At 42.0% G+C, this 135,703-nt stretch overlaps 1 protein-coding gene across 1 annotated transcript; it reads left to right on the forward strand.

Annotated features, from left to right (window-relative positions):
- Positions 1–17,763: 17,763 nt before the first annotated feature.
- On the forward strand, positions 17,764–110,514 carry FA2H (fatty acid 2-hydroxylase). The gene is made up of 7 exons (XM_043988806.1): positions 17,764–18,098; positions 71,122–71,214; positions 102,001–102,143; positions 103,346–103,452; positions 105,178–105,350; positions 106,570–106,822; positions 108,089–110,514. Exons 1-7 carry the CDS (start codon positions 17,826–17,828, stop codon positions 108,163–108,165), a joined length of 1,119 nt encoding a protein of 372 aa, XP_043844741.1. The 5' UTR covers positions 17,764–17,825; the 3' UTR covers positions 108,166–110,514.
- The last annotated feature ends 25,189 nt before the right edge of the window (positions 110,515–135,703 follow it).

Below are 135,703 nucleotides of genomic sequence, written 5' to 3' on the forward strand. Positions count from 1 at the left end.
GCCAACCAACTTGAAGGACTTCCCCTTTGGGGGAGGGAGAGAGAAAAGTAAGAGGGGGAACGCTGGCTCTAGCAAAGGCTCTTTCCCTTTGGGGAGTTTTGAGAGTGTACTGAAGAGGGACTACACAGCTGACTCCCATTGAAACTACAGACCCCAGGTGGTGAGTTATTAGAAGCGAGGCCAGCTCTTTGAGTTAGCTGAGCTGGGAGCAAGTTTGGGGTTTGAGTCAGTCTTTGCTAGAGCCAGGGAGCTTATCTGTTTTTCTCTTCCCCTATTCCCTTGTCCCTGGCTTTATTAACTTCACCTTTGCTGTAAATTTTATTCCCATTAATAAAACCTGGTTTGTTTGTGGGAAAGAGGCTGTTAATCTCCTTTCTTATTAGCTTGGGAGAAATAACTTAAAAGGGCAGTTTGGAAGGGAGGAAACTTTGGACCTAGAGGTCTCTCATTATTTTCTGAACCCCAATATTATGGCAAGCCACCCAATTAACTCTCCCCATAATAAATTTGGCCCCTACAGAACAGAGAGGAAATAGCTTTAATTGGGAAAGGAAGGACAGACAGAGAATGATACCTTGAAAGGATAGTGTGGTCCAGTAAGGATTTTCAAGGAGAAGGGGAAATTGAGCAAGACCTAGTCTACCCATTCTGACAAATCCTGAGGGTTTGGGTAATGACCTGCAATCTCATTAGTGTAGGTGCTCTTTCTGATGACCCAGAGATTAATTCAGATGCTGTCTCCTACAGAAAGTCTTTCCTGATTCCCTAGCTGATGGTGCTTTCTTTTCAAATTATATTCTATTAGTTGTGGTATATGAATGTAATGGAATACTATTATGCTATAAGAAATGCTAAGCAGATGAATTTCAGAAAAACCTGGAGGCAGCAGCTAGGTGGCGCAGTGGATAGAGCACTGGCCCTGGATTCAGGAGGACCTAAGTTCAAATCCGACCTCAGACACTTGACATGTACTAGCTGTGTGGCCCTGGGCAAGTCACTTAACCCCAATTTCCTCACTTTAAAAAAAAGAAAAGAAAAAGAAAAACCTGGAAAGGTTTATATGACCTAATGCTGAGTGAAGTGAACAGAAGCAGAAGACAATTATACATTGTACAGCAACATTGTGTGATGACCAACTGTGATAGACTTAACTTTTCTCAGCAATACAATGATCCAAGACAATTCTAAAAGACTCATGATGGAAAATGTTATTCATATCTAGAGAAAGAACTACGGAGTCTGGAGGCAGATTGAAGCATACTAGTTTTGCTTTATTTTGTTGTTTCCTTTTGTTCATTCTTCTTTCACAACATAACTAATATGGAAATATGTTTTACATGATTGCACATATATTACCTATATCAAATTGCATACTGATTAGGGAGGAGGAAAGGAAAAAAATGTGGAACTCCAAGTCTTACTAAAAAAGAATGTTAAAAATTGTCTTTACATGTAATTGGAAAAAATAAAATACTATTAAAAACAAATTATATTGTATTTATCTTTCTGTTTAAATGTTGTGTCCCCATTATCATGATCAACAAGCAATTACTATGTCCTAGGGACCGGGGTGCAAAGAAAGGTGAAAACACAGTCCCAGCCCTCAAGGAGCTCATATTTAATGGGAAGGTGGGGGAGGGGGAGATGACATACCAACTATGTACATTCAAGATATATTCCAGGATAAATGGGAAGTGACCTGGTGGGGGTGGGTGGGTGGATGTAGAGCAGGCCAGTGAAGGCCAGGAGAAAGTAAACTCCTTGAGAGAAGATATTGTTTTTCCTTTTATCTTTGATCACCAGTGGGTAGCATAGTACATAGTGACATACAAAGGACCTGGTGAAGCTTGGACTTGACATAAGAATCCAGATGCCTCTCCAAGTCAAAAGGAGGACTCAGAAAAGGACATTAGTGGGGTGCAGTTAGGTGGTGCAGTGGTTAAAGCACCGACCCTGGATTCAGAAGGACCTGAGTTCAAATCAGGCCTCAGACACTTGACAGTTACTAGCTGTGTGACCCTAGGCAAGTCACTTAACCCTCATTGCCCCCCCCCCAAAAGGACATTAGTGGAGAAATAAATACCATATGAGAATCAAAGCCCACAAGGATAAACTATAAGTCCAATCAAACACTATCTTGTAGCATCTTATTTGAATTAAAATATTGGTTGGTTGGTTGGGGTCCTTTGTTCGTGAAGAGGACTAAAATGACATCACTACGTTAGAGTCAAGTTACAGTGTGCCTGATTGGCTGATCAGACCAAGACGAACTTGGAATGCTCTACTGTGGGTCAGGGACAAATAGTCTGTGTGACCATTTGGGGTGGATTCTCTAAATTTGTGCATCTAGGGGCAGCTGGGTGGCATAGTGGATAGAGGACCAGCCCTGGATTCAGGAGGACCCAAGTTCAAATCCGGCCTCAGACACTTGACACTTACTAGCTGTGTGACCCTGGGCAAGTCACTTAACCCTCATTGCCCTGCAAAAACCCAAAAAACAAAAAACAAACTAAAAACAAAAACAAAAAACCCTAATAATACCTCTGATCATTAGTACTGGGGAAGGGGATGGCTGAGGAAGCAGAGTTCTCCTTAAATCCAAGGCTAGAAACAGTGGTTTGGGTTTGATGAATGTTAGAGAAGGTTGAATTGAAATTATTTGTAGGGGCTTTGGAGTGGGGGCACAATCAAGAGAAAAAGGGAATCTTCCAGGTCACGTGAGTAGCACGATGGAAGACTAGACATTTTCTATGATTGCTACAACTTCTCAAACCTCTCCAAAACAGAAATAATACACCAAAGATAAGGCAACTTCAGCTCTCTCCATGGTCTGAGACACTTAGAATCCAAAAGAAGATTTCTAAAATGCACCCCCCCCCGAACTGATGCTCCCTCACTCTGAGCTTCCTCAGCACCTCTTCCCCCACCTCCCACAATACCAGCAGCACAACTTCACTAACAGACCCGAGGACACAACAGAGCCTCACGACAAAACCCACCTTGAAGTCTAATCCCCCCTCCCTCTTTCCAGTGTTGTGGAGATCCTAGTTCCAGGTTTTGTAAATTTGAGCTATGAGGCTGCCTCAGCCCTTTAGGAGCAAAAGTCTGCTAGGGCTCCAACCCCAAGGTACCCACAAAGCTATGAACTGTCGGTGCCAAGGCAGACAACCCTGTAACACCAGCAGAGCTAGTGCCAGGATAGACAACGCTATGGTATCAGGATAGATAGACCCATGGCAACTCTCTGAACAGCTGATGCCAGACCAAAGAACTGAGGAAAAGGGAGAGGGAGAGGTCACCATGAAAGACACTGTATATGAGTGAAGCTGTGCATCTCTCAATCAAGCCTGAGGGGAAAGGCTCAGCATCCAGCATGGATCAGCTCTGACAACCCCAAAGCCACTTGGGGCAGAGACCTAGGCTGGTGAACCATGAATTTCTCAGTGTGGGAGGAGGCTGAGACACTTTGGGATCTAATCCCCAAGAAATACACAATCAGAGGGAACAAATTAAGAAAGCAAATAGGGAAAAATTAGCAGGGAAAAAAAGGCTGAAATTACTTAAGATTTCATGAAAAAGAAAACTCAGATCTTGAACATAAGCAGATAAATTAACAGGGAAAACATTAACAACAGAAGGAAATATCATCTCCAAATCTAGTAAACAATTTCAGGCATCTATGAATAAATACTTCAAAACGAAGGGAAAAGATCAAGCACTTAATGAGACAGAATACTGTGGAATGTGAGGAGAATATGAAACCAAAACATGGTGTTCCTGAGTGGTTCAAAAGACAGATGAAAATCATGAGAGCAGAATTTAAAGCCTGTACAGTAAAAATAATGGTAAGAATAGAAAACCTGGAATCTGTAATGGCAAGTCTCACCAAACAAACAAAAGAGAAGCAATAGACTGGGAATGAAAATATACAGAAGAGAAGGACAATCTAGAAGAAGAGAAGTGAAAGACAATAACATTAAGAGAAAATATGTTCACAATACAAGCAAAATATATTGATCTCAAATACAACATGTGTGGAAAAAAACCTAAAGATCATAAGTCTCCCAGAAGAGCATGGCAGGACCAAAAACAAACAAACAAAACCAACCACCCTTAACATTATAATGCAGGAAATAATAGGTGAGAACTGCCTAGATTTTCTAAATATAGACAATTAAATGCCAATTGAAAGAATTCACAGATCACCTCTGGAAAACAAATAAACAAACCAAGTCTGTAACTGCCAAGGCACAAAGTAGTTAAATGTAGCAATTCAATTTAGAAGCAACAAGTTCTGGAAGCAATCTGGAAACAAGACCAAGACTTTTCTTCACACACCAGAAAACATAGGAGAGAATGGAATAATATGTTTTCAAGGAGCAATGGAGCTCAGGATACAACCCAGGATGACCTACCCTGCAAATCTGAGCTTACCCATACATGAAAAAATGGACATTCAATAATAAAGAGGCATTTGATGCATTTTTAGAAAGAAAATCAGAAATGAAAAGATCATTTACTCCTAAAAACCCCAAAGAATAGAAATGCAAGAGGACTGAATAAATTCAGTAGCCAAGGAAAGTACCAGCAACAGAGTAAGAGCAGAGAGACAGTAAGAAACTTCTTTCTAAAAGTACACAAGGAGATAGGAGTGAAAGCAGGTAAAGGTAATAGTGAAGAGGTGGGCATGGGGCATTATTGATACTGTGGCACTCCCTGCCTATAGGTTAATCAATGTGGTGGTGGTGGTGGTGGTGGTGGTGGAGAGTTATATTACAACATAGGAGGGTATATGAAAGGAATAGAGGGGAGCAGGAAATAAAGATGAATTTTTGATGTACTGAGATCAAATCAAGATCTAGCCATGAGAGGCAAGTGATCCCTGTAGTCTCATAAAAAGAAGAGCCTACAGAGGAATGGGTGAGAAGGAGAGAAGAACTGAAAAAAGAGGGGCCCTATCATGAGACAGTGTCCTCTCTGACACCTGCAATAATTGGTATTGTTCTTAAGAATGAGGCAACTTGTGTTCTGATTCTTCTTTCACAAGATGACTAACACAGAAATATGTTTAATGTGATTGCACAGAATACTGATCCTGCTCCCAGTCCATGCACCTGGCCTTCCTGCCCCTGCATCCATCATCAAGGGTAGCAGTCCTTGTTGTTCTTCCCCTTGTGGAGAAGAGGCTTGCCCACTCCACCATCACCCCCAACTGGCAACCAACTGTGGAAGCCAAAGGGCCCTGGAAATAGTTTTTTGTTTATGTTTTTGTTTTTGCAGGGCAATGAGGGTTAAGTGACTTGCCCAGGGTCACACAGCTAAAGGGGCCCTGGAAATAGTGATGCCTCACAGACCAATATGGCCCCCACAACCTTCTCCTGAGGGAGTAACCCATGTGGAAGTTGCTGCTTTTGTGGGTCTTACAGCCCCTGCCTCTTCTGAAAACATAGCGACTGAAGATCCAGAAGAAAGTTCTCACCACCAAAGTCTTTAGCACCAGAAAGAAATGTTTTTATCTACTTTCATTTTATTAATTAGAGAAGAAGGCATTGCCATCTTCTTTGTCACTGCCCTTGAAGGACCACCGGCTCTTTCCATCTGCCTTGCAGTTGAAAACTCCCATATGGGTTGTCTCCCCACTAGAATGTGAGCTCCTTACAAGCAGAGGCTATCTTGCTTTTCTGTTTGTATTCCTAATGCTTAGCATAATAAATGTTTGTCATTCATTCACTTGGAAAACCAGGGCATGGCTTGGACTTTCTCAGTGTCTCCTGGTGGTGGTGGTGCATTTTCTCTGAGAATTAGGGAAACTGCAGGAAACAGCTCTCAGTAGGCATCTGGAATCATCTCAGGGACTCCCTACCTTTTAGAATTACCAAGAGAGCCACAAAGGCTAGAAACATCCATCTCCCAGAATCACAGTTACCTATGCTCAGGAAGAGAAACACAAAACAGGAGAGGCAGCCAGGGACTCAAAATCCAAATTCAGGCTCTCCTAGCCAATCCCGTGCTCTTCTTGACAAGTTGCTCATAGATGCCATTCTACAAGGGGAAGAAAGGAATTTGCCACCCCAGCCCCCCAATATTCTTGGGTGGAAATCCAAATGGAGAGCCAGCAGAGTCCCAAAATAATGTGCTCAAGAGGAGAGAGACAGGCAGAAATAGAGATAGAAACAGAGTAAGAGAGAGAGAACTTTTCTTTTGAGTTGTTCAAATCTATCAAGGTGGCAGCTTCTCTTGCCTCAGTTCCCAATCCTCTCTGGGACATTCTGGTCCCAAAGGATCTCTCAGAATTGTGTCATGCATATCCATCATCCATCACCCCTGTTATATGGACATATCAGGTGTGAGGAAATGGGGATTGGTCTCTTCTCAATCTGGACCTGTTTGAGGAGGGGGGTCTGCTTCTCCACCACCACCCCCCCGGGCAAAGTCACATGATTCAGGGAAACCCTAGGCTGGTTGCAATTAGATCTGCTCCTAAGCTGTGTCCATGTTGGGGGAGGAATTGAAGAGTTGTCCCTGTATCACCTCCCCCATTGACTAAGAAGTGCTTCATTCCAATTAGCTCATTTTTGGCCTATAGATTGTGACCATTAAAAGAGGGAAGGGCCAGTCATGTTAAGGACTAGGAGGTAAAAGGCCTGGGAGCCTCCATTTTGATGTTCACTCCACGAGGGGTAGCCCATTCTTGCGAGAATGACAATAAATGAGCCTTTGACACATCACCAACACTGAGTTCCAGAAGTTATTGGAATGATTTTTCTCACATCAAGAGAGAAAAAAGGAAAATTAACTCAATGAGAGCCTACACAAGATCAGAGAACATGGTTGAGAGACAAATGATTGTGGCTCATCTTTGTTCTACAGACTGCGTTACATATGTTACCTTATTTGTCTCTCACAACAATGGTGAGATAGGTGTGATCACTAATTTCATTTTAGAGATGAGGAAACTGACACTCCGCTCAAGTGATGATTCAGGGCACAAAGTCAGCATATGAAGTAAGCTTCAAACCAATCCAATTATCCTGACTCTATCCACTATACTCCACACCCTCTCAAGAAAAGAGGTTCATGAGAACAACTTTGGGTGAGGTAAAATGACTAAGGATAGAGAAAGGAAATTAATCTTTGTGGTCAGCATGCTCAATGCAGAATGATGATGATAAGATTTAAAAAGAAGGTGAAGCTGGGTTCTGATAAGAAAAAATGGGTGATTCAGGCTGGCTGACTGGAACATATGCTTGCTAGAATGTATTGAGAGTCATTCCTTGTTTTCTGTCTTCCTCCTTCCTCTCCAGACAGTCTTCTTTCAGTCCTTCATGGCCTCCCATGATTCTTTTGATGTAGAGAGGGGTAGAGCTTGGGGCGGGGGCGGGGGGGGGGGTGTTGATGTCAAGGCTCTTTGGCAGATGTTTCAAAGCCAGGGAACCAAGGAATTGTAAAAGGTAATGATGGGATCCTTATTTCCCCAGACAGATAATCGAGTAGTTTCTCAATCATGACATTGGGACACATTGGTTTTACTTGTAAAGGTGTCCTTGGTGTGTTACAATATTCTGAATTGCTTCATTTCCCTTGGCTAAGAGGGTGAGGGTAATGGTACCAATGATGTCAAGAAGAAGGAAGTGGATGCGTATGCATGTGTGTGTGTGTGTGTGTGTGTGTGTGTGTGTGTGTGTGTGTGTGTGAATATAACCCATGGCCCAGTATCCAAAGCTCTGAGTTTACATACTTGGCTCACACATATAGTTTACTCTGGGAAATCTCAGAACAAAGCCCAAATATAGCTCAGATCTAGTTCTCTGAAGATATGGATTAAAAGATCCCTAGAGAAGACACATATGAACTGATGCAGAGTGAAGCAATCAGAATCAGGAGAACAATTCATACAATAACAGCAATATTATAAAGACAAATTTTAAAAATTTACGAACTCTGATAAACACAATGGCCAATCAAATTCCAGAGGACTAAAGATGAAACATTCTTCCTATGTCCTGATAACGGTGATGATTCAGAACACAGATTGGGACATACATATATATCCAATGTGGAAATTTTTTTTGCTTAAAAATGTATATTTGTGTGGGGCAGCTAGGTGGCGCAGTGGATAGAGCACCTGCCCTGGATTCAGGAGGACCTGAGTTCAAATTGGACCTCAGACACTTAATACTTACTGGCTGTGTGACCCTAAGCAAGTCACTTAACCCCAATTACCTCACTTAAAAAAAAATGTATATTTGTAATAGAAGTTTTGCTCTCATTGCTTTCTAACTTGGAGAGGATAGGCCAGGGAGAAATGAAGCCATGAAAATAAAATTAACGTAATTTTAAAGAAGAGATTCCAGGGGGCAGCTAGGTGGCACAGTGGATAAAACACTGGCCCTGGATTCAGGAGGGACTGAGTTCAAATCTGGCCTCAGACACTTTACACTTAGTAGCTGTGTGACCTTGGGCAAGTCACTTAACCCTCATTGCCCCGCCAAAAAAAAAATTCCAGATTTCATGTAAGCTCTCAAAGTAACAAAGCACATAGGAAACTGAATTGGCAGTAAAGGAAATACAAGGGTTGGTTGGGGATGGGAACCTGGCTCAGATAGATTTATCTTGGAATATAGTGTGAGATATTGGTCTATTCCTAGTTTCTGCCAAGATGCTTTCCAGTTTTCCTAGTAATTTTTGTCAGAGAGTGAGTTCTTACAGCTTTTTGGAACCACAGGTGAGAATTAAGTGTCAGGTGGACACCAAAGGTGGACAAATAGCCCCGAAAAGGGCTCAGCAAGCCCTCACATCAGAGGTGTCCTTGAACAACATATAAGACATATATGAACTTATACAAAGGGAAATGAGCAAAACCAGGAGATAATTGTACACAGTAACAACAATGTTGCAACAATGATCAATTGTTACTTAAAGACTTAGCTACTTTGATCAGTACAATGATCCAAGACAATTCCAAAGGACCCATGAGGAAAATGCCACACAGTTCCAGATAGAGAACTGTTGAACTCTGAATGCATATTATATTACACTTAGAGAATCCTAGGGGATCAACTAAAAAAAATTAGTTGAAACAATTAACAACTTTAGCATAGATGCAGTATAAATAATAAACCCAAATAAATCATCAACATTTCTATATGTTAACAACAAATTCCAAATAAAATAAGACAAAATAAAATATTTAGGAGTTTACCTGTTCAAAACAATCTCAGAAACTATATGAACACTGTTACAAAATACTTTTCACACAAATAAAAACAGATTATACAATTGGAGAAATATTAAGTACTCATGGGTAGGCTAAGCCAATATAATAACAATGCTACCTAAATTAATTTACTTATTTAGCACAATACCATACTACCAAAAATTATTTTATACAGCTAATAAAAATAACAAAATTCATCTGGAAGAAGAAAAGGTCAAGAACATGAAGTGAATCAAAGGGAAAAAAATGTAAAAGTGGCCTAACAGCACCAAATCTCAAACTGTATTACAAGGCAATAATCATCAAAACAATCTGGTACTGGCTAAGAAATAGAGTGGTGGATCAATGGAATCAATTAGGTACACAATATCTTGTAGTAAATTACCATCGCCTTGTTAAGTCACATCGCTCTGGTTGCCTCAGTTTCCTCACCTGTAAAATGATCTGGAAAAAAAAATGGCAAACCACTCCAGTATCTTTGCCAAGAAAACTCCAAATAGGGTCATGAAGAGTTACCCAACTGAAATGAGCAGACAACAAAAAATAATCATAGTAAGACAGTGTTTGATAAATCCAAAGATCCAAGCTTTGGGGACAAGAATTCATTATTTGACAAAAATTGCTAGGAAAATTGTAAAGCAGTTTGGCAGAAACTAGGCATAGACCAATATCACACGGTATACTAAGATAAGGTCAAAATGGGTACATGATTTAGATATAAAGAGTGATACCACAAGAAAATTAGGGGAGCATGGAAAATATTACCCGTCAGATCTATGGATATGGGAAGAATTTATGACCAAACTAGAGATAGAGAGGATTACAGGAAATAAAATGGATAATTTTGATTACATTAAATGGAAAAAGGTTTTGCACAAACAAAACCAATGCAGCCAAGAATAAAAGGAAAGAAGGAAACTGGCGGGGGGGGGGGGGAGGACAGAGTTTACATCAAGTTTCTCCAATAAAGCTCTCATTTCTCAAATGTATAGATAGCTGAGTCAACTTTATAAGAATATGGATAATTTCCCAATTGACAAATGGTCAGAAGATATCAGACAGTTTTCTGAGGAAGAAGTCAAAGCTATCTATAGTCAGATAAAAAATGCTTTAAATATAAGAAATGACAAGCAGGATGACTTCAGAAAGGTCTGGAAAGACTTACATGAATTAATGTATAGTGAAGTGAGAAGAACCAGAAGAATGTTGTTCACAGTGACAGCAATATTGCTTAATAAGGAATTGTGAATAAATTTAACTACTGTCAGCAATGCAATGATCCAATACAATCCCAAAAGACTAAGGATTACGCAAACTATCCACTTCCAAAGAAAGAATTATGATTGAACACAGAATGAAGCATGCTATTTTTTACTTTCTTTCATTTTCTTTCTTTTATTTGAGTTTACCTGTACAAAATGACTAATATGGTAACATTTTACATAACTGCACATGTATTACTTATATCTGATTGCTTACTGCCTCAGGGAGTGGGAAGGGGAGGGAGGGAAGAAGGGATAGAATTTGGAATTCAAAACTTTAAATAAAAATGTTTCTTATCCAAAAAATGCTTTAAATCACTATTGATTTGAGAAAAGCAAATTAAAACAACTTTGAGGTACCACATCACACCTATCAGATTGACTAATATGACATAAGAGAAAAATGACAAATGTTGGAAGAGAGGTGGGAAAATTGGGACATAAATGCATTGTTAGTGGATTTGTGAACTGGTTTAACCATTCTGAAGAACAATTCTAAAGAGCAGAACTAGAACATTATGCACAGCAATAGTGATACTGGTAACACTGATCAAATGTAAAAGGTTTAGCTATTTTGATTCATTACATGATCAAAGACAATTCCAAAAGACTACCTTCAGACAAAGATGGAATCTGAAAGCAGACTGAAGCATAATTTTTTCAATCACTAATGTGAAAATGTTTTTCATGATTTCAGATATATAATGTATATCATATTGCTTGTCTTCTCAATGAATGGGAGAAGAGAGAGATAATTAGAAACTCAAAAAATATAAATGAATGTTAAAAACAAATAATCAGGGGGGATAGAAGTCTATTACAATAGTCCAGTTATAAATGATGAGGCCCCAAATGAAGGGGGTGACTTTGTGAGAGAAAAGAAGGGGATGAACAGGAGAGTTGTCATGAAGATGGAAGTGACAAGTTGGCAGTGACTGGATATTTGGGGTGAATGGGGATAAGGAGTTGGAGATGACATCAAGGTAATGAGCCTCAGTGACTGGGAGGACATCAGTGTCCTTGAGATTAATGAGGAAATTTGAAAGATAGAAGGGTTTAGGGGGCAAGATGATGAGTTCTGTTTTGGAAATAACTGTAGGAATCCAGTTCAAGATTTCTAAAAGGCAGTTAGAGATTTGGGACTGAAATTGAGGAGAAAGATTTGAGCTTGAGGTAAAGACCTGGGAATTATCTATATATAGATCATTGAAACCACAGGAGCTAAAGAGAATCCTAAGTGAGATAAGAAGGAAGAGAGAGGAGGGTCTAGGACAGATCCTCAGGGGACACTCACAATTAGTCATGTAACCTGATGGAAGATCCAGAAAGAGAAACTGAGCAGTGGTCAGATAGGAAGGAGGTGAACCAGGAGAGAACAGGGTCATGAGTATCCAGGAGAAGAGGTTGATGGACAGTGTCAAAGGCTACAGAGAGGTCAAGATGGCTGAGAATTGAGAAAAGGCCATTGGATTTGGAAATTAAGAGATCAATGGTCACTTTAGGAGAGGGCACTTTTAGTTGAATGGTAAGGTCAGATTGCCTAGGGTTTAGAAAAAAAGGAAGAGGAAAGGAAGTGGAAATACCTGATGTTGACTCATTTCTCAAGGGGGTTATCAGAGAAGTAAAAGAGAGGCATGGAATGATAGCTACCAGGTATAATAAGATGAAGTAAGGTGTTTGTTTTTTCCCCTAAGAATGATAACAGTGTTTATAGGCAGCAGGGAAGGGGCTGGGAAGAGCTGGAGAAGAAAGAATGAGAATGCTAATAGAAATCTTCTAAAAAAAAAACCAGGGGGGAATTAGATGGAATTGGGGTGTATGTAGAGAAGTTGAGCTCAGCAAGGAGGAGGCTTCCATCTTCATCTGAAAGCAGAGTGAAGGAGGAAATAGAGGAGGAAGATATAGGAGTCATGTGAAATAAGAAGAGGAAAAGAAGGGCCCAGTCCAATAGCATCCATTTTTTTCAGTGAAATGTAGGACCAGCGGACAGAGTGGAGAGAGGGTGCTAGGAGAGATTTGAGAGGGGAATAGGAAATCAATGTGAGGAGTAGAATGATTGCCTTGCAGGAGTGAGAGTCTATTGGAAATTATATAGTTTAAGTATATAATGGACCCAATCAACATGGTTTAACGATTTCCTCCAGCTCCATCTGATAGCATGTGAACAGAAGCAAAGGAAAAGCAAGTCAAACAGGGTTGGAGTTTACCAAAGAATGACTGGAAAAAGGATAGAGGGGTGAAAGATTCAAGAGCAGAGGCTAATGTAGAGTTGGAGTGGTTCACTAAGGGGTAAAGATAGAGAAGAAGGAAAGAGTAGTCAGTGCAGAACTGGCCTAGAAGGAGAGGGGGAGGGAATCAAGGTCACCATAAGGATGAAAAATGGAGCTAAGGGTCAGAAGGCAAAGGGAAAGATAGAACTTTGTTGTTGTTTTCGATGGGGTGCAAAGTGGGAGAGAAAATAGATTTATGTTAATTTTTTTAAAAGAATGTTGTTAGGGTGGGGGGTATCCTCCAGATGTGAAATGTTACATGAACTTTCAGATGATGTCACTGTATTATTAGTTTTACATAAGTGTTTGGTTTTGTTATGAGAGGGTTCTCATGGAGTGGAAGTAATCTGTAAATGCGTGTAATATAAAAACAAAACACATGAATAAAACTCTAAAAAAATTAAAATCTTGCGTGACCGAGGGGGAAAAGGAAAGATAGGATGATAAATATGATCAGATAAAGGAATTCCAGAGTTCATGAACACAGGAGGGATACATTTGTGGGTGATGGCAAGGCAAAGACAAGGCCATCTCTGTGTAGTCAGTCAACAAACATTTCTTAAGTGCCTTGGTGCCAGGTAGCTACAGTAGAATGGAGGACCGAGTGCTGGGAAATTAATAGACTGGGGAACTGGGGAGTGACTTGCTCCTGGTCACACAGTAAGTACTGGGGCAGGGAACTGAGCCCATGTCTTCCTAATTCCAAGTCTTGTAACCTGTCCATTATGCCAGGTTCCCTCTCCATTGTGCTTCATATGCCTCAAGCCACTGTCTGGCACCTACCCACTAATGATGCTAACCTAATTACATATTTGTATTCTTGTCATTCTAACACAGGTCACATCTGGCTTTCTTTTTGGCAACTATTTACCACCTTTATACCTGGGCTGCCCAAGGCTATTGCAATTACAGATGAGCATTTAAAATTCCTCAGTCATTCCTGCAATAGAAGCATTCACCAGTGGAAGAATTCTGACCTGTTTTCAAAATCAAAATGTGAAAAGGGTCCTAGGCTGTCTCCATCAGGTTCTGAGGGAAGATCGTGGTCAAAGTGGTAGCAGTGGTGGTGGCAGTTTTTACTTCCCTGGCACATGCTACCTCCTGTCTCTCCCTCAGGGGGCCTTGATGCTTCAGCCAAGCTGGCTTGTCTGACCTGTGTGAATAAAAGTGAATTCCCTCCCTTACCTTATAAAAATCCACTTTTATAACACCAGATCTCACAAAATTTCTGTTAACTAAGTTGTGGCAGTAAAACTTTGGTGCCCTACCAAGTCTTAGAAACATCATGTGAAAACACTCCCAACCATGTGCAACCTGGGAAGTGATGACTTGAGTTCTTTACCTGGAGTACAGAACTACAGAAATACAGGGCTAGTTGTGGGCAAGTCACTTAACCCTTATTGTTCCACAAAAAAAAAACAACCACCCCTAAATAAATGAATGACTAAATAAATAAATGGGTGGATGAATGAATAAATAAATAAATAGATGGATAGATAAATGAATGAATAAGTAAATAGATGAATGAATGAACAGATAAATAAGCATATAAATAAATAGATACGTAAATGAAAATAAATAAATGAATGAATGATTAGATGAATGAATGAATGAATAAATAAATAAATGAGTGGATAAATGAATGAATAAATAAATGTGGTGAAGAATTGGATATCAGAAGTGGCCCTATGGGCAGGAGATACTTAGATGAGAAAAAGAAAGAGGAGTCTTGGGTTGCTATCAGCCTTAGAGGAAGAGCAAAAGTAGCAGCTTCTATTGTGAAGGGGGCTGGTCTTTAGATCAGAGATCTAGTCTGGGCTGTTTCTGACACTGATGGGGTGGACTGAATTCTCCCAAGTCAACCACGGGCACATTCCTCAGAATGCCAGGTTATTAGGCAGCATGCTTTTCTACCCCCCCCCCCACTGACCTCTTCAGAAACATTCAGCTTTCTCCAGGGACACAAGGTAAATACCCACATTGGTCTGTGAAAAAAAAAAAGCCCTATGTTAGACACAGCTCATGCTCATTTTCATGGTACAGAGGAGGAGCAAAGTATGGTCAGACACAGCCCCTGTACTCCCTATAGAGCAGGAGTGTAAGCAAATAAGACTGAGAGCTAGGAAGGACAGTTACCTGGTTGTGACCATGCTACAATTTAGCATTTAAGTACCAACTCAGTAGATAAGACTTCTGGGTCCAGATTTAGAAAAATCTGAGTTCAAATCCAGCCTCAGACACCTTCTAGCTCTGTGATCGTGAACAAGTCATTTAACTGATGTGTGCCTTATTATAAAATGGAGGTAATAATAGCACCTATCTTGCAGGGTTGTTGTGAGGATCAAATAAGATAATAATTATAAAGAGCTTAGCACAGTGCCTGGCACACAGTCGGCACTTAATAAATCAATCAGTAAACATTAATTAAGCATCTGTCTTGGGTCAGGCACTGTGCCAAGTATTGGGGATACAAAAAGAGGCAAAAGACAGTCACTGCTCTCAAAGAGCTTGCAATCTCATGGGGGAGACATGTAAAGAAATTATATAAATATATATCAAGCTATATACAGAATAAATAGGAAATAATTAACAGAGGGAAAGCACTGGAATTAAGCTTAATAAATGCTCATTCTCTCCCTCCCATGGAAGTCCAAGAGAGTCTACTTTGGATAGGCTAAATTGTTGGCTCTAATATTTCTTCAGTGCCCTTAGGAGGTGGGGTTCCATAGCAGACCTCAGAGTTAAAGTTCTGCCCTTGAATCTGTGACTGAAAAAAAGTCATATAATCTCCCAGTGATCCAGGTAACTAAGATGCTATAAAGGTAATTTTCTTCTCCAAGCTCCCCTTACACAGGTAAAATCACAGGTTAAAAAAAAATCCTTCAGTTACTTCCTAAAACAAAGTTGTATTTTTCTTTTGGGCTATATTAGTTCAGTAGAGTTAGATTATAAAATAGGCTGAGGAGCAAGTATGTGCCGTAATTATCTTTCTTTCTCCCCCAAGCCTAGGGCCAATCATATTGTAGATAGCCAATCATAGCTGACATCTATACTTGAAGGTGTGTCAAGAGTCTTAAATATATTATCTTGTTTGATAAAAACTTGTTGAAGAAATAAGTGAGAGATGGTGAGTTGAGGGCTGACTTTTGACAACAAAGTGTAGTTTAATAAGCACTGAATTTGTAGTAGAGAGAGCATGGATTCAAATCCTAGTCCTATGAGTTCCTATCTCTTGACCTTGAGGAAGCCCCTTCTCTGGGTCTCAGCTTCCTCAACTGTAGAATGAAAGGTTGGGAAAAAAAAAGAAATGAAAGGCTGGGCTGTGTAAGAATCCCTTCAGCTCCAAATCCTACCATCCTTTTTTGTTTTGTTTTTTAGGTCCATCCCCTTTTCATTCCAATCTAACCCGAAGCATTTTCTCTTGGAGGCTGTTTTCCCATTTGCAAAACAGTTAAGTTTCTTCAGCCTTCACCTTCTTACCTTTCCGGTTTTCTACATACTATTTTCTCCCTGGTACCCTACAGCTTGCCATTTTATGTTCCTACTCTCAGTTCCTTGAACATGGCATTCCATTTCTCATCTCCATACCTTTGCATTGGCTGTATCCCCTGCCTAGAACACTCTACCGGGGCAGCTAGGTGGATCAGTGGATAGAGCACCAGCCCTGGAGTCAGGAGTACCTGAGTTCAAATGTGGCCTCAGGGACTTAAGACTTACTAGCTGTGTGACCCTGGGCAAGTCACTTAACCCCAATTGCCTCACTAAAAAAAAAAAAAAAAGAACTCAAAAAGATGAATGTTTAAAAAAAGAATGAATGAGGTTACAATACTAGGTGACTGGAATGATGGTATATTGTGACCCTGGGCAAGTCACTTAACCCCAATTGCCTCACTGAGAGAGAGAGAGAGAGAGAGAGAGAGAGAGAGAGAGAGAGAGAGAGAGAGAGAGAGAGAGAGAACACTCTACCCACTTACCTCTGCTTCTAAGTTTCTTTGATTCTCTTCAATCCTCAGGTCAAGTCTTGCCTTCCTCAGGAGGCCTTTCTTCACCTCCCAATCCCAGCTGCTCTCTGACCTTCCTTCTACTCAGCCTAAATCTTCTATGGACCTAGTTAGAACTTGTCTTCCATTAGAATGGAAGCCACTTGACACATATTTTTGGACAGGCCAATGAGGGTATTTGTTTGGCTGGACTATGCATATATGTTATGCATTTAAAATAATTGTTAGGGGAATAGGCATTGGGAAGGAGAGAATAAATGCTTGTTTAAAAAAAAAAAAAGAACGGAAGCTCCCTGAAAGTAGGACTGTCTTTGCCTCTCTGTGTGTCCCCAGCGCTTAACTCAGTGCCTGGCACACAGTAGGCGCTTCATGAATGCTTGTGTGAACTCCTACTGGGCAGGATCATCTCTTGCGCCTCTCTATCAGCACCTGGCACACAGTAGGTGCTTCATGAATGCTTTGTGAGCTCCTGCAGGGCAGAATCGTCCTTTGCTCCTCTCTATCAGCACCTGGCACACAATGGGCGCTTCATGAATCCTTGTGTGAGCTCCTGCAGCGCAGGACCGCCTCTTGCCTCTCTCCATCAGCTCCTGGCACACAGAGGGCGCTTCCTAAGGGCAGGCTGAGGACTCATTCTTCTCGGGAGGAGCCCCGCTCTCCAGAGGCCTTTCTTCCAAGACTCCTGACTGACGGCACAGCGCCGGGAGGCAACAAGTCATCACCCTACCGGGCCGACACCCGCTTCCAAATCCCTGGGGCTACGCCGCCCTCACCTACTCGGCTTTCTCCCTCTCAGGGACCCGGCCGCCCATCCTGCCTCGGACGGCACCGCCCGAACCTGGCCCGCCCCTTCTCCCGGTCCTCCACCAATCCGGAGGCGGAGGCCCAGCCCCGGCTTCTCGGGCCGGGAGCGGCAGCCAATGGGAGCGCGGGAGCTGGCGGTATGCAAATGAGCAGGTGTGCCGAGGCGGCGGCTGGCTCGAGCGGGGCCGGGCCCCTGGCCAGGGGTTGTAAGCGGAGCGGCTGCGGTGCCTGAGAGCAGAAGAGCCCTGGCTCCTGCGCTTCCTCTGCGGCCATGACCTCCGCTCCGCTGCCGCCACCGCCGCTCTTCTCGGCCGCCGAGGTGCAGCGGCGCTGCGCGGCCGGAGCCTGCTGGGTGCGGCGCGGCGCGCGCCTCTACGACCTCACGGGCTTCGTGCGGCGCCACCCCGGGGGCGAGCAGCTGCTGCGGGCGCGCGCCGGCCGCGACGTGAGCGCCGACCTGGACGGGCCGCCGCACCGGCACTCGGACAACGCGCGCCGCTGGCTGGAGCAGTACTACGTGGGCGAGCTGCGCGGCCCCACGCAGGTACCTTGCACGCGCGCCGCCCGCTGCCCAGTAGCCCGCCTGCGGGCCGGCCCCACCGCGCCGGCCCCCGGCCCCGCCGTCTGTTCCCCCCCCCCCGGCTCCCCCATCGCTCTGCCCGGCCCCGGAACCTCCGCTGCCCCCACCACGCCGTGACCACCTGGGTCCATCCCTGTCCTTCCGTCATGCTCCTCACCTGTGCCCCGGTTCACCTTGTTTTCCCCTTTTCAGCCGTGCGCACTCACTGGCCGCTTCTGACTGCCTGTCTCCTCCGCCTTTGCGATCCCAGCCCCGGGAGCCCCTGCTGCCCGTGTCACCTCTGCTGTCCGCCACACCGTGCTCATCTGCCCGTCCGTCATTTCCCTTCTCACCTGTGCCCCCGTTCACCTTGTCTTCCTCTGCTCAGTAGTGCCCACTCACTGACCGCTTCTGTCTGCCTGTCCCCTCCGTCTCTGCGATCCCAGCCCAGGGAGCTCCTTCGTGCAGTGTTACACCCATCCTTGTTGTCTGCCATGCCCACCTGTCTGTACCCTGTTCACCTGTCCATCTCCCTTCGACTCTTCTGTCTGTCTCCCCGATCACTGACCGCTTCTGTCTGTCTGTCCCCTCCACCTCCTCGATCCCAGCTCCTCAAAGGCCCTGCTGCCTGTGTCACCCCTACCTGTCATTCCGTCTGCTTACCTGTTCCCCACTTGTCCTCATTCACCTATCTCCCTCCTATTCAACTGCCTCCCCACTCACTGACCACTTGTTTGCTCCCCTACCCTCGTTATTCTTGAGAACTCACCTATCTCCTTCCTGCTTAATTCTCTCCCTATTCATCTATTTCTTCTGTTTGTCTGTCCTTCCCTCTGTGATTCTGGCAAACTCAGGAGTCTCTCTCACAGTCACCTATCTTCCCTTCTCTGTCCACCACTCACCTGTTTTCCCTTCTCCTAAGCCTTTCTTCCTATCTCACCTGTCGTACTCCCAGCTCACCTGTCACCATCTGTTCCCCTTTTCTGTCCCTTTACCTGCTCACCTGTCTTCCCCCATCTGTCCATGTCCCCCCTCCCATCTATTTGAGTCTGGCCCCCCCTGCCTATCTACTCCTGCTTGAGTACAACTAGTTCATCTGCACGCCAACAGGTTCACTCGTTATTCCTCTCTCCCTCTCCCCTACTATTCCACCTGCCCTCTGTGCTCCTCTCTTTACCCAAAAACAAAATTCTCTATTCTTGTTCCCTAAATTAACAAAGTGAATGCTTAATCCAGGAACCTTTCACTTATCTTTATCCCTAGTCCTTCAATCCCTTTCTTCCTAACTCTAGAAAACCATCCCCTCCTTGCTCTGCCTCCCAGTGACTTCTCTTCATCTGTCCCTGACTCTTCCCAGTTTCATTTCTTCTCTAGGTCATTTTTCTTTCTTGTACTTTTTGCATTTCTTCCCATAAGGCTCCAGGTCACCAAACCTCATTTCTGGTCCTAAGATTTCATATTCCAATTCTTCTCTCTCCCATCTCCCATCTCCCATCTCCCATCTCCAACCAGCCTTTCCTTTCCTTCATGCACCCACCACAGCCCACCAAAAATTCAGCCGTCAGTGACAAGTCTTGTTCCCTCTTTCCCTCCCTGGGGCCCTCTCCCTTTGGGCTCTCGAAACTTGCTATCAATAAAGATTTCTCTCTTCTACTTGACTTGTATTTCCTGGTAGATAATCCCTGGTGCTACCTTGGGCTTTGTCTCCCCTCCTTTAAATTGTGTGATCCCCATGACTCCACGGACACTTGAGGCAGGGTATATTTCGGTTGGTCCACTCTAGCAAAAATGAGACAGCATGGGACCCCAGGCAGCTTCACTCTTGCCTTCTTTACTAGAAGACAGAGACTGAATACCTACCTTGTGGTGTATAGAAAGGACCTAGCCTTACCTGGGTCAGTGACCATAGATAACTCACTTCTCCTCGAGCCTCAGTTTCTTTATCTATAAAATAGGGATAATAATGGCTACACGCTAAATTGTTTTTAAGGAAAAGGTTTTTTGTTGTTTTCTTACAAACTAAAAGTAATGTAAACGTGAGCTGTTATTATTATCCCACCAAGTCTGGATTCTTGGATTTTTGTAGCTGCTCTCCCTGCACCGCCCCCCCCCCAAATTCTTTGAAATCTTTGGAACTTAACTGACAATAGCTTCTGGCTGTGGCCACATTCTCCTCTTGGGGTCAGAGGTTAAGTCTCCAATAGGCTCTCTTCCCTAATTCTCAGGTGGTTTCTAGTGGGTGTAGAGTAATGTATCCTCAGAAATTGTTTGATCATTGGGCCAGGCTGAAGGTGCAATCTATGGTCACAGTTATGAATTGAGTAGGAAAGGTTAGGAGCTAACCCCCAAAGCTTCGGGTTCTTGTTTGATCTATTGTGCTTTAAGTTCTTTCAAAGCAGAAACTTCTCTTTGTATCTCCCAGAACTGTAAGTGTTACCAAATCGTGAACTCACAACTGTCTACTGAATGAGCAAATACATGTGGATTTCTTCTGTACTCCCAACTCAAAAGCATGTTCTGATGCTTCCAGCACCGTGAGAGAGGGCTAAGTAGAAGGATTTCCTGGCGATGAGTGTTATGACCTTCAGGGGGGGTCTGTCATGCCTCACAGTCCCTCAGTTCTTGAGTTCCCAATGAGGCGGTGTCCTTGGTCCTGAGTATTCCTTCAGTACCCTACTCAGCTAACTGCCCTGATACAAACTCATCTTCTCACTCCTCCTCATCTTTTCATCTTAATTCTCCCCTGCTCACAAATAACACAGAAAAATAAACACAGTCTACACCTCCTGCTTTGGATGAGTGACTTTCCTCAGTCAGGTTGAACAGCTGTTATTTTTATCCTCTGCAGACTGACTCTAGGGTAGAGGTGAGAGTTTGAATGAGAACTTGAACCCTGCCCCCCTCTCCCCAACATAAACATGGCCTGAAGCCAACTAAGATACTGCTCCCTGGGAAGAGAGGACTGCTGATAGACACTTGTTGCTCCACATTCCAGTTACCTGTTACCTTAAATTTTTTTTAAGTTTTTTTTTTTGTTAAACATTTATTAAGTTTAGTTTGAGAGGGTTAAAAAGTTTTTCAAGTAGAGCTTCCTTATTATAACCTTCCTGTATTATAAAATTAACTTAGAGGGGGCAGCTATATGGCACAGTGGATAAAGCACCCACCCTGGAGTCAGGAGGACCCGAGTTCAAATCCTACCTCAGACATGTGATACTAGCTGTGTGACCCTGGGCAAGTCACTTAACCCCCATTGCCCTGCAAAAAAAAAAAAAAAAGAAAAAAAAAGAAAAAAAATTGTTGGGTAATATGAAACACACTGCCTATCATTTTAATTTTTTAAAAAGGAAAGGCATGGTTCATTAATTTTAACAAATTAGAAGATGGCCCATTTTATTTAACCATAATCTTGTTGCAGTTTAAAGTTCTCTTCCTTCATATAGTTCCTGTGTCTATTGTTATTTTGACTTGACTTTCTTTATTCATTGTTTCCTGTTTTTCATTTTTACAAAAGAAGCTGCCATGAGTACTTTTGTATTGTTGTTGTCCAGTCATATTCAACTTTTTGACTCGACCCCATGGACCATATCATGCCAATATTGCCAATGGGGGTTTTCTTGGCAAAAATACTGGAATGGTTTGCCATTTCCTTCTCTAATGGATTAAGGCACAGGCTAAGTGACTTGCTCAGGGTCACACAGTAAGTGTCTGAGGTCAGATTTGAACTTAGATCTTCCTGATTCCAGGTCCAGTGCTCTATCCATTGAGCCATCTAGCTGTCTCTATACTCTATACTTTTGCATTGATAACTCCAATTTTTAATTATATCTTTAGGTATAGTCCCAGCAAAGGGATCATTGGGTCAATATAAGTAATTCTTAAATACATGAAATTAGTAACCATCATAAGAAATAAGCAGAATGTTGCCTTTAACCTCAAATGAAATCATGTGGTCTGAATTATTTTGATATTTGGTTAATATATATATAAATTTAAAATATATGTTACACATATGTGTGTATATATGATGCATACTATACATGTATCTATAAAATAATTTTGTTAAAAAAGGACAATTTAGTTGCTCTACATGCCGTTCCACACACTCATCTGGGTACTTATAAAGCTTTGTTGACCTTGTTTGTTTATGTGTGCCCTATATGTCATCAGCCTTCATTATTCTTTTGTTTTTTTGTTTTGGTTTTGTTTTGGTTTTTTGAGGCAACAGGGGTTAAGTGACTTGCCCAGGGTTACACAGCTAGTAAGTATCAAGTGTCTGAGACCGAATTTGAACTCAGGTCCTCCTGAATCCAGGGCCAGTGCTTTATCCACTGCACCACCTAGCTTCCCCAGCCTTCATTATTCTTAATTGACTGACTTTGATTTTCATTACTTATTAAAAGTCTCCATTTCACTCATCATCTTTACTCAGTTTCTTATCACGCTCAAGTCTGCCTTTGAGTTAGGGAGGCACACCCAGGGCCTGGTCTGTAGGAAAATGTATTTATTTGCCTTGTGCTTTAAAATCTTCAAGTGCATTGGGATGGTTTTAAATGGAAAGGTCAGAAAAGAAATTGTGGATGGTATATCATAAGAATAATGATAGCTGGCATTTTTTAGGCTTTCCAAGCATTAGCTCATTTAAACCTCATGACATAACCCTGCAAGGTAGACAGGAAAACTATCTACTCTACAAAAACCCCCAAACCTACAAACTCTACAATTGGAGAGATTGCTTTTTGAAGGCTATAACCAGTCAGTTAATCAGCAAGCATCATGAAGCATCCCCTGTGCTGAGCCTGGAGAGTGCAAAGATAAAAATGAAACAGTCCCTGACCTCATGGAGGTTACATTCTGATAGAGGAGACAACATAGTAGAATATAAGTGTGTGTATATGTATATGTATGTGTATGTGTATCAGAATATACACATGTATATACACACATATATATCAGAATATTTATGCATATATATGAAATGAATACAAGTGAAGGTAGCTGGAGGTAGGGAGAGAAAGTAAAAACCAAGAAAGGCTTCCTGTAGAAGATGGCCCTTAAACTAAGTCATAAAGGACACCAGGATTTCCAAGAGGATCAAGTGAAGAGGGATGGAGAATGTTCAATTCGAAGGCCCCTGAATAGGCAGGTAGAGCTATGGGTATGAGCAACAGCAGATAGGCCAGTGTGCCTGAATTGTAGAGTGTTGGAAGGGATCGATCTCTCTCTCCCTCCCATCCCCCTCCCTCTTCCTCTCCCTTTCCCTTTCCCTCTTCCTGTCCTTCCATTTCTCCTCTTTCTCTCCCTCCCTCTCTCCCTCTCCCTCTCCCCCTCCCCTCCCCCTCCCTCTCCCTTTCCCTTTCCCTCTCCCTGTCCTTCCATTTCTCCTCTTTCTCTCCCTCCCTCTCTCCCTCTCCCTTTCCCCCTCCCCCCTCCCTCTTCCTCTCCCTTTCCTCTTCCCTCTCCCTCTCCCTTTCCCCTTCCCTCTCCCTGTCCTTCCATTTCTCCTCTTTCTTTCCCTCCCTCTCCCACATCGGAATTCTCCTACAACACACACTGCCCCTTTCATCAGTTAACTCAGCAAGTTTAGCAATGCAAGGAACAGAAAAAATGTTTTTGTTTAGGTGTTATGAGAAGAATGACCCTTTCTATCCCCTCTTCTTATTCGTGGGGCAGCAATGTTGGGACCTGCTATTTAAACCAATAGGCTGGCAGCTACATAGTCCCTCTAGTCAGGGCAATGGGAAGTGAAGATTGCTTAAGGTGACGGTGACAGGAATATAGAGGACAATTGTCCAGGGGGAGGGGAGAGGCTTCCATCAAGTCTTGTTATTTTAGGCTGCAGTTCAGTTGATGAGCAGGATCCAATATCTCAAAGACTCCTTTCCCACAAGATGCCCCATTCTAAACCCACTTTCTTATTTCAGATTTTGGAGGTCTTGGGATAGAGGTGGGAGTGTCTGGGGTCCCTGTGGGAAGGGCCAGTGCTATCTATACCCTTCATGGATCCCCCTTCCATTCTCCACTTTGCCCCACCCCCAGACATAAGGAACAAGTCAGACAAGTTTGAGCCAATGGGTTGTGGGGTAGTTGGACAAGTTCTGTTCTAGCCACTAGTTAAGGAAAGACGGAAACTGTGTATGTTTTGTTGGCAGCGAAATTGCTGACCAGGGATTTCTATGCCACTTTCAAGATACATCTGCCCCCCCAGCTAGATGGCGCAGTGGATAGAGCGCTGGCCATGGAGTCAGAAGGACCTTAGTTCAAATCCAACCTCAGACACTTGAGACTTACTAGCTGTGTGACCCTGGGCAAGTCACTTAACCCCAGTTGCCTCACCAAAACAAGCAAACAACCAAAAAAAAAAAAAAAGAGAGAGAGAAGATACATCTGCCCCCAAGGTCCTGGGTGGGAATTGGGCTGTTACAACAGGTTTAGAACTTTGAAGAAAGCTTGAAGGAACTGGCATTCTCAGTCTAGAAAGAAGAAAGCTATGGAGGGTAGTTCTGTCCAAGATGGTGACTATCCACTCTCCACTTAAGATAGAACCAAAGGAAATGGGCTTAAGCTAGAGTATGAGGACCAATTTAGGTCATATTCCATGTTAGGTCAGTTTCTGAAGGCAGCTTCAGAATATTGATAAAGAGGGCCAACAATGTTCAAATCCTGGCTCTGTGACTTACTGCCTAAGTGACTTTTAACAAGTCACTAAAATCTCTGGGTCTCCATTTCCTTCATCTTTAAGATGAAAAGGTTGGTCTGGCTGATCCTTTGGGTACCTCCTGGCTCTAATCCTTTGAACCCCACAAACCAGAAGGAAGGGATTGTTCTTCTATCTCAGCTACATTTGTGGTGGTCTTCTTTGGATTGTACTTGCTTTCTTTTTTGGGGGGGGGACAATGGGGGTTAAGTGACTTGCCCAGGGTCACACAGCTAGTAAGTGTCAAGTGTCTGAGGCCAGATTTGAACTCAGGTACTCCTGAATCCAGGGCAGGTACTTTATCCACTGCGCCACCTAGCTGCCCCTTAGATTGTACTTTCACAAATTCCTTTGAGTTTTAGGATTCTAACTGAACACTCTCTAGGGTGGTCTGTCTTGCCACACCTCAACCCAATCACCTGCAGTCTTATCACAGAGATCATGACACTCCAGTTTCAACCTTCTTCCAATGGCAGACCTTCTGAATCTGCCTAATGATCTGGTCCCCAGACATTTGTGCTCAGGGGTGTTTTAGGTTTACATGACCCACTTGGATATGTAAGCCTGACCCTGTCCTCCCTGACATAGATGGAACCATAGGCCTCTGTTCCTCTTTCTTTCTCTCAACCCTCCCAAACCTTTTGGTGGCCCTGGAGTTCAGCGATCCCTCAGGGTCAGCCTTGCAAAATGTATGTACTGAAGGACTCTTAGTATCTTGTAATTTAGCCTTTGAATGGCTTCCCAGGTGAGAGCTTCTGCCTCTGCAGAGGTTTATGCTCTAAATACCTTCCTCAGAGATAGTCATTTCCTTTTTGGCATTTTTTTTACACTGCACCTGTGATTTTTTTTTTTCCTTATCTGTGTGGGGAGTTCCAGGTAAGGAGACTTTCTCTGTCTCTCAGCATCTGTTCTGCAACCTTTAACCTTAGGGAGGTGGCTAAGACACTGGAAAGTTAAGTGACTCACTCAGGGCCACTACATCGTTATGTATCTGAATTGAGACCTGTACACAGATCTTCCTAACTTTGAGGTCGGCTCTCTATCCACTGTGTCATTCTGCCTTTCTTGGTATTAAATGAAAAATTTTTTTTTTACAGAATTACAGAAAGTTAGATCTGGAAGCAATCTTAGCCATCATCAATTCCATCTCCATTGTTTTACAGAGGTAAAAGATGGTATTTCAACAGGAAGACAAAGTCATTGTAGGTCCCTCTTTTCTATGTGTCTGCTTTTCCTCAGTGTACTAGTTTAGGGGACAGTGCCCCACCTTTTCTGATCTGCCCAGGAGACCCTGACCAGAGACCTTTCTAAAGGACCAGCTCAGTCATGGGCCCTTTTTGTGGTCCCAAAGTCACACCTACCCGTGGGGAGGGCAAAACTGGTCATCATAGGAGGTGTGGAGCTGAGAAAGACCCTTGCTGAAATAAAGCTCTTATCTCAGATCTAGGTGCCTGAAGATTCTGACCTGCCTGAAGCCACAGAGGTGCCTAGTGGCTGATAAGATTCACACTCAGCTCCTCTGCCTTCAAGCCCAATGTTCTCTACCCTGAAGGATGCTTCAGTCCAGAGCATGTCCGTCCACATCCCAACACTCTCCTTCCATGATCGATTCCAACCCTCACTGCCATGAAGTTTTAAATTTTGATTTCTTTTTTGTTTGTTTATTTGTTTGTTTTTATGGGGCAATGAGGGTTAAGTGACTTGCCCAGGGTCACACAGCTAGTAAGTGTCAAGTGTCTGAGGCCAGATTTGAAATCAGGTCCTCCTGAATCCAGGGCCGGTGCTTTATCCACTGTGCCACCTAGCTGCCCGCCATGAAGTTTTAACATCCAACATGAAGTTCCTCATGTTGCCCTATCCCTGCAATGGGGAAAGATCTGTAATTTAGTGGTTAAGCCTTCTAAGAGTTTTCTGATTGAAGCTATATGCTGTAGTGGAAATAGCCTTTATTCATTTAATAGGAATTTACTAAGGATCTCCTGTGTGGCAATGGATAGTGTGCTAGACTTGGAGTCAGCAAGACCTGAGTTCTGATGTTACCTCAGACCCTACCAGGAATGTGACCCAATGACACTGAACAATCATTTCTCTTCCCCACCACCTGTTTCCTCATCTGAAAAATATGGATAATAACAGCACCTGCCTCACAGAGTTGTTGTGATGGCCAAATGAGATACCACAGATAAAGTGCTTTGCAAACCTCAGAGTGCTATATAAATGCTAGCTGTTACTGTTTTAGGCTCTGTACTGGAGATACAAATACAAGAAACAAAACAGAGCCTTGGATTCAGAATCAGAGGACTTGCACTTAAATGCCAACTGCCATTCATTGATTCTTTTTTTTTTTTTTAGTGAGGCAATTGGGGTTAAGTGACTTGCCCAGGGTCACACAGTAAGTGTTAAGTGTCTGAGGCCGGATTTGAACTCAGGTCCTCCTGACTCCAGGGCCAGTGCTCTATCCACTGTGCCACCTAGCTGCCCCCAAATTGATTCTTTCTAGACCTCAGTTCCATCTGTAAAATGAGAGGGTTAAATGTGTGGGGGAGGAGAGAAGGGGAGAGAGGGAGAGAGAAAGGAGAGAGAGAGAAGAGAGAGAGAGAGAAAGAGAGAGAGAGAGAGAGAGAGAGAAACAGCCAGGCCTATTGAATGAATGAATAAAGCATTATTGAGGGACTTCAGATATGCAAAGCATCATTGCTCACTGCTAGGCATACAAAAAGCAAAGTTCTTTCTTTCTTGCTGTCTTCAGCCCCTGCTCTCAAGGAGCTCACATTCTAAAGGGGCAGACCACAGATAGTACCAAAGGTTTGGTCTGCAAATCAGATGGAAAAATCACGTGGTCCATTGGGCTCAATGGCAAAGTCAGGAAGACTTAGGTTTAGTTCCCGAAGCTGACACACACTAGGTAAGTCTCTCTTCATATTTCAGTGCCCCTGGGAAACTCTCTGAGGCAGAGGCCCTTAACTTGTGCATAGATTTCAAGAATTCTGTGAACTTGGGTAGAAAAAACTAGTATATCTTTATTTTTACTAACCTTTGGTTTGTTTGGCAATCCTGTGTATTTTATGCATTTCAAAACATGATTTTGAGGAGTTCATAGGCTATATATCACTAAAAGGGAGCAGTACACAAAAATGGTTAAAGAATCCCTTCTTTAAGACTGTAAGTTGCAGCAAAAATGTCAGTCTGCATTGGTAGAGGGCTCCCTATAACCAGTGAGGCAGCAAGGTGGTTCAGTAGATAGAGCACTGGCCTTAGAGTCAGGATAGACTCAAATCCAGCCTCAGACTGCTCACTAACTTTGTGACCTTGGGCAAGTCACTTAACCTCTGTTTGCCTTAATCCACTAGAGAATGGGAAACTGCTCCAATATCTTTGCAAGAAAACTCCAAATGGGATCACAAAGAGTTAGACATAATTGAATGACTGAACAATAAAATACCAATGAAACTATAGTTTGGGACAAAAAAAAAAAAGCTAGCATAGATTTCAAATGGGAAGGGACCTTCAGTGTCATCTAATCCAAACCTCACATTTCCCAAATGAGGAAAATGAAACCCAGAAAGATTAGATGACTTCCCCAAGGTCACGGAGATTGTAAACAGCCATGCCATGATTCTTATCTAGACCCTTGACTTCATGTCCTCTGTTCTTGCCACTGAATTAAAATGGTGCCTTGAAGTTTACAAAGTACTTTCCTCAGAACCTCCTGGTAATGAGGAGAGTTCAAATATTGCTATCTCCATTTTTCAGAAGAGGAAATTTATGCCCAGAGAGGTTCATTTGCCCACAGTCACATAGCTACTAATGGTTAGAATCCATAATGGAATCAGACCTCCCGATTCCCAGCTCTCTCCACTGTTCTGTGTTGCCTGGGGCTATGAGCTTTGGAAATAAGAGGGAAGACTTCTTACAAGACCTCATCTGTTCTGGTAAGAGTAGTTTAAAATGTTGGAAGTGACTCTTGGCTTAGGACACAAATACTGAGAAATGGAGGCATAGGGGAATAAGTAGCAGGGAATCCCATGGAGGAGAGGGCCCCTGAATAATGACCCTGCTACCAACTCAGCAATACCTAACCCATCAGGGTTTTAAGAACCAGACTGCTGAGCACCCCAACCCTCTGCTGCACAACAGAGGGTAGTATCTTATGCTTGGGGAACCTGCCAAACAGCTCTGGCTGCTTTAGCAGGAAAAAAGTGGAGATAAGGAACATGCCAGCCCCAGGGGAAGGAGCTTATTTCTATGTACCCAAAAAGGTCTTCCCTGGATGTGACATACATCTTAGCCAAACACATGCTTCTCTAATCTCATCCAACCCTGGCCCTTGGCTACTATTGGTACTTTAAGAGTACTAGACACAGGATTCCAGTGGGAGTAAGTGGAGTCAATCAACCAATAAGTTTTTAAGTCAACAGGCATTGATTAAGCACCCACTGTGTACTGGGCTCAGGATACAAAGAAAAGCCAAAAAAAAAAATCCCTGCTTTTAGGAGCTCACAATCTAATTGGAGGGGGGAGGTAAAGAAGGAGAGAAAACGTGCCAACAACTATATACAAACAAGATATACACTGGATAAAGTGGAGATAATCGAGGGAAGGCTGTAGCATTGAGGGGGACAAGAAAGGTGTCTTGCAGGAAGCTGTATTTTAGCTGGGAACCAGGAGATGGAGATGAGGAGGGAAAGCATTCCAGGCATGAAAGACAACCACTGAAAACTGGAAATTCCAAAGTCCAGAGATGAGTGATTTGTGCAGGGAACAGCAGGGAGGCCAGTGTCATTGGATCAGAAAGTATGTTGTGTGGGGCAGCTAGGTAGCACAGTGGATAGAACACCAGCCCTAGAGTCAGGAAGACCTGAGTTCAAATCGACCTCAGACACTTGACACTTACTAGCTGTGTGACCCTGGGCAAGTCACTTAACCCCAATTGCCTCACAAAACAAAAATAAAAGAGTATATTATGGAGCAAGTCACTTAACCCCAATTGCCCCCAAAAAATAATAATAAGGAAGCTTAATCAGCAGTTATTTAACTGACTCTGTGCTAAGCACCAGGAATACTGGTAGAATGACTGATCGTTAAGCCCAAGGAACCTGCATTTTGACCCAAGCCTCCGTAAAAGGGATATCATCTTGAGTGAGATGAGCAGAACCAGGAGAACATTGTACACAGTATCAACAACATTATGTGCTGATCAACTGTCATAGACTTGACTCTTCTCAGCAATACAATGGTCCAAGGTAGTTCCAAAGGACTCATGATGGAAAATGCTCCCAAATCCAGAAAAGAAAAAAAAAAAAAGAACCATGGAATCTAGATGCAGATAGACCATACTATTTCTATTGTTTGTTGTTGTTTTTCTTTTTTGAAGTTTTTCCTTTTTGCTCTGACTCTTCTCTCATAACATGACTGATGCAGAAATATGTTTAATGTGATTGTACATATATAACCCATATCAGATTACTTGCTGTCTTGGGAAAGGGGGGGGGAGGGAGAGAGAAAAATTTGAAACTAGAAATCTTATAAAAACAAATGTTGAAAACTATCTCTACATGTAACTGGAAAATAATAAAATATTTATATGGAAAAAGGGATATCATCCAAGTAAGAGAACGCAGAGGGCAAGATGAAACAACACCTGTGGTACCAGGTGCTTGGACAAAGGAGTCGCATCACTGTGGCTCCCTCTCACCATCCTTTCCCCAAACCAGAAGAGTGCAATTTCTCTCCCAGGCTAACAGTCATTGCCCTCTGGGGAGGGGGGGTTCCTCCTTGCCTTCTGCAGTCCCAACAGCCAAAGGAGAAGTGGCAAAAGATCCTAAGTGAAGGAATTAAAGAAGCTCCACCCAGGTGCAGGAGAAATTGCTATTCCCTGGTAACTGCTGTAGAAACTATAGTTATTCTACCCAAGATGTCCTAGGGCTAGTATAAATGAGTCTTCTCCCTGACAGCTCCTTCTAAGCTACAGCTTTTACCAAAAGGGGGTGAGCACATTCAATTTCAGGTCAATTAAGGAAATATTATAAAGTACCTACTATGTGCTAGGCACTGGGGATACCTAAACAAAACCCCTGCCATCAAGGAGCTTACATCCTCCTGAGAGGATATAACATGTCCAGGTAGAAAAATACAAGACAACTTCAAGAGGAGAAGAGCAGAACAACCAAAGGGAAGAAGAAAGGTCTACTGTGGGAGGTGATATCTGGACCAAGCCTTGAAGGAAGCTAGGGATCCTAAAAAGCAAAAAATAAGAAGGAAAATCATTCTCCCCATGGAAGGTCATAGGAGATGGAAAGCAAGGAGGCTGCTTTGGCTGGAAGGGAAGTTATATGAAGTGAATCTAGAAAGATAGGCTGGAGCCAAGCTGCAGAGGGTTATAATTGACCAACAGAAGAATTTGTATTTTATCCTGGAGGCAATAGAGAAAACCTGAGGATTATAGAGCAGGAGATGGACACAATCCAGCCTATGCTTTAGGAAGGTGATTTTGGTAGCTATGTGGTAGATAGATTGGAGAGAGGAGAGGCCAGAAGCAGTCAGGGCAATTTAAGAGGCTGTTATAATAGTCTAGAGCAGCAGTTCTGAAACAATTTCATCTCAAAAACCCCTTTATACCCTCAAAATTAAGGACACCCCCCAAAAAAAGATTTTATGTGGATTCCATCTATAAATAGTTACCATTTTCAAAATTCAAATATCTCAGTATCATTATAAAAATTGTTTTGGTTCCCAGACCACAGTTTGAGAACTGCTGGCCTGAGGGACAGTTGGGGAGAGCCTGAGCAAGAGTGATGCTTATATGAGTAGAGAAAAGGGGACATATGTGAGCAGCGATATGGAGACAGAATCAACAAAACATGACAACTGATGGAATACATAAGGTGAGAGAGAGAAGAGTTAAGGATGACTGGAAAGAAGATGGTTTGGAGGAGAAGGAAAGGTAATAAATTCCATTCTGGGCACATCCAGTTTAAGATGCCAGTGAATCATTCATCAAGTAGTTGGTGATGTGAGACTGGAGTTCAGAAGAAAGATTAGGTCAAGGTCAGAAGGACCTGAGTTCAAATCCAGCCTCAAACACTTGACACTTAGCTGTGTGACCCTGGGCAAGTCACTTAACCCTCATTGCCCCGACAAAAAAAAGAGATTAGGTCAGAATATATAGATCTGGTTTCAGAAAAACCTGGAAAGACTTAAGTGGACTGATGCTGAGTGAAGTAAGCAGAACCAAGAGAACATTGTACACAGTAACAGCAACACTGTGTAATGATCAACTGTGAAAGACTTAGTTCTTCTCAGCAATACAATGATCTAAGACAATTCCAAAGGACTCATGATGGAAAATGCTTTCCACATCCAGAAAAAAGAACTGTGGAATCTGAATGCATATCGAATCATGCTATTTTCATTCTTTTGGTTTTTCTTTCTTTTTTGAGGTTTTTCCCTTTTGTTCTAATTCTTCTTTCACAACATGACTAATGCAGAAATATGTTTAATGTGATTGTACACGTATAACCTGTATCAGATTGCTTTCTGTCTTGGAGACAGGGGAGGGAAAGGACGGGAGGGGAGAGGGAGAAAAAATTGGAACTCAAAATCTTATAAAAACAAATGTTGAAAACTATCTTTGCATGTAACTGGAAAAAAATAAAATACTATTAAGATTGGGAAAAATAGAGAGAGAGATCTGAGAACCATCTACCAAGAGATGATTGAACCCATTGTTGTCAATAAGATCACCAGTCAACAAAGATTTATTAAACACTTCCTGTGTGTTAGGGACTGGGTATTCAAAGACATAAACAAAGACCTGACAATCTAATGTTGTCAATAGAAAGAGGAACAGAAAAGAGAAGAGGGCCCAGTACCAGGGCCTTGGGTCATACCAAGACTTAGGATGTGATATGGATGATGCTGGGTGAATAATCTAGTGAAGGAGACTTAGCAGGAAGAGTCAGACAGACAAGAAAAGAACCAGGAGACAACAGTTTCTTGAAAGCCAAAGGAGGAAAGAGAATTTGATTGGGGAAAAAAGGGCATGATGAGTAGTCAACCAGATCAAAAGCAGCAGAGAGATTAAAAAGGGTAAGGACCGAGAGATTTAGCTGTCAAGAAATCATAGGTCAAGAGATGAATCTTCTCTCCCTGGTGTCTTCTTGACTACACCTTCTACCAAAGGAGGCTGAGCACATTGAATTTCTAGTCAATTCAATAAATATTTATTAAGTGCCTATAATGTGTTAGGTAGAGCAGCTAGATGGCGCTGCAGTGGATAGAGTGCTGGGCCTGGAATCAGGAAGACTGAGTTCAAATCTGGCCTCAGACACTTATTAGCTGTGTGAGCCTGGGTAAGTCACTCAACCTTCAATTTCCTCATCTGTCAAGTGAGCTGGAGAAGGAAATGGCAAAGCCACTCTAGTATCTCTGCCAAGAAAATGCCGAATGAAGGGAGCAGCTAGATGGCACAGTGGATAAAGCAGTGGCTCTGGATTCGGGAGGACCCGAGTTCAAATCCAGCCTCAGACACTTGACACTTACTAGCTGTGTGACCCTGGGCAAGTCATTTAATCCCCATTGCCCCACAAAAAAAAAAAAAGGAAAAGAGGAAAAAAGAAAACAAGAGGCATCAAGGGGGCAGCTAGGTGGATAAAGTCCTGTGTGACCCTGGGCAAGTCACTTAATCCTTATTGCCCCACAAAAAAACAAAAACAAAAAACGCCAAATGGGGTCACAAAGAGTCTAATATAACGGAAAATGACTGAGCAACAATGTGCTAGGCACTGGGAATGCCAAGACAAAATCTCTGACATCAAGGAGCTTGCATGCTACTGAGGGTGTAAATAGTGTCCAGGTGTATAAATATGAAATACTTTTAAGGGGGGGCTTTAATAACAGAAAAGAAGAGGAAAGACCTCATGTAAGAGGCAGTATCTGAACTGAGCAAGAGAGGACTATTGGTGGAGTTGGAAGTCACATTGCTAGAGAGTGAGAAGGAGGTGAGGAAATGGGGGCTTTCTTCAGGAATTTGACTCTGAAGGGGAAGAGAACTATAGGATAATAGCTTGAAGGAAAGGCAGAACCTTTTCAGGATTGGTAGAACCTGTAGCATGCTTGTAGGAAGGCTGTAGGTGAGAGATTGAAGATGAGAAAGGGGAGAAGACAGGGGGAGCAGAGGGTTAACTCCAGGGAAGAAGGGAAACAATGGGATCAGGGCCCCAAAGAGAAGGGTTGCTTGATAAAATTTAGGTTCCTTGAAGTTAGGTATTTTTTTATTTTTGACATCATGACCTAATAGTTCCTAGTAGGTAGGAAGGAAATGCTTAATAAATGTTTGTTGATTGATTAGCCTGGATGATGAGAAGGGCCACCCCTTTGTCAGAGACTAAAGCAAAGGAGAGGAGATGAAGGATGATGTGGACTAGGTATAGAAAAAGAAAACAGAGCTCATGATGAATAGTCTCTGTTTCCTAAGTAAAATAGCAGAGAACCTTGCAAAGAGGAAAGGGGCAAGAGGTGATATAGGATGCTCCAGGGGATAAGAGAAGCTTTAGAATAGTCATACTGGACTGATACAGAGCAAAGTAAATAGAACCAGGAGAACACTGTACACAGTAACAGCAACATTTTATAATGAACAACTGTGAATGACTTAGCTATTCTCAGCAATATAGTGGTCTAAGACGGTCCCAAAGAACTCATGATGGAAAATGCTTTCCACCTCCAGAGAAAGAACTGATAGCATTTTAATACAGACGGAAGCATATTTTTCACTTTTCTCTTTTTCTTTCTTTCTTTCTTTCTTTCTTTCTTTCTTTCTTCCCTCCCTTCCTCCCTTCCTTCCTTTCTTCCTCTCTCTGTCTCTCTCTGTCTCTCTGTCTCTCTCTTTCTCTCTCTCTCTCTCTCTCTCTTTCTTGTTTTCTTCACAAAATCACTAATATGGAAATGTTTCACATGATTGCACATGTATAACCCATATCAGATTGCTTACCATCTCAGGGAAGGGGGGGAAGGAAGGGAGGAAAGCATAAAATTTGGGACCCAAAACTTTCAAAAAACCCTAAGTATTAAAAATTGTTTTTACATGCAATTGGGGAAAAATAAGATATTATTTTTTAAAAAAAGAATAGTCATATTGTACCACCTGGGCACTTGTTGGGGATTTCTTCCACTGCTATTCATTCTCCAGGCCAATGAAAACATGCCTTCTGAATTTATAATGTGAAATAGATAGGAACTGTTTATGATCAATATACATCAGTTAACCTGTCAGTATCCTAGACTGCTCTCTAAGATTATAAGCTGTTCTACCACTGTTGATCTGCTTTGGTATGGGAGCTTTGTTCCCTTAACCAATGAAATCACAAGTCCAAACAAAAACAAATAAATGAATAAGTGAAATTACGTAAGTGCAATTTACTCTGAAGACCATCATAACAATGCTAGGGTTGCAGTAGCATTGACATGACCCAGAGGCCATGATTTCTGATGTAGTTGAACCCATCACATCAAAACCAAAACTAGGGTAGGATAACCAGGACTTTGCCTCAGAGTACCAAATAATGTCGAGGGTGCACTTACAACCCTTGGAGAACTTTGGCAATATAGAATTATCTGAGCTTAGCATTTAGTTACCAAGAATAATTAATTAAGATAGGAAGCTACTAGCTAGGTGAGCTCCTCTCTCTCTCCCTCCAACTGTAGCAGGTTCTCTGTCTCTTTACTCCACCCACCACCCACCCTCCTTAATTCCTGAAGCCCAGTTTTCTGTTTGACCTAGGTGTTCTTTACCCCAGGCAGCAAAATTTTATCTTGTATATGTCTTGTTTGTACTTATTTATTCACATGTTGTCTCTCCCATTAGACGTGAGCTCCTTGGGAACAGAGACTTGGCTTTTAGCTTTCTCTGTATCCCCAGGCCTTAGCATATTAAGCACTTAATCAGTGTTTATTGACTGACTCAATTACTTCCCAGCATACTCTTTGGAAGCACAGGCTCTTTGTGAGTTCCTGTGCTGAACTCTTTTGGTCTAGAGTTCTAGTTCTTAGTAAGTATTTCCAAATTTTTCCAAAAAGAAACTTTGTAACTTGGCTTTCAGCATAGGGTGGAGCAAATACCTTGCCTCTGTATGATGTTCCCTCGGATGTCTCATGGTACATAGTTAATGCTTAATTAATGTTTATTAACTGATTGATTGACCAGTAATGAGAAGAGTCATCTCTTTGTCAAAGACTAAAGCAAAGGAGAGGAGATTGGGGGGTGATATAGACTAGGTATTCAAAAAAAGTTCCATCATTTCAGTCACTTCCAACTTCTCATGTTTCCGTTTGGGGTTTTCTTGGCAAAGACACTGGAAGGGGTTGTCATATCCTTCTATAGACTAGGTGTAGAAAAGAAGAGAAAAGAGAGCTCATGATGGATGACTCCATAGGAAAATGGAATCATGTTGACATTTACTAGCTGTATGACCCTGGGCAAGTCACTTAACCCGCATTGCCCTGCCAAAAAAAGAAAAAGAAAGGAAGAAAGAAAAAGAAAAAAAGAAAAGAAAATGGAATCATGAATGGGATTAGGTTTTTTCTGCTTCTTAATCCTCTGATGTGAAGAGCTCATCTTATACCCAGTGGTGAGAAGCATTGGTAGCAAGGCGAGGGGAAACCCTGGTGGCCTTACCATCGTCCTTTTCCTCTTTCCTCTCAGAATGGTATAAAACTGATAGTCCTTCCAGCTATGGTCACTAAGCCAGGGTGGGAGGCTGGAGACCAGAATTGTTGTTTCCTCTCCAAATGTTACAGCTCAGATGAAAAGAACCAGCTACAAGACGGTCCTACCTGACCCTCTCTTTGTCCTGAAGTCACACTTGGGGAGTAGGACTAAGGATGGGGAGGGTGGAAAAAGCAGATCATCTTTAGCTGTGAAACACTCATTTCTTCCTAAACACTGGAAATTCCTTCCTGAGAAGACAGTGAGTAATATGTGTAATAGGAGTGTGTTTGTGTGTAATTCCCATTCTCCCTGGCTTGTGACATTGTCCCTGCACACCTAGTTACTGATTAACTGGCAGGTCACACCTCCTGGCAGAGTGACAGCTGTCCTTTACAGGGGTCGGAGGGGAAAGGAGGTGGAACCTTGAGACCGGAGTGAGTGCCAGCTGCAAAGGGGCCATCTGGGATTATGCCCATGGGCTGGGGGAAGAAGGTCTCTGTGGAGACCATCCTATGCTGTCTAATGCTTTAGGTCCCTCGATATTTGTTTGAATGTCTTGGCATGACATCAATTAAATCCCACAAATAATGATTAAGTGCCCAACATTTGTAAAGCGTCATACTAGGCGGAAAACGCCACCATGTTTGTCCTCTAGGAAGGCAGTGAGGCACAGGAAGAGGCCAATGCTTTCCAGATTCGTGGCATCATTGACTTAGAGCTAGATGGGACCTTTGAGGTCATTGAGTCCAAACCCCTCATTTTACAGATGAAGAAATTGAGGCCGAGAAATGACTTGCCCAAGGTCACAAAGGCAGTAAGTGGTAGATTGAGGAGTCGAACCCAGGTCATCTCACTCCAAATCTCGTACACTTTGCACCGTACCATCCTTCCTCAGGTTGGGAGAAAGAAGCATTCATTCATTCATTCATTCATTCATTCATTCATTCACAAAGTATTTAAGAGGTAACTTAACATAATGAAAAGAGACTGGGGGGCAGCTAGGTGGCGCAGTGGATAGAACACCGGCCCTGGATTCAGGAGGACCTGAGTTCAAATACGGCCTCAGACATTTGACACTTATTAACTGTGTGACCCTGGGCAAGTCACTTAACCCCCATTGCCCCCCACAAAAAAAAAAGAAAGAAAGAAAAGAGACTGGTAGAGACCTGGGTTTAAATCCTGGCTCCAGAACTTATTACTTATGTGGTCATTGCAAATCATTTGATGGTCCCAAGCCTCAGTTTCCTCATTTGTAAAAATGTGGATAATAAGAGGTATGGTGTCTGCTTCACAGGGTTCCTGTAGGGAAATTCTTTGTGAATCTTAGAGGGCTACATAAATGTGAGTTGGGGTTAGTATCATCAGGTGTAGGATGCTGTTCTGGGCACCGGATAGAATATTTAGGTAAGATACCATACTTGCCTTTCATGCAGTTTACCATCTCATAAAGGGATAAGACATAAACACAGGCTTATAGGCTAGAGAAAAGAGCAAAGCCAGGTCAGAGAGGCAGCTGCCCACTACAAGGCTTTTACTAGCCTTCTCCTTGAATGACTCTGGGAAGTCGTTTCAGGGTCACAGGAGGCCTATATCTCTCCCATAAAACTTCTGGCTGAGTGGAAATGCCCCGTGAAACTGGTTGAGGCCCCAAAAGATAGGGTGAATAACTTCTCAAGACTCTTCTTTCTCTCCTGGATCACCAAACAGGTTTAGTAAAATGGGAGTAAAAATCCCATTTTCATGGGAGAAAGAAGGTAAAAAGGAAGCAGGAGAAGGGGCATCCCAACTGCAGAGTGGATAGACTTGTGGAATCAGAGATCACACACAGCCACCTCTACTCAAGGTTTTCCCTGACCCACCTACCCACACCCCCAGCCCAGAGTTAGTAGGATCCTCTCTCCTTCCTGAATTACTTTGTAGGAAATAAAGTATAAGTTTCTTGAAGGCAGTGACTGCTTCCTTTGAGTCTCTACATTCCCAAGTGCCTAGCACAGGATCTTCAATATAGTAGGCATTTATATAACTCCTACCATGTGCAAGGCACTGTGCTAAGCATTTTTTTAACAAATATTATCTCATTTGATCCTCACGACAACCCTGGGAGGAATGTGCTATTATTAGCCCCATTTTACAGTAGAGATAACTGAGGCTGACAGAGATTAAGTGACTTGCTCAGGGTCACACAGCTAGTAACTACTCGAGACTGGATTTGAATTTAGCTCTTCCTGACTCCAGGCCCACCACTCTATTCACTGTACCATCAACTGCAGCTGTTTGTTGAATGGAATTACCTCTATGAGGTAATAATATTATTATTATAATGATAATAGACATCTTTATTGTGCTTTGAGATTTGCAAAACACTCTCTATCCAGGTATCATCTTACTTGATGCCCATAACTCTACTGTTATTCCCATTACATCTGGCCCAGGGTAAGGTGGGAGATGTGGGTGGGCATCCTTTTCCCATCATGCTCAAACCTTAGTGATCATTTACCCCAGCCATTTCTGGGAGGTTTTGAAAAGCTGGGGCAGATAGATGAGGAAACTGTATTCTGGTGAAATTAAGTAGTCACTCTGCCAACCTTTGGTGTGAGCTTGGTTTATGTTAGGGTTTTCACCCGTCACAAATCTGAGGATCTTGGAGTCATGACTCAGGATTGGGTTCTTGAAATAATAACACTGGGGGTAAGGGGAGGGAAGGGAGTCTCTTGTTCTGGTTCTTCTCTTTTAAAGTAAATAATGTAAATGTAAACAGGGCTAACAGCAGCTCATTCAACCAGAATGAAGCCTGTGGCTGGGCAGAGAAAAGGAAAATCTGGCCTCTCCTGTACCCAGCTCACACACCTAGCGACCCTCAGTGAGACTGAAGCTGTTACCATATAGTCAGAGGAGAGAAGTCTCTGTCTTACAATAGGCTCCCCACCCTTTCCTCTTTGCTCTGGATGCTCCTGAGAGCACAGCCAGGGTACCAGGAGGGAGAATACCAGAAGATAGAACAAAGGGAGATATCTGCCCAGTTAGGTTAGATCCAGAGGTTCTTGGGTGAGGTTTTCCAGAAAGAACAATTCTCAAAAGAAAGACTCCCAGCTGAGGTCAGAACCCTGGAACCTTGCTTGGCTCCCAGGCCAAAGCATTATCCATTGACCAATGGATTCAGGTTTGATCAACTACTATCTTGCTTTGCTCTTCTATTTGGGCAGATTCTGGAAATTACCAGGGAGAGAGAAAAGTCTTTGTTTATGCAGAAATCCAAAGATGGAGAAGCCGTAGTTCCTGCTGCTCTTCCCACTCCCCCATGCCCTTTCTTGTGAGCAATATTTGCTTTTATTTCTTCCCCTTTCATGGTCGTAACTTCTCTTTACATGCTTGAATAATAATATGGATAGTTAAAATAATTGTTATTATTTAAAATACAAATTATACTGATAAATTAGTAATTGCATTTACATAGCACTTGTAAGTTTCAAAATACTTCCCATCTCCTCTTACTAGACCCTCCCAACAATAGGTAGTACAACTATGAGAAAACTGAGGCTAGGAGAGATCATTACCAGTATAAGGTCACACAGCTCTGAAGTAGCTGTCATTAGAACATAGGTCTTCTGGTTCCAAATCCAGGGCTCTTTCCACTACCAAGGCTCATAAAATAACAATTCAGATTCGGGAGGTAGGGGGAACAGGAAGTGGTACACCTGCTTTGATCCATCCTGAGAAAGCTGCAATTATTTCTCTAGATTTTGTCTGGTTCATTCTTGGTTCGCATCTGACACAGCCATCCTTCCCGACTACTCTGTTTTTTGTTTTTGTTTTTTTCAGGGCAATGAGGATTAAGTGACTTGCCCAGGGTCACACAGCTAGTAAGTGTCAAGTGTCTGAGGCTGGATTTGAATTCAGGTCCTCCTGAATACAAGGCAAGTGCTTTATCCACTGCGCCACCTAGCTGCCCCCCTTCCCCACTACTCTGAAATGAGCCGATTGCTTGGGATGTCTTGTTGGTGATGTACTATACTGCTATGTTGGCTTACTTACACCCTCTTCCAGGCTTCTGACAGGCCGTGTGCCCAGTTTCTAAGATAAGGATGAAAACAGAGGTGTTTTTTTTTAAGTTATATTGAGATGGGGCAGCTAGGTGGTACAGTGGATAAAGCACCGGCCCTGGATTCAGGAGGACCTGAGTTCAAATCCAGACTCAGACATTTGACACTTACTAGCTGTGTGACCCTGGGCAAGTCACTTAACCCTCCTTGCCCCGCCAAATAAATAAATAAAATACAAGTTGTATTGAGAGAAAGAAGAAAATAAAAGATGGAAGAGACCCATTCCTTAAAGTATTCATTTAGGATAACTGAAAACAGAGAGAAGGAAGAGATGCTCAAATTTTATATTGCATCTATTTTCTTGGCCAAGGAGAATGACCCTTTGCACTGGAAATGACAGAACAAAAATAGCTAATGGGGAAAGTGTTGATATCTGAGATAAATAGATAATAGGAGGGCAGCTAGGTGGCGCAGTGGATAGAACACTGGCCCTGGAGTCAGGAGGACCTGAGTTCAAATCCAGCCTCAGACACTTAACACTTACTAGCTTTGTGACCCTAGGCAAGTCACTTAACCCCAATTGCTTCACCAAAAAGAAAAAGAAAAAGAAAAAAATAGATAGTAGGAGATTACTTAACTGCTTGGGGTGAATTAGAGTCCCTGGACCCAGATCTCCCAAACTGAATCTGAAACAGAAATTGTAGTGTTGGCAGATGTGATTGCTCAACCACTATCATTTATATTTGAAAGACCATGGACAGTGGAAATGGTCCCCTAGGACTGGAGAAGGGAAGATGTTCTGATTTTCAAAACAGGAAAAAGAATAGTCTGCAAACTATAGGCTAATAAGCTTGACTTCAATTCCTGGGAAAATTGGATAAATCATCTTTAAAAGAGATGGTTAATGAACATTTAGAAAATGAAGTTGTGAATACAAAGAGCCAGCCAGGCTTTATCAAAAACAGGTTCTACCAGACTAATTTCCCGTTTTTGGATCCCGGGTTGGAGGGGGTGGGAAGTGGAGAGGGGGGCATTGTAGCTATAGTTTATTTATACTATCTATATACATATCTATATATCTATATCTATATCTATATATATGGTGGGGCAATGAGGGTTAAGTGACCTGCCCAGGGTCACACAGCTAGTAAGTGTCAAGTGTCTGAGGCCGGATTTGAACTCAGGTCCTCCTGAATCCAGGATTGGTGCTTTATCCACTGTGCCACCTAGCTGCCTCAGTTTATCTATATTTTAACAAAGCATTTGGTAAAGTATCTCATGCTATTCTTGTGAAAAACAGATGTAGATGTGTCTTATAATTATTATCTTATTGGATCCTCACAACAACCCTGGTAGGTAGGTGCTATTATTATCCCAATTTTACAGATGAAGAAACTGAGGCAAACAGGTTAGGTGACTTTTCCCAGGGTCACACAGTCAGTAAGTATCTGAGGCCAGCTTTGAACTCAGGTCTTTCAAACTCCAGGCCTACTGTTCTCTCTATTGTACCACCTAGAAATGTGCTCACACACTGTATTTGGAATAAGAGGCCCTGGCTTTAAATGTCTGTCAGCTCTGATAATTACCACTTGTGTGCTTCTTGTGTTCCTCCACCCAGGCTTACCTGGGAGCATCAGGATTTGATTCATGTCATTTCCCAAAAGGAACCTCAGCTCACACAGTCCAGGTTTTATTTAAGCCAAGCAAAAACACAAGGTACTCACACCTGAGCCCATTAAAAAGTCAAGATAATTCTTTGGTAGGGCTGGCTTTCGCCAGGTACCTTGCTAGTTCTTCCAGATTTATAGTTTTGCCCTGGGGTTGATATCATAGGGAGGAACTGAATTCCCTTTTAAAGACCAAACCCAGAAATATATGAACTTGAGTCACTCTCAATCAGAACAATACTTTATCAGTAGAACAAAGAGGGTTTGGGATGAGAGGAATTCACACTCTGTGGAGGAAGTTCACACTTATCCCTGGATTCCCCGCCAACGCCCCCCCCCCCTAAGGAAAGAGAAGCTTTCCCCAGGGCCAGGCATGGGAGTACCTGTTTTTTCAGGCCCCTTACTGGAAGAACTTTAGTGGGAGCTTCTCTTCCTGCTTTCTAGTATAGCCCAGTCCACTTTGGGATAGCTTAAATTGTTAGACAGTTTTTTCCCAAGTTAAGCCTCAGGTTGCCTCTTTGTATCTTTTCTCTATTGCTCCCATTCCCATGTTCATGGGATAATCCTTCAGGTTATTTAAAAATAGCTACCATGTTCCCATAAGTCTTCTCTTTTTCAGTCTAAGCATACTTAATTCCTTCAATCAACCCATCTATGGTTGGAATGATTTTTAATACCAACCAGCCCTTACTCTAGTCTTTTCCAAGAGGTGGAAGGTATGCTTCATCAGTCTTCTGAAATCATAATGACCACTTCTTGGTTCAGAATTCTGAACCCCTTTCAAAGTTGTTTTCTTTTACATTATTGTGATCATCCTGTAAATTGTTTTCATTCTGCTTGTTTCTTTTTTTTTTAATTAATAAAGTATTTTATTTTTTTCCCGTTACATGTAAAGATAGTTCTCAACTTTTGTTTATACAAGCTTTCCAATTTCAGATTTTTCTCCCTCCCTCCCCTCCCCCCTAGACAGCAAGTAATCTGATATAGGTTTTATATTTATATATATATATATATATACACACACATAATAACATTAAACATATTTCTGCATTAGTCATGTTATAAGAGAAAAATCAGAGCAATGACGAAAAACCTCAAAATAGAAAAACATCAGCACCAAAACCAAAAGAAATAGTATGGTTCATTCAGCATCTATACTCCACAGTTTTTTTTTTTCCTGGATTTGGAGATCCTCTTCTATCACGAGTTCCCTGGAACTCTTCTGTACCTTTGCATTGGTGAGAAGAATATAGTCCATCACAGTAGATCAACGCTCAATGTTGATGATACTGTGTACAATGTTCTTCTGGTTCTACTCATCTCACTCATCATCAGTCCACGCAAGACCCTCCAGGTCAGATCTCTGGTGATTCATGAGAATCTGAACTCCTCCTGCTCATCATTTCTTACAGCACAATAGTATTCCATTGTATTCATATACCACAACTTGTCCAGTTATTCCCTAATTGATGGGTATCCCCTCAACTTCCAATTCCTTGCCACCACATAAAGAGCAGCTATAAATATTTTTGTACATGTGGGTCCCTTTCCCCTTTGCATGATTTCTTTAGGCAAAAGGCCCAAAAGTGGTATTGCTGGGTCAAGGGGTATGCACAGCTTTATCGCCCTTTGGGAATAATTCCAAATTGCTCTCCAGAATGGTTGGATCAGTTCACAGCTCCACCAACAATGCATTAGTGTTCCAATTTTTCCACAACTTCTCCAACATTTATTATTTTCCTTTTTTGTCACTTTAGCCAATCTGATAGGTGTCAGGTGGTACCTCAGAGTTATTTTAATTTGCATCTCTCTAATCATTAGAGATTTAGAGCATTTTTTCATATGGGAATAGATAGCTTTGGTTTCTTCATCAGAAAACTGCCTGTTCACATCCTTCAACCATTTCTCAACTGGGGAATGGCTTGGATTCTTATAAATTTGATTTAGTTCCCTATATATTTTAGAAATGAGGCCTTTATCAGAAGTACTGGCCATAAAAATTGTTTCCCAGCTTTTTGCCTCCCTTCTAATTTTGGATGCATTCATTCTGCTTGTTTCACTTTGTGTACAAGTCTTTCCGAGTTTCTCTGAACTCTTCACATTCAACATTTCTTATGGTTCATTAATATTACATTCATATACCACAGTTCATTCATCAGTTCCTCAAATGGTTGATGCCCACTTGGTTTCCATTTCTAATCTACAACAAATAGACTGCCCCTCTAGTAATTTTCATTTTCACCTTTTGTCATCTTTATCAATCTGATGCGTGTAAGCTAGAACTTTAGACTTGTTTTAATTTACACTTATTTCTTATTCGTGATTTGGAGTATTCTTTAAAGGGTTGTTGACAAATTGGTTTTCGTTATTTGAAAACTGCCTGTTCATATCCTTGAGCCAGATTTCTACCAGGAAATGGCTTTTGTTCTTTTATATTAGAATCAACTCCCTACATATTTAGGATCTGAAACCTTAATCAGCGATATTTGCGTTCTAGATTCCCCGCCCCCCATTTAACTGCTTCTCTTGTAATTCTAACTTCAATGATTTTGCTTGTGTAAAAGCATTTCAATTTTATGCGTTGTATATTAGATAAAGCATTTATTAAGCACTCACTATATATGCCCGGTACTGTGCTAAACTCCATGGGAACATAAATACAAACAAAAAGAAAGACAGCCACTGGCCTCAATGGAAGGAGATACATAAAATTCAGTAGCTGGCAAGGGGTGAGGAGAGAAAGGTTCAAGGATAAGGTGGAAAAGTCATCCGGAGAGACAAGGGTGATTTGATGAGCAGTGAGGAAGGTTGGCATGGGTGTTTCTATAAAAGGAGGTTCTAAGGAGGAACTTACCAATTAGACCAGGAGACCACAAAAGGGAAGTTACTGACAGTATGAGAAGACTGCTGGAATAGGGTTGGAAAAGTTGTCCAGGGAATTTGGGCTGAACCAAATTAGAAGATATAATTGAGATGCATGTAATTGAAATTGTTTGTCTTATCTAATAGACTCATCTCTATGTCTTGTTTAGTTAAGATTTCAACCCCTAAAGATTTCTGTATCTTTTTTTTTTTTTGCGGGTCAATGAGGGTTAAGTGACTTTCCCAGGGTCACACAGCTGGTAAGTATCAAATGTCTGAGGTCAGATTTGAACTCAGGTCCTCCTGAATCCAGGGCTGGTGCCCCTGTCTGTATCTTTTGATGCAGGGATCCCACTGCTAGGTCTACATCTCCAGGAGCTCAAAGACATAAAGTCTCCATATATACCATATATAAGACATTGGTCCCAATTTCTTCCAGACTGTTTTCCAGTTTTCCTAGAAGTTTTTGTTGAATAAGGAGCCCATATGCTAGTCATTTGCTAAGAAAAGCAGAGTTGGACATGACTGAGCAACTGAATGACAATGCTGGCAGTTGGTGACGTTGTGTTATTAAACACTGTGCTACTATGTTCAGCTGTTCCTGCATCTTGTTTACCTGGGGGCAGCTAGTAGCTCAGTGCTAGGCCTGGAATCAGGAAGACCTGAGTTCAAAATCCAGCTTCGGACACTTCCTAGCTATGTGACCCTGGGCAAGTCACTTAACCTGTGTTTGTCTCAATCCATTGGAGGAAGAAATGGCAAAACATTCCAGTATCTTTGCCAAGGAAAACCCCATGAACAGTACTGGCATGCTATGGTTCACGGGGTCATAAAGAATCAGACAGGACTGAACAATTTGTTTACCTATTCTATTGTATTCAACTTAAAATGTTTTTTTTAATCAGTACCAAATGATTTTGATAATTTCTCTTTTATATTTACCTTTTAGACATACTTATTTATGGATGTGTTATGTCTTCCAATAGAATGTATATTCCTTGAGGGCAGGAACTATATAATTTTTGTCTTTTTATATCCAGTTCCTAGGATAGTACCTGAAACATGGTAGGCACTTATTAAATTCTTATTTATTGATTGATTGATTAAGTACCAGTTTACTTATGCTTCTTACTTATGCTGATTCCCTCAATTTCTTTTCCTTGTCTAATTGCTTCTAGAAATATGTTAAATAATAATGCTTACAAATTGCTTTTTATTGGAAAAGCCTCTAATGTTTTTCCATTATAGATAATGCTAACTCTTGGTTTCAGATATACTGCTCTATATTAAAGAAAAGTTCATTTATTCTCATTTTAATTTTTTGAAACATAAATTTTTAATTTTATCCAAAAAACCTTAGGGTATATAAATGTGATTTTTATTATTTTTGCTATTAATATAATCTTATGTTTATAGTTTTGTGAAAACTGAGCCAGTGATACATTCTTGGTATAATGCAACCTGGTCCTAGTGAATATTGTTCTAAATATATTTCTACAACCTCTGTTAAAAATTTTTTTAATCAATATTCATTAAAGATAGGTGCAGGGGGCAGCTAGGTGGCGCAGTGGATAGAGCACCGGCCCTGGAGTCAGGGGTACCTGAGTTCAAATCCGGCCTCAGACACTTAACATTTATTAGCTGTGTGACCCTGGGCAAGTCCCTTAACCCCAATTGCCTCACTAAAACCAAAAACAAACAAAGATAGTAGGTGCCATGCAAATCTGAGAAATAGGTATATTTCTTCTGATCCTCATTCATGAATCACCAGAGATCTGTCATATCTAACTCTTCTAAAGTTCTATTCAAGTCCTTAACTTTTTTTTTTTGTTTTGTTAGATTTATCTAGGTCTTGCTACATATTAAGGTTCTAATAATTATAGTTTTACTATTTCTCCTTATAGTTCAATAAGCTTTCCCTTTAAATATTTAAATGTCATGGCATTTGGTTCATATATATTCAGTACTAATATTTTTATGATCTATGCTAGCTTTAAGCATAATATAGTTCCCTAGTTACCTTTTTTAATCATGCCAGTTATTATTTATATATTTAAATTTATTCAGATTTGTTTTATTTATTGTTGCCTTGTCTGAAATCATGATTTTGTTTTTGTGGGTTTATATTAAGCATAATACACTATTCTTGCCCTTCATTTTGATTTTTTAAAAAATTTTGAAGTTAAATAGCAATAAGTAGCATTCATTATAGTTAAATATCATTTTCATATATAAGCAGATCACAAAAGGATGGTTTATGACTATGAATCTAAATTTCATAACACTTTTAAAAAATAAATTGCACATATTACTTTCAAAACTCTTTGTGCTTTCTTCTAAACTTCCTTCTGTTCTGGGCATTTAAAAACATATTTCGATGACCCTGTGTTTTGGGCATTGCTAAAGTCCCCTCATCATCCTTCATTCCATCCAATTGAAAAACCAAAGGAGAAAAAATACTTGTAATGAATAAGCATGAAAAATTAATCTATACAGTGGCCATGTACAAAAATGTATATCTCTGTACCTTGAATCCATCATTTTTCTCTCAGGAGTAGATTGGCATAGGTCCTCTGAAGACTCTGGTAATTGCATTAATTAGAAATTCTTAGTTTCCAAAGTTATTTTTCTTTACAATATTGTTTCCTTCCTTCCTTCCTTCCTTCCTTCCTTCCTTCCTTCCTTCCTTCCTTCCTTTCTTCCTTCCTTTCTTTCTTTCTTTCTTTCTTTCTTTCTTTCTTTCTTTCTTTCTTTCTTTCTTTCTTTTTTGCGGGGCAGTGAGGGTTGCTTTGTGAGGGTCACACAGCTAGTGTCAGTGTCTGAGGCTGGATTTGAACTCAGATCCTCCTGAATCCAGGACCAGTGCTTTATTCACTGTGCCACCTAGCTGCCCCTGTTGTTTTCTTTGTATAAATCATTCTACTAGTTCTCACTTCACTCTTTGTCAGTGGATGCTACCCAAAATTCTCTTCAATTAACTTTTCCTTCATTCCTTATGATACAATAATATTTTATTACATTTATATACTAAAATTTGTTAATTTATTCCCCAACTAATAGGCAACCCTTTAGATTCTAGCTCTTTGCTTATCTTTTTCTTTTTTTGTTTTTAATACACCCTTCAGGATTAGGAAGTTTGTTTTGCTTGTGACTATTACCTCCTGGATATTATCCTCCTTCTTAACCTCACCCTTCTGCCCCTATCCCATCTTGTTTTCCTGTTGAATTAGAAGTATTTCTGTGCCTTATTGTATGAGTGAATGTATTCAACCCTCTTTTGTCTGCTTCAGAGAAGAGCAAGGTTCATCTGTTGCCTGTTCTATTCCATTAAAGGTCCATTTTCCCCTCTGTAGAATTATATTTAGCTTCACTGGGCTAGTTATCCTTAATTATAAGTCTGAAAAAAATTATAAGCCTGTATCTTTTGCCTTTTTGGAATATTGTATTCTAAGATCTCCTCTCATTTTTAGAAGAAGCTACATGGTCTTATGTGATCTAACTAGGGTTCCGTGGTACTTGAAATACTTCTTTCTGGATGTATGCAGTATTTTCAAATACCTTCTCTCCAATGCTTACAGTATGGACATTTTATTCTGTCTTTAGAACTTTATATATAAATAGATAAAAAATTAGTCAACTCAAGGGGTGGTTGTTCTGTCACTCTGTTTTTGTGGGGGGGGGGGTTGTGTGTGAGGCAGTTGGGGTTAAGTGACTTGCCTAGGGTCACACAGCTAGTAAGTGTCAAGTGTCTGAGGCCGGATTTGAACTCAGGTCCTCCTGAATCCAGGGCCAGTGCTCTATCCACTGCACCACCTAGCTGCCCCTCAAGGGGTGGTTCTTAATAGTGATATAGAAGGGGATCAGTGTTTGGAAAGCCAAGAAAAGCTGAGGTAATGTCTACAAAATGACCCTGTGCCTGCATTTCACAACTTCTACTCAGTTCTCATTTTCTCAACAAGAATGCTTGAAATCATCTCTCCTATTAAAGGTACATTTCCCCTATTGGATTATATACAGTTTTGCTTGATAAGGTTTTTGTTGTTGTTGTTTTGAGTCTTTTGCTTTTGACTTTTGGCATATTGAATCCCAAGCTTTCCTTTTTCTTGTAGCAATAGCTACATAATCTTGTATAATCCTGATCATTTATTCCTTGGTACTTGATCTCTTTCTTCCTGATTACTTTTAATATTTTTCTTTGACCTAGAATATTTGAATTTTGGTTACAACATTTCTAGATATGTTAAATTTGGGGTTTCCTTCAGTCAGTGACCTATGGATTCTTTTTTAAAAATTAAATTTATTTTATTTTTAAACAAAGATCAACCTTCTCTCCTTCCCACTTCCCTCCCCCAGCCTATTGAGAATGTAAGAAAAACAACCCTGACACAAGCATGTGTATTAAGCAAAACAAAATTTCTCATTGATCATATCTAAAAATAAAAGATGTCTCAATCTATTCTCTGAGTTCATCATCTCCCTATTGGGAAGTGGGCAGTATGTGTCATCATGAGTCCTCAGGAATTGTGGTGGTCATTGTGTTGATCAGAGTTCTCAAGTTTTATATGTGTGTGTATATACATACATATATATATAAATGTACGTGTGCATGAATGTTTAATACACACATATATAGTTTTAGAGCAGCTAGGTGGTGCTATGGATAGAGTGCTAGACCTGGATCAAATGAATTCAAATCTAGCTTCAGACACTCATTGTGTGGCCCTGGACAAAGCACTTAACGCTGTTTGTCTTAAACTCCTCATCTGTAAAATGAGCTAAAGAAGGAAATGGCAAATTATTCCAGTATCTTTGCCAAGAAGACCCCAAATGGGATCACGAAGAGTTGGACACAACTGAAAAATGACTGAATAACAATATATATTGTTTTAATTAGCCAAGATTCACTTTCTCACTCTCCTACCCCAACCCCAACCCATTCCATTGAGAACACAAAATAAAAACCATTACACACACAGTAAATCAAAACAAAGTTCCACATAAGCCATGTCCTAAAAAAATATTTATCTCCTTCTTCATTCTGAGTCCTTCACCTCTGGTAGAATGTTTCATCATTAGTCCTCTGGAACTGATTGGTCATTATTTTAAGATGAGTTCACCATGATAGTATTTTATCACATTTATATATCATAATTTGTTCATTCCCCAATTTATAGACACCCTCTCAAATTCCTATTCTTTGGCACCTCTAAAAGAGCTATTAATATATTTATACATATTTAGAATTTAAGACTAATACTTCTCTTAATCTACCATCTCATTTTTCCTTTTCCTTTCTGTTTCCCTATGGAGTAAAATGTATTTCTACCAACTCTGTGTGTGTGCGTATGTGTGTGTGTGTGTGTGTTCTTCCTCCTTTTGACCAGTTCAGATTAGAGTAAAGTTCATGTGTCAGCCACTTCCCTCTTCCCCCTCCTTCTTGTTTGTGTAGATATCTACTTTTGCACCTTTATCATGTAAGATAATTTCCCCAACCTTCCTTTCTCTTTCCTTCCCTCCCCCAAGTGTATCACCCTTCTCTCTTTTTTCCCATTGTTTTCTTAAGATCATCAAGACATAATAGAATCACTACCAAGCCTTAAATTGGACACCCTCTATGAACCCTGTTGATAATGGGGATAAGAAGGGACACATATGGGGCAGCTAGGTGGCACAGTGGATAGAGCACTGGCCCTGGATTCGGGAGTACCTGAGTTCAAATCCAGCCTCAGACACTTGACACTTACTAGCTGTGTGACCCTGGGCAAGTCACTTAACCCCCATTTCCCCACACACAAAAAAAGAAGGGACGCATATATCATTTCCCCATATTTGCTTATAAGTAGTTTATCCTTATTTAGTCCTTTATTGGTCCTTGAATTCATATTTTTTGGCTGCTTGTGGTATTTTTTTCTTTGACCTTGAAGCTCTAGATTTTGGCTATGATGTTTCTGGAGATTTTCATGTTGGGATTTCCTTCAGTGGATTCTTCCTATTTCCACTTTGTCCTCTAGTTCTAAGACATCTGGGGAGTTTTCTTTTAAGATTTCTTGAAATGAGATATGTAGGCTTTTTCTTTCTTTTCTTTTTCCTTCTTCCTTCCTTCCCTTTTTCCTTCCCTCCTTCCTTCCTTCCTTATTTTGGGGGTTTTCACTTTTCCCAATATGGTTTTTTGGAGAGCTTGACTTGACTAGAATCTCTCAATGGGCCACTTCCCCTGTTATAACCATATATAGTCAATCAAAACAAACTTCTTCATTGGTCATAGCCAGAAAAGTATGTGTCCCATTCTTCACTTCTATCAAGAAGTGCGCAGCATGTTAAAACATTAATCTTCTGGAATCATGGTTGGACATTGCACTGCTAATCAGGGTTCATAATTCTTTCAGTGTTGTTTGTCTGTATCTACCTGTTGTCATTGTTTAAATTGTTCTCCTGGTTCTCTTCACTTCCCTCTGTATCAGTTCATACAACTCTTCCTAGGTTTCTCTGATGCCATGTCCTTCCTCATTTTTTACAACATAATAATATCCTAATATATCTATACACCATAACCTGTTTTGCCATTCCTTGATTTATGGGCACACCTTTTGCCACTTCTAAAAGAGCCTTAAGTATCTTTTTACATTCTTAGAGTTTGTTTTGCTTAGAACTATAATTCTTCCTTTAATCTAACCTCTCTCTACCTCTTTTCCCCTATCTCCTTTCACTCCCACTGAGGGAGATGTATTTTTATACCCATGTGTGTGTGTGTGTGTGTGTGTGTGTGTGTGTGTGAGAGAGAGAGAGAGAGAGAGAGAGAGAGAGAGAGAGAGAGAGTATGTGTGTGTGTATTCTTCCTTCCTTTGACCAGTTCAGAAGAGAATCAGGTATAAGTGTCAGCCACTCTCCCTGATTCCCTCTTCATAGTTTGCATAGATATCTACTTTCAAACCTGAGATAATTTTCTCTAACTTTACTTTCCCTTCCTGTTCCCTTCCTCCATGTATTCTTTTTCACCTCTCTTTCTATTCTTCTCTTAGGATCATCAAGACATAACAGAACCATTCCAGATCTTCTTTCTAATTAGATTCCCTCTATGAACCTTGATGATGACAGGGTTCAGCTGGGACACAAATATCATCTCCTCATATTATAATGTAAGAAGTTTATCCTTGTTCAGTCCTTAGACATTGTTCATTTGTGTTTGCCTTTTTATGTTTTTAACTCCTATATTTGAACTTCAGAATTTCCAAGCAGCACTGGGTTTTTCATCAGGAATGCTTGGAAATCCACTATTTGATTAAAGGTCCGCTTTTCCTTTCTAGGACTGTATTGAGCTTTGCTAGGTAAATTATCTTGGCTTAAAACTGAGATCTTTTGCCTTCTGGAATACTATATTCTCAGCCCTCCGTTCCCTTCACCAAGGTGGTCAAATTATGTGTGATCCTGACTCATTGTGGCTCCTCAGTCCCTGAATTCTTTCTTTCTGACTACTTGCAGTATTTTTTCTTTAACTTGGATGCTCTGGATTTTGACTATAATCTTCCTGGGAGTTTTCATCTTGGAGTATCTTTCAGGAAGTAACCAATAATTCTATTTCCACTTTGCCCTCTGATTCTAAGAGATCTGGGCAGTTTTCTTTTAAGATTTCTTGAACTAGGATGGTTTTGGGGGGGGTTGTTTCTTGTCATGGCATTTAGTGAGTCCTTTGATTCTTAAAATTTTTCCTCCTCAGTCTTTTGTTTTTGCTATGAAATACTTTTCATTTTCTTCTGTCTTTTCATGACAGATGTCATGACTTGAAATTAATTGGATTTAAGTGAGGAAGGGCTATCCAAAGTCACCAGTCTCACTTTCTCCTTCAGAGCCATCTGGGTCTAGGGGGCAGCTAGGTAGCGCAGTAGATAAAGCACCGGCCCTGGATTCAGGAAGACCTGAGTTCAAATCTGGCCTCAGACACTTGTCACTTACTAGCTGTGTGACCCTAGGCAAGTCACTTAACCCCCATTTCCCCCCCCAAAAAAAAACAGAGCCATCTGGGTCTAGTGGCAAGATATCAGGACAGCTGGAGATGGCTTTAAGTGACTTGCCCAGGGTCACATAACTAGTAAGTGTCTGAGGGGAGATTTGAGCTCAGGTCCTCCCAATTTCAGAGTGAGGGCTTTATCTACTACACAACCTAGCTGCCCCAATTTTCTAGTTGAGGAGACTGAGGAAGACAGCAGTTACGTGCCACCCAGTATCACACAGATAGTAAGTATCTGAGGCTGGATCTGAACTCAAGTCTTCCTGACTCCAGGCCCAGCACTCTTTCCACTGTGCCACTAAAATATCTAAGAAAGAAAAATCAGTAGCTTACTTCCACTTGAAACTGTCTAACAGGATGGCATCAGGGAGGGTAATGTGGCTGCCAAGGTTTTGATGTATCATGTTATTTGATCTATCCTGATGGATGCCCTAAGACACTCTATTTTTCCCTAAGTGCATCCAAGTATTTAAATTTTATCAACAATGGCTAATAGGCATCTGTTGAATAAAAACTAGAATTTGAATATGTGTATACACACAAATACACATATATATACACATATACATATATGCATATTTATATTTGCTTTACATACCTACATCTATACCTACATTTAAATATATACACATACATGCATCAATGTATGCATACATGAGGAAAGGGGTGGTTGGTTATATAAGAACTGAACCATAGAAATCTTCCCTCTACCAAGTCTCCCCTGAGCTCAAAGACCTCTCCCCAAATACTTGTGACCAGCAGAACACCTCACCCTAAGAGATGTTGAGGATAATTCCTTCCCTAGCATGTGAGAGGGGCCAGCTCTAAGCAAAGGAAACCCTCTAATTTCTTTATCATGTAATACTATATATTATATAGTTATCTATGTTGGTATCCTTTCCCTCTCCTCCCTCCCAACCAATAGACTCTAAATTCTTTGAGGTAATGGACCATGGCTTATCTAAACCTTGTTTCTACCTAGCACCTAGCAGAATGTCCCTACACAGAATAGGGTCTTAAATTCAGTTCAACAGACATTTATCAAGATGTCCTATGTGCAAAGTACTGTGCTAGGCTTGGGAATTCAAAGAAAAAAAATCCCAGAAAACCCTCCTTTATACAACCAAATTCCCAGAAAGTGTCATCTGCATTCCCTGCCTTAAATGCCTTCCTCTTTACACAATTTTCAACCCTCCATGGCCTAGTGACATTCTCATCCACACTTTACCAAAACCACTCCCTAAAGATTAACAATATTTTCATAGCTGCTGAATCTAATGGCTATTTTCTCATCCTCCTTCCTCTCCTTGAGGTTTTTGACAAAATTGACCAGGTTCTATCTTCTCCTTTGTTTTCCCACCCTTCAAAGCCTTGGCTGAATCAGTAGTTACCTCATCTCCCTTTCCTTCATATCCTGTGAATTCTCATGTTCCCTGAATTCATCCGCTTCTCTTCACTCACATTAGGACCACTTTAGCACATAGATCATCAAGGTTCTGTTTTGGGTCTCAGGCAGCTCTCCATCTCACCTAAGACTATTCACTTCCTCTTCTACTGTGGTACATCTCTTTGAGGATTATCTCTAACTAAACAAATATTTCTTTGTAATATATTGAAGCCTGGTCACATCACTCATGGGAGTATCTCTATTAGCCACTGAGGGCTTGGGATAAAAAGACAAAAAACAACACAGTTCCTGCCCTCAAGGAGCTCACAGTCTAATCTATGGGAATGTAAGACTTTGATGTTATGCCTCTCCCCATCACAATGACCCTGGGATTCCCCAGGGCTCTGCAGTGGGGCCTCCTCTCTCTATACCCCCTCACTTGGTGATCTCATCAGCACTCCTGGGTCCAGTTATCATCTCTATGCAAATGGAAGGGAAGGAAAGGGAAGGAAGGGAATAAGCATTTCTTTTTTATCATAAAAGTATCATATTATTTTCTAATTACATGTAGTGATCATTTTCAACATTTGTTTTTATAAGATTTCTAGTTCCAAATTTTTCTCCTTCCCTCCTCTCCCTCCCCACTCCCCAAGACAGAAAGCAATCTGACATAGCTTATATATAAATACAATCACACTAAACACATTTCTGCATTAGTCATGTTGTGAAAGAAGAATCAGAACAAAATGGAAGCTCAAAAAAGAAAAAAAAACAAAAACAAAAACAGTAGAAATAGTATGGTTCAATCTGCATCCAGATTCCACAGTTCTTTTTTCTGGATGTAGAGAACATTTTCCATCATGAGTCCTTTGCAATTATCTTGGATCATTGTATTGCTGAGAAGAGTTAAATCTATCACAGTTGATCATCACACAATGTTATCGATACTGTGTACAATGTTCTCCTGGTTCTGCTCACTTCACTCAGCATCAGTTCATATAAGTCTTTCCAGGTTTGTTTTTTTTTTTCTGAAATCTGCCTTTTCATCATTTCTTACAGCACAATAGTATTCCATTACATTCATATACCACAACTTGTTCAGCCAATTGATGGGAATCCCCTCAATTTCCAATTCTTTGCCACCAGAAGAAGAGCAGCTATAAATATTTTTGCACATGCGGGTCCTTTTCTCTTTTTTATGATCTCCTTGGGATATAGACCTAATAGTGTTATTGCTGGGTCAAAGGGTATGCACAGTCCCATAGCCCTTTGGCATAGTTCCAAATTGCTCTCCAAAATGGTTAGATCAGTTTACAGATCCACCAACAATGCATTAGTGTTCCAATTTTTCCACAGCTTCTCCAACATTTATTATTTTCCTTTCTTGTCATATTAGCCAATCTGATATGTGTGAGATGGTACCTCAGAGTAGGTTTCTTTTCTTTTCTTTTCTTTCTTTTTCTTTCTTTCTTTCTTTTTTTACAGGGAAATGAGGGTTAAGTGACTTGCCCAGGGTCACACAGCTAGTAAGTGTCAAGTGTCTGAGGTTGGATTTGAACTACGGTCCTCTTAATCCAGGGCCAGTGCCTTATCCACTGGGCCACCTAGCTGCCCCAGAGTAGTTTTAATTTGCATTCCTCTAATCAGTAATAATTTAGAGCATTTTTTCATGTGGCAATAGATAGTTTTTATTTCTTCTGTTCATATCCTTTGACCATTTCTTAATTGGGGAATGACTTGGAGGGAATAAGCATTTCTTAAGCATCCAGGACATGCCAAGTCCTTTGTTAAGTGCTTTACAAATGTTACCTCATGATTCCCAGATGAGTATTTCCAGTCTTACTCTCTCTTCTGAGTTCTAGTACTGCATCATCATCTGCCTATCAGACATTTCAAACTGACTTTCATGTCCAGAACAGAACTTATTCTATCTACCCCCAACCCTCTCCTTTTCCCAACTTCCCTGTTATTGTGGAGTCCACCACCATCTTTCTAGTCTGCCATATTTGCAACCTTTGTGTAATCCTCAATTCCTCAGCCTCACTCACCCCACAGAGCCAGTCTGATACTAAATCATGTTTCTTTCTCTCCACTGACACAACTATTGGCTCAGCCCCTCATCTCCTCTCACCAGGATCCTTTCGATAGACTCCTCATTGGCCCCCCTGCCTCAAGTCTCTTTCTATTCCAGTCCATTCTCTACATGGCAGACAACGTAGGTCTGACCACATCACCTCTCTACTCAGTAAATTCCAGTGGCTCCGTATCATTTCTAGGATCAAATACAAACTTTTGTTTGGCACTGAAAGCTCTTTACACCCTAGCCCCAACCTACCTTTCCAGTCTTAATATTTATTACTCCCCTCCTTGTACCTGACCATCCAGTCATACAGGCCTTCTCTGTTCCTTACACTGTATTCTTCTATCTCCATGCCTTTACATTGGGTGTCTCCCATCCCTGTAATATTCTCCCTCCTCCCGTTGACCTCTTAGAATCCATGGTTTCAGTCCAGAATCACCCAAGGTCTGCATAAGGTCTTTTCTGGTCCTCCCCAGCAGCCACTGCCATCCCATCTCCATCCCCCTCCACCACCAACAAGATTATCCTTTTTGTTATGTTAGGAATATAGGTCCTTGTGTACATCAAGGTCCCACGTTAGAATGTAAGCCCTTCGAGGGTAGAGACTCTTTTGCTTCTCTTTCCAAGAGCCTAACATAGTGACTGGCACATAGTACGCCCTTAATAAATGCTTTTTGATTGATTAATTGACTCTAGAAGTTCAAATTATTCAAGAAAGGTATTCTTTAAAATTGCCTATAAATTATTACTCCTTGGCATAAGGAGTTTCAGAGCCTGAGGACATTGGATACCTGAAGGGTGTGGAAGGGGCAAGTGTCTACAGGTGATCAGGGAAAAGCACACAATGGGAAACAAAGAGTTGAAGCCAAGTTTCACCTTCTTCAGAGTTTTTCTAATACCTTCTCTATGTGATTATTAAACATTTTATCCTATGTGTGCATGTACGTATGTATGTCCGTATCTTGTTTGTACATACTTGTTTGCATATTGTCTCCTCCATTAGACTGTGACCTCCTTGATGCCCAACACTGTCTCTTGCCTTTCTTGGGGTCCTCAGCCATTAGCACAGAGTCTGACACATAGTACGTGATTAATAAATGCTTATTGACTTGACTTGCCAAAGGGCAATGCCAGGGCAAAGTGCCTTCCAGATCCTTTGTTCAGTCTCTCTGTGCCCAGGTTTTGCCTGGATGGGGACAAGGGGTGAGGCTGGGGGTGGGGGGGCTGGGGACCCCCTACATGTATTCTCCATCATCCATACCAGATCCTTTTTTATGGACCTTTAAGTTACTGAATAGCATGTGGAACTGGTCACACTTCCTCCTGCCTTGTAGAGTTGCTGTCCACTGGGTATTATGAGCAGAGGTCTGTAAAGTCACACCCTATCCTCCCACTTCCACCCCCACACCTTACCCACCACCCCAATACCTAGCATCTAACTCGAAGGCCAAATGGCACTTTTAAATTGTTTCAGTTGAATGATGTCAGTCAACTAGCATTCATTAAGAAAGTGCCTACTGAGTGCTGGGCACTGTGCCTGGGGCTTGATCACTATAATGAATCCATGAACCCTTTATGAAAAACTTCCTGTTTCCAGGATAGCCCTAGCTAATTCTCATACTTAGACTGTGGTCTATTACCACAGTAACTTCTTCATTGGCATAGCCCTGGGTTATTTATTCATTCCATTGCTTCATTTGTTCCTGTTTAGATAAGCTTTAAGCATAAAAGACAGCAGCATGGAGTAATGGACAGAGAGCCTAGCTGTAAGTCAAGAAGACCTGAATTTAAGGTCTGTCCCCCCCACCCCCATACATGCTGACTCTATGATTCTGGACAAGTCTCTCAATTTCTCCGAGTCCCAGGCATCTCTCTAATATAAGCTCTGGAACTCTTATGGATTGTCCTTTGCCTCTCTTTGTATCCCCAGTGCTTAAGGGACGATGGTTGACTTTTCTGTGATTTCCCATTGTCGAGCCTCAGTTTCCTTTTCTATAAAATGAGGAGTTGCATAAGATGACCTCAAAGGTCCCTTCCAGCAGCACCAAACCAATGATTCTGTGATCTTGGAGGAATCGGGTCTGGCTCCTCAGAAAGCCTCTGGTTGAATCTCATTCCAGGGGGCGAGGGTCTTTGGGACAAAGATGGTTTCAGCTAGATGACCAGGAGACTTCTCATGAAGTTGGTCAGTTCCTTCCAGTCAGTTTATCTAAAAGCATTTATTAAACTCTTATTATAAGTCGGGCAACATGGTAAGTGCTGGGGCTACAAAGGGTTGGCAAATGTCCTGTTGCCTCCCAGACTTACAATAAAAGGCACTTAGAACTTCTGGGACCTTGAAGATGAAAGGGACAATGCCAGGGCTTAGTTTTCTCTTGTCTTAGAACCATTGACCCCAATCACTCCACGCCATATCGCACCAGTAACCTGCCAACACTAATGAACCTATTTTTTAGGTCTTTAGTATAATAGGGCAAGGGAACTGTGAAGGTGTCCTGGCCACTGGCTGAGAGCCAACCAGGAAACAACGTGAGCTGGATATGTGGGGCGGCAGCAGCTGCATCCCAGGTTAGACTCAGACTCAGTCAGGGCCCCACCAGGGTCTGCTCTTTTGGGTCAAGAGAGCTGCACCCCAAATTGCTGGGCAAGAAGGTCAGGGCCTGGGCAACTTCTAGGATGGTGTGACCCCAGGCAGATGTGTGACTCCTTAGCTGTTCTGGGAGATCAGGTGATTGCTGCCTCCATTGGACCATGGAGTCCAATCCCCTCATGTTACAGTTGAGGAAACTGAGGACACACTCTATTTCTGACATAGCTCTTTTGACTCCAAAGCCAGTGTTCTTCCTTCTCTGATGGGGAACAGGGAGAGAACAGGTCTTCTCCACAGCCCACCCCCATTGCCCTGCATGTCCAGGAGGCAATTCTGCACCAAGATTGCTCTTCTCCCACTGCCCACTCACCCTGAGAGCCTTCCCTCCTGCCCAGTTTCAGAAAACAAAGGAAGCTGAGTAAGGCTGCCTCTCGCTTTATCTGGGTGGGGCCTCAGGGTGTGGAGCTGGCCTGGGGAAATACAATCTAATCTGACCTTCCAGGACTGTGGCTGCTAGTGTGTTCTGTGGGCCCTGTGGTCACATGGCCCAGGCCAGGACTTGCCCTGAGCCCACGCAGGCACATTGCCCTGAACCGGGAGCCTAAAAGGAGATGGGGAGGGGACACCCAGTGGGTGTCACTTAGATCATGGAATGGTAGCAATTCCAAAAGGGAATGCTGACATTCCAGGGGGAGGGGGTGACCATCCGGAAGCTGTGCATTGCTTAGAATTATTCTTCTGGGTAGGACTCAATTATCTTTCCCACTCTGTTACTGAGCTGAGAAGGGGAGACTGTGTGTGAACTGCTCCCTGTTATTCAATGCACATTTTCTGATTATATTCAAACTATTCTTTTTTTTACCATGTAACATAGCCTCTTCAGGACTAAGAAGCATCCCTAGAAAACATGAGATTTGTGCCTGGTGGCCTGGGGAAACACTCTCCCCACCTCTTCCCTATGTCTCACACCCCCTATCTCTCCCCCCTTCCACCTTAACTCCACCACAATCCCTTTACTTCCCCCCTCCCCACTACCTTTCTCCCCAACCCTACCTGTACCATCATCCTTTCCCTACCCCACTCCCCCAACCATACCTCTATCACCCCCCCTTCCTCCCAACCTTACCTCTCCCCTCCACATTCCCCCACCCCTACCTTTCCTCCTCCACCTTAACTCCACCACCACCACCACCTCTGACCTGAGCTACCAGGAAATGTTTCACAGAATTTTCTAATTGGAAAGGACCTCAGCTGATTGATTGTTTATTGATTCATTGATCTAATCCAACCCATTACCAAAAGGAATCCCCACTGTGACAAACCCAACAATTGGTTGTCCAGCTTCTGCCAGACAGCCTCAAAGGAAGCAGATCCCAGCTCCCCTCCAGGCAGCCTGTCACACGGTGGGGCAGTGTTGACCCTTGCCTGTTTTCCCTTTTCCACTAAACCAGGGTGAATAGAGATGGAGTTCTTAACCATGCCTCTTTCCTCTTCCCTTCTGCGGATTAGGGTTCTATTTGTGGACAAGGCTTGGAAGGCAAAATTAGACAGCCGTGTTGTATACACTCTCAGAATTCTTGGCCACCGGACAGATTTTCCCAGGGTCCAAACCACTATTGTTCTCTTTCCACTTAGAAAAGTTCAGGTTATGCTGTTTCAGTATGAAAGACTATTTAAATAGTTGGAATAGGGATAATGATACTGATGCTCTTGTTGATGGTGACAACAAATGAGTCAGTTCCCAGGCATGAATTTCCTTCTCTGAGGCAATGTTAGATTAGGATTTGGTTGGTCCCAGCCTCTATTTTATTTCCATAGGATCCTTGAAGTTCAGAGGAAGGCCTAGTAATAAAGCTCTTTTTTAATAAAATTGGCTGTTTAAAAAGGGGGAAAACCCACAAATCTTGTAAATCCTATGGGTTTATATGTTAATGATGTGAGTAGGGATGGTGGGAAGGACAGGAGGGCATTCAATACTTATTTCTAAATTCTGTGACCTTTAATATTGAGATCCTGTATCTGTTTTGAAATTATTGATGCATATAGTCTGAGATGTTAGTATAAACCTCATTTCTGTACTTTTCCAGTTTTCCCAGTAGTTCATGTTAAATGGGGCATTATTTTCCCAAGTAATTTAGGTTCTCAGGTTTATTGAACACTGGGTTATTAAGTTCAGTTGTTTCTAATTGTTTATCTAATCTCTTTCATGGGCTTTATTTTTCTCTTTTTAACCACTATCAAATAGTTTTGATGGTTTTTGGTTTATCATATAGTTGAGGTCCAGATGTACTATTCCTAGGGATAGAGTTCTTAAATAAGGGGGATAGAGGAGTTAATAAAAGATAAAATTGACAGTTTCGATTACATGGAATTAAAAAGCCTTTGCACAAACAAAATCAATGCAGCTAGCATAAAGGGAAGCTATCAAATCGGGGGAAGTTCTATCTCCACATGTAGATGTGTGGGCCCCTGTACACCACCCATCAGAGAGAAGGGAGGAAGGAACGTGGGAAGGGAAGGGAACTGGCCCAATGGTCCAACCAGAGTTACTCATTCCTTTCCTTCTCAAAAAGAAGAAAACCACATTGAAGGAGCTGGGTGTCCAGGTATGCTGGAAACAAATCACACTTCTCTTTCCAATTCCCCCCCACCCCCCACCCCATCTCCCATCAAATCCAAAGACTTCTGATCTTCAAGACACTAGCACCAACAAAACTTTCTTGAATGAAGTGGGATCTCCAACCCTAACCTGAACATCAGTGAACAGATATGGCTGAAGCACATCTACAATGCTTCTTCTCTCATTGGTCCCTGTCCTGACTTGGGAGAAGTCTATCTGTTTCCCAGAGCAGCCTGTTCCTTCACCTCATTCCTTGTGGGGAGATGTGAATGGAGATTGGGAATGGCTTAGCAGAGGGAGGAGGTCTCCACCTGATTTCTGTAAAAGTATTTTCAAAGTTCAGGCTACTGGATAAATGGCCATCTGTTCCTGAGTGCCCAGAGTCTAGAATCTCCTGAATACACATTCTTTTATGTCAGGCTCTCCTGCCTCTTCCCAGTCCCCCTACCCACTTAACACACTGACTCCTTTCACTGCCTGACTCTATAGACTACTTGTTTTTGGCTCAGGGGGAAGGGTTTTTTGACTGTTGTGCTATTCTTGTTCTCCCTTGCCCCACTCCCCACCACTTCCCAAAATAACTCCCTATCCAGGATTCAGGGAGTTAAGAGGAATTTACCTCTGGACTAAGACAGAATTCAAAAGGACTATTGATTGACCTTTCTCCATGCAAAAGGATGAGTCTTAGACTCTTAGTGAGAACAAGACAGAAATAGGAATTGGGAAATTTGGGTTCTAGTTTGTCCTGATCAATAGTCCTTAATTTATTTGGGCCTCAGTTTCCTCTTCTTTAAAATGGGGATAATATTTGTCCTACTTGTATTCAGAATTACAAATACCAAGTGAGCTAATAGAGTCAATAAATATTTTTAAAGTATGTATTATATTTAGGGACTAGTACTAGTCAGTGATGATGCAGAGATATAATAGACCTTGTACTCAAGGAACCCACAGCACAATTGGAAGGGGTGGTTAGAAGACATGGATGCAGATACCTCTGCTACAAGGGAAAGTGAGATAAGGGAGGCTCCAACCTAGAGCTAGGGTTCTCATATATTGGATCCAGGAGAGATTGCTTTGCAAGGGAAGGAGAAGGGGGTTGGGAAACATTCATGGAAAAGTCACTTAACCTCTGCCTCAGTTTCCTCAACTGTAAAATGGGCATCACAATAGCAGCATCTACTTCTCAGGGTTGTTGTAAAGATCAAGTGAAATAATATGTGCTTAGCAAAATGATTGCTTCATTCCTCTTCCCTTCTATGCCCAGTAGCCCTTTTTCTGAGGCCCAAAAGGTTACTTTACCTTCCTCTGAGCCTCAGTTTCTTAAATGATCACCAGGGTATCTTCTAGCTCTACATTTATAGTCCTGATCCTAAATATAATTATTAGCCTTCTTCTTACTTTACATCTCTGCAGCTTTTGATACCACCAACCAACCCCTGCTCCTGCATGTTCTCTCTTCCCTGAATCACTTAGTAAAGACGAATGTATACTTCATATGTGACCGAGTCCTGTACACCAGGCGCCTGAAGGTTCAGGAAAAGACAAACACAGTCTCTGTTCTTAAGGGCTGCACATTCTAATGGGGAAGACAACATGTAAGAAACTATGTACATACAAGATAGATTGCACACATATTCATAGCTCTCACCTGCTTCACCTCCTCCCTGTTGGTCCCTCCTTCTCTGACTCCTTTGTTGGACTATTTATGTCCCACCCATCATGCCTGAGCGTGCCTCTTTGCCTCTGACTGGGCCCTCTCTTCTCTCTCTCTCTCTCTCTCTCTCTCTCTCTCTCTCTCTCTCTCTCTCTCTCTCTCTCTCTCTCTCTCCCTCCCTCCCTCCCTCCCTCCTCCTCCCCATCTCTTCTATCTCTCTGTCCTTGTCTTTGTCTCTCTATTCTTGTCTGTGTGTGTGTCTGTCTCTCATTCTTCCCTTTCTTCTTCCTCTTTCTTTTCTTCCCTCTCTTCTTCCTCCTCTTCTCCTTCTTCCTTGCCTTCCTCTTCTTCCTCTCTCTTTCCTCTTCTTCTTCTCCTTCTTCTCTGTCTCATTCTTCCCTCTCCCCTCTCCTCTTTCACCCCCCACATGAGATGCTGCTTTGGAAGCTGCTGGTGAGAACACAACTAGTGCCCACATCACAACCTGACCTGAGGCAGGAGAAGCTCTTTTAGGGCCTGGAAAGGCTTCCAGGGAAAGGATTCTTTCTCCCAAATGTCTTCATGTGGCCTCTCAGGAACCTGGGTCAGGAGATTCCTGCTTCCCTTGTGTGAAATAAACAAATAAGGGCATTTCCTTTTCCAGGAGGGGAAGCCGCAGAGGAGGCACTGCCTTGACAGCAGGAATCACAGTGGAAGGAAGTTGGGCTGAGAGATGTGGAATCTAGGACTAGGCTGGAGGGAGTCTTGTAGACAATCTAGCCCAACCACCTCATTTTATAGATGAGGAAACTGAAGCTGGGAAAGACTGAGTAATTTGTGCAGTGACAGTTGTCTCGGGTCCTCTGATTTCAAATCCTGCATTCTTTCCATCAACACCAGGATACTCGAGAGCCTTCCCCTTGCTTCATCTGTGAGATGCTGATGAACTCTGAGGACATTGGTACATGGAGAGGACAGTTCAACTCCAGTGCTGCCAGTGGGGTGGACAGAGGGATTCTAGGATACTTCATAATAGTCTGGTAGCAGGGGGAGCCCTTGGGCCAAGGAGGTAAGCCGGCTCTCTGTCTGGAGAGGCCATTGGTAATACAGCCTTGGTACTCTCTTCCCTCCTGAGCTGGCTTGTGATCAGGAAGAGCTTTTCCCCAACAATCCCCTCTCCCACTATCTCCAGCAGGATCAGTGCTTATAAATTCCTGGGCAGAGGGTTCTTTGTGTCCAAGTTTCTCAAATCAGAGGAACAAAGGGATTACAAAGGAGGAAAGACGAGGCCTCTGCCCCTGCCTTACCCTTTGCCCAGTCTCTTTAGACCTCTCCAGGCTAACTTCCTATAGCCAAGCAGAGTCTTCTTGGGCAGAGCCATGATGCTGCTGAGGTTCATCATCTTCTCAGCCACCGAGGCCCAGGGTTGTATTAAAGCCACCTCAAACTGAGAGCTGATTGTTCAGTTTTCAGGATGAGCATTTATACCTCAGAAATCCCCAAATGCTACACATCTGACCTTGATTTATTGTTTTGTTGATTGTCTAGACACATAAAAGAAAATTTTAATAATGTAGATTAAACCCCAAAGTGTGTCCTGAGTGCACTTCCCCCACCCAGCCAGTTGTTAAATATTTACCAACATCCCCCTGCCTGGGTTCCTTGAGTCATGGATTTAGAGGTGGAAAGAACTGACATGTGGGTCACTTATCTTGTACTTCAGGTATATGTAGAAGTCATTTTTATAACTCTCCAAATTTCAGAGTCAGGTTCAGGAAGGGATGCTTAAGAGTGTCCCATGGAGTTTTCATGAAACCTTATCCCCCTGCCTTAACTCTGGGACAATCAGTGAAGGAGATACTGGGGGAGGCTCTTAAGAACAGAGTCCTTCCAGTGTAGGTAGGAATGTTCATTTCCCCCATTGCAAGGATTTTCCAACACGATGCTCATTGTGTCCTTCAAAAATGTGGGAACAGAGAATTATACAATTTCATGATATTTATGTCAGGCCATGACAGGTGTGGCATCTGAGACAGTAATCTGAAAATCACTCTTCCTGAATGACTCATCTTGGTGATATACTGGTCATCAATGTACTACTCACTACCTTATCCTTGCAGAGTATAGGTGAAGAATGACTCTCACATGTCCTGTTTAAGCGAGGATGAGGGAGTAAGGATGCTCTCTGCCTCAGGTATTCCTTTTAGCCAAGAGAAGACCTTCCTCTTTTCCCTCTTTCTTGCTCTAGTACTACTACTAACACCCAAAGGTATTCAGGACTAAGGAGTCTGATAGCTTCAGGTCTACACCAGTTTGTTTTGTTTTTGTTTTTGGCAGGGCAATGAGGGTTCAGTGACTTGCCCAGGGTCACACAGCTAGTAAGTGTCAGGTGTCTGAGGCCGGATTTGAACTCAGGTACTCCTGAATTCTGCTTCTTTATCCACTGCTCCACCTAGCTGTCTCTATGCCAGTATTATTTATGGAATTTTACCAAAACATCCAGTCACTTCTGGGATAAAGGAATGCCGGCCTTTCAGTGAACATTCAGTGTTCTCTGAAGGGTCAGGCCTTCCTGGACTAGACCTTTGCAGGCAAAGAGTCTTTGTATCTTTTTCACACATTTAACTTGGAACTTTTGAGTTTCTGGCCCCTGGTGGTCTTCGATCAATGGAGACTTGGTGGCCATGTGTCAGTAATGTTGTGGAGGGGATTTCTACTTGATGACCTCGAAGGTACCAGCTGATCTCATTTCCATAGACTTATCAATCACCTAAGCAATCCCTAAGCAAGAGGAGATCCCTGGTACCCCAGGGTAAATGACAGGGATATTTATAGGGATTCTCAAGTGGTTGGGAGGGAGGAGAGGAAGGACACGTTTACAGTTTTGTTTGGGGATATAGAATTTGTTATATATATTTATGTTATAATACAATATTATGTTATATATCTATGACTATAGATATATAACATAGAGAGAAAGAATTAAATTTATTCCATTGAGCATAATTATTGAGAACAACTTACATTTAAATGATAGAGCCCCCATCTCCTAATTGAAGCAAAAAATGACTCATTCATTCTGACAAGTATTCAAAGACCTACAGGTACTCTGCAATAGAGGAATATTGAGGTGCTGTGAAATGAGGAAGCTGGTCCAGATGACCTTTTAGGTTCTTTCCGCCTCATACATGATCCTATAACTAGAGGAGCTGTAATGTTCAATCTAGTCTGAAATCCTGCCATCCCTTTTCCTGGCTATAAAAGCTTCCATAAAGTTTCCCTTGAAGGCTGTGTAGGTTGAAACTAGTGGGGGAGAGCATTCTAGATGAAGAGAGTGGCATCAGCAAAGGTGTAGAGGGGGGGAAATATAAGGCTCAGAGGGTAGCAAGTACTTCATCTTGACTACTTAATCAAGAAGCATTTAATAAGTGTGTTCAAGGCACTGTGATAAGTGCTGGAGATACAGAAAACAGGCAAAAGCCAGTCCCTGCCCTCAAGGAATTTATACTCTAATAGAGGAGACAAAAAGCAAACAAATATGTACAAACAAGCTACATATTGGGATAAATAGGAAATTATTAAAAGAGGGAAGGTAGGGGGCAGCTAAGTGGTACCGTGGATAAAGCACTGGCCTTGGATTCAAGAAGACCTGAGTTCAAATCCAGCCTCAGACACTTGACACTTACTAGCTGTGTGACCCTGGGCAAGTCACTTAACCCTCATTGCCCTGCAAAACAAAACAAAAAACAAAAAATAAACGAGGGAAGGCACCAGGACGAAAAAGGGTTGGGAAAGGCTTTCTGTAGAAAATGGGGTTTTAGTTGGTACTTGAGAGTGACCAGAGGGAGATGAGAGGAAGAGCATCCCAGTGGTGAGGGACAGCCAGAGAAAATACCAGGAGCTGAGAGATGAGTGTCGTGTCTGAAGAAGAGCCAGGAGGCCAGTGCCACTGAAACTAAGAGTACATGTCAGGGAGTAAGGTATAAGAAGACTAGAAAGGTGGAGGGGGATGGGGAGGGATGGGACTGGGTCACAAAGGGCTTTGAACACCAAACAGATAATTTTGTATTTGATCATGGAGGGAGTAGGAAGCCACTGGAGTTTACTGAGTAAACGTGGTTGGACATGCATTTTAGGAGAATCACTTTGGTGGCTAAGTGGCGGGTGGACTCAAATGAGGAGAGACTTGAAGCAGGCAATCTCACCACCAACCAGGCTGCTGCATTAGTCCTCAAGTGAAGTTCTGAGAGCCTGCTATAGAGTGGGCGCAGTGTCCAAGGATAGAAGAGAACATATTGGAGAGATGTTCTTGTTGAGTCATTTTAGCTGTGTCCAACTCTTCATGACCCCATTTGGGATTTTCTTGATAAAGATATTAGAGTGGTTATATATGTGTGTGTGTGTGTGTGTGTGTGTGTATTGGAGTGGTTTGCCATTTTCTTCCCCAGCTCATTTTACAGATGAAGAAACTCGGGCAAACAGGGTGAAGTGACTTGCCCAGGGTCTGAGGCCAGATTTGAACTCAGAAAGATGAATCTTCCTGACTTAAGGCCCAGCACTTTATCCACTGCAACATAATATTCAGAGAGAGTGCTCAAAGGTAGTGTGGGGGTAGTGGAAAGAACAGTGAATTAGGAGACAGAAGAGCGTTAAGTGTGAATCCTGCCTTTGAGTCTTACTACTTGGCCATGGGTAAGCATTATTTACCTCCCTGAGCTTCAGTTTGCTCATCTAAAAATAGGGATAGCCGTAGGTATTCTTTATAGGATTGTTGTGCAAGTGAAATGAGATAAAAGATACAAAATGCTTTGCAAACACTATACAAATGCCAGCTATTATTATTATCATTACTATTACCATTACCCAATGGCCTTTTCTCAGTCCTTATCCTTCTTGACTTCTGCAGTATTTGGTACTGTTGACTACTCTCTCCTCTTAGATACTTTTTCTTCTCCAGGTTTTTATGGCCATTCCTCAGTTTCCCTTGCTGAATTGCCATCCATATCCTCCCCTCTGTGAGTGTACTTCAGTGTTCTAGCCTCAGTTCCCTTCTCTTCCCTGTCTATACCTTCACATTAAGTGACTTCACCATCTCTCCCTAGGTTTGGTGACCATGTTACTCTCTTTTGCCAACATTTCAGGGGTTTTTTGTTTGTTTGAAGGGCAATGAGGGTTAAGTGACTCATCCAGGGTCACACAGCTAGTAAGCGGCAAATGTTTGAGGTGGGATTTGAACTCAGGTCAACCATCATGGGGTGGTGCTTTATCTACTGTGCCACCTAGCTGCCCCTACCATGTTACTCTCAAGAGGATCTCAGAGATCCCAGAATCAAATGCAAATTCCTTTGTCATTTATTGTCCTTCATAGCCTGGCTCCAGCATGTTTACAGGCATTCAATGCCCTTTGTATCCTGGCTCCAACCTATCCTGCCTGTTTACACATCACTCCCCTTCACACAATCTTTGGTTAAGCCATATTGGCCTTCCCACTGTTCTTCACACATGGCATTCAAAGGCTCTGCCCCCTGACCAGAATACACTCCCTCCTCATCTCTGCCTCTTAGAATGGCTAGTGTCCTTCAAAGCGTAACTCAAACCCTAGACCCTTCCTCATCTCCAGCCATTCCTCCCCTCTTAACACCTCTTTCACCAGAAAAGATCTTGTATTGATTTTGCCTGTGCTTTAATGTGTAGGTTTTCCCGATAGAATGTAAGCAAAATGAGGTCAGTGATTGCTTCACTCTTATCTAGCACATAATAGGTGTTTAATAAATGCTGGTTGGCTGACTGCTGATGCTTGATGGTGATGATAATTACTACCCTGGCAGCCCATGTAGGATGGACTGGAGAAGAGAGATCTATTAAGAAGCTACTGCCAGGGGCAGCTAGGTGGCGCAGTGGATAGAGCACTGGCCCTGGATTCAGGAGGACCTGAGTTCAAATCCCACCTCAACCACTTGCCACTTACTAGCTGTGTGACCCTGGATGAGTCACTTAACCTCAATTGCCCCGAAACAAAAAGAAAAAAAGAAACTACTGCCACAAGTTATAGGAGGGGATAGAGGAATGGAAGGATAGGGTTGGGAGAGACCACAGAGACTCCTGGGATCACACATGGCTGCCCCATGAAACAAACTCCCTTCTCCCCTTGCCCTCAGTGAGCCTTGACTCTTAGTCCCATTTGAAATCGGGTCAGAGTGAAAGTGAAAAAGAAAAATTAATGGTGGATGCCAGGCATTTCTTCCCAAGTCTGCCTGTATTTCCTTTAATCACTGTCTTCAGTCTATACTCACTTCTATTTCTCTCCCCCACAAGAGCATCCACTCCTTGCAAAGAGGAATTGTTTCATGTATTGTACTCACTGCATCCCCATCACCTAGCACAGGGCCTGGACCCAGAAATACTTGCTGAGTGAGTAATGGATCCGAAAGCCCTATTACAGTTGATTAATCAGAATGTCCTTTGGCAGGGGTTTGAGCTGAGCTGTAGGAAGAAGTAAGGGAGTGAGGGAGTTTCCTGAACTTGCCTCTGCACTCTGGACCTCAGAGTTGGCTCTTGTTTTGTTTTGTTTTGTTTTCCCTTTTGTGGTTTCACGAGAGCATTCCATTTCACCTTTGACTTTACCTAGTTTGCTAATTCAACATAACCTTGAGTCTACTGAGACATGCTTTCTCTCTTTGCTCTTTCCCTCAAGTCCTAGCTGGGGACTGGGGCAGCTGATGGAGGTGAGGTCACCTCTCTGACTCTCCAGGATTCCAAATAGCCCAGCCCTCACTGAGCCATGGTCCCATTTAATCAAAGAGGGGTGGGAGGAGGGGAGGAGGGGAGAAGAGAACTCCCATCAGGGAGCTGCTGGCACCAAAGGTAGGTGTGATAATGGTCAGTGCTGCAAGGTACCCTGGGGCCCTGGTGGTGCCTGCCTCTGCCTGAGCCTGGCCTCCTTCTGATTGGCTGGCCACCAGCCTGAGCCGGCCAGAGAAACTCTGGGTTCAGGTGCTCCAACCCCTGTCAACATAGTCTAGATAGCTCCCTGCCCCAGGGAGCTTTTCCTTTTTAAAGATTCCTATTTCTGACTCTGTCAGCTAGCTTATCTATCTTCCACTCCCCTGCCTGTTGTCTAAGAGGCAGGCCACATTTCCAGACTCACCCCTTTGGCTCCCAGCCACCCCAGTTCTGGGAGTTTTAATTATAATGATAACAACACTCATTTATATACTGGCTGAGGTTTACAAAGCATTTACTTCACAACTCTATAAGGTAGATCTGACAAATGGTTTTATCCCCATTTCACAGATGAGAAAACTGAGATGCAGAGAAGTGGGATGACTTGCTCAAGGTCACATCTAGTCAGAGCGAGAGCTAGAATTCAAACTCAGGTCTCTCCTGACTCTGAGGCCTGTGTTCTTTCCAAAGAACCAAGCTGCCTCCTTAAATGGATAAACTTTTATCCATTTTATCCACAAGATTTAGAGGTGTAAGGGGACCTTAGAAATAATGTAGTCCAACACCTAATTTTAAAGATGAGGAAACTGATCCAGAAATTTGCCTCCAGTCTCACATGGAGTAAATAACAGAGCCTCAGTTTTGAACCCAGGTCCTCTCCTTCCCAGTTCATTGGCACTTCCACTGTAGTAAAGATGGATAGGTTCATGGGCAGATTCTATCCTTACATGCCTCCCTTCCCAGTATTAATTCTTCCCTTTTCTTACTTTACCAGGATCCTCAGGAGAATGGAACTGTCACCCATGCCAATGCCCAGGATGCAAATCCTAACATGGATTCAAAGTGCAAATCAGTGGATTTTGAAAAGGTAAATGACTCGGGACAATGAGGGCAAGACACAGATGGGCCTGGAAGAGAGGCTGCTATGGTTGAATCATGGTGGGAAAGGAGAAGAAGTAATGTTTGAAGATGAAGAACGGCTGCCCAGTTGGTGAGGGCCAAAGTCATGGCCAGGGTCAGAACATACTAGAGATGGGAGGGCCCTGCTTTCTGCCATAGGAAAGGAAGAAAGGAAGGAGGGAAGGATGGAAAGGTGAAGTAAAGGAAGGAAGGATGGAAAAGTGAAGTAAAGGAAGGAAGGAAGAGAAGGAGGGAGGGAGAGAGGGAGGGAGAAAGAAGAAGAAAGGAAGGAGAGAAGGAAGGAAAGGAAGAAAGGAAGGAGGGAGGGAGAGAAGCCCAAGAAGTAGCTACTATTATTACCACTATTTATATTTAAGGAAACTGAGGCAGACAGTTAAGTAATTTTTCCAGGGGTTGTGCAACTAACAAGTTCTGGAGTGAAGGTTCAAAACCAGGTCTCTGTTGACTTCAAGTTCAGCACTTTGCACTGCCTCTGTCAGAGGAATGAATGAATGAGTGGATGAATGAGTGAGTGAGTGAGTACAACAGTGGTACCAACTGGGGCTGAGGAGCAAGAGGAGAGATACTCTCTATGTTACCATCACAAACATTTAATCATCCATGAGGATAAAAATCTCTTTTAATGGGCTTTTTGAAACATCACCTCTGGCTGTCCCAGATGACAGGGCTAGGCAAGTGCCCAGAATAATGGATTCAATTGAGAAACGTTGTTTGAAAGGATTTAGGGGTGTCTCAGGAACCCTAATGACAAATGCGATTTGTTCATTAGCCAGGCTTTCCCAGCTAGTTAGACTTTCCCCCTTCAAAAATGGGGATGTTTGGTAGTTGAGTGGGATGGAATTTACAGAGGATCTCAAAGGCCTTGCTAGACAGGTCTTGCTCTTTCTCATGCTTCCTGGGAGATCTCAAGGATGATGTGGGTAGGATGATCTCCATCTGATCAAAAGAAAAACACGTCCATGAGACATCCAAAGTCTCATTAGTGCAGGAATAGCTCTAGTTTTCCTTCTCCTTAACCCAAGGTTTGGTCCAGTGTATGGGCAGCAAGGCCATTCTAGGGTATTCTCACTTGCCAGGTTCTCCCACAATGCCTAAGGTGGGTGCCAGATATAGAGCAACACAGAGGGCTTTTCTTGGAGCCATCTGGGGCCTTTGGGATCTGGTGTCTTGGGATTCTCTGAGTGTGTGTAGGAAAGGCAGCCAGATAAGAAGGAAGCTCAGGCTGGATCCTGGGCCTCTGGAAGGGGAAGAACTCTACAGGAAGAGGCAGAGATTTGAAACAGGGAGAAACTTGGCACTTAGGTGCTTAAGAATTGTGAGATTTAAAATTGGAGGGGCAGCTAGGTGGCGCAGTGGATAAAGCACCGGCCCTGGATTCAGGAGTACCTGAGTTCAAATCCGGCCTCAGACACTTGACACTTACTAGCTGTGTGACCCTGGGCAAGTCACTTAACCCCCATTGCCCCACAAAAAAAAAAAAATTGGATATTAGATCATAAATCCCCCCTCTTTAACCTTTCCCTTAATTTATCTCCCAGACTAGTAAATGGAAGAAGCTTCTGGTTTTCTAGATAGACCTTTTATTGTATGGTAGTCACAAGGTGATGTTGATTAGAAGGATAGGAAAGTAGAAATACAATACAAATCGTCTTAAGTCTAAGCTTAGTCTATATTCCGTATAAAACTCACCAAAAGCCAAAGGCCACCTTTGGGGAGAGAGAGAGACCGTGTCAAGCGCGTGCTGCTGCTAACCGCGAGCTGGGCCCAGTCGAACTCTCGTCAGCATCAGCCTGTGCAGCGCAGTCAGGAGACCAGCAGAGCAGGAAAAAGTCCCTACTTCCGTTCTCTCCTTGCCTTTTAAGCTCGCACCCCAGAAGTGGAGTGCTAGCAGGCAGTCTGACGTGCCAGCAGGTGGACTGGCGTGCGTAGCTCATGCCGTTGGTCTCCTCCCCGAAAGGGTGGTCCTTCAAAAACTGGCATCTTTCAGTTACTCCTAACCGACTGTTAAAAAACTTTCATATTTTTTTTTTACCACAGAATGTTTATTGAGGCAGCTAGGTGGCACAGTGGATAAAGCACTGGCCCTGGATTCAGGAGGACCTGAGTTCAAATCCAGCCTCAGACATTTGACACTTACTAGCTGTGTGACCCTGGGCAAGTCACTTAACCCTCATTACCCTGTCCCCCCCCCCCCAAAAAAAAAGAAAGAAATGTTAATTGACTGACTGACTGACTGATTAAGAAAAGCTAGTGTTTGGGGCAGCTAGGTGGTGCAGTGGATAGAGCACCAGCCCTGGAGTCAGGAGTTACCTGAGTTCAAACCTGGCCTCAGACACTTAACACTTACTAGCTGTGTGACCCTGGGCAAGTCACTTAACCCCAATTGCCTCACCAAAAAAAAGAAAGAAAGAAAGAATGAAAGAAAAAAGAAAAGCTAGTGTTTGTTTGACTTTACTACATGGAGCTTAGGCAGTAAAGGGGAAAGGGAAATCTTTTACAAAGGAGGCTAGTAGGGCAGGATGAAGATGGGACCAGTGCCGAGATAACACTGTTGTGTCCCAGGCATTCTGAGAAAAAAAAAAATAATAGTATCAGTGGTCTTGATCTCTGCTCATTAATCTGGGGGTTTGCTTGACTTGCTTCTCCATCTATCTGTAGCCTGCTGTTGTTTTGGAGTTGATATTGATCCCATCTCCTTCTCTGAATAGATGAAGCTCAGACAACAGAAATAATCGCAACAACAACAACAATAACAATAATAGCTGGCATTTATATGGTGTTTTGTGCTTTGCAAAGTGCTGTCCCATTTTATCCTCCCAGGAAGGTACAGGCTGTTGTTACACCCGTTTTACTTTAAGGTTTACAGAGCACTTTACCAACATCATCTCATTTTATCCTCACAACAAACCCAGAGAGGGAAGGAGGTTAAGCATTTATAGAGCACCTACTATGTGACCCTGCCAGGTCGATGCTATTATGATTCCCCTTATAGAGTTGAGGAAGCTAAAGCAGACAGGGTTAGCTGGCAAATGTCTGAGCCTAAATTTGGACTCAGGCCTTCCTGACTCTAGGTCCAGCTCTGTGTCCACTGTACCATGCAGCTACCGTAGAGATCTTGGAACACCAGCTGCCCCTTTCCACAGACCCCTCTACTATATGAAAAGTGACTCTGTGTTTTGTGTATAAGAGTAGAGTTGTACGCCCTGCCCACCATCAATCAGTCAAACAACAGGATAAATTAGGTATTAGGTAATTTTCCTGTTTGCTCATCCCTATGACCCTATGTGGGGACAAGTCTATACTCACTTTAAAAGTATCATGGGACTTTTGACCATTGGATGAAAGGAAGATGACTGTTTTCAGCAAACATCTTGTCAAAAAGTTCAAGTCACACCCATAGGGCTACTTATAAAAAGACCAGTTGTCCAGTGGTGAACTCATTTTAGCAACTGATTGAGCAAGTGATACGGGACCCTGAGGAGGCAGATCCTTGAACTTGTGCCAGAGGGCAGCAAAGAGTGGGACTGAAGGAAGTGTTACACTCACTTTATCTCCTTTGACCATGTCAACAAATGGAAAAGACCTGGAGGGGACAAGGTCTCCAGCCAAGACTAGGGAGACTCACTGAGAACAAACAGATTCTCCAAAGAAAGGAAAGGCTTGACCTGACAGCAGAGGAAAAAAAACACATCTTTTAAAAATACAGAAGTTGGTTCATGAGTACCCTATGCATCCACACTGGTCTGTGCAAAAAGTTCCCCTTTTGCCTCTACATTGGAATAATTCCCTTTTGTGTCTTCAGAATTTCTTTCTTAGAAGCTTCCCTTCCCTCTGGATCTGACTCCCCCTACCCTAGGTTGTCCCAGGTTTGTGGCTCCTGTCTTCTTTTTTTTAGTAATAAATCTTTTTTTTGGGGGGGGGGTGAGGCAATTGGAGTTAAATGACTTGCCCAGGATCACACAGCTAGTAAGTGTCAAGTGGCTGAGGCTGGATTTGAATTCAGGTCCTCCTGAATCCAGGGCCAGTGCTTTATCCACTGTGCCACCTAGCTGCCCCCCTGTTTTCTTTTTTCTTTTTCTTTCTTTTTTTTTTAGTGAGGCAATTGGGGTTAAGTGACTTGCCCAGGGTCACACAGCTAGTAAGTGTTAAGTGTTGGAGGCCAGATTTGAACTCAGGTACTCCTGACTCCAGGGCCGGTGCTTTATTCCTGTTTTTTTAATAGACTACACAGGCCACATTTGTAATAACAGCTAACATTTTTAAAGAGCCTGAAGATTTTATTTTCTATTTTTGATGCCTGTTGTTGTTTCATCACATTTATTTTTTATATGTCTCTTTCTCCTCCCCTACCTAACAAACTCTCCCTTGTGTGGAATTTTATTTTGATTTGGGGACCCTACCTTTGGGCTGAGATTAGAAAGCCTTAGGCCCTCAGGGTCTCTTCTGTGTGGAAGGTGCTGGTGCCCCTTCCCCTCTGCTTCAGCTGAGCCAAAAAGCCCTGTGGGCTGTACAGGACCCTAGGTCAGACAGATGGGGGGAAAAAGCCCCCAGCTCCCTCCGCCCTGGGCGGAGGTATCTGAGAGATGCTGCTGGGCTCTGGCGTAGCCTGTGCTGAGGCACGTGAGGCTGGAGCGCACCGCCCCCCCCAACCAGCAGCAGCCCTGGCTAGCGGATTAGCTTGGTGTGTGGGTGCAAGAAGCCCCGAGATTTGAGTGGAGAGAAGAAAAGGTATATATAGACCTGGGGGTTAGACTCAAGGGAGATGAGAAGATTACTGGAGGCTGGCTGACGAGACGGCAAAGGTTGGAGAAGACAGACAGGGGGCTACAAGGACGCAGGAGAAGATAAGAAGGACTAGGAGCAGGGAAAAGAGAGGCCAAAGAGCAGACTGACAGAGCTGACAGACAGACAGAAGGTCGGTGAGAGAGAAACACAGGGGTTCAGCGGTGGCAGTAAGGAGAGGAAAGTTAGAAGCAGGGGGATTTACAAAGTAAAAGGGGCTCAGAGTTAGAATAAAGGACCTGAGTGCCCTAAGGCAAGAGGCGGCTAAGGCCCTTATTGTATTAAAGAAGGTCCAGGCCCAGCAGGTGAGAAAGAGACACAATGGAAAGAGACGCACTGAAGTCAGGTTGTACATTTTATTTCCCTGTATTCTTAATTTTAAATAGTGTCTCATAAATAAACTCTGCTTTGATTATTTAGTTAAGAGGCTTCTTAATATTTTACTTATCAATTTTGGGAGTGGAGCAGTATGGTGGAACTTTATATATGGCCCACATTAAACTAATAGCAGTCAGATAGCCAAATAGTCAAAAGTCCCCAGATTAGTCCTCCAGTCAGATTAGCCCCCCCAATTAGGCTAGTCATCAAAAATATTTCTACACTTGTATCAAAAAAATTTTTTAAAAAGAAAGAAAAAAGCATTTCAGCAGAACCAATAAACAAAGTAAATGACAATATATGCAATATTTCCCACCCATAGTCTCCTACATCTACAAAGAAGGGAGGGAGGTGAACTTTCTTGACTCTTTTCCAGGATAAGTTTGTAGATGTGTCTTACTGCTTTTTCCATTTTCATTGCTGTAGTGCTATCACGTAATACATTATTTTCTTGGTTCTGTATCAGTTCATATAAGTCTTCCCATGCTTCTCTGAATTCTTTATATTGTCATTTCTCCAGCAGTACTAGTCTATTACATTCATGTACCACAATTCCCCAATTAATGGGTACCTACTCTATCTCCAATTCTTTGCTACTACCAAAAAAAAGAAAGATGCTGTTACGAATAGTTTATTATGAATAGTTTGTAATTCTTCTGACAATCAGATTTATACAGCACTTTATAGAGTCATTTGCTTTTATTTGCTCAATCCTAATTTTTCAGTAATGATTTTCTTCAGAGAGCTTTTGTACCTCCTTTTCCATTTAGCCAATTTGGCTTTTCAAGCTGTTGACTTTTTTTCATGACCCTCCTTCATCACTCTCATTTCTCTTTCTATTTTTCCCTCTATCTCTCTTTATCTTCAAAGTCTTTTTTGAGTACTTCTATGGCCTGAGACCAATTCATATTTTTCTTGGAAGCTTTGGATATAGGACCCCTGATGTTGCTATGATCTTCTGAGGGTGCACCTCGATCTTCCTTGTCACTAAAGAAACTTTCTATGGTCTGTATCTTTCTCTGTCTGCTCATCTTGCCCATCTTTTACTTGACTTTTAACTCCTTCTTAAAGTGGAGCACTGCTTCTAGGATGTACTGTCCCAAGTTTCAGGGAATCTAAGGTGGCACGATTTAAGGAGGGGCAGGTTCTTCACTCACCTGGCCAGTTCTCTGGTCCATAGATAACCCTAGGCCAACTTGCTAATCAGCCAGGCAGCAAAATTTTGTGTTCTGTGGTTGTTAGCTCCAACAAGCCTGCACCCCTCCCCAACCTGGGCCACTGCCACTCAAGCCTACTTCTTGGTTCCCAGCAGGGAAGTTGTGCCTTAGCACCAGCAGAGACCCCTGTAACCTCCCCCTGGCCAACCGCTCAGCCCTCTCACTAGGCCATGAGCTTAGTTCCAGATGACACTGACACTGCAGCTTATTCAGAGGCTTTGGGGGTCTCTTTCTCTGGCTTGGCCTGCCTGGGACTGGATCTGTGTCAACATGACCACTCCCTCCCCAGCACAGCAGCCCCCTCCTGCTGACCTTCTAAGCCCTCTTTATCTGGAAAATAATCTCAACCCATTCTTTGGTGGGTTCTGCTGCTCCAGGAATTGTCCTATGACATTATTTGGAGGTTTTTTTGAGAGATCATGTTGTGAGTTCCAAGAGCTTACTGCCTTTCCTCTGCCATCTTGGCTCTGCCCCGGAAATTCCCATCTAGCACTTTATAGAAATGAGAACCTGGGGGCAGCTAGGTGGCGCAGTGGATAGAGCACCAGCCCTGGAGTCAGGAGGACCTGAGTTCAAGTCCGACCTCAGACACTTAACACTTCCTAGCTGTGTGACCCTGGGCAAGTCACTTAACCCCCATTGCCTCACCAAAAAAATAAAAAAAATAATAATTGTTATTTCTAAGAAATGAGAACCTGCATGGTACAGTGGAGTCAGGGAACTTGGGTTAGAATTCTGCCTCTGCTCCTTACCCCATCTGTGCCTTTGGGCATCTCACCAGGCCTCAGTTTCCCCTTATTCAGAATGAGGAAGTTGAATTAGATGACCTTTAAAACCACCAAGCTATGAGGTTATGACCCTTTGCATATGAGGAACACAACTTAATGTGGATTTGTTTCTGTCGGCCTAGCCTCCGGCTCGCATATACCTACTTGGATAACTCAGCTTCCCTCTCTCCTCTTCACCACCACCCCTAACACACAGCACCCATTTTCCCTGGGTGGGGCTGTTTCATTGTGTCATGGGTCCAGAAGAGGGTGTGGTACCAGGAGTAGAGCTTGGTTTGGCAGAGGCCCGGCTGGCCTGGAAGGCAGTAAGTGGACAGGTTCTAAAGAGGAGAGAAAGCTGTCAGGCAAGGAGAAAAAGGAGGAAGAGGGATGGGAGCAGGCCCTTTGGGAGTAATTCTTGTTTTTAGGTTCATAGTATTAATTCCTCACCTGGCCCCCTTCCCAACCCAGTCATGCTGAAAAGCCCCAGGGAAAAGCTAGGTCTTTTCAGGTTGTGGCTTAGAAAGTAAACAGAAGTCACACACCTGTCTGTACTAGCCAATTGGATTGTCGATAGTGCTCTCCAAGGCAGGTGCCAGGCTCTGAGTGGGAGTGTGGAAAGTGTGGGATGGCCTAGCCAAAAGCACCATTACCAGGGGCTGGGGTAGGGGCTGGGGGGGAAATGCTACCATAACTGGAGGTGTGACCAGATGTGAAAGCAGCCAATAAACTAAGTAGCTGTTTCCCAGCCAAGATTTTTGGAAACATTTAGAATCATCTTGAAAGCTCCCTTACTTAGGTTCCTTGTACCTGAGAGATGCTTAATACAAGGGTTTTGGGTTTTTTAATTAAATTATATCATGCTATCCTCACAGCATTCAATCCAACTCCATCCAACTCAACAAGTATTTATTAAGTCCAAGGCCCCATACTAGGCACTAGGGAATACAAAACCAAAACTACCCCCGGCATTCAAAGATCTTGCATTCTACTAGGGAGTGGGGCAGATGGGGCAAGGGATGGAGAAATACAGCAGACAGGCACATAAACAATATGACATGTATTCAAAGTAATTTCAAGAAGACAAAGGACTAACAACTAGGCTGCCCTTGGGCAGCTTTGTGCTTTGGAGCATCTGATAAAGCAGCGATGAGCAGGGAGGGTATTTCAGAAAGGAAGCTGGTTTGTGCAGAGGCGCAGAGGTGGAGGGAAATGTATTTGCAGAAGAGCTCACAGGCCAGTTTGACCAGGACAGAGAGTACATATGTGAAGGGGACCAATGAGAAATAGGACTCTAAACACATAAATGCTAGTTACCATTATAGCCCTACATTGGCTAGAAAAATAAATTGGGATCCCTCTGTGAATGCAGGAGAAATGCCTACTTATTTAGTTAATGATGGGTACTTTCTGGATACAGAGCTTTGCAGTGAGGGCTGGATGACATTAGAGAATGGAAGAGGTACCAGGCATCCAGGTCTGGAAGAGAGAGATACATTTGGTTAGAGAACTTAGGCTTTATTCACTGCTCTGCTACTCACTGCCTAAATGACTATACTTCTGACCCTCTTGACCTTGGACATGTCTTTTTTTTTTTTTTTGGACATGTCTTTTCAATCAATCAACAAGTATCACTATAGATTAGTAAAATTTCGAAAAAAAAAAAGAAAAATAACAACTACTGGAGGGGCTGTGGGAAAACAGATACACTAATGCATTGTTGGTGGAGCTGGTCCTGCAACTCTGACTAAAAGCTATTAAACTGCTTATATACCCCCTGACCCAATCATTCTACTTTTGTTGTAGTTATCATGTTGTTCAGTCATGTCTAACTCTTTGTGACCCTTTTTGGGGGTTTCTTGGCAAAGAAACTAGAGTGCTTTACCATTTCCTTCTCCAGCTCATTTTATAGATAAAAAAAAATGAGACAAACAAGGTTAAGTGACTTGCCCAGGGCCACACAGTGTGACAAATGAAAAACTTGAGAGATAGTTTCTGGGTAATTAATAATCAATTTATTTGTTTTGTTTTGTTTTTGGTGAGGCAATTGGGGTTAAGTGACTTGCCCAGGGTCACACAGCTAGTAAGTATCAAGTGTCTGAGGCTGGATTTGAACTCAGGTCCTCCTGAATCCAGGGCCGCTGCTCTATCCACTGCGCCACCTAGCTGCCCCAATAATCAATTTATTAATTAGGCTATCTATGGTGAGTGCTTTCTCTCAGAAACCAAAGACAAAATGCTGGAGGCAGCTAGGTGGCACAGTGAATAGAGCACCAGCCCTGGATTCAGGAGGACCTGAGTTCAAATCCGGCCTCAGACACTTGACACTTACTAGCTGTGTGACCCTGGGCAAGTCACTTAACCCCAATTGCCTCACCAAAAAAAAAAAAAAAAGAAAGAAAGGAAGGAAGGAAGAAAAGAAAGGGAAATGCCCCTAACAGGAGAAATCAGTGCTATGGGATGGTCATTTAAATGAGGAGGTGGGCTAAAATTCTTCAGCTTCTTCTACTGGGAAAGAGGCTTGATCATAAGACTCAGCCACCTCCAGCAATCTGGAGAGAGGAATCCATCTTCCACCCAGACCACTCTGGTTGTCTTTCTCCTTTATGAGCTAGATCACCCTAAACTCCAATGGAAGGGTGCAAGGAAATGGGTTTATTCCCTAAGAGCAAGAATTCACCTAGATTAGATTCTGTTTACCCTCTAGACAAAAGTAAGGTCTACCCAAGATGGAGCAGCATGTACCCAGGGGATTAGGGCAATCTCCTCTGTCAGCCCCGTCCTTTAGAGGCTGACTGACTGACCTACAGGGGCCGGTCCCTGAATGAGGAAATAAAAAGGCTGGATCCTAAGTAATAATGGATTATTAATATAATAGAAAACAATCATTTCTCTCAACAGCTAGTAAGTGTCTGAGACCAGATTTTAACACAGGTTTTTGTGACTCCACGCCTGGTACTCTATCCACTATGCCACCTAGCTTCCCAGTCATACCATTACTAGGTCTATACTCCAAAGAGATTAAAGAAAGCAGAAAAGGACCCGTGTGTACAAAAATATTTATAGAAGTTTTTTTGTGGTGGCAAAGAATTGGACATTGAAAGGGTATCCATCAATTGGAAAATGGCTGAACAAGTTATATGACAAAATAGTACTGTGCTCTAAGAAATGGTCCAAGGGTTGGCTTCAGAGAAACCTGGGAAGTCTTATATGAACACATACAGGATGAAGAAGTAGGAGGACAATGAACATAACAACAATATTGTAAAGACAATTTTGAAACACTTAGGAAGACCTGAGTTCAAATCCAGCCTCAGATACTTACTAGCTGCATGACCTTGAGCAAGTTACTTACTCTCTATTTGCCTTAATCCACCAGAAAAGGAAATGGCAAACCACTATAGTATCTTTGCCAAGAAAACCCCTTGAACAGGATTGGTGTGCTATGGTCCATGGGGCCATGAAGAGTCAGACATGACTAAATGACTGAACAGCAAGAAAATACATATTTGTAATGGGTTTTGTTTTTCTAGGTTTCTCAGTGGGGCAGAGGACATGGGAAGGTCAGTGGGAGGAAGAGAATTCAGAGCTAAAAATAAAAAGTTTTTTTAATGAAATAAATCCTGTGAAATTCTATGATGTCTGTACTGAGAGAATTCATAGTCCAGTATGGGGAAACCTGAATGTATGAATAGCTCAAAAGTAAATTGAAGGGGGTCTAGGGATACATGGGAATGATAAATTTGAGAAAGTACCCTAAGGAATAGGAAATAGGCTGAAGCAGATGAAACTAAACTAGGAAAGCTTAGGAAAAGCAGAAGAGGAAAGATGGATCATAGAATGATGAGAACTAAACCCCTCTTCTGAATGGAATAAGCCCCTGCCTCTGTGTCTCTTCCTCAAGCCTCAAAGGAAGGATTTCCTATTCATGGTTTTATTTTGTGGAGTCATTAGTTTTTATTTGGCTCTGTTCTGATTTTCAGGATGCTTGTTGCTTGAACAAGGTTTTATACCGCTTGTGCCAAGCTACTAATTTCTAATTCCTTCTTCCCAAAATCTCATTTCTTCTCCAATCTTTTCTCTAGTGCTTTCATTATATTTATTAAACATTTTAAACTCCTTTTTTAAATACTTGTTTTATCTCTTCCAGGAAGTGTAGTTGAATTTGGGTCCAAGGTATGTTTTTCTTTGAGGTTTTGATTGTAGGTGTTATGGAGTCATTCCCTTCTGGGTTTGTGTCTTGAACATCCCTGTTTCCATATCTTTTGCGGGGGGTGAGGGGGCAGGGCAAGGAGGGTTAAGTGACTTGCCCAGGGTCACACAACTAGTAAGTGTCAAGTATCTGAGGCCAGATTTGAACTCAGGTCCTCCTGACTCCAGGGCTGATGCTTTATCCACTGCGCTACCTAGGTGCCCCTCCATATCTTTTTATGACGGATTTTTGTTATTGTTATTAGCTCATTCTTCCAGCCTACTTCCTAACTGGATTTTCTATTAGGGCTAGGCTCTGTATACTTCTGGAGAAAATATCTGGGCTGATCCTACTACTGCTTTCTTGAGGGACTGAGTATTGTGTTATTCCAGTATCTCAATGACAGCTCATGTGGGGACCTGCAAGCTTTCAGTGCTCCCCAAATGGTCTGATCCAGGGCAAAGTCTGATCATGGCTTCCTTCCCTCTCCCAAGTGCTACAGAAATCTGATCCGGGTTTGAATCAGGGCAACCACCTATGGGCTTGCCTTATTTGAAGACTTCTATTGCACTCAGCCACAGGCAGCCACCTGAAACCGGGTGTCAGAAGCAGGGATGTATGTTAGAAGGGGAGATGGCATGTAATGAAGGAAAGGGACCTACAGAGGCTTGAGTTCCAGTCCTGCTGCTGGCAGTTAACCATTAACCATCTGTCTTTGGTCAAGTCACTAACTCTGAGTCTTCTCATCTATAATTTAAGGAAAACAATGTTTGTCTCACAGGAGTTATGAGGAGAGTGCTTAATAAACCCTAAAGTGCCTGATAAACATCAGTTGCCTAGTCAAAGTTTAGCTATGCTAACAAAGCTGATGCCTGCCCCTCCCTGGTCTGAAAACCTCAACAGAATGGGCCCCTTTCTCCCCCACCTTCCACCTCCTTCCTTGAATACCTGAGGCATTTGTAGATCTGGGGAATGTTTTTTGAATGGATAGATGAATGAAGGACTAGAGTGACCCACATGGTAGCAGAATCTACGTGATGTTCCTAGCTCCTATTTCCAGAATTCTTTGTCCTTCCCAGGCACTGTGGATGTCTTTGCCTGAGGGTACCTGACCTGGGACTGGTTTCATGGCTGGATGGGCTCATTTTTTATTTCTACAAATGGTCAGGGCCTGCCAGCAATGGATTTGGAACCAGAGGACTGAGTTTAAATCCTGTCACTTCTACTTAACTGTCTGTGTAACCTTGGACTGGAATGAGGACACCTCTCCAGGTCTGTTTCCTTATCTGCAAAATGAGAGGGTAGCATTAGATGATCCTGTTAACCTGTAAATTATTGAAACAGTTCATATAGGAGAAAATAAGGTCTTTAATCAGGGCAGAGGAACTATATAGCTCATGGTATCTCAAAGCAAGAAGCTAGGAATACCCAAAAATGGGAACCAAGGACAGGGTTTTTATGGGGTAACAGAACAAAAGGGAACCAAAAGACTGCTCCAGAATCATGTACAGAAACTACTAACTACTTAATGTAAATGAACCTTTAACAAAAGAAACTATAGAACTGCTCCTGACTTAAGTATAGATGCTCCTTAACCCTAAGTAGAAACTACTTAACATAGGTGAACCCTTTTACATAATAACATAAAGTCCAGGGAATAAGGTGGGGAATCATTGGGAGGGGATAGTTTGCTTAGGGGGAGGTGGGGGAGGTCCATAAATCAATCAAGAGTCTGGAATTGACAAAGATTGGTTATGCCCAGGCAATTCATTGGCCTGGGAAGGGGGAGTAGGTGGGGATCCGTCAGTTCTCAGTAAATTCGTAGTTATCAATCCATAAGGTGCCTTCCTACTCCAAATGTATAATCCTGTAATGGATCCTCCTATCCCTAACTCCCTTCCTGACACAACACACACACACACACAAATGCACATGTGAGCACACACATACTAACAACAGAGTTCATTTGCTTTGTGATAAATCCACACTTTAGGACAGTGCTTAGGGATCCGGGCCATGAAGCTGACCTAGGAAGGAGGTGGACAGCTAGCCCTTTCAGGACCACTGAGCAAGACTATTAGGTTAAGGAAGGTTTGTCTAAAATCAAAAGAAAATAGTTGCCCCAGATTGGAAGGGTCAATGCTGTAGGTTTAAAATGGGGAAGAATTTGAGAGAAGAAATTTGCCTCAACTTTGGTATCATCTTTGAAAGGAATCTGAGCCATACGCCCTTCTGTGTTGGCGCCTTAAGGGAGAAGGGAAGGGAGAAGGGAAGGCAGAGGGAAGCAATAGCTTTGTCTGGTGTTATAATGGGTAGAGAGACCCTGCGCCTGCACCAAACCTGTTCCTGATCATTGGGAAGAACTCGATTGGAGCTCTACTTGGTACCTGCTTTGTTGGCTCCTTTGTGGCCTGTAACATAAAAACTGGAAAAGCTTCAGATAATTTAACAAACAATCATCTAAACACAGAAATAAAAATTCTGAAAGTCAAAGAAGGGATTAACAAAATTGAAAGCAAAAACCCTACAGAATTTATAAATAATACTGAGAATTGCTTTAAAAAAAAAAGCATAGAGCCACATGACTTATCTGACATTGTATACCACACGCCGTCTTAGTGGTCCCCCACCTCTCTGCTGTGGGGAATTATTATCTGTTCTGGAACCTTCCAGTGTTTTCCAGTAACTCCAAATTCAGCTTCCTCTCCATGCTCTTGTCATTTACTATGGGTTTAATATGCCATTCTATATATTGTTCCTTTGGTTCTGTATATTTTACTCTAGGTCAGTTCGTACTCATCTTTCCATGATTCTCTGAATTTGGAGAGTTTAAGATCTGCTGGGGGGAGGGGAGATCAAATGTGCTCACAAATAAATTTAATATGATGTAGAGTGAGCAAGCATGTGAAAGGACCAAGCAATAGCCAGAGGGGCCTTTAAAAGGGGCCTGCTCAGGGCAGACATGCTTTTCCTCTTTTTTTCCTGAATCCTTCCCCCCCCCCCAAACTTGGGCTTCCCCTTCAGTCTGTGCACTTTACTTGGCTGCCACAAGTCTCACAAGTGCTTCCCATAACAATAGAATACAGTCCAAGGAAGGTGAGCCAGAGGTGGAGCCCAGAGCAGGGAGCTGAGTCTGAGCTGAGATTAACCATGGTCAGAGCTCCAGGTGCTACTGAAACCGGATTTCCTGGAATTCCTTGGCTAGAGGTGAAGTGAGTTGGAGTAGGGAGGGACCCCAAGGCATGTGACCAGTACCCCCACTTGCTGGCATTGGTCCCCTGGGCACCTGCTGTAAGACATCAGACCCCAGGTCATACGGCCCCTCCCCTGGTCCCTCCCTTCCTAGACAGTCCATAGCTGGAGGCTGTAGTTAGGGGCACTCAGTGTAGTTGCAAAGAAAGTTTCCAGCCTTGGAAGTTATACTTTTACCCTGGCTGTGCCCCATGCGTGAGAGTACCCTCTCCTTACCTCAGCCTCCTGGAGTCTCTGGCTTCCCACAGGCCTCTTCTTGGATCTCATCCTCTACAGGAGGACTGTTCCTGTCTCCCCACCCCCATCCCCATCCCCAGGACAGCTATTCCCTCTGAAATGACCTTCCATCTATTCTGTATAGATCTTGTATATCCCTAGTCTTTTGCTAGTTGTCTTCTCATTGGAATGTGAGTTCCTTGAGGACAGGGAGGTGGTTTTTTTTTCTTTTTCTTTGTATCCCCAGAACTTAGTAACTGCTTAGTAAATAGCTCTGAACCTACAGACTATTCTGCTCCCAAATCCTAGCCCTTCTTTTCTTCTCTACCCTTCTGCTCTCTTTTCCAGCCTCCCTCCTGTTTCTGGAAGATGTGATATTATCCCATGTTTAGATTTTATTTTACTAGATCAGTTGGCTCTTATAGATCCTGACTCATTCTGTAGTAGCATTAGCCCAAGGGAAAGGTCTCTGTCCTCGTCCTTACAACCTGGGGTCTCCCAGGCAGCAAGTAACTCTGGGAGCTTCATGAACACTTCAGGTGGTCTGGGAAGGTTTCTTCTCTGATACCAAGGGCACATGGGAATTCAGGAAGTGTTGTTGGCTGAGTGACTGGGGGTGTTGGGGGTGGGGGGGCCTGCAAGTTGGAAGTCTCTATGCCTTGCCTTTCTCCTTTTCTCTGACCCTCGCCCCCTTCCTCCTCATGGCTTCCTAACAATGCCCTTCCAGCTGTTGACTGTCGTTACTGTCCTGCCCACTCTCAATGACCCTTTCCCCCAGTGCCCTAACTTTTGCTAGGAGCCACATTCTTGACATAACTCCTTCCCCCCTCTCCTACCCTCTCCCTTTTGTAGCTGGGGCCCTGGAGCCTACGTGGGATATGAGAAAGGTGGGTGAGAGGCTGGGGTGGGGTGGGGTGGGGAAGGGGCTTTGGTCAAAGCAACTCTGACCCGGCTCTGTTTTCCTGGCAGCTTGCCAGGCCCACACATATAGGTCCCTTTGCCCTGCATGCCTGACCTAGAGCTCACAATGCTGCCTGGGCAGATTTCTGATGCCAAGGGGAGTGTCACCTAGAGAGCTGGAGGGAGGAACTTTGCTCAACATTTCTTCTTCCTTCTACCAGCACAGTCTCATGTTGCTGGGCTTTACCTGGGGGCCCTTCTTCCCTGAGGTGACCTGAGCTGAACTGCCTGCATAAAGTCTCCTGAGGAAACTGGGGGAGGAGACCCCCAAGAGACACTCGATTTCTTTTCCTCCTTCCCCTTCCCACCCCAATCTTGAAGAGTCCCAGAGTTCTCTGCTCATGTAGGCTTATATAGATTCACTGGGTAGGAAGAGGCAGGCACCAGGAGATGCAGCCTCAGCTGGAGCAAGAGGGGACCTTTAATAGGAAGGTCATGGGACACAGCCAGCCCTTGGGAAGATTGTGAAGTAAGCAAAGTCTGTTTGGTTTTAAAATTTTATTGATGCCTATTGTCTTTTCACCACAGTAATTTAAATATCACCCTTCCTCCCCAGCCCACAACACGAACCCCCTCTGTTGTGATAAAGTAAATCAATTAAGCAAAAACAGTGACTTCATCTACATCGTATGAAGAATTCTGTCCTCATATTCCCTCCCTTCTCAGTCACAGGAATGAAGGATTTTTCAGTCTGTTCTCTGGGAACTTTTTCAGTTACACAAACTTTGACTTTCTTTTAGTGATCTTTTCATTTATATCGTTGTAGTCATTGTGTATATTATTTTCTTGGTTCTGCTTTTTTTTTTCTCTGCAGAAAACCTTATAGATTTCTACACCTTTCTCTGAATTCCTCATGTTCATTTCTGACAACACAATAATATTCTATTACATTTATATTCTGTAATTACTTTAGGCATTCCCCAATTGATGTACACCTACTCCATTTCCAGTTATTTACTATTACAGAGTGCTGCTACGAATATTTTGCTATATATTGGATCCTTTTGTGTGTCTTTAATTTCCTTGGGGAAGTCAAAATATATGCCCAGTAGTGGGATTGCTGGGCCAAAGAGTATGGACAGTAGAATCACTTTTCTCACATTATTCCCAGTTGAAATCCATGGTAGTTGAATAACTTCAGTGTCTGCCTTTCCACAACCCCTCTAACATGGATTGTTCCTATCTTTTGCCATCTTTGCCAATTTGCTGGGTGAGGGGTGAAACCTTCGATTGCTTTAATTTGCATATCTCTCATTAGTGTGACTTGAAATATGGTACATCATGCTGTTTCCCTATGATCATTTAGTTCCCAATTCTTCTTTTGAAAAGAGTTTGTTCATTTCCTTTATTTGTATTTATCTATTGGAGAATAGTGGTTGGTATTTTCTGTTTGTACCAGTTTCCTATATATTTTGGATATCACACATTTATTGGTGATATTAGATGCAAAAATTTTTTAAATTAAAAAAAATTTTCAAGTAGCAAATATTTTTTATTCATCTGTCCCACTACCCATTCCCTCACCTTCCCACCAATCAGGAAATGAAAAAAATCTCTTAAACATATCTATATAGTTTGGCAAAACACATTCCTACAGTACCCACATTAAAAAATGTAGGTGTTGGGGCAGCTAGGTGGCACAGTGGATAGAGCACTGGCCCTGGATTCAGGAGTACCTGAGTTCAAATCCAGCCTCAGACACTTAACACTTACTAGCTTTGTGACCCTGGGCAAGTCACCTAACCCCAATTGCCTCACCAAAACAACAAAACAAAATGTAGGTGTCTTTCTGTAATATAAAATCATCACCTCTCTTTCTTTTTTAATTTTTTTTTACCTCTCTTTCAAGAGGTGAATAGTGTATGTTCTTGCTCCACTCACTTTTAGGTCATAAGAGTTTTTCCAAGGTTCCTCTGAAATTGCCTATCTCATCATTTCTTATGGAAAGATAATATTCCATTACATTGATGTACCACAATGTGTTTTCCCATTCCCCAATAGAAACACAGCCCCTTACTTTCCATTTTGGAGACATCATGAGAAGAATTGCTTTACTTTTTTTCTTTTTTAACGTAAAGAACCTTTTCTTCTTTCATTTATTTCATTGGGGTACAGGTCTAGTATTGGTATAACCAGGTCAAAGGATATAGCAGTTTGGTAACTTTCTGGGCATAGTCCCAAACTGCTTTCTTCTTTATTACTTGTTTAGTCATTAACTCTTCTCCTGTCCATAAATCTGAAATGTAATTTCTTCCTTACTCTAATTTCTTTGTGAGGTAACTTTTAAAGTCTAAATCATGTATCTATTTAGAGATTATCTTGTTATGTGGTACAAGATATTGGTCTACACTTTATTTCTGCCAGACTACTGTCTAGTTTTCCTTTTCCCTGAGAAAACAGTTTGTCAAACAGTGAGTATTTCTCCCAGTAACTGGGTTCTTTGAGTTTTTTAAACACCAGGCTACTATATTTGTTTGTTTCTCTATGTTCTTTTCCTAATCTTTCCACTGATCTACCTCTCTGTTTTAAACCAGTACCAAATCATTTTAATGATTGCTGCTTGGTTGTACAATTTGAGGTTTGGCACCTTCTACTTTTCCTCAGTCTTACCCATCAATCCCAGGTACCTTTATGTCTCTATCTTTTCTACCCCAGTCCCACCACTGAAATTCACTCCCTTGAAATTAGCCTGCTAGTCATCACATTGCAAAAGGTTAGATAAATTAATCCCTACTAAACTAGGAGATATGGACAGAGAAGCAAGGTGGGGCTTTCAATTAGGGAGTCAGAAGTTCTAATCTGGTTCTGAAACTAAGTAACTATATGGCTTTGTAATGAACAAATGAGTTAAAAGCATTTCTTACGCACTTACTGCATGCCAAGATCTGTGTTTAAGTGCTAAGGATACAAAGAGAAAAAAATCAAGATTGTCCCTGCCCTCGGAGAGCTTACCTCCTAATAGATAAAACATCTCATAGGGGATTTCAGTTACTAATCAGAACAAAAGGGTAGTTAGGTCTGTAGGCTGCAGCCACTTGGCAGATGGTAATTCATCTTCTTTGGTGGCATTGATTAAAGCAAACATATGCATTTCTGATATTGAATAATGTAATGGTGCCCAGGACTTTGGTGATGAGAACATTCTTCTCTTCTGGGTTTTCAGTAGTTGCTGAGAAGGTGAGGGCTGGTACCTGCAGTGCCAGTTACCAGGTTGGATTTCCAGAAGGGTTCTTTCCTTGATGATTCCTGTGTTGGACTGGCTGGAAGTAGGTGGGGGTTGAGGGCAACAGTGTGCTGCTATTGCCAGGGCTCTAGGGCTTAGCTGCCTGTCAATGGCCATGAGGAGGCAGTTGGTGTTGGTGGAAGTGAGGAGGGAGTGTATTCCAGACATGGGCTACAGCCATGGCAAAGGCACAAAGATACAGGAGAATGTTGTGTGTGAGGAACCACATAAAAACTGGGGTTAATTTTACCATGGAGTGTGGGAAGGGGAGAAGGGTATAAGAAGGTAAGTTGAAGCTGGGTTGTCAAGGTGGGGTTTAAATGCCATGCAGAGAAATTGATATTTGATCCTAAAGGCAAGACACTTTAACATCTGCAAACAGACATCATTTGCAATTAACGTAGAGAATGATCATCCCAACATCTCAGGGGCCATTTCTGTTGCATTCACATTCGCACTGTATGCAACCAATACAGCACAAGCTGAAGTCTCCTGTCACAGGCTACTTCAGTGTTGAGAAGTCTAATTGACAGGTAGGACAAATCTATCACATTTTGTGATGATATAGCTATACTCAACTGAAATTGAACTAAATACACACACAGCCTTTGAACTTCCTGGTGATGACATGGTTGTGTGTGTGACAGTGATGGCATGTCAGTGACCAATACAACTCATCCCTGATGACCATTGCTCTCTCATGCAGGCTGTTCCCAGTCCTTCCAGGCTAGCATCCACAGTCAGGACAAAGGGCTTTTGTGACTCTGTATAGCCCAGTGCTGGCCAATGTGTGAGGCAGTTGACCACACTTTGAAGAGTTGGTTCATGTTTGTCAATCCAACATTCTTGAGATTATTTCAGCTCTTTTAGCACAAATTGACCTGTCTTGCCTTTTTACTTCTGGTTCTCCTTAAGTATAAATGCACAAGTGAGGTGATGTCTCAGTTTCACAGTAATAGCTTAATTAATAATGACAACTAGCACTTTAAGGTTTGCAAAGTACTTTATAAATACTATCACATTTTATGCTCACAGCAACCCTGAGAGGGAGGTGGTGTTATTATCCCCATTTTACAGAGGAGGAAACTGAGGTATACAGAGGTTAAGTAACTTGCCCAGGGTCACACAGCTACTAAGTGTCTGCAGCTGGATTTTAACTCAGGTCTTCCTGACTCCATGCCCAGAGCTCTGTCTACTGTGCCACCTACTTACCTTGACACTTTCAAGATAATGGCTACCTAAAAAAAGGTCCTTGAGGTCTGAAAGGTTCTTTGGAGGTGACCAGTCAGAAGTGTCTTTTCTGTCTTTCCTGGGTCAGTGCTCAAACCTTGCTGAGACATTGCCTCACATACATGACAGAAGCCCTGCCAAGCTAGTCCTTGTCAATCAAACCAGCATCTTCTAGATGATCCAACACTTCCAGAGATAATGCGGTTGTCTAGATCATCCAGCACCTCCACATGGCTCCTGTCTCCAACTCAGTAAGCTGTTGAAACATGACAAGTTGCCTTAAGATTACTTGAGCCATGTGCTCAAAATGGTAACAACTGGCTGGACAATGAAAGCTATCTTCCGCTTGCATACGAATCTGAGAGTATCTGCTCTATAAATTCCACACTGAGACTCTCTGGCTGTTCCTAGCAGAAAATCCAGGGCATCTTGAACTCTTGGTATTATATACTGTCTACTTCAGTTCCCTTGTTCAAAGTCTGGTAGTGGACATGCACTTATATTTTCCGTTTCTTCTTCCATACTGCCACCATAGGTGTGATAGATAGATAGATAGATAGATAGATAGATAGACAGACAGACAGACAGACAGATAGATACACATACATAGACACATATATAAGTGTTTTATAGATGCATCTGTGTAGGTATGTGTACATGGAGACAGACAGACTGTTAGACTCTTCTATGATAACATAGACCAATAGTTCTTTTGGATAGATTTTATCACAAATGAATCTCAAAAAATGAATTGCTCTCAAAAGTCTGGGTATCAGTTGGGTGGATTCTGTGAGTAGCCCCTCAGTCACATCCCCTCCATCACATTCTACAGCAAGAAAGCACCTCTCTCCCTCAACTTATCTCTCAACTGATCTCCCCAATTTTCCGGTACTAGAAAGTCACCAGAGTCAAACTCCTCAGGACAAATTGGGTGACCCAGGACTCTTGTTATGTCCACTGCTGCCACTTACTTCTATCCTCCTGTAAGCTTCTGCACAGGTCGTATGGATGGTCAGGTTGTTCCGGTATCAATTCTCAGATTATTGCTTGCAGTAAACTTCTAATATCTTTCATGATGTCAGTTTTAGCACTTCAGAGATGGTCACTGGTTCTAGATATAATAGAACAACATTGTCCACCTTCCTCATCACACCAACTTCCTCAGTAAACTTCAGCCTTAATCTGATTTGTCCCATTTGTTCCATCAAGTCTTAGCTCTTTCTTGGGCTGAGCTACTCAAAGGTAACGGGTTTTTTTAGTATTTTATTTTTTATTCCAATTACATGTAGAGGTAGTTTTCAACATTCATTTTTGTAAGATTTTCAGTTTCAAATCTTTCCCCACTCTCTCTCTTCTATTCCCAAGACTGCAATGTACAATCATGTTAAATATACTTCCACATTGGTCATGTTGTGAAAGAAGAATCAGAACAAAAGGGAAAAAACCATGAGAAAGAAAAAACAAAAAAAGTGAAAAGAGCATAATTCAATACGCATTCAGACTCCATAGTTCTTTTCCTGCATGTGAGAATATTTTCTATCATGAGTCTTTTAGAATTGTCTTGGATCATTGTATTGCTGAGAAGTCCATCATATTTGATCATTGCACAGTGTTGTTGTGATTATATACAATGTTCTCCTGGTTCCACTCACTTCACTCAGCATCAGTCCATTTAAGTCTTTCCAGGTCTTTCTGAAATCCACCTGCTCATCATTTCTTATAGTATAATAATATTCCATTGCATTCATATACCACAACTTGTTCAGCCATTCCCCAATTGATGAGCATTCCCTCAATTTCCAATTCTTTGCCACCACAAAAAAAAGAGTTGTACATATAGGTCCTTTTCCCTTTTTATGATCTCTCTGGGATTCAGATCTAGTAGTGGTATTGCTATATCAAAGCATATGCACAGTTTTATAGCCCTTTGGGCATAGTTCCAAATTGCTTGACAGAATGGTTGGATCTATTCACAATCCATTAGTCTTCCAATTTTCCCACACCTCCAACATTCTACCATGTTTCTTTTCTGTCATATTAGCCAATCTGATAAGTGTGAGGTGGTACCTCAGAGTTATTTTAATTTGCATTTCTCTTCAATAGAGATTTAGAGCTTATGACTATAGTTTTAATTTTTTCATCTGAAAACTGTTCATATCCTTTGAAAAGCTAGCTCTTAATATGTCTAAAATACATTGGTCACTTGGAATTCATTGCCAGCACAGCAAAGCACTGCACATTTTTTTGGGGGGTGAGGCAATTGAGGTTAAGTGACTTGCCCAGGGTCACACAGCTAGTAAGTGTTTTTAGTGTCTGAGGCCAGATTTGAACTCAGGTCCTCCTGAATCCAGGGCCAATGATCTATCCACTGTGCCACCTAGCTGCCCCCTGCACATTTTCAATTTTCACTATCACTTCACTACAGGATCCTGTGTATCTGGATGGTTTGGGCCATAAGCGATTGATGAGGAAGTTGGGTTTATTGGTTTCAGGGTCAGGGATTATTCCATCCCTGGTCCTAGCTTATTAGATAAAGGTCAGAGGCCACATAGCAGACAGCAGTTTTTGTCAACCCAATTCAGTGTTTGCCTCTTGAATATATCCAACATGTGAGTGACTACTGAGACCAATGGTATAACAGAAAGAAGTGTCCTCTTCAGCTGCACTGTGCTGGTGATGTCCTCTCTGCAGACTGCTGTGAACTCTGTCCCTCTGATCTTTTATTCTTCCAAGCACAACAGCTCTGTCTGGGGTTCCATGCTTCAACAAGTTTTCTGTAGACTTCCATATTGAAGTCTAAGTGACTAGTGGAAATCACTTGCTTTAATGCTGTGGTGAATACATGAGACAATGTATTGGAACCAGTTGAAGTTATAACCTCTTGTTGTGGCTCCCTTCTCGTAACTTTCTTTTTGTTTTGTTTTGTTTTTGTTTTTGTTTTTTGTTTTTGCAGGGCAATGAGGGTTAAGTGACTTGTCCAGGGTCACTCAGCTAGTGTCAAGGGTCTGAGGCCGGATTTGAACTCAGGTCCTCCTGAATCCAGGGCTGGTGCTTTATCCACTGCACCACCTAGCTGACCCCATTTTTTTTTTACTCTTAATAGTATTTCATCATTAATTTCACTTCTTTTCTTCCATAATTACTAGTACTGCTGTCCCCTCTTTAGTTCTTACAGACACTTATTAGTTCTGTGACCCAGACAAGTCATTTAAGTACTATCTGCTTCAGTTTCCTCATCTGTAAAATGAGGTAATATTATTAGCTCCTGCCCCCCAAAGCTATTATGAGGTCCAAATGAGATAATATTTGTGATACTTTTGTAAACCTTAAAGTTCTATATAAATGTTGGTTATCATTGTTATTGTTATTGTTATTATTGTTGTTGTTGTTGTGGTGGTGGTGGTGGTGGTGGTGATAGTGGTGGTTTTAGACCTTTACCCATTTGCTCTATTCTGGCCTTCTCTACTTCTTGTCTTCCTCTTTCTACCATCCTCTGGAATAAAGGCATTACCCTTACCATAAAATCAAAGGACCCATTGCCTATTTGCTGAATTGTATTTATCTGGAAACTTGCATATGCCTAATGCCTAACTAGCTACTGCCAATGTGTCCGTTCTTCACAGTCCTTACATGGAAGGATATCAAAATTTGCATTCTTTTGGCTCTCTCCAAATATGAAAGCTAGCCCTTGAATGCTTTCTAGCTGGCTACATGTCAGTCACTAAACATTCATCTATTATGTGCCAGCCACTGTGCTAAGCACTGGAAATATAAAAAGAGACAAAAGACAGTCCCTGGAGCGCATGATCTGAGGGGGGACAACAAACAAATATGTATAAAGGAGCTATATACAGGGAAAATAGGAAATAATTAACAGAGGGGAGGCACTAGAATTGAAAAGGGTTGGGGAAAGGCTCCCTGTTGAAAGTAGGGTTTTAGTTGGCATTTGAAGAATGCCAGAGAAACTGGAAGACAGAGATGAGGAAGAGAAAATGCCAAGAGCCAAGAGGTGGAGTGTCTTGTTTGAGAAACGGCAGCTACCTGCCTTGTCTGGCTCAAGACCTTGCCAGTTCTAGAAGTCTTTTATTAGCATGACCTACCAACCTATACTGAGTCTTTCCCCAGAGGATATGGGCCCTTTCTGAGAAGAGTTCCAGCTTGGACTATGATTAATTTCCCTATGATGTGGGAATTTTATCATTCTCTGCCCATTATGCCTTGTACTTTTTTAATCAGGTCCTCCTCTTCAGAGAGAAGTATGGCGATCAATTTCCAGGTACCATTACTGTATCAGAGATTTTTGAGTTATGAACTATTGTTCATAAGAGACTGAGAAGAAGGGAGGAGTTCCTAGCCTGAACTTACTATTGATGACTCATATGTCTCTCCAAATCTTTTGTAGGTCTTACTGTTTTGATAATGTCTTAATTTTTACACTCAGAATCTATTCCAAGGATCGAAAGACCTCTTCACGTTTTTCTCTCCATTCATTGACACCATTTTCCTAAAATTTTGACCCCCATTTTGCTCAAAATGTAATTAAAATTTTATTATGCAAGTGAAAACAACGATAACTTCATGGTATATAAAGCACTATTCAGGAAGTCAATATCATGAGCAATGATGTTATCAGCAGCACACAGCTGAAAGCTGAGTTCATTACTAGCAACAGGCAACAGGTATAATGCATTCATTGTCATTAGCATTCACAAGCACAACATACCCAGAATCCTAGGAAATACACTGTTGTTGTTGTTGTTGTTGTTGTTGTTGAGTCATTTCAGTCATGTCAGACCCTTCATGACCCCAATTGGGGTTTTCTTGACAAAGATACTAAAATAGTTTGCCATTTCCTTCTCCAGCTCATTTTATAGATGAGGAAACTGAAGCAAACAGGGTTAAATGGCTTTCCCAGGGTCACAAAGCTAGTAAGTGGCTAAGGCTGGATTTTAATTCAGGAAGATGAGTCTTCCTGACTTCAGACCTGGAACCCTATCCACTGTGCCACCTAGCTGCCCCCTGAAATACAATAAGTATCATAAAAGAGGAAAATTCCACAGGGGAAAAAATTTAAATCAAAACCTGAATTGGAACTAAGTGGACAAATAAGAAAATTTTCAAATTTAGAATCAGAAAGAAAAAAATTTCAGAAAAAAAGGCAAAAACTCCCAAAATAAAATTTAGTTACAAACTTAGAAACACAGGGCGGGGGGGGGGGGGATCCAGATTAAGCATCACTAGTTGTGAATCCTGTTTCTCAATAAATCAAACCTCTTAGAAGCAAATCAAAATATCACAGATGAGGGGCAGCTAGGTGGCACAGTGGCTAGAGCACCAGCCCTGGAGTCAGGAGTACCTGAGTTCAAATCCGGCCTCAGACACTTAACACTTACTAGCTGTATGACCCTGGGCAAGTCACTTAACCCCAATTGCCTCACTAAAAAAAAAAAAAAAAGAATTAAGAACTTCCTGGTGCTTTTGCTAAAGATTCTCTCTTTCAGAGCAAAGAAAAAAAAAGTCACTCCCCACCTACACAAATATTCCTATCCTCTTTTTTTTTTTGTGGGGCAATGAGAGTTAAGTGACTTGTCCAGGGTCACACAGCTAGTAAGTGTCAAGTGTCTGAGGCCAGCTTTGAACTCAGGTCCTCCTGAATCCAGGGCCAGTGCTTTATCCACTTCGCCACCTAGCTGCCCCCCCCCCCATCCTCTTAAATAGATTCCTGACTTCTGTCAACTTGTGTTCTCCTAGATTCCTAGGCAAATGAAAATGGTGGTCAGACTCCCAATGAGTGAGAAAAGGGCAATAAACCACAATTCACTCTGATTTTATTTAAATTGTCATCAGTACTACCTTGGGCCCCAGAGGAAAAAAAAATAATAATTCAAATGGATAGGCAGTCATTGTCTGATCACAGGCTATGGATAACCCCATGGACTGAAGTCTAACTCTAAGGATGGAGCAATAACAGAGCAAGCAGGTCACCAAGAAAACCCAAAGTTTTCATCCTAAAGCAGACCCTCAACAAATATTCACTGAAGCATACTGGGTGCTTGCATTTTGAAGCATGATACATAGTCCTTGCTTTCAAGGGGTTTGCATTCTAATTGAAGAAATAAGATCATGGGATTTGAGGCTACAGGAAACTTTGGTAATTATCTAGTCCAAATCCATTTTACTGTTCATTAAGTGTGAAAATGACCTGCCCAAGATCACACCATAGTAAGTAGCATGGTCAAGATTTGAATCCAAGTCTTCTGACTCCATATCCAGGTTTCTTCCTACTGTCCCCTAGTGTCTCTTTGGTAAAGTAAAAGCTAAATAGAAATAGTCCTCTAGGAGCAGCTAGGTGGCACAGTGGATAAAGCAACAGTCCTGGATTCAGGAGGACCTGAGTTCAAATCCAGCCTCAGACACTTGGCACTTACTAGCTGTATGACCCTGGGCAAGTCACTTAACCCTCATTGCCCCGCCCCCCCAATAGTCATCTAAAGATATCTGCTCCTTTGACTGCTACTTACTATTTCTGTGATCTCTGACAAGTTATATACATTCTCTGGGCCTCAGTTTCTTCCTGTGTAAAATGAGGAAGCTGAACTGGAATTTTCCCAAGGTACTGTCCACTTCAAAGGTGCTGTTGCAGTTTAGAAGATTCTTAATCCACTTTTAGCTTTAATAAAGGACATTGGTTTCTTGGACCAATGGTCAGGAATTATTGCTGTGCTTGGAGAGTCCACTTTACTTCCCTCCCCCTACCCAAATCGCTGTCCATTGAATCATCATCTTCCTGGAGAAGAATATCTTGAGCTATCAGAAGATCCTAAGGGATACTTTGCAAAGCAGACCTGGCATAGCGGTATCTCATTATCTTATGAAGACCTTAACTGCCTCTCACTTTCTTAGGAATACTCAGACTCAGGCTTCCTTATCTGTAATTTAAGGCAGTTCAACAAGATGCTCTCTGGGTCTCTTTAACACTATGTGATTCTGTAAGGACAACCAGTCCCCCCTTCCTAGCACTTTCCAGGGAGCCCCCATCAGAGATATAATGCTTGACTGTGAACAGAAGATATATTTGAAACAATTTGGTATATTCAGTCATTTTTCAGTCGTGTCTGACTTTTCATGACCCAATTTGGGGTTTTCTTAGCAAAGATACTGGAGTGATTTGCCATTTCCTTCTCCAGCTCATTTTGTTGAGGAGGAAACTGAGGCAAACAGTGTTAAATGACTTGCCCAAGGTCACATAGCTACTAAGTATCTGAGGCTCGCTTTGAACTCAGGTCTTCCTGACTCCAGGCCTGGCACTGTATCCACTGCACAATCCATCTGCCCTGCTCTGTTCTATAGGAAATCATTTGTCCCACCTGGTGACATTTGTTAGGTGGTATTTTCCAAGGCTCCTCCCAAAGGGTTACTTGAAATGGGAATTGCCTGGCTCATACGGGGAATCCTTTTGTCTAAACCTTACCAGTCTTGCCCATTGACCCTTGCTCCATCTCTATAAAAGTAGCACTTCGGGGCAGCTAGGTGGCGGGGGCAGCTAGGTGATACAGTGGATAAAGCACCAGCCCTGGATTCAGGAGGACCTGAGTTCAAATCTGGCCTCAGACATTTGACACTTACTAGCTGTGTGGCCCTGGGCAAGTCACTTAACCCCAATTGCCTCACCAAAAAAAAAAAAAAACCAACAAACAAAGTAGCAATTCACCATCTACTTATGCCAGCCCCTGGGGCTGTCAAGTATGTTGGTATGCCAATCTGTGGTAGTCTCTGGGGAAGATGGATATCTGGCTGGCACAGCAATGTCTCCTTACTGCCCATTGAGTACACATTTCCTTGCCCTTGGTCTGGAAGAAGAGTAACAATAGCAGGGGCCTCACTCCATTTCATATGACCTCCCAGATCAGAAGCAAGTTTCAGGCACAGGGTCAAACTTTTCCAACCCAGGTCACAGCTAGGGGCACAGATGAAATTTCCAGGAATCCCCAATCACCCAAGCTCGACACTTTTATTCCCCATAACTTCTGCCTGTCCTTCATCCCTTAGAACTAATCTCTAAGTAACAACCCAGCAGCTACAATTTACATCAAGCTGTGTCGGGCACTGTTCTAAGTGCTTTACAATTTTTATCTCATTGGATACTATGTAATGTCTCCTCTCCCATCTCCCTCCTCTCCATTCCCACAGCTGTCCCTGTGGTTCCAGCTCTCAGCTTTTCACTCAGAAAAGCCTCCTAGTTGGTCACTGGCCCTTCTTCACCTGGCAGCCAGTTAAATCTTCCTAAAATACTACCTCTTTGAGTCAAAAACCTTCAGTAATAATAGTTTGCATTTCTAAAGGTGACTAAAGTTTATGAAGTGTTTTCTTCACAAAAGTCCTGCTAATGTTGTATCCGAAGTCTTCTCATTCCCACTTTATAGTGGGAATCTAAGTGAAACTAAGCTTGGGGGACAGCTAGGTGGCACAGTGGATAGAGCACCTGCCCTGGAGTCAGGAGGACCTGAGTTCAAATCCGGCCTCAAGACACTTAACACTTACTAGCTGTGTGACCCTGGGCAAGTCACTTAACCCCAATTGCCTCACTAAAAAAAAAAAAAAGAAAAAAGAAAAAAAAAAACCTCATCTCTTAGCATTTTCCAATAGTGGCAGCCTTCTGCTCTAGCCAGTCTGGGGTATCAGATGTCTCCTATCATTCCCAACTCTAGGTCTTTCTTATGCTTCTCTTTTCTCCCTTGAATGTCTCCCCTGGCCTCTCCATCCATCTTAGCCCAAGTCCTGCTTGATCTTCCCCTTCTTGGTACCCTTCTAGTACTCAGGGCCCTGTACCGCTCATCTTTAATGATTTAGTTTTTTAATCTTTAATTTTTTAAACAGTATGTTTTATTGATGCTTTTTACATCATTGTCATTTCTGTATATGCCCCCCACCCTACCCAGTTATCCTTCCTTTGTTAAAAGAAATATTAATATGCAAAATCAACTGAAATAGTAACCACATCTAAGAGCATATGCAACATTCCACACCCATAGTTTTCCCCAACTCTCCTACTTAAAGGACAATACTAAAATATAGCATATGATTAGCCATTATACCTATACCTCATTCATTTTTTCTATCTGAATTATAAACTCTGAGAATGCAGGATAGCTGCTTTCTTATCTTCTGTGGGTCCTATGGGCCCAGTATGGTGCTAGGCTAAAGTACCACCTCCTTAACTTGGCATGTCAGCCTTGGCCCCGTTTGTTCCAAACTACTTTTCTATTTTATTTGCCATTACTTCTCTTCAAGCATTTGAGTCTAGTCAGACTGAACTTCTAGCTGGTCACTAAATTCATCACTGAGTCTCCTGCTTGCATAACCTGGAATATATGACTTCCTAATCTCGACCCTTTAGAATCTTTCTCTTCAAGACCCAAATTCATGTACTGTATACAAAATAACAGCAATAGTGTAAGATGATCTGTGGGGAAGCCCATGATTATTTTCAGCAAGGCAATGATCCAATATAACTCTGAAGAACTTATGAAAATTGCAATGCACCTACAGAGAAAGAACTGATGGTATCTGAAAACAGACTGAAACACATTTTTTGGCAATTCCTTAATCTGAAGTTTTGTTTTTATCTGTATTCTCTCAAAACCTAGCTAATGTAGAGTTGTTTTCCTTGACTACTCATGTATAATTTATATTGAATTGCTTGAGTTCTTGGGGTGGGGGTGGGAAGGAAGGGAGGAAGAGAAGTTGAAACTCAAATTTTTTTTAATTGATGTCAAAATTTACTTTTACATGTAATTTGGAAAAGAAAATTCTTAAAAAAAAAATTAACAAAAACAAAAACAAACAAAAAAGACCCAATTTCAGCTGCCCCCAATTCACTAAAACCTTTCCCAAATCTCCTCAGAGGTGTCATACTCCTAGCCTAGGAGAATCATATTAAAATACAATTGGGAAATATTTAACAAATTACAATTTTATTTAGTTTGTTGAGAAATCAGGAAATTTTTTACAAAATAAAAATACAATGTGAAATAGTTGATGTTAATTTGTGGTTTTCTAAGTATGATGCTGGCAAGGATGAGTTTCTATTTGAGTTTGACCCCACAGCTCTAGAATAGATCTAATGGATCTGAATAGGTCACTTTGAATTACTTTTTTGTCCTCTCCATGTTATATTATTCTCTATGTAAGTGATATATCCTGCTCATATTGGACTGTTGGCTCACTGAAGGCAAGGACCGTCATTTCTGTCTTTGTATCCAGTAGCACAGCACAATGCCTTGAATGTAGTAGGTGCTTGATAACTGTTTGTTGCATGAATGAATGACTACAAATATTCAGTATTGCTGATTACATGGATGGATTGATGAATGGGTGAGTGATTGACCTTGTCAGTTAAGCAGCCAGAAGAGTCTAGGCCATGGCAATAGAAACCAATGCAATTTCTGACCCAGAGTGTTGATGTTCCCCTGACTTGATCTGCTGATCTACTCATGGTGTATCTTCTCTGTTGAAGGACCTGGTTGACTGGCAAAAACCTTTGCTGTGGCAGGTGGGCCACCTGGGAGAGAAGTATGATGAGTGGGTGCACCAACCTGTGGATAGACCTCTCCGCCTCTTCCACTCAGATTTCCTAGAAGCTTGCTCCAAGACTTCTTGGTGAGTATTGCCCTGTGTCTCCAGAGGTTGGTGTCACCTCTGTGTAACATTCAGCTGTTGTTGACAGGGAGGGCCGAAGAGGACGTCAGTCAGATGTGGGAGGACCTGGCACTCCCAAAAGCCAGTAGACTTTTCTCCAGGGAAAAACAAGTGATCTGTGTGTGGGGATGTCTGCCTGACCATCCTCTGCATACATGAAAATTCTCATCTTAATCATGATTAAAATGCTGGTATTACAATAAGAAAGGGAGTGGCAGCTAGGTGGCGCAATGGATAGAGCACCAGCCCTGGAGTCAGGAGTACCTGAATTCAAATCCGGCCTCAGACACTTAACACTTACTAGCTGTGTGACCCTGGGCAAGTCACTTAACCCCAATTGCCTCACTTAAAAAAAAAATAGGAAAGGGAGTGGATCAGGAGTCTGGGAATCTGGATTCCAAGCTTGGCTCTGCCCTGTACTATGTGACCCCTTAACCACCCTGAGCCTCAGTTTCCTCGTGTGTAAAATGAGGAGGGGGGCTAGATAACCCCTAGTTATCCCTCCCAGCTCCAAATCTATGACCCTGAGAACTACAAGGCTAGAACGGAAGCAACATGACTTCAAAGTCAATGATCTGAAAGCCAGATTATAGTCTATGCCCAGCAAATCCCCTGCTTTCCTGTCCAGGCCCCTCTTTGTGGCAGAAGCCTTAATATAATCTCCCTGAAGCAGAGAAACTAAGGTCAGATTTCTGTGCAGAACCTGAGTCCTTTAGAGGACATTTGTTGAGGGCAGACCTTCCTTGGTACCCCTACCATCCACCCCCACTTCTGCCTCTGTGTCCTCAAATCTACAGACTAACTGGCTGAATCCCCATATACAAGTGGGCTTAGTCATTCAGTACTTCTCTGAGATATCTCTAGGTTTCCCGCTACAAACGTTTATTAGGCACTTGCTGTATATAGAACAATGTCCTTCGTGCTGAGAGAAATGGGGGATGGGCAAACAAAAGTTAGGGAAAACCTGGTTTCCTGCCTCATAGAACTTTAAAGTACACAGTTCTCAATAGGGATCCCTCCTGGGGATTCCTCATAAATTGGGGTGTAGGGTAGTATAACCCTTGGGCCAGCGAGTGGGGTAACTGGCCATCATGATGTCAGGAAGTGTTTCCTGAAATAAGGGCTGGCATGTTCTGGTCACACTTCTCCCCTGCCTCCTACAGGTATGTTGTTCTTGCTGTCTGGTTCCCATTGGTGATGTACCTCAGCTGGTTCTACTTCAGAGCCCTCACTCGGGACAACGTCCGACTCTTCTTATCATTCACCACAGGTACCAGATCCTTTGCAAGTTCGCTTGCCTATCTCCATGTTGGGAGGGGGGCAGCTGATTTCCCCTTGCCCATCCTGGAGGAGACAGCCCTGACTGCTCCATGGTTGTCAGCAAAAAAGCCCAAGACAGAAGGATTTGGCTGTGATTTCTCCCCCTGAGAAGCTGGTTATCAGTCAAGTGAGGGAACCCTTAGGGAAATAATAGGGGGACTATACAGACTGAGGAAGAAACTCTTACTCTTTGAGGCAGGGCATTCGGTCTAGAGCAAGCTCTGGGAATTGGGATGCAATGCTATACAAGACACCTCACTAGACACCAATCCATCATTCAGTGAGCATCTGTTAAGTGCCAAACAGCCCTGGCCTCCAGAAACATACATTCCAATGGGAGAATGTGCAGAAAATACATTAAACAAACCCAAGATAGTTTGGGGAAGGAAGGCAGCTGGAGGGGTCAGGGAAGGCTTCACTAAGAAGATAATACTTGACCCTCCATCCTGTGTCCAAAAGCAAAGAACAGAAACCTGGTTGCCTTTGCTTGTCTGAGTCTTCTGGTACCTCCTCCTACCCCTGTTTGGGAGCTTCCTTTGAGCAGACAGCTCAGACTGGCAAGTAACAGTTGGCATGAGAAGCCTGAGAGGGTGGGGGAGGTGAAAGAAGGAAGCCCGAATCCATAAATGGGAAATTATAGCCGTGACCTATCTTTTAATTCTGGGCTCTTCTCTCCTGCCCCCCTTCATCTTTTCCATTATGGAAAATTGAATATTCCATGCCAAGTAGATCTGTGCCCACAGCCTCTGCTAAGGGAAAGCATTTATTAAGTGCCTGCTACATACAAAGTTGGGGAATACCCAAAGGACAATCAAGTGGCCTGTAGTGGGTGTGAGCAAGCTGTGACACATTGCACGTTCCTCAAAAGAAGCAATAAAGAAGATGTCATCACAGAAAGTATAACTGGCAGGGAAATGGGACTGGTCAAGAAGGGATTGTCAGGGATAACTCGGGCACAGTCCACACGTTCCATTCATAGCCACACGATATCAAGAGAATGTGAGGAAGGGCAAATGCAGAGACTGAGTTGGCAAGGGTTAACTGCAGCCTGTGAGCCCCCGTGGCCCAGCAGCCAAGGCCACTGCTGTCGACCCACGCTGAATAGCTCCTGGACAGGGCAGGGCTTGTTGCTCAGAAATTCTGCTGGCTGAATTGCCCACTGTCTGCCTTGGGCTCCCTAACAATGGCAGACAGTGGCGGGGCTGCTTGGAGGCTGGCTGGTGGAGGAGGGGCAGGGGGTGCTGCTAGGGAAGAGAAACTGAAGCTTTGGCTGGCATCCCTTCACTCAGCTCAGAAGATGCCACTCGGTACCAGCTCCAGAACAGGGGGCGGGCAGGGGGTGATCCTGGGGTGAGGGGGTGGGCAGATTCTTGACCTATAGGAATAGGCTTCTCTAAGTGGTGGGGACCGCAGGAGAGATACTCTTTTGGCTTCGGGCCCCAGATGACTTTATGGCTTATGAAAGGCTTGGCCAGAGGGCAGGGGGACCTGATACAAGGTTAAACTGGCAAACACATAACACTACTGGGGTTCAAGCCATTTCGTTCATGGAGGGCTCCCCTGTATCTGTGCTCTCCTTCCTTTTATGCTGTTGTAATTTCATTTTTTTCCAATGAACAAGCAGGTATTTCCCCTTTCCCCTGAACACAGCTCACCACCTTCTCTCCCCATACAGAATACGCCATCCCCATGCCCAAGTACGTATTCCCATTTTTCTTCGGTGTTGGGATATTGTTATGGAGTGCCATAGAGTATGCCCTCCACCGCTTCCTGTTTCACATGAAGCCACCTGCTAGCAGCTATTACCTCATCATGTTCCACTTCCTCATCCATGGCCAGCACCATAAGGTGAGGGGTCCTCGGGAGAGGCCCGGGAAGGCAGCCCCTTCCCCTCCCCTCCCCTCCCCTTCACTCATAGGGAGCAGGCAGGGAATCACCAGCCCCAGCGACCGACCTCCACCATGAGAGCCAAAGGCTTTCTTGGTAAGGGTGTGACTGGGAAATGGGGTGAGCGAGAAAGCCCGTGGGCATTCTGGAGATGGTGGCTGGGCTGGGCAGGCAGAAGTCCTCCCTATCTAAACCGACGCTGGCTAAAGGTAAAAGAAACGCTCATCACCAAGGTCCTAGGCTGGGGGGCGGGGAGCAGAGGTTTTGGTCATCTAGGTGGGCAGAGCCAGCCCAAAGGAGAATCATGGAGAAGCCAAGATTCATCTTTGGCATCCTCCTGCCCCTTACTGGCTCCTTGGGGCCAGGCCTGCCTTCCTCGTGTTCTAGGCTGTTCTCTTCTACCTTAAAACCAAGGCCCATCTCCCCCAGCTCTATTTTCTACATGCCTGTGAGTCATCCAGATCAGTGAGTCCAGCCCAATATGGCAGCTACCCATCTTGATCTGGAAAATGGGGTGAGAGGTCAGATGAACCCTTGAGTGGCCTCAGGAGCCTCAATTACCTATTGGTAATTAGCTCAGTAGAAAGATAAACTTGCTGAACATTAGAATTGTCCAAAAGATGATGTCTGGGGGAGGTAATGAGTTCCTCATCACTGGAGGTGTCCTAGAAGAAGCAAAATGGCCACTGTCAGGGATATCATAGTGTGGGGGCCAAATTTAATATATGGAGAGTTCATTGAGTGGCTCACCGTAATATTGGGGTCCTGGAAATAATGAGGGACCTCCAGGTTCAAACCTCCCTCGCCTCTGAACTGCCTATGGAGAGTGGTTTCCCCTTCTGACATCAGCAGCATGCGTCACTCGGGGCAGGCCAGGTGTGGCCCATCCAATCCAACAGCCAAATTCCAGTAATCTTACCACAGTAGAGAGGATTCCTGCTCAGGGGAGAATTGGACCAGACAGCCCCCTGGGTCCCTTCCCACCCTGAGATTCTGTGGGTAAAGTGTCAACCATGGTCATATGACTGTTGGCATTGAGAAATTCTCTGCTGCTGCCCAGGCCTTGCTTTCCAATCTGCTGCCAACTCAAGAGCCAGATGTCCTCAGCCTAGAGCCTCCCAGGAGGGTGGGGCTTAGAGCCAGCAACTCTGCCGCCTGACAGGATTCTCTCCATTCCTAGTCCCCATATGATGGCTCCCGCCTGGTCTTCCCCCCGGTGCCCGCTTCCCTGATAATTGGCTTAACATACGTGTCGCTCCGCCTCCTCCTACCTGAGACCATCGCGGGCATCATCTTCACGGGCGGCCTCCTTGGCTACATCATCTATGACATGATGCATTACTACCTGCACTATGGGTCACCATCCAAGGGCACCTACCTATACAAGATGAAGGCCTACCATGTCAAACACCACTTTGAACACCAAAAGTCAGGTATGGGGACTGGGAGGGCACCAGGAAGAATGACATGTCCCCTTCCCTCCTTCTCCTCACCACCACCACTCCCCGACGCTTGAGAAGTGCACCCTTGAGCAGCAGAGCCAATGGAGGGATTAATCCTTAAACCACAGCAATTGGCTTGGCATCTGCATCTCCTAGAAAGTGGGAAGGAAAAGAGGAAGTGATCTGAGGTTACTCAACATCATTAGTTGTTATTGTTTGTCCTTTGTTCTCAAAGAGGACCAATGAGATTATGAGGGTGATGTCTTGACTTGCTTATGAATTGGATATGAGCAAGGCAGAGCTGTGCAAAGTTGTCGTCCCCACTCTCTTCCCCAGAGGTCTTCACAGCATTTAGAACCAAAAGGGATCATCAAGACCATCTTATCCAAGGGCTCTTTACCTTTTCTGTGTCATGGACTCTTGTTGACCAACAGTCTGGTGAAACCCATGGACCTCTTCTCAAAGGGGGGTTTATTTTATTTTTTGGAGGCAGTTTGAATTAAGTGACTTGCCCAACATCACACAGCTAGTAAGTGTCTGCAGCTGGATTTGCACTCACTTCCTCAGGACTCCAAGTCCAATGCTCTCTTTACTATATCACCCAAATGCCCCCAGAATCAGGTTTTTGGTTTTTTGTTTTTTAAATCTTATTTACGTGACAGTTTTCTTTTTTCAAAATCACGTTTTTGAATGTATAAAATAAAATACATAAATTTGCAAAGGAAACTAATTCTATTGTAATATGGTTATCAAAATATTTTTTTTAATTTTGATTAGTTAATATATCTAGAAGTGGGTATAAAAAAGCTGTGGTAATTTCAAAGTAATGATGAATTATATATTCTATATTATATAGGAATTATATATTCCAAGCTTTCCACAATGACTTTAATGTGCTAGGAAAATATCTCTGGGTGGGCAGCTAGGTGGCACAGTGGATAAAGTGCCAGCCCTGGATTCAGGAGGACCTGAGTTCAAATCCGGCCTCCAATACTTGACACTTACTAGCTGTGTGACCCTGGGCAAGTCACTTAACCCCCATTGCCCCACAAAAAATAAAATAAAATAAAATAAAAAAGGAAGGAAGGAAGGAAGGAAGGAAAGAAAAAGAAAGATGTAACTTTTTGCATTTGAGGAAACTGAGGCTGGCGGGGATCATACAGTAAGAGTCTGAGACAGAATTTGAACACAGGTCTAGCACTGTCTACAATGGTGCCTCTCCATATTCCTGACTTTGCCCCTTCTCTCCCTCTCCAGGGTTTGGCATCTCCTCCAAGATCTGGGACATATACTTCCACACTCTCATTCCAGAGACCTCGGAGAAGGAGCAGTAACACCTTCTCAGCCCCACTCCCCCTGCTTTTTTCTTCCAGGTGCCACCCTTCCCTCCTTCTTGGCTAACACTTCCTCCCCTCACCCTTTATCTGGTGTCCCCTACAGGATGCCTGGCGCTGGTGGGTCAGGCCCACTGGCCCATTGAGAGGTGGTTGTGATTCCCCGAAGATAAGAGGGACCAATGCCTTCCTAACAAGTCCCAGAAAAGTGCAGCAATTGTTCTCATGACTCCCAGGAACTGAGAAACTCCACCTCACCCGTGGAATGCCCTCCTGGAAGCCTGCCCACCTGAGACGCCTTGTGATATTGACAGTCCCACCGGCTCAGTGTGGCCTCAGGCCTGTAGCAGGAGTTAAGAGCCCTGAGTCCAAAGGGCTGCAGCCCTAGAGAGGAGTGAAAGAAACAGATGCTATGGAAAAGGGAGTGAAGAGCTGCCCAGCAGAAGGTGAATCCCTCTAAAGCCTGAAGTGCCTTGTACTCCCTTGGAAGAGACCCCTGATGATGTCCATGGTGGAGGCCTCCACACAGCCAGAGCCAGATTAGCTGGCAGCTCCTCCCATCTCCCTTATTCTCTCCTGGAGAATATCTCTCAACACCCCTCAGGTCAAGGGGCAAGCTGGTCCAACCAGTCTTTTGCTTCAGGGAGATGGCCGAGCAAGGCCTGAAGTATATGAAGGGGTCTCAGTCATCACCCGTGTTCTTCTGTGGATGACTCCCTCAGTGCCTGGGTCTGAGGCTGGCTCAGATACCAACCACAAGTGCCAATTATCAAGCCAAATAAGTGCCTCCTGGACCGACGGCCCTCTGGCCTGGCTGGCATCCAGGAAAAGCCTGGGTACCATCCATACGTGCCCTTAAGCTGGGCTTCTGATCCCCAAACCTGCCTCTTCAGAAGCAGGGGATGGTCCAGTGAGAGTCCACAGGTGCCAGTCCTCAGCTAGAAGTCAGGCCAAAGCCATCACCCTTTTCCCAACTCCCCTGACACTCTATCATGAGAAGTCATGCCTTATCCTCTGTCGAAGAGCCCTGGCCAGCTGGGTGGCAGATATTACCACAGTCCTGTTGGCAAAGTGACCAAGGTGCCTTCTTTCCTCATCTCCTCTTTCCCCAGACAAATCTAGCATCTTTCAATAGTCCCATCACTCCATGTTCCTAATGCCTCAGTGCCTTCCCAGCTCTTCCCAACAATTACTATCATCCAAGTGTGCTGAGATGGGTTGCCATGTGAATTGGCATCTTGGGGCCTTCATCTTCCCTTCCCCCAGCTCCCAGTTTCCCCCCAACCCAACCTGACTGTCCTCCCTCTGTCCCCTGCTTCAGGCCCATGACATGAAGCACCCTACTCTTGCTCCTAACCAAATCCCCTCACTGCATTAAAGTGGGTCTTATTTATAAGCCATTGGAAATTCTCCTAGCTTGGCCCTGCACCAAGTTCGGGTTTCACATGCTGCCTCTCCTAACCCCAGGTGTGGATCCCGTGTAAGTTTTGTTCTTGATATTGGTTTTTTTCCTATTCCCATCCTCAGACAGTTAGTTCTTGAAAGTTTAAAAGAAAAATCCGATGGGTATCAAAAGATGTGGTTTGGGCTGATCTTGTGATTTCTAATGTTTACCATGGAGATATTTAAAGGTTTTGGAAGAAGTCTATAGAGCCATAGTTGTGAAATAAAGATGTAAATATTGTTTATTTTGAAAAAATAAAACTGAAAAAGCCTCAAATCAAACAACAAAAGCGTAATTATTATCTGTCAGAGCTACGGGTGAGCTGGGGACAGAATTCCCTTGGCAGGCTGACTCATGCAGTCTCTGTGTCCCAATCCAGCTGGCTTCCCTGGAGGGGAAGAAGGAAAAAGACATGGGAAGGAATTTCCCATGGTGGAAATGGGAAAATTCAAAAGTGAGTTTGGAGTTTGGCATAGGTAAGGAGGCAGAAGAGCATTTCCTTTTCCTAACCGTGCTCCGGTGGTGACCTTCAGCCCAGTTCCCCATCTTGACCTTGAGCTGGAGCCCCCTTGAGTTGCCCACCCAAAAACCATTCCCCCTTAGCATTGGGTACCACCTGGGCACTACAGAAACAAGAACAGTAAGCAATGAAATACTGAATACAAGGAGGTTGTGGAGGATCTCTGAAATCAGAGCCCCTGACCAAAGGAAGGAAGCTAGCAGGTAGCAACCTGATGAAGAAACTCCTTCCAAATGGGCAAATTCCAAAAAAGGGCAACATAAAGGGAAGACTTCAGTGGGAAATTGAAAATGCTATTTTCTCCCACTGTCTTAACAGTCTAGTAAGGTGGTGTGCCAGTCATGTTGAAAAAGGTGATCATTGGAAAATGATTACAATATAGAAAAGAGAGTTCTTAACCTTTTTGTGTGTTACCAATCTGATATGGAGGGACCCCTTCTCAGAATAAGGTTTTTAAATGTGTAAAAGAAAATCCATAGGATTATAAAGAAAACCAATTATAGTGAAATAGTTATCAAAATATTTTTTTAAAACAAGTTCATGTCCAAAACGATTTCAAAGAACTCATGATAGAAAATGCTCTCCACATCCAGAAAAAAAGAACTGTGGGTTCTGAGTGCAGATTTGAACCATATTGTTTATACTTTTTGGCTGGTTTTTTTCCATCTTTTTTGAGGTTTTTTTCCTTGGGTTCTGATTCTTCTTTCACAACATGACTAATGCAGAAATATGTTTAATGTGATTGTACATATATAACCTATATCAGATTGCTTTCCATCTTGGGGATGGGGAGGGCAGGGAGGGAGGGAGAAAAATTTGGAACTAAAAATCCTATGAAAACAAATGTTGAAAACTATCCTTACATGTAACTGGAAAATAATAAAATACTTTTATAAAAAATAAAAATTAAAAATAAAACAAGCTCATGGCCCCAAGGGCTTTAAGAACCCCTGAAATTAAGCCAATCTGTAATTGACACATTTAAGCAGATACTCAACCTGGTTCCTCAAAACTTGGGAGAAGCGAACTCAAAATTCTCTGCTGTAGCTGCTAAGAAAAACGAAGCTAAAGAAGTAGAACTATGCTTTAATAATGATAATAATAGCATCTATACAGCATTTTACCATTTGCAAAGTGCTTTTATCCCATTAGATCCTCACAACGACCCTATGACATAGATACTACAACTAGCCCCATTGTACAGATGAGGACACTGAGGCCAAAAGAGGTGACATGCCCTGGTTCACACACAGCTTGTAAGTGTTAGAGACAGGATTCAAAGTCAGGTCTTTCTGATTCCAAGTTCAGCATGTCACACACACACACACACACACACACACACACACACACACACACTCACACACTGCCAGAGAGTAGTAAAAAACTTGTAGAAGGTCAAAAAATGTTACATAATAGACAAAGGAAGAATTTCTTAGTTGGAGGGGGTAACAGTGAACCCACTGAACAGAGATCAGCCCAGGAGCCTGGCTACCTGGGCAGGGCTAAGGTTTGGTAGGTGCTTCAAAAAGATATATCTATGACTAAGACTGGGTGGGTGGGTCAGGTGAACTTTCAGACAAGTGAGATGGATAGCACTGAGCCCACTGGGCTGGGCAGGAATGAATGCTGGAATTCTTTACCAAAGCAGAAAGGCTGAGGCAGGAAAAGTCAGAAGCAGAAATTACGATGGAGTACTATAAATGACAGGGCAGGCATACCTGATATTGGGACCAGACATGCCGAAGGGGTGAGGCCAGGGTGGCAGCTGGGATTCCTCTCCAAGAAACTTTCACAAGAGATCTTCAGGTAGTCTGTTCAGATCTTGAAGGTGCACAGTCTTTCCAGGCTCTGAATCAGCTGAGGGAGGAGGCTTATGGGATTTAGAACTATAGAAAGGATGGTCCTGTTAACCCAGGTCAATGCCCTCATTTTACAGGTGATGAATTACAAAGCTAGTACTTAAACCCATAATTGGACTCATTGCAAAAGACCCTGATGTTGGGAAAGATCAAAGACAAAAGGAGAAAGGGAAGGCAGAGGATGAGATGGATAGATTGTGTCATGGAAGCAACAAACATGAGTCTGGGACAAGACTTCAGGAGACAGTGTTAGATAGAAGGATCCATGGGGTCAGAAAGAACTGAATGAATGAACTACAAACTCCTCTTTCCATTATAACAACAGCTAGCATTTATATAACGTTTCATTGGTTTGCAAAACACCGTACAAATATTTTATCCTCAAGACAACCCTGGTGGTAAGGGCTATTATTACCTTCATTTTATATACAAGAAAACTGAAGCAGACAAGGGTTAAGTGACTTGCCCAGGGTTTATACAGCTAGTAAGAATCTGAGGATAGATTGGAGCTCATGACTTCCCGACTTCAGATCCAAAGCTCTGCACCACCTAGCAGTCATCAAATTAAATTCTAAAACTAGAATTTGTCATGTTGTGGTCAGGGCAATAATATGCAGAATTTTGGTGATGATGGGTGATATTATGAAAGAAAGTTGAATTCAAATTGGAAAGCATCATGCTTTCAAGTACAATTGATAATGAGAACATACTGAATCTTTCTGTACCACCCAATCAATAACCAAGTTGCTTAGCAAGCAGGAAAGGAAACCATCATAACAAAGACCAGAACCAAATGGGACTTGTGTTGTTTAACCTGTGAGACTGGGCCCTAGCCTTTTTGGGTGAGGCAATTGGGGTTAAGTGACTTGCCCAGGGTCACACAGCTAGTAAGTGTTAAGTGTCTGAGGCCAGATTTGAACTCAGGTACTCCTGACTCCAGGGCCGGTGCTCTATCCACTGTGCCACCTAGCTGCCCCTGGGCCCTAGCCTTTTGCAGGATCTGGAATTCATCCAGCTCTCTGCTGCCCATTGCCCTTGCATCTCCTGTTGCTCTGCTCTGCTCTGAGTTGGTCCCTTCCATCCCATCATGACTAAGTCAGGCTTGTGCTAGGTGCCAGGGTAACAAGTGAAAAAATTAAGTCCCTGACCCTAAGTTTACATTCTATAGAAAAAATATGTCTAAGTAAATGTAGACTATACATAAATAAGAATGCTAATAGCTGACATTTACATACCACTTTAGTGTTTACAAAACTCTTTCCATACATTACCTCATTTCATCCACACAATCTTTTAGGTGGTATTATTGCCACTTTTGGGGCAACTAAGTGACGCAGTGGATAAAGCACCAGGCCCAGAGTCAATAAAATTCACCTGCCTGAGTTCCTGAATTCAGCCTCAGACACTTCTTATCTATGTGACCCTGAGGAAGTCACTTCACTCTGTTTGCCTCAGTTTCCTCATCTGTCAAATAAACTGGAGAAGGAAATGTCAAGGCACTCCACTATTTCTTCCAAGAAAACTTCAAATGGGGTCACAAAGAGTCGGACATGACTGAAAAAAACAGCTCAATAATAACCACATTATCCCCACTTGCTCTTCCTGATAGAGGTCAAGTCCATCTCCCATTACCTTCTCTTTGCACAACTATCTCCATTGCACACCTGGAATAAATGTTCTCCTTGCTTTCACCTCTTAAAATTCCTAGCTTCCTTCAAAGGTCAGTCCAAATGTCACCTCCCACTCAAAGTCTTTTCTGAGTCTCCCAAGCTTTTGGTGCCTCCCTCCATCCCTAGATTTCTTTGTAGTCATATTGTAGCTAGTAGGATGGTGGGTAGTATGAAGGATTTGGAGTCAAGAAGACCTGAGCCTGAATCCTCCCTCAATCTGATTCGATCCCGTGCAAGTCTTGGCCTCCTCCTCAAATTTTCTTTTGCTCCTTAAGATGGTGAGGAATCTTGAGTCCATACAATACCAGGATCTGTCAGGGGAGCTGGGGATGGAGAAGAAAAGGACATGTTAGTGGTCTTCAAGTATTTGAAGGACCATCACATGGAAGAGGGATTGGCCTTGTTCCCCTTAGACTCACACAGCAAAACGAGTCATTCTTTCATCAGTTTTTGCTTAACTGTGTCCTGTTACATGGGAGAATTATCAGATAGAGGGAAAGGGGTGGCCCACATATGCCTGCGATATAAAAAATTGAAAAGAGAAGACCCTAGAGGTCACCAAGTTTACAGTTGAAAGGCATCAGGATCTTAGTAAATACCATTTAAATACTACTGAGGTAGAATCTGTGTTCAGGCCATGCCCTCTTATCTATTTCAATTTATTATTATTTTCCCCCTAGGCCTGGGGTGACAGTTATAAGGATTCACAGTGATCAAGTAGGACTTTGGTTTCTGATAATCACTGTTCTCTACAATCCCTCACTGGGAATTCAGTTTCTTACATTTGTCATTTTTCCCTGCCCATGAGCAACAGAGAGAAAGTTGGGTAACAGGAGTAAATGACATCCTGAGAGCTCTATGGGATTGGGCTGGTCTGAAGGCATTTTGTCCCTGAAAGAGGTTTTCTTCAAGAAATGGGAGTGCTCGGGGGCAGCTAGGTGGTACAGTGGATAGAGCACTGGCCCTGGATTCAAGAGGACCTGAGTTCAAATCCAGACTCAGACACTTGACACTTACTAGCTGTGTGACCCTGGGCAAGTCACTTAACCCTCATTGCCCCACAAAAAAGAAAAAAATAAATTAAATAAATAATTAAATGAATGAATGAATGAATGAATGAATGAATGAATAAATAAATAAATAAATAAATAAATAAATAAATAAATAAATAAATAAATAAATAAATAAATAAATAAGAAATGGGAGTGCTCAATGCCAGGCAATTTCCAAATCCAATAGCCTTTTCTCAATTCTCAGCCATTTTGACCTCTCTGCAGCCTTGGACACTGTCCATCAACCTCTTCTCTTGAATACTCATGACCCTGTTCTCTCCTGGTTCACCTCCTTCCTATCTGACCACTCCTCAGTTTCCTTTTCTGCTTCTTCCTCCAGGTTATGATTAACATATTATTTGAGTGTAACCATGACTAATTTTGAGTATCCCCTGAGGGTCTATCCTAGACCCTCTTCCTTTTCTATTATTTCACTTAGGGAATCTCCACAGCAACTGTGGTTCTGATTATCATCTATATGTAGATAATTCCCAGATCTTGACATCAAGCTCAAATCTTTCTCCTCAACTTCAGTCCCAAATCCCCAACTGCCTTTTGGAAATCTTGAACTAGATATCCCATAGACATTTTCAAAACAGAACTCACATCTTTTCCCCTAAACCCTTTCAAATTTCCTCATTACTTTCAAGGATACTGCTGTCCTCCCAGTCACTGAGGCTCATTACCTTGGTGTTATCTCCAAATCCTTACCCCCGCTCACCCCAAATATCCAGTCACTGCCAACTTGTCACTTCCATCTTTACAACAACTCTCCTGTTCATCCCCTTCTCTTCTCTTACAAAAATTCACAAAGGAGGTGGTTACCTCCTTTGCCCAGGGCCTCATCATTTATACCTGAACTATTGTAATAGACTTCTTTTTTTTTGTTTTTTGTGGGGCAATGGGGGTTAAGTGACTTGCCCAGGGTCACACAGCTAATAAGTGTCGTGTCTGAGGCAGGATTTGAACTCAGGTACTCCTGAATCCAGGATCGGTCCTTTATCTACTGTGCCACCTAGCTGCCCCCAAAATGTTTATTACTTTTTTTTTTTTGCAGGGCAGTGAGGGTTAAGTGACTTGCCCAGGGTCACACAGCTAGTAAGTATCAAGTGTCTGAGGCAGGATTTGAACTCAGGTCCTCCTGAATCCAGAGCCAGTGCTTTATCCACTGCACTACCTAGCTGCCCCCTGTATTAGCCTTCTAATTAGTATTATTTCACAGATCTCTGAACTCTAATTCATCTCACATTCATCTGTTAAGGTGATTTTTAAAACAAATTTTTCAAAATTTGTTTTTAACATTCATTAAAAATTTTTTGTTCCAAATTTTCTCCCTCCTTCTCACCCCTCCCTCACTAATTGAGAAGGCAAGAAATGTAATATCAATTATACATGTGAAATCATGCAAAACATATTTCCATATTAGCTATGTTGGGGGGGAAGAAAGAAAAATAAAGAAAGTGGGGAAAGTATCTTTCAGTCTGCATTCAGGCTCTGTCAATTCTTACTGTGAAGATAGCATTTTCTATCATAAATCCTTTGGAATTGTCTTAGATCATTTTATTGATCAGAGGAATGTGTGATTCAAAAATGGATATATGGAGCATTAATCTCCCCCTTTAACTTTTCCCTTTTATATATATCTTCCAGACCAATAAGAAAAAGGAGCCTCTGAGCTTTAATCTGTGAGGGATTAATTTATATTGCTTGGGAATTAATTAGGCAACAAAAAGTGAAACCAATTAGAGAAATAGGGAAATAGAAATACAGATGGATGGTCTTAGATCTAAGCTTAGTCTATTTTCCTTTATAAAACTCACCAAATCCCAAACTGCCCGCCAGGCCATGAACCAGAACACCCAAACTCAAACACCAACCATGTGTTTCCAAACTCCTCTCCGCCACGGCTACATTTAACAGCCAAAGAGTGCCAACTTTGGCTCCCGCCCTCACTTTTAAATTTGCATCCCAGAAGTTCCTCACGTTCTCCTCCCAAAAGGGGAGGTCCTTCAAAAGCTGCTTCAATAGCATGCACAATCTCTCAAATGATTCAGCTAAAACTTCTGATATTAATCTTTACCACAAATAATTTTTACCACAGGAACTGTCTTTTACATTTGATCAGCATCAGTTACTGTGCATAATGTTCTCCTAATTCTGTTCATTTCACTTTGCATGAGTTCATATAAGTCTTCCCAGGTTTTTCTGAAACCATCTTGCTCATCATTTCTTGTAGTACAATAGTATTCCATCACAATCATATGCCAAAATTTGTTCAGCCATTCCCCAATTGATGGACATCCCTTCAATTTACAAATCTTTGCCACCACAAAAAAAGCTGCTATAAATATTTTTATAAATATGCATTCTTTTCCTTTTTTGATACAGAACTAGTAGTTGTATTGCTGGGTCAAAAGATATGCACAACTTTAAAGCCCTTTGGGTATATTTTGAAGTTGTTCTCCAGAATGGTTGAATCAGTTCACAACTCTAACAACAATACATTAATGTCCCAATTTTTCCACATCCTCTCCAGCATTTGTCATTTTCCTTTTCTGTCATATTAGCCAATCTGATAGGCATGACATAGTACCTCAGAGTTGTTTTAATTTGCATTTCTCTAATCAACAGTAATTTAGAGTGTTTTATCTGATTATAGATAGCATTGATTTCTTCTTAGGAAAACTGCCTGTTCATATCTTTTGACCATTTATCAATTAAGTAATAACTTCTATTCTTATCAATTTAAATCAGTTCTCTATATGCTTGAGAAATGAGGCCTTTATCAGAGAAACTTGCTGTAAAAAATTTTCCCCACTTTCCTGCTCTCCTTCTAATCTTGGCTCCATTGGTTTTGTTTGTTCAAAACCTTTTTCATTTGATATAATAAAAATTATCCATTTTACTTCCCATCTTCTCTGTCTCTTGTTTGGTCACAAATTCTTCCTTTATCCCTAGATCTGACAAGTAAAATTTTCCATGATCCCCAAATTTGATTATGATATCATCCTTTATATCTAAATTATGTATTCATTTTGGCCTTATCTTGGTATATGGTGTGAGATGTTGGTCTATGCCTAGTTTCTGCCAACTTCTTTCTATTTTTCCCAGAAATTTTTGTCAAATACTGAGTTCTTGTCCCAAAAGCTTGCATCTTTGGATTTATTAAACACTAGATTACTATAGTCATTTACTACTGTGTACTGTGTACCTCATCTATTCCACTCTATTTCTTTACCAGTACCAGATTGTTTTCATGATTACCACTTTCTAATATAGTTTGAGATCTGGTACTTCTAGATTACCTTTCTTCACATTTTTTATACTTGGCCTTTTGATCTTCCAAACAAATTTTGTTAGTATTTTTTCTAGCTCTATAAAATAATTTTTGTTCATTTGATTGGTATGGCACTGAATAAGTAAATTAACTTAGGTAGAATTGTCATTTTTATTATACTGACTCATTCTAACCATGAGCAATTGATATTTTTTCGGTTGTTTAGATCTGCCTTTATTTGTGTGAAGTGTTTTGTAATTGTAGTCCTAGAATTCCTGGGATTATCTTTGTTTTTTGTGGGGCAATGGGGGGTAAGTGACTTGCCCAGGGTCACACAGCTAGTGTCAAGTGTCTGAGGCTGGATTTGAACTCAGATACTCCTGAATCCAGGGCCAGTGCTCTATCCACTTCACCACCTACCTGCCCCCCTGGGATTATCTTAACAGGTAAACTTTCAAGTATTTTAAATTATCTACAATTCTTTTAAATGGAATTTCTCTTTCTAGCTCTTGCTCCTAGACTGTGTTGGTAATATATAGAAATGCTGATGATTTTTGTAGGTTACTTTTATATTCTGCAACTTAACTAAAGTTGTTAATTATTTCATTGACTCTCTAGTGTTCTCTAAGTATACCATCATATTGTCTGCAAAGAGTAATAGTTTTGTTACCTCATTACCAATTCTAATCCTTCAATTTCCTTTTCTTGTCTTATTGCTATAGCTAGCATTTCTAGTATAGTATTGAATAATAGTCGTGATAGTAGTCATCCTTACTTCACTCCTGATCTTATTGGGAAGGCTTCTAACTTATCCCCATCACAGACAATGCTTGCTGATAGTTTTAGATAGATACTCCTTTTTTTTTCTTTTTTTGGTGAAGCAATGGAGGTTAAGTGACTTGCCCAGGGTCACACAGCTAGTAAGTACCAAATGTCTGAGACCAGATTTGAACTCAGGTCCTCCTGACTCCAGGGCCAGCGCTTTATCCACTGTGCCACCTCGCTGCCCTGATACAACTTATCATTTTAAAGAAAGCTCCATTTATTCCTATGCTTTCTAGTGTTTTTAATAGAAATGAGTGTTGTATTTTATCAAAAAGCTTTCTCTGTATCTATGAGACAATGATATGATTTTTGTTGGTCTTATTATTAATGTGGTCAGTTATGCTGATAGTTTTCTGAATATTGAACCAGCCCTGCATTCCTGCTATGAATGATGACCACCTGATCCTAGTGTATGAACTTTGTTATACATTGCTATAATCTCCTTGCTAGTATTTTATTAAAATTTTTGCATCAAAATTGATTAGGAAAATTGATCTATAGTTTTCTCTTTCTGTTTTTGCTCTTCTTGGTTTAGGTATATTTGACATATTTGCATCATAAATATGAACATATGGCATAAATAAATATATATGGAATATTTGTATAACAAAAGGAATTTGATAGGACTCCTTTGCCTATTTTTACAAATAATTTATATAGCATTGGAATTAATTGTTCTTTAAATGTTTGGTAGAATTCACTTGTGAATCCATCTGTCCTGGGGAATTTTTCTTAGGGAGCTCATTTATGGCTTGTTCAATTTCTTTTGCCAAAATAGGGTTAAGTTTTCTGTTTCCTTTTCTGTTAATCTGGGCAATTTATATTTTTGTAAATATTCATCTATTTCACTCAGATTCTCAGATTTTATGGGCATTTGATAGGGAAAAATAACTCCTAATAATTATTTTAATTTTATCTTAGTTGGTGGTACATTCACCCTTTCCATTTTTTATATTGGTAATTTTATTTTCTTCTTTCTTTTTTAAAAATCAAATTAACCCCCCCAAAAAATAATGAATTAATTAATTTAATTTAATTTAAATTTTTTTAATTTTTTAAAAATCAAATTAACCAATGGTTTATCTATTTTTTTTTCATAACCCAGCTCCTAGTTTTATTTATTAATCAATGGTTTTTTACTTTCAATTTTGTTACTTACTCCTTTGATTTTCAGGATTTCCAGTTTGGTGTTTAATTGGGCTCATTCTTTTTTTAGTTTTTTTTTTTAATTCATGCCCAATTCATTGATCTGTTCTTTCTCTATTTTATCTACGTTAGCATTTAGAGATATGAATTTTCCCATAAGTACTACTTTGATTACATTTCACAAATTTTGGTATATTGTCTCATTGTTGTCATTCTCTTTAATGGAACTATTGATTATTTCTATAATTTGATCTTTGACCCATTCATTTTTTAGGATTAAATTAGTTTCCAATTAGTTTTTAATCTATGTTTTCATGGTCCTTTATTGAATATAATTTTTATTGAACGATGGTCTGAAAAGGTTGTATTTAATATTTCTACTTTTCTTCATTTGTTTGTAAGGTTTTTATGCCCTAATACATGATCAGGTTTTTTTAAGGTGCCATTTTCAGCTGAGAAAGAGGTATATACTTTTCTGTTTCCATTCAGTTTTCTCCAGTTTCTCTATCATATATAATTTTTCTGTAATTCTATTCATTGCCTTAACTTCTTTCTTATTTATTTTATGATTAGATTGATCTAGTTCTGAGAGGGAAAAGTTGAGGTCCCCTAATAGTATGGTTTTATTTGCTATTTTCTCCTTTAATTCTTTTAACTTTTTCTTTAAGAATTTGGAAGCTATACCTTTTGGGTGCATATTTACTTCATTGTTTAGGTAACCTTTTTAGCAAAATATAGTTTCCTTGCTTATCTCTTTTAATTAGGTCTATTTTTGCTTTTGCTTTGTCTAAGATCATTATTGCCACCTCTGCCTTTTTTCACTTCAGCTGAAGCATAATAGATTTTACTCCAGCCCTTTGTTTTAACTCTGTGTGTCTCTTTTTCAAGTGTGTTTCTTGAAAACGACATATTGTTGGATTCTGGTTCTAATCCATTCTGTATCTTCTCCCATTTTATAAGTGAGTTCATCCCATTAACATTCACACTTGTGTTCACTTACTATGTATTTCCCTTCATCCTATTTTTCCCCTTTTTATTTTTACTCCATCCCTCATCAAAAGACTGTTGGGTAAGATAGATTTCTATAACCAACTGAGCATATATCATTCCATCTTTGAACCAATTCTGATGAGAGTGAGTTTCAAACATTGCCTGCCACCCCAACACACATTTCCCCTTTCTTTGTATGCCTCTTTTATGTGAGATAATTTCCCCCATTCTTCCTTTTTCTTTCCTCTTCCCCCAGTGCATCCCTCTTTCTCACCTCTTAATTTTTTTTGAGATCATCTCATCATAATTAACTCATACCCATGCCATCTGTCTATGTATAATCCTTCTGTCTTAATAATGATAAAGTTCTTAGGAGTTATAAGTACCGTTTTCTTATATGAGAGTGTAAACAAATAACCTTATTGAGTCTCCATTTCTTTTTCATGTTTACCTTTTTATGCTTCTCTTTTTTTAAATTAACATCTTGTTCCAAATTCTATTCCTTCCTCCCTCCCTGAGATAGCAAGCAATCGGATATAGGATATGCATGTACAACTATGTAAAACATTTCCATATTAGTCATTTTGTATAAGAAGAATTGAATAAAAGAAAAAATGAAAGAAAGTGGAAAATAGCACGCCTTTGTATTCAAGCAATATCAGTTCTTTCTCTGCAGGCAGATAGTATGCTTCATCATTCATCCTTTGATTTTGTCTTGGATGTATTGCTGAGAATAGCTAAGTCATTCAAAATTCTTCATCAAGCAATATTGCTATTACTGTGTACAACGTTCTCCTGGTTCTGTTCACTATGCATCAATTCATGTAAGTCTTTCCAGGTTTTTCTGAAATCATCCGGCTTTTCATTTCTTATATAAATTATAATTCCATTATAATTATATACCATAGCTCATTTAGCCAATCCCCAATTAATGAGCATCCCTTTGATTTCCAATTCTTAGTTACCACAAAAAGAGCTGCTATAAATATGTTTGTACAAATAAGTCCTTTTCTCTTTTTTTGGATGGATGTCTTTGAGATATAGACCTATAGTCTTCTCTTGAGTTTTGTATTTGAAAGTCAAATTTTCTATTCAGCTCTGGCCTTTTTCATTAGGAATGTTTGAAAGTCCTCTATTTCATTAAATATCCATTTTTTCCCCTGAAGGATTGTACTCATTTTTTCTGGGTAGGTTATTCTTCTCTGTAATCCTAGATTCTTTGCCTTTCAGAATATCATACTCCAAGCCCTCTGCTTTTTTGATATAGAGGCTGCTAAATCTTATATGCTCTTGACCATGGCTCTGCAATATTTGAATTGTTCCTTTTTGTCTCCTTGCAATATTTTCTCCTTGACCTGGGAGCTCTGGAATTTGGCTATAATATTCCTGGGAGTTTTCATTTTGGGATCTTTTTCAAGAGGTAATTGGTGGGTTCTTTGAATTTCTATTTTACCCTCTGATTCTAACTTATCAGGTCAGTTTTCCTTGATAATTTCTTGAAAATTTGATTTCTAGATTCATTTATGATCATGATGTAACGATTGGAATGACGCCACCTGCTGGAGACTTACTGTAGAAGAGTTCCACCCATGAAGCGAAGGTCTTTGAGGGCAAGACCAGGAGTCTTTTCTTTGGAAAAGGAAGTGATGCGGGCTAGTGGGAGGAGGAAGGAAGAGACTGGCGCTCAGTCTCGGACTCTTTCCTCTGGACTCTGGTGGAGAGCGGAGCTAGAAATGTGCTCTCCCTTTAATAGATAGGAATCTAGGCCTTTCTCTCTCTCTTTACCAAATTCTTATTCTCCTTAATAAATGCTTAAAAGTCTAACTCTTGCTAAAGCTTATAATTTATTGGCGACCACTCATTAAATATTTTAGACAGTTTAGCTAGAATTTTAGCCCTTAACAATGACTTTCTGGTAATGAAATAAATCTTTTTCTTTCTTTCTTTCTCTCTTTCTTTCCTTTTTTTTTTTTTTTGCAGGGCAATTAGGGTTACATGATTTGCCCAGGGTCACACAGCTAGTAAGTGTCAAGTGTCTGAGGCCAGATGTGAACTCAGGTTCTCCTGAATCCAGGGCCAGTGCTTTATCCACTGCACCACCTAGCTGCCCCTTAGTGCAATAATTCTTAAATTATCTCTCCTAAATCTATTTTCCAGAAGGTTTTTTTTTTCCCCAATGAGATATTTCACATTTTCTTCCATTTTTTCCATTTTTTTCATTTTTGTTTCTTGATTTCTCCTGGAGTCACCCTTCCACTTATCCAATTCTAATTTTAAAGGAGTTATTTTCTTCAGTGAGCTTTTGTGTCTCCTTTTCCATTTGGCCAATTCTGCTTTTAAGAAGTTCCTTTCTTCAGTAAATTTTTGTACCTCTTTTACCATTTGGGCAATTCTTTTTTTAAAGTATTATTTTCTTCAATTTTTTGTGCCTCTTTTACCTAGTTGTTGATTCTCTTTTTATAATTTTCTTGCATAACTCTCATTTCCCCCCAAATTTTCCATCTACCTCTCTTATTTGAATTTTAAAGTCCTTTTTGAACTCTTCTAGGAATTCTTATTCAACTTGAAAAATTCATAATTTTCTTTAAGGCTTTGCTTGTAACTATTTTAGTGTAGATGTCTTCTGAGTTTGTGTCTTGATCTTCCTTGTCACCATAGTAGCTTCTTATGATCAGGTTCTTTTTTTGCTGTTGTTTGCTCATTTTTCCCAAGCTATTTCTTGACTTTTAACTTTATGGTAAAGTTCAACTGGGGTAAAGATGGCAGTGTCCCAAACTTCAGGGGTTTTTTGTGCTGTTGTTTTCAGTGCTGTTCTGCAAGTGCTTCCAAGGTGGCATGATTCAAGGTGAGGTGTGGTCATTGCTCTTCTGGCTTGTGCTCTATACTTTAACCAGGAAGGGCCCCTGCTCCTCTGCAGCCACAAGTGCTACCACTCTTCTTGGCCTTGGAACTCTGACCAAGGACCCTGTTCCCCTGTGGCTCCGAGCACTAGTACTCCTCTTCACTCTGGGACTGTGGCCTGGAACTGCATATAGTCAATGCAGCAGGGTTCCAAACCCAGAGCCAGGAAAGGGTCCCTTATAATCCCTTTCTGATCAGTTGTCCAACCCCCCTTACCATCTATGGGTCAAAAGCTCCTGAAGCCGCTGCTGCCACAGATACAACAGTGTCCAAAGCCTGCCGTTGGTGCTTCTGCTGGTGCTGCCACTGAATGCACGATGGACTGGCCCCCACTTTGATATCCCAGACTTCTCCTGCCAACCTCCTGGGTTATCTAAAGCTAGAAAAATGTCTCACCTTGATCTTTTGTTGGCTCTGCCATTCCATAATTTGATTTGAGGCATTGTTTTAATGTTATCTGGAGGGAGATGTTGGGAGAGTTCAAGTGAGTTGCTGCCTCTTTTCTACCATCCTGGCTTTTCCCCCAGGTGATATTTCTAAAATGTAGAACTGACCAAGTCACCCAGTTTACTCAGTAAACTCCAATGGTTTCTAATTATCTCCACAATCAAATATAAATTTCCCTTGTTAACATTTAAACTAGTCACTTACATTCTTCTCATACTTTACTCCCCTTCATGCAGGGCCACACTGGAGTCAACTTATACTGGCTTGAGAGAACTGATTGTTAAATTTTCTTTTTTTTTCTTTTCTCTTTTTTTTTGGTGAGGCAATTGGGGTTAAGTGACTTGCCCAGGGTCACACAGCTAGTAAGAGTCAAGTGTCTGAGGTCAGATTTGAACTCAGGTCCTCCTGAATACAGGGCTGGTGCTTTATCCATCGCACCACCTAGCTGCCCTTGGTTGTTAAATTTTCAATGCAAATCAGGGTTTGATTTATTATTATTATTACTTATAGACTTAAGAAAGTGATGAAGACCATCTTGATAGTGCAAATTAGACTTTAAAGTGTACCCTGATGGCATTTTTTCCTAGAGAGCCAATTGTTAAACATTTACCAGCACACTCCTACTTCCATTCACTCTTTGATGATTTCTTATGTCTCTGCCTTTGTGCTGGCTGTCCCCACCATGTCTGGAATTCACTCTCTGCTCCCCTTTTCCTACCAGTTTCCCTGGTTTCTTTTAAGACTCACCTCAAATTCCACCTTCTATAGGAAGCCTTTTCCTGGTCTCCCCAACTAGTTCCCTTTCCTTTTCCCTTCCCCTCTGAGGTGATCTTCCCTCTACTCTGGATCCATCTTGTATGTACCTAGTCTTCTCCATGCTGTCTTTCCCATTAGAATGTGAGCTTTTTGCTTTTCTCCGTAGCCTCAGCTCTTAGCATGATGCCTGGCATATGCATGGTAGATGCTTAATAAACAGTTCTTGACTGATGGACCAATATTTCCAAGGTTGTGAATGCTAGGGCTAGGATTTAAATCCAGGTTTTCTGATTCTAAATGCAATGCCCTTTTCCCATTGTACTATACTGCCTCTATGACATTATTTGCCCCAAATTGCATAGGGAATAAAAGCCAGGATTTGAACCCAGGTCCTCCGATACCAAGTTCAGTGCTTTTTTTCCTGCAACACCACGCATCTTTGTTAAAGGCAATTGAATGAACAAACCATTTACATTAGAGCCATTACATTACAAAGAGCATTTATATGTCAAGCCTTTGAAAAATGACAAAAATCCAGGGACAGACAATGGCTAATTGGTGGAGACTGTAAGGCAATAATGGATGCCAAAATGAATAAACCCTTCCCATCTGTCTGGCCAAGCAGAGGGCAGGGGAATGCAATAGAGTTTAGAGATATCTTGCACACTCTACATTAGCAGGATTCCCTTGTCCACTTTCTAGGGAATATACTTTTTATTCTCCTAGACAAGCTGTTTGCCTCAAGCCTGCATTAGATTTTAATTTCCTCCATTTGAATGAGTTTGTTTGTTTCAGCCATGATCAAACCCTTGCATTCCCCAAAAGCCTGCTTGAAAATACAAAGGATGATAAAGGGTCATAGCAGATGGACAGCAGGTCTGTTGTTTGTGACCCAGCATTCACCAGCACACTGGCTGTTTCCCCCAAAGCTCCCGACAGGCAACTGCTGATAAACTGAGCAACTCTCTATTACTCCAAAACCAAATATAATATACCCTGTTTCACTTTTAACATTCTTCATGGCCTGACCCCAGTCTATCTTTCAAGCCTCAGTGTGTATTACTCCCCCTTCCACAGTAGGTGATGCCAACAAACTGACCCCTTCTATGTTCTTCATGGGCAGCGAGGTGGCACAGTGAATAGAGCACCAGCCCTGGAGTCAGGAAGACCTGAGTTCAAATGTGGCTTTAAACACTTACCAGGGGGCAGCTAGGTGGCATAGTGGATAAAGCACCGGCCCTGGATTCAGGAGGACCTGAGTTCAAATCTGGCCTTAGACACTTGACACTTACTAGCTGTGTGATCCTGGGCAAGTCACTTAACCCTCATTGCCCTGCAAAAAAGAAAAAACAAAAACAAAAAATAAACACATACCAGGTATGTGATTGCCTAGGTTAACCGAAGAGGAAATAAAACACTTAAATAGGCCCATTTTAGAAAAAGAAATTGAACAAGCCATTAATGAACTCCCTAAGAAAAAATCTCCAGGGCCAGATAGGTTTACAAGTGAATTCTACCAAACATTTAAAGAAAAATTAATTCCAATACTATACAAACTATTTGGAAAAATAAGTGAAGGAGTTCTACCAAATTCCTTTTATGACACAAATATGGTATTGATACCTAAACCAGGCAGAGCCAAAACAGAGAAAGAAAATTACAGACCAATTTCCCTAATGAATATCAATGCAAAATAAAAATATTATTAAAATATTAGCAAGGAGATTATAGCAAGTGATGACTAGGATAATACACTATGACCAGGTGGGATTTATACCAGGAATGCAAGGCTGGTTCAACATTAGAAAAACTATTATTATAATCAACCACATCAATAACAAGACCAATCAAAATCATTTGATTATCTCAATAGATGCAGAGAAAGCTTTTGACAAAATACAACATTCATTGCCATTAAAAACACTAGAGAGGGGGCGACTAGGTGACACAGTGGATAAAGCACCAGCCCTGGATTCAGGAGTTCCTGAGTTCAAATCCGGCCTCAGACACTTGACACTTACTGACTGTGTGACCCTGGGCAAGTCACTTAACCCCCATTGCCCTGCAAAAAAACAAAAAAACAAAAAAACACTAGAGGGTTTAGGAATAGGTGGAGCTTGCCTTAAAATAATAAGCAGTATCTACCTAAAACTATCAGTAAACATCATATGTAACAGGGATAAGTTAGAGGCATTCCCAATAAGATCAGGGGTGAAACAGGGATGTCCATTATCACCTCTATTCTTTAATATTGTAAAAGAAATGTTAGCTTTAGCAATCAGAGAAGAAAAAGGAATTAAAGGAATTAGAATAGGCAAGGAGGAAACAAAACTATCACTCTTTGCAGATGATATGATGGTATACTTAGAGAATCCTAAAACACCAACTAAAAAGCTGCTTGAAACAATTAACAACTTTAGAAAAGTAGCAGGATATAAAATAAACCCACATAAATCATCAGCATTTCTATACATGACCAACAAAGCTCAGCAGCAAGAGATAGAAAGAGAAATTCCATTTAAAGTAACAGTAGACAATATAAAATACTTGGGAGTCTACCTGCCAAGACAAACCCAGGAACTCTATGAGTACAATTACAAAACACTTTTCACACAAATAAAATCAGATATATGTAATTGGAAAAATATCAGTTGCTCATGGATAGGCCAAGCTAATATAATAAAAATGACAATTCTACCTAAATTAATTTACCTATTCAGTGCCATACCAATCAGACTACATAAAAATTATTTTGTGGAGCTAGAAAAAATAATAACAAAATTCATCTGGAAAAACAAAAAGTCAAGAATATTAAGGGAGCTAATAAAAAAATGCACAGGAAGGTGGACTAGCCATACCAAATTTGAAGCTATACTATAAAACAGCAGTCATCAAAACTATTTGGTACTGACTAAGAAATAGAGTGGTGGATCAATGGAATAGGTTAGACACAGGAGACAAAGTAATAAATGACTATAGTAATCTTCTGTTTGATAAACCCAAAGACTCCAGCTTCTGGGATAGGAACTCAGTATTTGACAAAAACTGCTGGGAAAACTGGTAGATAGTATGGCAGAAACTAGGCATATACCAACATCTTACACCATATACAAAAATAAGGTCAAAATGGGTTCAAGATTTAGACATAAAGGGTGATACCATAGATAAATTAGGAGAGGAAGGAATAGTTTACCTCTCAGATCTATGGAGAGGAAAACAATTTATGTCCAAATAAGAGATAGAGAATATTATGAAATGCAAGATGGAAGGCTTTGATTACATTAAATTTAAAAGTTTTTGTACAAACAGAAGCAGTGCAGCCAAAATTAGAAGGGGGAGCAGCTAGGTGGCACAGTGAATAGAGCACCGGCCCTGGAGTCAGGAGGGCCTGAGTTCAAATCCGGCCTCAGACATTTAACATTTACTAGCTGTGTGACCCTGGGCAAGTCACTTAACCCCAATTGCCTCACCAAAATAATAATAATAATAATAATAATAACAAAATTAGAAGGGAGGCAGAAAACTGGGAAACAATTTTTACAGCCAGCATTTCTGATAAAGTCCTCATTTCTAAAATATATTGGGAACTAAATCAAATTTATAAGAAACCAAGTCATTCCCCAATTGAAAAATAGTCAGAGGATATGAAAAGGCATTTTTCTGATGAAGTCAAAGCTATCTATTGCCATATGAAAAAATGCTCTAAATCACTATTGATCAGAGAAGTGCAAATTAAAACAACTCTGAGGTACCACCTGACACCTATCAGATTGGCTAATATGGCAAAAGGGAAAATAATAAATGTTGGAGAAGCTGTGGAAAAATTGGAACACTAATTCATTGTTGGTGGAGCTGTGAACTTATCAAACCATTCTAGAGAGCAATTTGGAACTATGCCCAAAGGGCTGTGGGACTGCTCATATCCTTTGACCCAGTGGTACTACAGCTAGGTCTGTATCCCAAAGAGACCATAGAAGAAGGAAAAGGACCTACATGTACAAAAATATTTATAGCAGCTCTCTTTGTGGTGGCAAAGAATTGGAAATCAAGGGAATGCCCATCAATTGGGGAATGGCTAAACGAGTTGTGGTATATGAATGTAATGGAATTCTATTGTGCTGTAAGAAACAATGAGCAGGAGGAGTTCAGAGAAACCTGGAAGGACTTACATGAACTAATTCTGACTGAGAGGAGCAGAACCAGGAGTATACTGTACACAGTAACAGCAACATTGTGTGATGAACAATGATGATAGACTTGGCTCTTCTCAGCAGTGCAATGATCCAAAACAGTTTCAAAGAACTTGTGATAGAAAATGTTCTCAACAACCAGAAAAAAAACCCTGTGGTTTAGGAATGCAGATTGAACCATACTTTTTCTACTTTTGGACTGTTTTTTTTCCATCTTTTTTGAAGGTTTTTCCCTTGTGCTCTGATTGTGCTTTCACAAGATGACTAATGTAGAAATGTTTAGTGTGATTGTACATATACAACCTGTTTGGGACAAACTGCCTCAGTTTATCCAAATAACTCGAGGAGACCACCAAGTCAAGCAGAGACAGATTTATTACATCCTCATGAGGACGGGCAAAACCCAATTACACATTGAAGTCTTGCAAAGATAGGCTCAGTCCTCTAGGTTTTTATAGTAATCTTGAAAAGGACTGTCCCTGTGTACACCTAGGGTGGATGAGCTCACAATCTAACATCCAATCCTGTCTCACCCAAGGTGCATACCCAGCTCATGATCCATGTATGGAGACATGTCCAAGAACAAAGGGGAGAAGGGGAAGGGGTACAAGTCTGAGGAATGTCAAAGAAAGAGGGAGGCAGAAATCACTCCTTTATCTGCCATGACAGGGACTGGGATTCTGACATGTGAGAGGGGAGGTTTTTTTATTACAGGCTATAAACTAAGGTGTAGCTGGCATGTGGGAACTAAGCAGAAGTAAAGTAAATAGTGCTAATTGGTAGAACTGTGACAAGTAATAAAACTTACTGGGATACTGGATATCTCCCAGACCCCATCCCCAAAGTTTACAGAACTGTCCCAAGTCCATTATCTCAACAATAAAACTTAAAGGAGACAGTGAGAATTTGACAAGCAATTAACTTTTAGGCAAAGGAAGAGGCTAGCTATTCTGGGGGTGGCTAGGTATCTTTCATACTCCATCCTCAGAGTTTAATCTGACTTAAATCCATAATTGTCCCACACACAACCTATATCAGACTGTTTTCCATCTTGGGGAGGAGGGAGGGAAGGGAGGGTAGGGAGGGTAGGAGAAAAAAATTTGAAACTAAAAATCCTGTGAAAACAAATTTTGAAAACTATCATTATATGTAACTGGAAAATAATAAGATACTTTAAAAAAAAAAAACACTTACCAGGTGTGTGATCATGGGCAAGTCACTTAAACTTGTTTGCCTCAGTTTTCCCATCTGTAAAATGAGCTCAAAGAAAAAATAGCAAACCAGTATCTTTGCCATGAAGACCCCAAATTGGTTCATGACTGAGAATGACTAAACTATAACATGCTAGGCACTGTGCTAAACACTGGGAATACAAAGAAAATCTCACTGTCTAACAGGAGAGACAACACACAAAAGGAAGTTGGAAAAGGGTGGGTGTGGGAAGGGAAAGTAATATTCTTTGGGACAGGAGGGAGTTGATGGAGAAGTAAAAAGGAATGGATCCGAGTGAAAAAATGAGGAGCTGGCTAGCTCCTTAAAAAACCCTCCTTAAATGGAGGTTTGGTTTCTGATCAGAGGGGTTCCAGGGACAGAGTGTACTGATGAGATGGGAATTCCAAGGCTAATTCTGACATGCCACTTGATAAGTTCCTGAGGATGAGGTCTGCAGGGAGCATAATGGTGAAGTCCTGTAAAGAATTAATTGTTATTTGAGGTTTTTATGACCCCATCTTTTGGCTAGAATTAAAAAAAAAAAACTCTCGGCAGGGGGCGGCTAGGTGGAGCAGTGGATAAAGCACCAACCCTGAATTCAGGAGTACCTGAGTTCAAATCCGGCCTCAGACGCTTGACACTTACTAGCTGTGTGACCCTGGGCAAGTCACTTAACCCCCATTGCCCTGCCAAAAAAAAAAAAAAAAACCTCGGCGTGTGCACTGGCCTCTGGGGCTCCACCCACTGGTTGTAGCCCTCGCCATGGCGCTGGCACCTCACGTCATCACCACTTGCTGACGCCTACATGGGCATGGCAAAATTATAATGATTGGAAGCCTAGTGAGGGCAGTCATGTGACTATCAGAGTGGCCATCCAATTGGCTGGGGGCTGTCTGGGGTCTGCTGGGAGGAAGGGAGGAGATTCGCCATTCTAGTGGGAAGCTGGAAGGCAACAGGACGCTGCTGTGTATTCTCAGCTGATTCCTGGGCAGTGGTGTCATTCAGGTTGTATAATTTCCCTTTCCCCATTTTATTTCCTTTCCCTTGATCCTACTGATCCTGTTTGTGTTGGTTTTTTTTTTTTTAAGTTCATTCTTGTTAAATAAACCCTGCTCTATTTTGAGGGAGGCTGCTGGTCTCCTTCCTTGCCCCAGTATTGTGGCAAGCTGCTTAGCTAACACTCCCCAGGTAAAAATTGGTCCCCACAGTCCAGAGGAGCCCAGCCAGGTGGGAAATGAAAAAGGGGTTATTAGGAGCTCCCTCCCCCCATTTCTTTTCCATTTCTTCAGTCTCTGTTGGTTTTCCTATGAGATTAACTTATGAAGGTATCTTTTATTTCCCTTCTTTTTGTTAACTTACTTTTATTTTATTGGGAATTTTTTTTTTTATTTTAGAGGATAAATGTCCTACTCTAATAGCTCCAGATATCATAGAGGTGACTCTGGATTCTTGAAGGCTGCTGGCAGGTTCTATTCTTACCACAAAGATTTTGAATACAGTTGGGTTTTTGCTTTTTTTTTTTTAGTAGGGCAATGAGGGTTAAGTGACCTGCCCAGGGTCACACAGCTAGTAAGTGTCAAGTGTCTGAGGTCAGATTTGAACTCAGGTCCTCCTGAATCCAGGTCTGGTGCTTTATCCACTGTGCCACCTAGCTGCCCCCTTGAATACTGTTCTAACCAACATACTGATTCTGCTTTCCAAGGACAGTTTCACTGTCAGAAGGCTCACCAGTCGGTTGGTCATTTGGTAAAGAATTCTTTGGGGTCAGCTAGGTGGCACAATGGATATAGCACTGGCCCTAGATTCAGGAGGACCCGAGTTCAAATCCGGCCTCAGACACTTGATAATTACTACCTGTGTGACCCTGGGCAAGTCACTTAACACCAATTGCCTCACCAAAAAAAAGAATTCTTTGGCCATGGCAATGCACAGAATGAAGAAAAATGCAAAATAGTACTCAGTCCTGAGTAGCCCTCTTTTGCCTCTGCAGTGATGATGGCAAGGTGATGGGAAAGGGAGCAGAGAATTGCTGGAGGGGACATTGGGAAATGGATGAATGGGTCTTGGGAAAGTACTTTGGATCTATACCCCCATGCCCTTTGACTGGTAATGCCATTACCTTGACCGCAACCACACATACAAAAGCATTAATAACATTACTTTCTGAAACAGCAAAGAACTGGAAGCAAAGTCAGTTTCCATCAATTGTGGAATGGTTCTACCAACTGTGGTATATAGGTATAATGAGGTATTATGAACCATAAAAAGAAATGACAAATAAGATGGATTCAGAGAAAGCTAGAAAGACTTGTATGATGCACAGTGAACAAAACCAAAAGAATAATTTGGACAGTGACTATAAATAATAACATAAAGCTGAGTCTGATGTCTAACTGACCTCTGGCTCCTGACAATGGGGGTTGAGCTGGTGGAAGGAGAGAAAAAGACAGGCCCATGATCCTCATGGTACCCTAGAAGGGCAGATGTAGTAGCCTGGTTCTGAGGTAGAAACCAAGAACACACTAACTGTGGGGCCTTGTCCAAGATAAAATTGGGCCCTCTTCCCTCACAAGTAAGTTCTAAGGTGATTTTGCAAACTTGTGAATGTATTGCTATACCACTACTCTAACACTAGCTGTGTTCCCAGCTGAGGTCAATCAGTCAGTAAACATTTATTAAAAGCCTACTATGTGCCAGACACTGCACTAAGTACTGGAAATACCCCAAAAAAGGCAAAAGATAGTCCCTGCTCTTGGGGAGCTCAAAAATATAACAGGGAAACAACATGAAAATAGCTATGTACAAACAAGATATAGACACCTGTAAAAAAATTTTAAGTTAATTTACTAATCTGTAAGCTTATAACTATAAGATATATGAAAAATTATAGCTAGCTGAAAAATTATGATTGACCCGTAAGTCCCTTCACGGTCACTACTCAAATGTAAAAATATTATTATTAACTGGGCCCTAATCTGTGAACTCCTGGTTGGCTATCTGACTGCTTTTAATTTAATATGGGCTGTTTATAAATTCCCACAACTGTTTCTCCCAAATTGATAAGCAAAAGCCTTTTTTAAAAATAAACACAACAGGATTTCTTTATATGAAACAAACTTAGAATGGAATACAAAGAGGAATATGACCTGACTGTGTTTTAAACTCTCTCTCCTGCCGTTTGCGAGTCTCTCGCCTGAGAGTATGCTGGCTGCTGCTGCAGTGGCTTACAACCACACCTCACTTGGACTTGTTTGCCTACCCCTCTCTATCTTGCTGCTTGTACTTTATCCTTCCCTCGTATCTTTCACTACCTTCCCTCTTTCACTGTAGCGACCCCCACTTCACTATAGCCACCTCTCAGCATTTCTACCTTCTCACCAGCTCTCCTCCACTTTCACTGTCAGCCCCCCTCTCACTTTCACTGCTCCGCTCCTCTCTCTGTCTCTAGCATCCCTGTAGTATTCCCCTCTTTCACTGTAGCAACCCTTCCTTCTCACTAAAAGCTCCCTACTTCACCATAGTGTCTCTACCTCCTCTTTCACTGTCAGCTCTCCTTCCATCTGTCACTACGTTTTTTCTTTTCACTACCTCCACTCCTGAATATAAACCCTACTTTCTCACCAGACCCTCAGGCCACACTGCACCTACACACACCAAGATAATTTGCTGGCCGCTCCCAGGGCAGGTGTCCAAGGCTGGCTGGGGCACTAAGTCTTCATGCTGTGCATACCTGAAGCTGGGGATGGGCCGAGGAAGCTGGTGCATCCCTGAGGTTTTTTGTGCACATCCCTGCTGAGCGGGGCCTGGGTTCTTGAGGTTTACATGCCTAGGGTGGTCTTGGGTAGAGCAGTTAGGCTGGGGGAGGGGTGGCCCATTCAGGGCGTCAGAGGCTGATTTCAGCTGCTCACACACCATATATTAAAGATAATCAACATAAGGAAAGTACTAGAATTTAGAGGAAGGGAAGAGACTTCCTATAGAAGGTGAAATTTTAAATGGGACTTGAAGAAAGCCAGAGAAGCCAGGAGGTGGAGAAGAGGAGGACAGTATTCTAGGGGAGGCAGGCTGGTCTGGGAAGCCATTGAGAAGTAGAGAGCTTCCCATCCTTGGAAGTCTTCAAGTGGAGGGCTAGAGGACCATCTGTCCAGTATGTGTGGGAGAATCTCTTGTTTCAGATGCAAGTAGAATTGGAAGATCTCTGAGATCTGGGAATTTGAGATGAAGTCCCTGATCCCAAGGATCATCTGAGAAGGGTTTCTGCTCCTGCTGATCAATATTTTTATATCACTATCAACTCAGAATAAACACCAAGAGCTTTGAAAACTTCCATGACTGGCAGAGCTATGCAGAGTGTCACAAGAGCTGGAGCGACTCAGTGACAGACAAGGATGAATGAATGATGGGTGGGCGGATGGATGGATGGATGAATGAATAAAAAGCACTTAGTAAGTGCTTACTATTTGCCACACACTGTACTAAGCAATAATTATACAAATATGTAGCACTCCCCCAACTTGCATTTCTACTCACATGTACTTGTGTGACTTGATATTCTACTGTTGTAAAGTAAATAAACTCAGTGTCAATAAATCTCCCAGTAGAATGTAAGTTCCTTGATGACAGAAACTATCTCACCTTTGAACTTGTATCTCTAGTGTCTAGAGAATGTTATTGTTGTTCAATCATGTCCAACACTTCATGACCCAATTTAGGGTTTTCTTGGCAGAGATACAGGAGTTATTTGCCATTTCCTTCTTCAGCTCATTTTACAGATGAGGAAACTGAGACAAACAGGGTTATGTAACTTACCCAGGGTCATATGGCTAGTGTCTAAGGCTGGTTTTGAACTCAGGTGTTCCTGACTCCAAGTCCAGTGCTCTATCAACTGCACTACCTAGATCTCCTAGCACATAGTAAGTGCTCAATAATTATGATTGATTAATATATAATTGTTTAGGGGGACAGTTAGATGGCACAGCCCTGGAGTCAGGAGGACCTGAGTTCAAATCTGGCTTCAAACACTTACTAGCTATGTGACCCTGGGCAAAGTCACTTTACCCTGATTGCCTCACGTATATATATATATATATATATATATATATATATATATATATATATATATATATATATATATATATATATATATATATATATTTGTTTGTTTATTTATTTATTTATATTTATATATATATTTACAAAAGGAAAAATAAATAAGACCTGTTCACAAATGCAGTATTGGCATAGTGAAA

Source organism: Dromiciops gliroides, chromosome 2 (assembly GCF_019393635.1).
Source record: "Dromiciops gliroides isolate mDroGli1 chromosome 2, mDroGli1.pri, whole genome shotgun sequence".
Lineage (NCBI taxonomy): Eukaryota > Metazoa > Chordata > Mammalia > Microbiotheria > Microbiotheriidae > Dromiciops > Dromiciops gliroides.

What these genes read in the sequence shown, in the direction of transcription:
- FA2H (XM_043988806.1), top strand. Translation starts at nt 17,826, where the DNA reads ATGACCTCCGCTCCGCTGCCGCCACCGCCGCTCTTCTCGGCCGCCGAG. An exon ending in GCTTGCTCCAAGACTTCTTG is followed by an intron (nt 102,144 to 103,345) that starts GTGAGTATTGCC and finishes TGCCTCCTACAG; the next exon opens with GTATGTTGTTCTTGCTGTCT. An exon ending in TCCATGGCCAGCACCATAAG is followed by an intron (nt 105,351 to 106,569) that starts GTGAGGGGTCCT and finishes CTCCATTCCTAG; the next exon opens with TCCCCATATGATGGCTCCCG.